The 132268-nt window shown below is 42.2% G+C and overlaps 4 protein-coding genes across 8 annotated transcripts; 2 read left to right on the top strand and 2 right to left on the bottom strand.

Annotated features, from left to right (window-relative positions):
• The first annotated feature begins 18667 nt into the window (after positions 1 to 18667).
• On the top strand, positions 18668 to 36756 carry sipa1 (signal-induced proliferation-associated 1). Of its 2 annotated transcripts, none has more exons than XM_083986659.1 (15): positions 18668 to 19996; positions 20739 to 20863; positions 20969 to 21157; positions 22108 to 22282; positions 22684 to 22787; positions 23934 to 24091; positions 24486 to 25092; positions 25178 to 25452; positions 26173 to 26586; positions 27820 to 27937; positions 28044 to 28167; positions 29880 to 29978; positions 31033 to 31105; positions 32415 to 32493; positions 33815 to 36756. In XM_083986659.1, exons 1-15 carry the CDS (start codon positions 18889 to 18891, stop codon positions 33956 to 33958), a joined length of 3792 nt encoding a protein of 1263 aa, XP_083842785.1. In that variant the 5' UTR covers positions 18668 to 18888; the 3' UTR covers positions 33959 to 36756. The 2 variants fall into 2 exon arrangements, with proteins under 2 accessions (XP_083842785.1, XP_083842786.1); XM_083986660.1 differs by having other exon boundaries at positions 33716 to 33909.
• Positions 36757 to 43119: 6363 nt separating this feature from the next.
• Positions 43120 to 64163, top strand: LOC310997077 (sodium/potassium/calcium exchanger 3-like; the record flags this gene model as incomplete). Its single annotated transcript, XM_083986664.1, has 17 exons — positions 43120 to 43225; positions 49501 to 49611; positions 56610 to 56686; positions 56831 to 56905; positions 56991 to 57075; positions 57540 to 57643; positions 57727 to 57801; positions 57895 to 57920; positions 60532 to 60585; positions 60725 to 60867; positions 60956 to 61122; positions 61207 to 61444; positions 61601 to 61767; positions 62258 to 62372; positions 62468 to 62580; positions 62737 to 62802; positions 63307 to 64163. The coding sequence occupies 17 exons, from the start codon at positions 43120 to 43122 to the stop codon at positions 63415 to 63417; spliced, it is 1833 nt and encodes a 610-aa protein (XP_083842790.1). The 3' UTR covers positions 63418 to 64163.
• Positions 64164 to 67420: 3257 nt separating this feature from the next.
• Positions 67421 to 79155, bottom strand: dpf2 (double PHD fingers 2). 3 transcript variants are annotated; one of them, XM_083986670.1, is made up of 12 exons: positions 79081 to 79155; positions 76987 to 77147; positions 76616 to 76723; positions 76241 to 76419; positions 76028 to 76120; positions 75203 to 75290; positions 74673 to 74714; positions 72777 to 72914; positions 70992 to 71123; positions 70766 to 70878; positions 70590 to 70671; positions 67421 to 69813 (listed from the first exon to the last, which is right to left on the bottom strand). In XM_083986670.1, exons 1-12 carry the CDS (start codon positions 79110 to 79112, stop codon positions 69731 to 69733), a joined length of 1251 nt encoding a protein of 416 aa, XP_083842796.1. In that variant the 5' UTR covers positions 79113 to 79155; the 3' UTR covers positions 67421 to 69730. The 3 variants fall into 3 exon arrangements, with proteins under 3 accessions (XP_083842796.1, XP_083842798.1, XP_083842797.1); XM_083986672.1 differs by lacking the exon at positions 79081 to 79155 and adding an exon at positions 78877 to 79064; XM_083986671.1 differs by lacking the exon at positions 74673 to 74714.
• Positions 79156 to 82572: 3417 nt separating this feature from the next.
• Positions 82573 to 115346, bottom strand: sptbn2 (spectrin, beta, non-erythrocytic 2). Of its 2 annotated transcripts, XM_083986646.1 has the most exons (39): positions 114754 to 115346; positions 104355 to 104506; positions 103914 to 104087; positions 103479 to 103570; positions 103266 to 103346; positions 102107 to 102222; positions 101347 to 101459; positions 101060 to 101247; positions 100825 to 100942; positions 100474 to 100632; positions 100069 to 100371; positions 98671 to 98824; positions 98164 to 98558; positions 97768 to 98031; positions 97470 to 97681; positions 97101 to 97238; positions 96767 to 96986; positions 96057 to 96593; positions 95174 to 95376; positions 94991 to 95081; positions 94682 to 94828; positions 94252 to 94515; positions 93854 to 94078; positions 93681 to 93770; positions 93227 to 93505; positions 93008 to 93138; positions 92709 to 92913; positions 92222 to 92596; positions 91883 to 92127; positions 91654 to 91792; positions 91429 to 91513; positions 90369 to 90565; positions 90032 to 90159; positions 89852 to 89927; positions 88366 to 88443; positions 87110 to 87288; positions 86769 to 86942; positions 86562 to 86604; positions 82573 to 86416 (listed from the first exon to the last, which is right to left on the bottom strand). In XM_083986646.1, the coding sequence occupies exons 1-39, from the start codon at positions 114857 to 114859 to the stop codon at positions 86204 to 86206; spliced, it is 7089 nt and encodes a 2362-aa protein (XP_083842772.1). In that variant the 5' UTR covers positions 114860 to 115346; the 3' UTR covers positions 82573 to 86203. The 2 variants fall into 2 exon arrangements, with proteins under 2 accessions (XP_083842772.1, XP_083842771.1); XM_083986645.1 differs by lacking the exon at positions 88366 to 88443.
• Between the last annotated feature and the right edge of the window lie 16922 nt (positions 115347 to 132268).

Raw genomic sequence — 132268 nt, 5'->3', positions numbered from 1 at the left:
GGGAGGGGGGGGCATCGTTGTTAAAATCTAAATGTAATAGTGCGACCTGACCGCTGTGATAGGATTACAGGCCTGAGTAGATCTGAGCAACAAATGGACACCTGCACAGGATCAGATGTTGGTAACCCAGGCTACCAGATTAAATAACTCAGAGTATGATCTCAAGCTGTGGATGTTTGGAGCCTGAAGGCAGCGCGCGCCGGGGTCGATAATGGCACTTTTCTGCAGGAGCAGGTCGACGCTGCTGCAGCTGTTGGTCCACAATCCACATCCACAACACCTTCACATCTGGACACGACACGGTGAGGTAAGCAAACAGTCTGCATACAGGCCTCTGTCTCACTCTTTACCACAGGTTGTGTCATTGCATGCATTTTTTTTTTTTGCATCATCTGCGATTGTTTTAAAGTTTAGTTTCGGTTTGAATCAATAGGTTTCTGTAGCAGTTGTACCTCGTAAAATACTGACGTGCGAGAAGTTAATCTGCAGTTTTCAGGTGAAATGAAATGCTGTTTCATTTTCTGCACGTCAGGATTGAGTTGTGAGTGTTTCTGCCTCTCCCCCTCACACCACACCCAGTTTCTTTCTGCACCTGGCAGAGCCACACCAGCTCTCATGAGGACAGAGAGGAACTTCACCAGAATTCAACATCCCCTTTTTTTTCCAGGCTGCATTTCCTCATCCTGGTTCCTGACCAGTGGCAGAATCTGTATCATCTGTACCAGTGAGATCCAGGGGCTTTATATTCTGGCTTCAGGTGATTCATTTCTACTCAGATAAACACCCACAAAGAAAATACAAAGCACATTAGTTTGTAAGCAAAACATTCTTTCCATTGTTCATTAGTTTCCAGTTTCAGCTTCTTGCTTGGCTTTCACATGTCAAGTAAACTGAATATTTTACAGTGGGTCCTTGAAAATGTTAATTGCCCATAGTCAGTAACATAATAAGGATATTAATTGGTAATTAAAATAATTGTTAGTTGCAGCTTTAATGTGCACTGTTGGGTTGTTGTCACGGCACACAATAACTAGCCTATATTATCAGCTATAACTGAGGTGGTGAAGATGATGATGATGATCTATGGTTCAAATCATTCATGGAAATTAAGAAGTGATGAGTCAGAGAAGCTTCTTGTGTTTTGTTTGTGCGTTTGGCTCGAGCTTCAGGACAAAGTGTTGGTCTTTATTTCCTTGTGAACAGGTGTTTCTCTGCAGAGCTGTGAGCACCACAAGAGGCTTTTGTGAAAACTTTCCACACGGTGTCACTGTAGCACCGACTGTTTTTATTTCCAAAATGACCTCTGGTGTGTGATTTATAGGTGATTCATGATGGTCTGAGTTGTCTTCCAAACTGCTGCTCACACCAGAGGTCATCTAGAAAAGGAATTAGATGTAAACTATATGTGCATTATGTAATCTTTGGCCGATCAGAAATTAAATTTGGATTTTATATTTATCATTTATTTCTCTAGACTCCATGTTGTCGAATGGAAAATATGTGACATTTCACTTGGACTGAAAATTTGACATTTCTAATTCACCTCTGTGTGAGAAAATGAGCAGTTAGATATTTGTGTTGGTTTCTTTTTAATATCTAATATTAACCCTATTTTCTCAGATTAATCCGAGGCTGTAAACTCAGGTCAAACACACACCGATGAACACACACTGCTTGGTTGGAAGAAAACTGTTCAGCTACTCTCAACTAGGGCCCCTGTTTTTATTTTTCTTATCTCTTCAAGACACACGCTACCAACAACGCAGGCCTCTCCACCTCCTCCTCCTCCTCCTCCGCCTCCCCCACCCCCCCCAGACCAGAGCCGCTGACCTGGTAACACACACAGCCATATGGTACGGCCAGGACGAGACTCCATCCAGTAATTAGGGGGATGGTGCCGGACACTTGGCTGTGTGCTGCAGTGGAGGTTAAAGCAGCGTGACTCTTCTCCTGTCCCGGGCATCATCATCATCATATGATTTATCCTAATTCACAGGTATGTGTTTTTACAGACAGTGGCTGTTGGGGAAGGAAAAGGCTGAGCGCTGTCGTTGCCCTCCTGCGCTCTCATTGTTCTGAAGCAGGTTGATTGTTTGTTATGGTTTGGACTCACACTGACCACCACGTTTGGGGAGTACACAGACTAGGTCTCTACAAATAAACACTGTCACACACACAAACACACATTACACAGACATTTTCACCTTTTGCCCCTGAGCCGGCTCTCGAGCCTTTATCTCTCATGTGCAGCAACGTCAGTTTTTTGACTCGGAAGAATGAGACTTTAAATGAGTGCGTTTGATATCACAAGAGCCTCTTTCCATGAATATGTTAATCCAGCGAAGAGATTAGTTTGAATATAAGATTGAGGAATTGATACAACATTGCATCAGCATGTCCTCTGCCGTATTTCTGCTTTATGCACATCGTGGTGTGACACGAGGATCCTCGGTATTTTATTTCGTGAATTTTTAAATTCATTCTTTTGCCAGTGAGTCATGTTGTTGAATTACAGTTTAAGACCCAGAGAGCTCGGCCGCTGCTGTCCGTCGCTGCCTCAACCTCTTTGACAAGGAGCCGAGGAGGGGGGAGGAGAGAGAGGCCGGGTAAAGCTGTGTGTGTGTGAGAGAGAGAGAGAGAGAGAGAGAGAGAGGGAGGGAGGGAGGAGGAGAAAGAGGGGGTTGGCTTTAGTGTGATGTGAATGGAATAGAACCAGCGCGAGAGGGAGAAAGAGGGAGGAGGACGGCACAAATCAACCTGCCTCTTGACTTTAACAACAGAATAGAGGAGCTGGTTAGACACAGAGATCGGGGAAGTGTGTGAGTGTGAGTGTGTGTGAGTGTGTGTATGTTGTGCCGTTTCATTTTATTTTTGGAGAGAGGAAGAGAACAGCAGACAGGAGGAACTGAAGGAGGAGGAGAAAGAGCCTCAGCGTGGAGATAGATAGCAGAAAAATGCTGTCATGGGGAGAGAAGGGGAGGGAGTCGGCACAGAGGAACAGGATGAAACAAGGCAGGGTCGAGCAGAGCTGAAATGTGGAGGTAAGCCTTTTCTTTCTGTGCTGAGATTATGGAGAATTCACATTCCAGCCTCCCCCGTGTGTGTCCTCTTTTTCTGCTGTTAATGAATTCAGATGGACGGATCTGACACGAGCGTCTATGCCACATACCTCTGTAGAGGCATGCATATGCTCACACAATCCAGCCGACAGGAGACAATGTATGAAAGCGATGGAGGATGTGAAATAATGGCTCGGCATTATCATATCACCATCCAGCCTGCTGCCCTCCCTCTGCCTCTCTGCCCATTGTGTTGTTGTCAGCTCTGTAAAATGCGTTTTGCTCACTGAGCCCAGGTCGCCCTGTAACGTTGCATTTTACACGCGACATTGTAGGTTTGAATCCAGCTCGCAACCTTTGTCGCATTCCACCCCCCCTCCTCCTCCTCCTCCACCCCCCCTCACCTCCCCTCCTCATCTCCCGACACTCATCCCACCCCCCCCAACACACTCACACACACACACACACACCATCATCATCTTTCCTGTCTCTCTCCATTGTTGCACTCTGCAAACCGGGCAGGATGGTCTTGGAAACAGTGTTATGACATTGCGAAGGAGCCGCTGCTGACAAACCTTCATGCTGTAGAGCTGCTCGTGGCTGCAGGACTCAGAAGATGAGGGCAAGGTGGAGGGAAGAAGGGGAGGGGAGGGGAGGAGAGAGGAGAGGAGAGGAGAGGAGGAGGAGGAGGAGGAGGAGGAGGGGAGGCAGCAGGGATGGAGGGACACTGAGAGAATGAAAGAGAGAGACAGAGGGAGAGGAGATGCAGGAACAAAAAGAGGAGCAGGATTTATTCTGGATACATATTTTCACAGACTAAAAAAGCCATTATAGGAGGGGGGGGGGGGGAGGGGGAGGGGAGGAGAGGGGGGGGGGTTTGTGTGGATAAAGAGGATTGTAACACCACTGCATGTGATGTGTGCACAGACAATGATGGAATGGAGAAGACACAACCAACCGGGATTGGGGTGTTGTTTTCAAGGTGGCAGAGAAAATGAGGGATGCGGGAGTCAGGCCTCCCCTCCCCTCTCCTCTCCTCTCTCCTCTCTCCTCTCCTCCTCTCCTCCTCTCCTCCTCTCCTCCTCCTCACCCCTCCTCCCCACCATCACCCCACTGCACTCTCTAATTTGGGATGGGGCCGCGTGTTTACGAGACGTTTGGGTTTCAGGGGCTGGATGAGGCTAAAGGGAAAAGAAAGGCAGGGATGTGTGTGTGTGTGTGTGTGTGTGTGTGTGTGTGGTTGGGGGGTGGGGGGGTCGGGTGGGGGGGGGGGCAGGCAGCAGCAGCAGCAGCAGCAGCTTACATAAGCCTGTGCACTCAAAGGACGGGCCATTTAATTTACATTGAGCCGCATGGATCCTCATCCGATGTGGTGTTCACTGTGGTCGACATTAGCATTTTAAATCATAGAATGCTGTTGGGCCTGACGTGATGGAGGATGTGTGATAAGTGGACGTGACTTGATGCCATTGTGTTTGTGTGTTTGTGTCTCCGGTGAGAGGGAGGGATGCTTTTTTGTTTTGTTTTGTTGTTTTTGTTGTATTTATCAGGCTCAACTTTGAATGTAGGTCGGGATGGAAATCCACCATGTTTTACTTTGCCCATAGTTCAATGTGTCTGCATGAAGTGCATGCAGCCTTCTCCTTTTCAACTCTGCTGCCCACTTTTGTTCTGCTGCGGTTTACAGTATACACCAGAATCACCTCCATACACTGTAACTTTAAAGGGAGCAGCTCCTAAATTTGGATAGCATTTGTATTATTTGATAGAGCAAGAGCACAGAGACAAAATTTAATTTAAAAGCCTGCTTATATCAGAATAACCAAGCCCTCTGTGAAACATCATAGCCCTTAAATTGCTCTGCTACTGCTGTTAAGACTTGGAAAAACTAAAAAAAAAAAAAAAAAAAAAGAGCTTCATTAACTGGCTTTGCTTCTGAAACATGTTTTCTCAGTCAAACTGATTGAAATTTACTCAGTTTGTAAAGTAGTTTAGCAAATTAGCACCAGCTGGTTTTCATTATTTTCTGTAATCGAATCACCTCCAACAGTTACATGTATGACAATTACATGTCTGCTTGTTACCGCCAAGTAGTTTCAGCTCGTTTTGTCCTGAGAGGCTGAGAGCAGTTCGTTTTTGTTGTTGTTGTTGTAAAATCTGCGGATGATTATATCAATGAATAGAAAATTGTGGAAAATTATATTTTCACAAAGCGCAAATTGACCCACTCGCTTCCCTCGGTTTGTCCACACAGCAGCCGATTAGCAAATCGTCACATGTGGGAAGCGATAACCAGGGAGCGTTTGGTTGAAAAATCACTTCTGAGATTAATCAGTTGTAAAAAATCGATTAATTGACTAATGGTTTTCAGGTCCAATCTTCTAGGATGAGCACATTTTGAAGTTGAAGTTTCCATATGAATGTATTAGGTCTCGGTCTAATGCTCCTCAGTCTGGCAGTAGAGGTGACACAGTTATTTGACACATTTAAGATGTGAAGCTCTGGGTAAATCCAGGTTTTTCTGTTGTCCAAGGTCATAGATGGTCCATGAGGGGAAAAAATTGCATATATGCGAAAGTATTCAGTTTTTTTTTATTTTTAGTACAATTATTTACAACCCCCGAGTGTCTTTTCCTAAGAGAGCTTTCCTCTGTGGAGCTCGAACTAATCCAGGTTGAGTAGGAGGGGAGCAGAGTCAGGGGACTCTTGTATCGATCGTCCTACTTTTATTTCCTGCACCAAGCAAGAGCCAGGAGAGCTTGACTGTATACATGTCATGTTGTGGATCCAGACGCAGTTCCCAGTCCTCGCTGTCCGGCAGAGAGGAGAGGGCTGTTAAAATGATCCCTAAATATTCCCTCGGCCGTCGTTCATGTCAGTACAGTAACCTGACGTCAGAGGCCATCATCATCATCATCATCATCATCATCGCTGTGAAACTAAATCATAAAAAAGATACAGAGAGTCGCAGGGGAGAGCCGTGCTATATCATTGTTTGTCTTGCAAACGCAGGTGCAGAAGTGAGTAACCTTTGTGTGCTTTACGCTGAAAAATGATGATGACAGTTTGTTAGCAGGATCGCACAGATGCGCAATACGACTGAGTCACTGTCAGTAGATCCAGGCTAATGTCTTGTAATGCTGTTTGACTGCAGGATTTAAACTTTGGCTCTCGTTGTTTGTCGTGTTTCTGCTCAGAAAGATACTGTGACTCCTGAAATTACCACAGAGCATCAGCTCCAGCAAATAGCTGACAACAGTCAACAATCAGCAGGTTTAAATGCAAACTGCAATGATGTTACCTCTGAAGGTGTGTTTAGTTTGCACTGCACCACAAAACAGAGTCCTCCCATGTGTGTGTGTGTGTGTGTGTGCAAAATCTAGCACGGATATCAGGAAAGTGACTGCTTTGTTTTTTCACTCACTCAGAGATGGAGATGAACATGTTGCAGGGTTACCAGGCAGATTTTGTTTTTGCTCTAAGTCAGCATCATATCATTCCTCTCATTTGGAGCCATTTTGCATGGCTACACCCCGCGAAGGCTCCCTGTGGGGGCTCAGCGAGGAAGGCAGTTGGACAGGCGGAGCCTTCCCCTCATCGGATGGCAGGATGCCGGCAGAGTAAGCCACTGGGTGGATCCTCTTAGCTTGTGCCTGGTTGTCACCTGGCCCCTGGTGATCAGGCCTCATTGGTTTTGTCCGTGGCTGTTTCTGTGCTCGTTTGTAACCGTCCAGTGATACTAGGACTGGAAGGACGGGGAAATTTAAAAGAAAAATATCATATTTGACAAATAAGGTTTGTACTGCTGAGATAAATTACTCTGTGAGGTTTCTTTTTACCACTTAACCAGTAAGTTTTAACAGGCTACAGAGCCACTATTGTCTTTCTGAAATGTAGCATCGAAAGTCTTTTAAGATTTTACAACACCCACTGTCTGCACAAAACACTTGTATTAGATTTTCAAAGTCACACATGGGAATAACGATCATTATTATCCTGTTGAAACCCCTCACAAAAATCCAACAGCTGTTAAAATGTGAGGTCAAGGATGAACAAAGAAAGAGGTTCTTTTGAGTACAAAGAACATAATCAGTGTGGACAAATTATGTTTCAGACCCATTTAAATGAATACTGTGATAATCATTGTACCTTGTAGAGGCAGAGAGACACTGAGTCAGGCGTATCTAACAACAAAACCCTGATGTAATCGTCCTAAAATATGTGGAAGCTGCTGTCTTCATGAGACATGTTTATGTAAGCACCTGCTGTGAATACTTATGTTTCTCTCTGTTATATTTAAAACAGCCCACATGAATAAGAGACACTCTACATTCACATGTGCTGAAATTCCCCCTTTCAAAAAAAATATATTGGAGCTCATTGTCCGTGATCATGATGTCCCTCGCGGTTATGTCACACATACATTAAACCATTAAGCGGTGCAATGGCTCTTTGTCATTGTTCTTGTGCTGCTATTGCTGGAGAAGTGCACTCAATTGTATTCAGAGCCAGTGAAAGCAGACCAGGACCAGCCATTCACGCTGGCACCACGTCACTTCATCGCCATACTTAGTATGTAGAGATCAAAAAGCCAGAAAGCATCCAGCGCTGAGAGGAGTGTAAAAATACCCTGATGAAGGATATTCTATTCTCAGGCCGGTGCACGAAACATTAGAGATTATCAACGCATTTATTTCCGACTGAAGGGCCTCTTTACACTGACACAGCTATAGAGAGGAAGTTGCAACCTCAACTGTTTCATTTTCATATAAAAGACATGGCGAGTAAAGAAGTGAGAGCAGAGAGCGATGCGAGCAGATACCACTCAGTGCTGTAATGTCTGTCTGCCCCAACAGGGCCAAAGAGCGGCAGCACACAGGAAACTGACTCAGAGACGTGACCTCTGTGGCGTAGAGGGGAAGGGCGCTCGAGGGGTGCCTCACATTTGCTTTGAAATTAAGTTCTGCCGCACTTTCCCCTTATTCTTGGTCATTTTTTATTAGCGTGACACAAATATGTGCCTGGCAGTCAGAGCGTTTATATGTCAATTTTATACCTTGGTGGAAGAAAAAGAATTGCGGCAGAATTAATAGTCGTGGCTCCAGGCAAACACTGATAAACTTTAAAATTGGGCAGGTTGTGTCTGTAATGGCTCAATGAATCATTCCATGCAAATCATTAGTGCACACAAGTAATTCACAGGACACATAGCTGTCTCCTGGTGACGCCGTGCGTGTGCTCTCATTCACAAGCGTAAAAAACCACAGGCACAGAGGTAAAGGGCCCGTGCACATAGTATCACAGAGAAGCCGGTGAATCAGCTGCTCTCTGCAGCACTGTAGTTTGCATACGAGTGCACGAGCTGCTCCTTTTTTTTATGTAGGTCAGAAGGTGCAGAGACGCTGGTGTAAATGACACAAGGCCACCAGGAAGGAAGAAGGCTGAGCAACAGCAAGTGCAGGTGTACGGTAAAAAAAAATAACTTTTTTTTTTTTCACATTTTGACACTGGTCGTTTTTGGATCTTTTATAATCTGCAAGGGAAAGCAGATAATAATAATAATAGTGTGGTGTTGGATTCAACACTATAACACTACACAGCCTATTTCATACTTAACTGCATGACATAGATTTATGCTTATACAATGACAGTCATGTAGCTTTCAATCAATATTAGTAATTTTACCATTAAAAAACAGAAAAGGGAAGAGGGTGGAATAAATAAATATACAAAAAACAAGAATAAGCACACACAGAAACTTATAACAGCTGTAATTTGATTTCTGTGTCACAAGTGTGCGAACTAGCAGAAAAGCAGAAAGGATTCATCTTGATCGCTAACTTCACCGACGCCTGCGCTGCATCTTCCACTCAACGAGAGACAGCAGTCTATTTCTCCAAATAATGATAGCAATTTGTGTCCATTGAGATCATTATGGACATAAACCGAACTAGTGTAGCTTGTAAGTTTGATGGCGACCATTTAGAGGTGGCCTTTCCTCGCTGCTCTACCCTCAAGTCATAAGCAGCACTTTGAGAGTAACTGAAGACAGCTTTCGGAGATTTGCCCCCATAAACAAAGATTTTCAGCTGAGAAATGAGAATGAGTTTGGGCACCGGTGGCTCCGCAGCCATTTCATGGGCACTCAGCTATATTTCAATGGACAATAGAGACAGTGAGGAAGCGGAGGAGGTCAGCGTCTCTTCCTCTGAAAGTAGAAAAAGGTAGGGTAACAGTCAGAGTGCTATTAAAGCAGTATTGGACAAGCTCTTTTCCTCCGTCTCAGAGCTGCTCACACAGATGACGGAGGGGTAACAGTGAACCGTTGAGCTCGACATAATGGATACAGTCATGAAGCTGAGGGTCAGTTCCTTTCCCCCTGTCACACACGCCCACACATGCGCACACACATGGCGGTCGCAGAGGGACAGCTGCTCTTCCTGTCACTGTGGACAGTGTGCCGCATCTTTAAGGCTCGCACACTGCTTCATAGAGTCGGCACACAAAGACACACATGCACTCAAACCATCTCTCCTGTTTAGGCCTGAAAACTCTGTGCCCCTCCCTGCGTCACACACACACACACACACACACACACGGCCTGCCACAAGGTGTATTTTCAGATACACAGGAAGTGGCAGTGCTCTGCCAGCACACAGTGTTGATGTCATGGCAAATAACATGTCAAACAATAGCCTGACTTTGGTACTTTCTCTTACTGTAGCAGAACAGCACGTAGATTGTGTTAGAAACAATAGCACCTAAAACTGTGTATTAGAGTCGGCCTGCATCTCTTTTAGGTTCTTCTATTTATCAAAAGAGGAAGTTAGGTTTTAATATGGACAATACTATAGAAGGAGCTTTTTTGAGCATGCTTCCTCTTTGCATTTACTGAAGGGGGGAGGTTCACTGATTATGCATCCTGTGGGTACAAAATAATAATACACAACAATGTACATGCACTGATTTCTTAGACTGATCTGATGCCCGGTGACTCGTCTACACTGAAGCAGCTCGTTTTATTTATCTTCGTAGATCTTAATTTCCTTATAAAAGCAGCTAAAAACAAAGAACTGAAACTGGACCAGGCGCCACTAAAAACATGATGATGACCTCGAACATTTTGGTTTACTGTAAGACACGAGCATCACATGCACACACACACACACACACACACACACAAAGAAAAGTCAGACACAGACTTAGATATGATTCATAACTAATCAGCTCCGGTTTGTGTGTGTGTCTGGGTGCATCCCTGATGGTTCGAGAGTGGACAACCAACCAATGAATAATTAACATCATGGTAACCCTCGCCCCCTTTCACCCAGCCTCATTAATAATATATCCGGCAGAAGACTTATTTTCAATTTTGAAGGGCACATTTAAAGGAGGGCAGCTCTCCTTGAAATTAAAGTTATTTTGATTGTGTGGAGATGATGCTGTATGCTACTGTAGAGCCCAGGGGGAGGTTTGACCTCCACATGCAACCATAACAACAGTGCCATACAGCAGAGCTGATGCAGACAAAGACAGCATTTTACTGACCCCTTTTTGCTGATTGGTCCTTTTGCAGGAAAAGGCATTCAACATTTCCACTAGTTGAAATATTTTCCAGACTTTCTCCAGACTTTTGGTGCTAATCACCGCCCCCCCCCCCACCCACCCCCCCACCCTTGTCTGAGACATTTTTTCACACAGCCCATTGAGCAACATGTTAGGAGAGGGAAAGCCCATTGTCACCGTATCCTTAAAAGATCCAGTTGTCATCATGCAGTAACATAGCTGACAATAGAAAACTAAAAAAAAAAGGACAGGTGTCGTGATTGCTCTCTATTTTCTGCATTGCAATGCTTCAGTCGTACGTGAAGAAAATAACAGACAACACTTTCTTTAAATGTCGCTGCTGTGCTGGTATCTGTCAGCGTCACCTTGAAGTGCTGTGAAAACATTATTAGAGCAAAAATTCAAAAAGCAACAGTCAAAGTCTCACAACTAGTGATGTTACATGCATAATATATAAGCTAAAAAATATGTGCAGAATTGCTTGCACAGCAGGGAAATGAATGATCATCAATGACAGGATCAAACCATGGTTTATGGTTGCACTCACTAGCATGAGTGCCAGTCTCCGTCATTGGAGAAAATTGCTCACATCAGTATAGCGGATTTCTTTTTTCCTCAAAAAAACTGTTCTTTCTCCTTCCACCTTGACGTTTATCCTCCACCCTTTTTTTTATTTTAATCGGCTCATTGAGTCCCAGGTGCCAGCGATGCTGGGTTATATGTCTGTGGGGACCAATAGCTCAGACTGACGTTCGCAAACTGTTTGAATGAAAAAGGGAGATAAAACACATTACAAAAAAAGAGAGTGCTGCAGTACCATCCACTTAGCAGCCTCTGGACTTGGCCCAGTTCACTGTCCGCAGTGTGGTGAAGGGGAGAGGAGGAGGAGAGGGGGGGGTTGCATGGTGGGGGAGATGGAGAATGCCTAAAGCAAGTGTTGGGCATTAGAATTAACTCGTTCTCTGAATCAGATCCAGTCACATTAATACACATTTAGTCTCTTAAAAGCACTGCAACCAGCTCAGTGCAGAGTCACATATTCGGTAGCAAAGCAGGGATGAAACCCGATCTCGTATGTAACAGTGTTGCAAGCAATCGATAATGTGAGTGAGACTGAGTCTGGCTTTAAATTTCCCCAAATCAATCACTATTAGGGAGTTGATTTAGACCTTGTGGTTAAGAAATCGGCAAGTCGGCTTTTAACTATAAGGATAGACGGTGACACTCGAGCAACTGACCTCGACACTGAGAGGCCGGACATTTAAAATGATTTTCATAGGAGACGCCTGGACTAAGGGAAATATTCACTGAAGTGCAATAACACGTTGCCAGATGTTGGTGTTAGTGCTGCTCTCGCCATCTTTATGGATCATTTTAATGTCATGTGTCGACAACAATCTGCTGCTTTTACAGGCTGCTTGAAATATGGAAGCACTTAGTGTATTTTACATCTTCAGTCTTCTTCATTTTTGACTGAAAGACAACAAGAAGTATATTTGTTGCAAGCAGTTGCTGCGGCGTGGTGTGTGAGTGATGTGATGGTGTTGATAAAGCTGCAGTAAGAGCACAACTTTTGTCACTGATCACATCTAATTGCTGCTAAGCTGTTAAGCCGATTTCGACAGCTTCACCTGAAGGGAAACCAGATCAGATCTCAATCGGCTGCATCAGGACACAGCCTTTCTCTCTCACCGTGAAATGCTACTTCAAACGGCTGCATCATTATGAGCAGTTTTAAGGTGACTGCATTTACTGGCAGAAGGCAAAAAAAGTTGCTCATTCATGCTGCACTATGACAGCCCGTCTGCTGTAGGTGTGGAAGTGTTGAGATGACGACACCCATCCTCTCAGAGTTCAAAAGTCAGTCATCTCTTCCTGTTTCACAGGACGCAGACTTGCACGAGCCGGTGCAAAATAAGTCAAGCGGCCGTGACTTCCCCAAAACAGTGCACGTTTTATTCAACTCTCCTCTGACTTCAGTTTGTGTCCTGACATTGTACACCAGAGGCCCATTAACCTTGTTCTGGGCTTAATGTGGAAGTGGACCTCATTTACTGTCGTCAGTTAAAACCCAACATGTACCCTGGGCAGTCACGGCCCTTCAAAGCGAATCTGGTGCAAAAAAAGAACAAAGGACAGTGAGCGAGGAGATAAAATCCTTAAAGGCAGATCAAATTATGCTGCTACACTATGTCATTACACATTTCCTTTACTGCTCAGTGGGTTTCAGGTGGATCTTTAACTGTCATTATCTAATGGACACATGGGTTCAGCACACATGCAAATAGATTATTTATTTTTTTACCACTAAGATAAAGTCTTACTCATCTGGACCATGTGCACTCGTTATTGTCCACTGGCTAGGGTTTTATGCTGTGAGATGCAGGATTAAACACTGCTGTCTACATGCATTATTGAGTTTCTCTGGTGGGCAGACCGGCTCTGGTGCTGTTAGGGGATCTGCAGAGGAGAGCAGCCTCCCAGTCGTCTTAGTGGATTCTCCAAATCTTAAAAAAAAAAAAAAAAAAAAAGAAATCCTGGAGAGCATCAGCCGCATGTCTGATCCTGTGGCAAAGAAAGGAAACAAAGGAAATTATATTCTTTCATTCAACACTCAAATGTTCATTATTTTTATTTGATTGAAAACTGAATAGCACAGTGAAGCAGCAGGGCTGAAGGACGAACCAAAACAGTGATTACTTTGACAGATTTTGTAATTTCAACATGAAGCCAGTTAAAATGGTAATTTTTGTATTTCATTTTCACTGAACATCTTATTTTTGTCAAGTTTGTACTGTAGCAACACAACACATTTCCTTACATCTGGAGAACATTTGTAATGGGTCAAGACAAGAAAGCTGATGACACAGTTTACACTTATAAAAAACACGTTTCAGCTGCTGTTATTTTGATACTTTTGAACTTGGCCAAATCACAATTTTGATAAAAATTTCCAGTAATTGTTCAGCTGTAACACACAGGCTAGACTGTCTGAGCATGCAGCTGTTTTCATGAGATAGTCTGACCATATGAATACATGTCAGAGCTGTGAATTATGATTCAATTCATGTCGTTAAATGACTTCAGTCAGTGTGGATCAAGGGCAGGAGAATGACTAAGTGAGGTTTTTTTTTTCTTCTTTTAATCGCTGAGGCACAGACGACACAGATGGAAACATCAGTCTACTGCACAAAGAACAAGCCAGGTACAACATAGATCGTGGAGGTATGAGTCATGCCAAGACGCCAAGAAGCTCTCTTTAGAGTAATTTACTGTAATACAAAATGTGGAAATTGTTTCTGCTAACCAGCCCAGTGAAAGGTCAAGTTTCTGTTGATGTGATGGTCGAGTTGTGGCTCAGGGAGCATCGGGGTCATGTGCGGTTTTTAATCGTCTCCTGCGCTGACTGACATGAGAGAAATGGGGGGAGTGTGTCGAACTATAACTGTATTTACTCCTACTATACAAGAAGATGAGTGTTGTTGCTTTACATCGGCTTGAAATGATTTCAGTAGCAGTGATCTCTGCTATTACCCAACATCCAGCTTGTTTTTAATTCTGTAGCACATGGTCATTCCATTTAAACCAGAGACTGTTCTGCACACAGTCCTCAAACCAGTGAGATGCAGCATCATCAAACTAAAGGACGTGCATGTGTGCAATCAAACCACAATCAGCTGTATTGAAAGCTTTGGAAAAAATGCTTTTCCGTTGCTGTTTATTGTCTCAAGCCTTCATAACATCCTTAAGTCCTGTTTTATAGCCACTCAGTCTGTCCCGCTATTACAAAATGATCCATTTATGTTAAGGGTTTGGTTTAAGCCAGACTGATCTGAGATGGTAAGATCGTTATGATAGAAATACCCTGGGAAAACATTAAATGGGTCATCAATAATTTATGTTATTTTTTTTATTTTTTTTTTCGAGGAAAATATCTTTTAGCTCAAGAGTTGTTTAAATGATTAAGTCTCTTATTTGGTTTTGTGTCAGGGGAAAATACACAGTGCAATGACGTTCATTTTTATCATTTACAGAAATTGCTCCCTGATAAATTTAGCAGCAACTTGAGGGGGCAGGGACAAAACACATAAGTTCCTCTTTAGTGTGCATCTACGTAAGGTGCACCGCATACTTCTCTACTGCGGTAACTGATAAAGGACACTTTTTACTCAGCGAGGGGTCATTTTGAAGGAGTTGCTCATAGTATGCATTTCAAAGACTAGTCTGGACCCAGTGAAGATCTGATGGAATATGTCACACATCAGACATGGTGAGAAAATGACATGTCTTACTTTGTTAAAAACATTTGGCTTCTGCCCATGAATGAAATTATCTTAGACACTATGATTTTCTGTTCCTAGGTTTAATTCTGATTCAAAAGGAATGTGTTTATTACCCTGACACAGTGGTAAACACAGATGAAAAGCAACTTGGTACTGGATAGATGCTGAAACACCAGACAGATTATGTAGATGTGAATCATGCGAATGATTTAGTGATCCAAGTTCTGTGCTGCTCCTCTTTACATCTGGTTCAAATACAGTCCTGATTAATTCAGAACCTAAAACACAGATAATATTAAGTCTCCAGTTTTCTGTAGGTAACAGATGTGAAGTGCATTTTGACCATTTTTGACCAGGTACTCATACAAAGGAGCCACAAGATTTAACTAGCAACTTGCACATTGCAAACATATGGATTTGAGATGGTCAAGTTAGATTTTTACTTTCAATTATACTGTACCCACCAAACCCATTTAGTTCTATGCACACAGTATATTCATCTGGTATTAATGAATGAAAACGGTTCATTCAACCATCAGCATCCAAAGGGCAGCGGTGAAACTGCAACAGGATCTCGTTTGTCCTTGTTGAAGTGAACAGTTAGTTGACCAAGGTCACTGTCACGGACATCGTCGTCAGTCACGGACTCATTTAACAAAAAAAAGCAACTATTCCACCTGCTGAATTGAGTAAACAGGGTTATTATAAAACACCGGAGGCCTGGGTACCCACATTTGAGAGAGGGTGGCATCGAACTGGTAACTATGGAAACAAGGACTGATTCATGGGTTGGGGTCTTAAGAAGCTCAGGAATATGTGATTTGCACGAGGGCAGCGAGTGATTAGCGTCCAAGCTCAACCCGCGCCGCGCTGGTGGAGAGCAGGAGCGTTTCTAACCGAACCCTGGAAGTTCGGTTTGCCGTTGGAGCGACATGAAAGCAATCTGTGATTTCTGGAAGAAACAACAACCTGCTGCCAATAATCTACACTCCCACTTTGAGACAGCAGAGAAAATTGATTGCTCACACTTTTTTCAGAGGCATTGTGAAACATGCAGATGATGTATCAGCTAATGACTGCAGATAGGCGTAAACAAACATCCATTGTACCCTGCATGGGTGATGATGTTTAAGATGGTTTGAGGGTTCCCAGGAAGAAGAAACATGAGCTGGGTCTTAATGTCAGCAGCCCTGGCAGCAGCAGCATATATAGGCTAGATGGTGCATAGAGGCTGCTCTGTGAGAACCAGCGTCTCTGTGTCAGATGGGAAACCACACAAGCCTGGAAATGTCTTGAAATGTCCACTTCTGCATTTCGTAGTGCGATGTTCCACATATTGTCCGGCCGTATACAACCACAGCTGCATTGTTCTATAATACACAGACAGACAATGACTAGTGTCTGATAGGCAGGTAGGTGTGCGGTGTGCACTGAGGAAGTTTGGACTCATGGCCCTGCAGACAGATTGTTATCTTTTTTTTTTTTTAATGCACTAACTTCCCTCAATTGCATTGCAGCATCTTTCAAGCATCTCTCCTCTCCTGGGGGAATAATCAGCACAGGGACGGTCTGTGTCAGCTTGTCTCAGTGTGCCACATGAGCCGAGCAGCCAGCAGCAGAAATAAAATGTGCGTTATTGTTGATGTAAATAGTCAAAATTGCAACACAATTGTCTGAAATGACAGCACTGGAAGCTCGCTCACAGAAGCTGTTTCAAGTTTTCCAACTCTATGAAGTCTGTGGAATATGAAAATGAATATATTAATATTTTTCTTACACACAGTTCAGACAGTTGAAAAGTCTGGGCTTCAGATCTATAATATAGTATACAGAATCTATTACATAGTCTGAATATAGCAAAGGCCTTCATGCAAACCTGTTTTGCTGTTTACATCTACATTGTGCTCATCAACGTCACTGTTATTGGCTCTAATAAGAAAAAAAGAGACAGGAGACATCGCTGGAGGTGAGCTAATGATCTAAAACAACATTGTGTTACAAAGCCCAATAAAGAAATATAAACAAAATTATCTTCTTGAATAGCAAGACATTATCCACTTTCTGTATTAACAAAAACCTTTGAGAGACACTAAACCAAATCTGCATTCAGCGACACTTCCTGGTAACAGAGAGCAGCTCGGAGTGTCAGCAAACGTCTTCCAGATGATACAAGTGTTTACACCTCGACATGCATTAGCATATCTTGACACACCTTTGAAATTGCTGATAACCTCTGATTGTACATAACTTCCATGTTTAGTTTACAGCTTTTTTTGTAAAAAGGCTTCTCTCTGAAAAATTTAAAACATCTGCTGATATATTCTGTGTGATGAAACAGATAGAGTGTGAGAGCAAGCGAGGAAGGAAAACAAAGATTTCTTGCGACTTCCTTACTTTACACTATGACATTTGTCACTGTGTGTGTGTGTGTGTGTGTGTGTGTGTGTGTGTGTGTGTGTGTGTGTGTGTGTGTGTGTGTGTGTGTGTGTGTGTGTGTGTGTGTGAAAGCTGCTTGGCTTTTCTGGTAGCAGCTCTGCACCACTGCACCTGCTCTTTAGGCTGCAAGCACGAGAGAGGAGATGCATGTGAAACAGCTAGACAGGAAGAAGTCTCGTACCTTTTTGAAAGCGACAAAAAGTTTCAGCTTGGGTTGATTGACGTCAGTTTGGTCAAAGACCGACGACCATCAGACACAAATGTTGATAGAAACAGGCTGATCTGTACCTGAGAACAAAATCCACTTTGCTGGTAAGTTGCAATCAAACCTTTTAACAATGAATCATATGAGAACTTCTTTTTTTTTTAAAGAAAAAGGGGAAGCGTACATCGTCATACTTGGCTTGACTTTAAATTACTCTTTGCCTTTTCATTGACATGGTGAAAATAAAACAGCAGCTTCACTTTTAGTTATTAATAGTGTTTCTTTCTGTTGAAGTTTTTGACATATTCTTGTAACACTTTTGCAGTAGCAAACTACAAATCTGTGTGTGTGAATGGTCTGTATGTGAGGGTGAGAGACAGTTTACACTCATTTCGTTTGTATGTTGGCACACTGTCAGTAAGTCAGGAAGGCCCCCTCCCCTGTGTTAATACTGTCTATTGTGAGCATGTGCAGGGTGGATGTGGCGAGCATTAAGTCTGCTATGGAGCTATTTAGGGAAACTCTGGAACGGAAAGTGTGTAAAGGAAAGAATAATAATGAAAGAAAACAGAGGTACAAGGCATTACTCAACAATAAAACACACGTCGGACCTGCTTGGAGCTTTACTGGTGGAATTCAATACTTGTTTATCAAAGCCATTCTCCCAACAAAGTGTTTTTTGTGTTCTCACTGACAGGCTGCTACGGGTTGAATATAAATCTGTCGATTAAGATAATAGCAGTGTGGGTGAATGACGAGAGAGAGACGTTGCAAAAGACATTTTGTTCTTTCTTTTTCTGTAAAGGTGGCCCTCGGACGAGACCAAAAGGGAAGCTGCAGGCACTGAAGAGTGCAGACGAGTGGATGCCATGTTAGAAGGGCTGATGCAGGCAGCAGCTCCCCCACACAGAGGACAGAGTGCTGGGCTCCAGTGATGATCTCTACATCCTCACCCCACAGGAAGGAGCATCCCACAACTGGAGTACCACCAAAACACACATCTGCACACCTGGACGGACCCCTGCTGCGAGACACAGCTGAATATTCACCTCGGTCTTTTTCATTTTCACTCAAGAACTCGCTGCGTTGTGAATTCAAAGTGTGGCACCTCACAAACGTATCTATGGTAGAAAGGGTTGAGACGGTTCATCCATCTTAAGTGGTGTGAATGAGGACTATATTTGTTGCTTTGACTCAGAGGGGTTTTCATCGCCGTGCACAGCGCTCCTGTTTCACACCAGCACCATAGAGACAGGAAAGAAATTTAACTGGGAGAGCAGGAAGCTCTGGACCAGAGTGGAGAAAAGACTGTGGCACTGGAGTTGGACTCTCGGGCACCATGCAGTCAGACGACCTCTTCATCCGCAAGTTTCGCAGGCAGAACGTGCGGCCGCCTATCGCCACCGTCAACTTCGAGAACAAACGGGAAGCGGGAGTAGTGGAGTGGCCGCCCAGGAGGGATGGCGACGGATCGGACAACGACAGCCTGACCCCGAGCCGCGTGGGGCTGAGGTCTGTGGGAAGGGGCCACATCATGCAGAGAAGCAACAGCGACGTGACCTTAGGAGACCTGGACTCCTCCGGGAAGGCCGGGGGCAAAGCGGCACGGGCGGTGGGCGAGAAGGTGGGCGCGGGGTCTCAGGGCGACTCAGGTGTGCTGCTGCACAGGGAGTACGGCAGCCTGTCCTCGCTGGAGAGACAGACTCAACTCCAGGAGCCGAGCGCAGACGACCAGGGGCCGCTGAGTCCGAACGCCCTCCGCTTCAAAGACCCTTTCCTCCTGCTCGGCCTGCAGGGCAACCCGCCGGAGCCTGACGGATTCTTTCGAGGTCTGTCCGTTTCCGCGGGGGACTCCCCAAAACCTGCCAAGCCGCCGAAGCCTGAAGGTCTGAGTAAGAAAAGCAAACCCGGCCCCCCTCAGATCCCTCAACCGGGTCCCTATGACAACCTGGGGGGCGGCGCCTGGGTGAGGAACTTCGCCCACTACGACGTGCAGAGCATCCTGTTCGACCTCACCGAGGCGGCCACCAACAGAGACAGCATCGGCCGGAAGAAGAACATCACCTCAGGGGCCTCGGCCGCCTCCCAGCTGCGCCCCCTCTCCCAGGCCACCCCCTCCTCACCCGCACAGGGCGGGGGGGGCAACGGGGGCAACGCCGACGACCCCGAGCAGTCGCTGCTGCTGGACGAGGGCGACGGCAACGACAACGAGCTGCTGCTCAGCTGCCCTCACTTCCGCAACGAGACGGGGGGAGAAGAGCAGGTGGGTTTGGGGCGATCCCCCAACCGACGGGGACTCTGGTCGAGCCTGCGGACCCCCAACGATGCGGTGTCGGTCCTGGAGGAGCCCAGAGAGAGTAACATCCAGCAGCAGGGCAAGAGCAACTACTTTATAGAGCATGCAGATCTGGGAGCCCAATATTATCGCAAATACTTCTACATGAAAGGTACGATATTCACTTTTACCAGTTCTGTTCACATTCAGTTTAGTTTATTTAGTTTATAGCAGGACAGGGTGCAGTGACATTAATCATTCAAAGAAATAAAAAGATGGCTGCACCAGATTTAGCGAAATTTCCATCTGTAGTCCTTGACATAAAGACAGACATCATAAATAGACTATAAGTGCAGGTTTAAATACACAATTCAGGGTACAATTTTAACAGCAATCATAAAACTAGAGGGTTTTTTCTTCTTAAAACATCAGATAATGGAGAGAATAATATCAAAAGGATAAAAATCCATTTCTGTTTCGTTTTTTTAAAAAGTGGAAGTAAGCTGCGGCGCTGTTCAATTATTAAACAATCACTTTTTTTTTAAAGTCTTCGTCAAAATTTCTCCCGTTTCTCATCTAAACATTTCAAGACTGTTCAGGAATTATCAGGCAGGCGGGAGAGGGTCTGACTCTGTAACTAGAGTCAGTTTGGGTGTATGTTTCATTTCTCATCAAAATCAGCAGCTTGTTTTTGTTTGAAATATTAATAACACTTTGGAGGGCCTGGCTTTGTTTCTTAAATGAAATATGAGCTTCATCTCCCCACCCAAATAATGTCTGTGCGGCCCCTTTTCAACATCGTATTATTAAAAAAAAAAAAAAACACACACTGTCACTGTTTTTTCCAACCCAGGGCAACGCATCCATTATTGTTCTTCACAGTCGTACGTATGTGTCTGTGCTTTTCATCGCAGAGCACCAGAATTTCTTCGGCATGGACGATCGCCTCGGTCCAGTGGCCATCAGTTTCCGTCGAGAGGAGAAAGAGGGAACGAGTGGAGCTCAGTACAATTACAGAATCATCTTTCGCACCACGGAGGTAAAAGCGACGCCTCCTCTCCCTCTCCCTCTCCTCAGGTTCAGCGTGTGTAAAATTGATGTGACTGGATGTGATGATTGTGAACCCTTCTTCTCCTCTCCTCAGATGAAGACGCTGCGAGGCTCCATCTTGGAGGAGTCGGTGCCCTCTGCCGCCCGTCACACGACCCCCAGAGGCTTGTCTCCCAAGAGGCTGCTGGAGTTCATCATGCCTGAGCTGAACCTGCACTGCCTTCGCTTGGCCTCAAACTCCCCCAAGGTCCGGGACACTCTGCTGAAGCTGGACGAGCAGGGGGTGAGTGAGGACACGTCTGCTTCTCGCTAAAGGCATCAGACAATGTCAGAACACCTGAGCATCCAGAGCCTCGACGTGTCGTAACTAAAACCACATCCTGCGCTCCGTTAAAAAGCTGATGTCTCACACCGCTGTCCACTCGCAGCTAATTGTTTCCTCTCATCACACCTTTTTTACACCAACTATAGAAAACGCAGGGTGCAATGAGCTGCAGTTTCAGCGACACCGTTCGGTCTGGAGGAACTCTGGATGCCATGCTGCTTTGTTTTCTTGACATTTTCTGCCGTGTTGTTTACAGACTGAAATTGAATTCAATCTGAATGCCACTTGTTTTCCTATAATGATTAGTCTGTCAAGCGCTCATTCAGTAAATAATTTAAGATGTTCAGCGTAACGATAATTCACTGTCACATTTTCTCAAAGTAAACACAGAGTGTTGTCGTCAAGTTAATGAATTTGTCTGACAAACACTTCAGAGGAATCAAACTAATAGAATAAAGAAAGGCAAATGAATTGTCCCGTTTAAGAAACTGAAAACAAGTTTTCTTAGGTGTGTTGATCTTCTGCTCATCGTCATTTAATTACAGCTGTGGGAATGGAAACTTTATTTTATGACTGCGCTGCAGAGGCTGCTGAACACTGAAACTCGCCCACGACACTCAGCCTGTAGCTCCACCTTTGAGGTTAACTAGGTCAGAAAAGCAATCAGCATGAGCAGCAGCCTGAACTCTGGTGTGAAAGCTGAAGAGGCTCGATAGGGACAGTCAGTAATGTAGTGTATGCTAACATTTTAATAAATTTGCTTTTGGAGCTGCAGAGTTAAGATGTACAGTAGGACGGCACTTCAGCATATTAAAAAAAAAGGATTGTAGAGGTGGTGTAAATGTGTGTATTTGACCGAGGTGAGGACAGAGCTCAACTCTTTGCTCCTCTGCCCCCCCTTCTGACAGCTGAATTTCCAGCGAAAGGTCGGGGTGATGTACTGCCGGGCCGGGCAGAGCTCAGAGGAGGATATGTACAACAACGAGAGCTCCGGGCCGGCGTTCGAGGAGTTCCTGGATCTGCTCGGGGAGCGGGTGCGGCTGAAGGGCTGGGAGAGATACCGAGCTCAGCTGGACACCAAGAGTGAGCTGAAAACATGCACCACCACCACCACACACACACTCACACACCCCCTCCCTCCGATCTATTGGCTGCATCTCACCTTGTCGCATAGACCGTTATCCGAAGGGCATCAGTGCGCCACTGACAGCCCAAGATAACTCCTATCTAGCCACATGTAATCTGAGTAATGCCTTCAAATAAGCATAGTCACTGCCGATTATCTCCGAGCTGTTTTCCCTTCAGCGAGCAGCAGAGAACAAGCAAATGGGACAGATTTCACCCTGACTGTGACAGTTTGAGTTTTCATTCAGAGACGTTGACTGATTTAACGAAATCTCTTCCTGCCTGTCTCCGTGTGTGTGTGTGTGTGTGTATGTGTGTGTGTGTGTGTGTGTGTGTGTGTATGTGTGTGTCCTGTGCAGCCGACTCAACTGGGACACACTCCCTCTACACGCGCTACCAGGACTACGAGATTATGTTTCATGTGTCCACCATGCTGCCCTACACAGCCAACAATACACAACAGGTAAAATAAACACCAACAAAACAAAGACGTGACACATCATTTCCTTTTTCCTGCACTCTGTTGTTTTTCCAAAGCTGAGATTGTTCCTTGGAGGTGACTCTCGCTTCCAAGATGTGTTTTTGTTTTATTTTCCTTAGAAATGCATCAGTGTCAATACAACCGTCATTACTCATCTGTGTTCAGACTGTCATGCTTCGGTAAACGCTTTAGAAAAAAGCCTCTGTGCTCTGCAACAAGCATGACATAAAAATCCTGCCCCCCAGTGTTCACTCCCACCTTCCTGTTCAGCTGACTGTCACTTCTTTATGTGCAGTGTGTGACTTAAGCCTGTTTGCCGTCATTTACAAAGAAACTGGACATGGCATACTGATATAGATTAAAGGCTTAAATAAAATCAAACATGGTGAGTGATAAAGCTCCAATGTTTCTCTTCAACCTCACAACGACAGTATGTGGTGGCTGCAGTTTGGGATTTGTAGTTTTAACTGAATGAGATCTGTGTTTATCTCTGTATGTGTTTTAGTCTATTGATTTTGAAAGAAATTGCATTTTCTTCCAGTCATGAGAAGTTTAATGAATAATAAGTTATAAGTTTTAATAATAACAACATAACAGTGTTCATTTTATTCTATTTGGCTCTGAGTATTTGACTTCAGCTCTTTTGACAAATCGACTTCTTTTAATTAACAGCTTTGATTTTCGTCATGTTTTTATTTGGATCTCTCCATTAACTGTTGCCCTGGAAACAGCCACATCTCCTGGGGCGTACATGAAAATAAAAAAACATATAATCAACTAATGTTCACACGTTCTCTATGTACAGTAAATAATGTCACACACACCACATCACCCTTACATCCATTACCAGCACCATTACAAAACTATAAAATAGAACTGTTTAAAGGGGTTCATTTGTAAATAATGTTAATTTAAACATGTAAGATTTTTTTTTTTGCAGGCCTGTCTTCAGTGATAATCAGTTCAGCTGTTTGTTAAAACCTTTTACTGGTTGATTCTTGTGGTATAAAGAACGGCAAACTGTTCCAGAGAGATAAGGCTCAGTCTCCTCTTTTAGTTTCATTTTATTGTGACTCCGGCCTGATGGTCTTGTAAAATTGTGTGTGTGTGTGTGTTTTGTCTGGTCAGCTGCTGAGGAAGCGACACATCGGAAACGACATTGTGACGATCGTTTTCCAGGAGCCAGGCGCTCTGCCCTTCACTCCAAAGTCCATCCGCTCCCATTTCCAACACGTCTTTATCATCGTTCAGGTTCATGAGCCCTGTACTGACAACACCTATTACAGGTACCAATTGATCTGTTGCACTCTGGAAAATGTCATCATTGATACAGGCATTACATTTTTAGGCCGCTTTTTATTGATTTTCCTTCATTCACAGACTGACTGTTGAGATAATTAATTCATGTGTTTGTGCCTCCGTACAAAGCAGTGATGTAAAAAGTAAAGACAACAATAATTCACACAAGATTTTACTCTTTACCTTATTATTCATGATACACGTGTAAATTCATGTGAAGACAGGTGTTACTTTATTGTCGCACCATCACTTTACATCATTCATTTAGCACTGCAGCAGATTCAGTGTCGATGTGTTTCACTCTGAATAATACAAAACACTCTACCTCAGCAAACGAGTCTCTGTTGCTCCATCATTCATCTGTTTCTCTCTCCCTCTCAGGGTGGCTGTGACACGCTCTAAGGACATGCCATTATTTGGCCCGTTGTTTCCTAAGGGCGCCCGATTCCCTCGCACGCTGGCGTTCAGAGACTTCCTCCTGGCCAAGGCAGTCAACGCTGAAAACGCTGCAGAGAAGTCAGAGAAGTTCCGCTCCATGGCCACGCGCACACGGCAGGAATATCTGAAAGACCTGGCTGAAAACTATGTGACCACAACACCCATCGACTCCTCCACCAAGTTCCCCCTGCTCTCGCTGGGAGGCAAGCGCAAAGACAAGATGAAGGGCACCAAAGGTGCTGAGTTGCACAGTGCCGGGGCGCTGGTGTGGGCGGTGATGGTCTGCAACAGAGATGACGGAGAGACAGGAGAGTTCAAGCTGCCCTGTCTGCTCGGGGTGTCGGCCGAGTCGGTGGTGCTCATTGAGAGGTACACACGCAGAGTGGTCTTCAACTGCTCCTGCAGAGATGTCATTGGCTGGAAAGCAGTGACAGAGACAAAGGAGGGGGGGCCGTGCTTGGATATCTTCTATGAGCGAGGGGAGTCAGTATCCATCAACGTGATGGAGAGCCAGGCAGAGGATATACGAGAGGTGGTGCAGAGGCTAGAGGTGGGTGATTGCGGCATGATTGGAAATTTAGCAGTGAGTAGTTCACGTCTCTCTGAATCATTCATCCTTTTCTGCACATGTGCAGCTGGTTACGCGCGGCTGCGAGGCGCTGGAGGTCACCCCGCTGCGCGATGGAGTCGGGCAACCCGGTTTCCTGATGAACGAGGAGGGCTTCGTGACGGACCTGCAGCGGTTCTGCTACGCCGAGAGCGGAGGCCTGCAGCTGTGGGCTCGTGTGGTGCGGCTGTGCGGACACTCGCTGGTTCACCTGAGCCCCGAGGAGAGGACCAGGCTGCTGCGCACTGCGCACAAGATCCACATCACTGTCATCCCACCGGACGAGAACGGAAAGCCTCGCAGGTGGGTGATGCCGCAGATAGAAGGAAGGAGGGGGGAGTTTGGGTCAAGAGAGGAGAAAGGGGCTCGTGGGTATGAAGCCAGCTGTGGAAGTGAAGGGTGGTCCCAGTGAGAGGGTGAGAGAGAGGATGACAGCTCATGAAGACGAGGGGTTAGTGGGACAAGTCAGTTCAGAATAACAGGCGCGGTGACACTGTGGGGTCACAGCTCATTCTGCTGTTGATGGCGGCCTGCAGTCAGTGTCACATCAGCTGGATAACAACCAATCAATCCCTCTAATGATGTTTAATCACTCTGGCACAGGCTGCCCCACTGTTACTAGAGCATTTTCAGACAGACAGAAGTGCTAAACCACCGGTAAATAAAACTGATATTGCACTGGGCACCTCTGCAGCTCTCACAGTTAAATGTAGTAACATTTCAGAGCTGGCAGCAGAAGCATCCTCAGAGAACCCAGCCCCCGGTTTATTTATACCTCAGCCCTGTGATGCTTGCTCTGTGACAACAAAGCACAAATTGTCACAAAGATGTCATAATTCATGATAAGAAGTGGAGGATCTGTGATTGCAAAGGAATATAAAAGAAGCCCAGACAAATAAAGCCTTTTTTTTCATTTCATCCTTGTTTTTGGTTTCAAGATGAAATAATGAGCTGGACAGAAAACAGAGGCGTGTCGGTTTTTCTCCTTATGCATGTTGTGTGTTGTCGTTCCGTGTTCTGCAGAAGTTTCTCGGAGCTCTACCAGAAAGCCATCAAGGATGCCGAGTGTAAACCCGGTGAGGATCAGTCGGGAGAGGCCTGGGTGCTGGACGAGCGGGAAGAAGAGGAGGAAGAGGAGGAGGAGCCGAGGGAGGAGGAGCCAAAGGCGGGTGGGGTCGGCGATGCGGACATAATGGAGGTGCAGGTGGAGGCCGAAGAGGAGGAGGAGGAGGAGGAGGGGGGCGAAGAGGAGTCGTGTGATAAGGGGCAAAATGAGAGAAGTCATGAGTCGCTCCTCACGGCGCCCGGTTTACCTCTGCTACGGGCCACTTCCCTGCAGGACCAACCGGCCAATCAGAGCCCAGACAGCAGCGGCTCGCAGCTCACACGCAGCTACTCTCTGGAGAAGCAGCCGTCGTACGGGGATACGTGTGACGGGTGAGTGTTAACAACAGCTAAACTGTCATTACCTGTCGTGAGAGTGTTACGTAAGCGAGAAAAACGTTGATGTTTTTTAAAAACAACAACAAACGGCAGCTTTGCTGGATGGGATTAATCCTCCCAGATACATCTGCACTTGTGTAGAGGATCATTTCATCCAACATGGCTGAAAATATCCTCAAACTACAGCTGACGCATTACACAATTAAAAGTCAGAGTCAGTGCGTCACTTTCTCAGCAAAGGACGAAGCACAAAGAAAGGACACCAGCCACTGCATCGCTCTCCTGTACTGGAGCGTGTCACTCTAGATTTCACACGTTAAACCTACTTTGATACAAGTGCAACTTTTGTTATAATTATTAATATATTTCTTTCTTCTTTGTGTTGAGAAAATCAGAATCAGAATCAGAATACTTTATTGATCCCCAAGGGGAAATTTATTTTTGTTGCAACAACATCTCCAACTCAAAGTGTACAAGTTAAAGAGCAAAGTAGTCCAGAAATATAAAAAAAAAGGAAATAGAAATATATATAAAATAAAATAAAATAAAAATATATATGTATATATATAAAAAATATATTTACAAGTACAAACATGGACAGGAGTCATTGCTCTATACTAAATATGGCATTGAATGTGGGTTATTGCACAAAAATGACAAGGAAGCAGATTTCTTTCCCTTTTTCCATGAAGTCAGAAATGTGCAGTCGACTGTTTCATCATCTTAAAGTATCAGAGCTGTCGCCTGACAGTCACAGCCGTGTTTACAAAGAGTGTTTACAAGTGTCGGTCAGAGAAGACAGAGAGCAGCATCACATGTATGTTTCTGTCTGGCTACTTGGTTTCAGTCCAGAGAGTCACATCAGGTCGAGAAGGACGAAATATTCATGAGGATAATATTAAACTCTGCTTCTGACCAAAATGAATTTGACTGCTTTTTATTATCTTGCAAAACAGAACTGAATAATTTGACTGAGCCGCATCAGATATGATATTTTTGAAAGATAATTTTGTGAGTGCAGGATAGCAAACATCAATCAAGGCAAAATCTAAGCCGTCCTAGAGATTACTTGTCTAAGTGCTCCAGTTTCTGTTTTGACCTCTGCAGTGGATAATAATGAAAAAAAAAATGTCACGAAGCATCAACAGCAGAATTTTTCATGTGTGTGTTTTTGTTTTTACCCACCACCACCATCACCACTTCTCCTTCCCTCTGCCTGGTCGACAGACACGTGTACGACAACGTGGCGCTGAAGCACATCTACGAAAACGTCGGGGAGCTGAGAGACGCCACGCCTGATCTGATCCTGGCCGTCAAGCCCAAGGTCCCCCTGGAGGACGAACAGGTGACGGACTGAGACGAAAGGACATCTGATCGGTCGCAGCCCAGCACTCTGTCCTCTGTCTGACGGTGTCGTCTCCTCTTTATCTCTGTCTTTATCTTGTCTTCAGTTCATGGGGGCGGAGTTTGGCGACGACAAAGCCTCAGCCAGCGACTCGTCCTCCCGGTTGTCCTGTGTAGACCGAGCTGAAAGAAACTCACGAGCCCTGAGTCTCCATAACTCCATCACCAAGAGTGAGTACTTCCTGTATATCTGGAGATGTTTAAAATAAACAAAATACACCCAGTCGTATTTAAACTGGAACTCTTTAACAAAAGCAAAAGCCATTGTTCATTCATACACATTCACAACAGTGGTGGTAAACTACGTGTGTAGCCACAGCTGACTGACGGAAGCGTGGCTGCCAATGTGCGCCGAACAGCCCCTCCGACCTCTCATTCATACGCATTCACGCGAGGCAAGGTGGGTAAGGTGGACACAGAAGGACACTACGACAGAGACTGGGCAAGAGCGGGATTCGAACCGCCAACCCGCTGGTTATTGGACGACCCACTCTACTGCCTGAGCCACTGCAGTAAATGCAATAACCAAAATTATGTGGACAACCCTGGACAGTCTTTCATTGTTTGGTCTCCTCCCAAATATAGAGTAATATTGACTGTAGTGTGTGACCAATTTTGTGGAAGCTCTTTGGCAAAGGCTCTTATCTTATCTTTCAAACCCATATGAAAACAGAGATTCATGTTTTTACCAATCTGTTGAGGAGGAACTCACCTGAAAAGGAACATAAGGGGGTAAAAATAAAAACATAAATGAACTGAAATGGATTAGGAGAGACACTGCTGAGAGATGTTATGATATTGAGTCATTATGATGTTATGACTCTGATAATAGACCCAGAACAATGCCCCTGCCTCAGACACAACAGCTGACACAACTGCTCGGATGAAGCCAAACTGGAACAATTACACATGTTTGCAGATCATCTCTGCCTGATTTGAGTCTTAAATTCCTTTTTTCTCCAGATTTTTTCTGCCTTAAATCCCTCTCTTCATTATCCTCCCTCTGCTCCCCACTGCATCCCCTTTGTCCCTCCTCTTTCATCCACGCTGCCCCCTATTCTGCTAATCTAATATCACCCCTGCTCTGCTGCCACCCCCTGCCAGGGCTGGGATAAAAGGGGGACAGATGGGTAGTGGGAGGGGTGGAGTTTTTAGGCAGCCCCAAATCAAGGAACCCCTCTTACACCATCTGCTCGGCCTCCGCTGAGACTATGAGACTCATCATTTAACCGCACACTCACTCATCCCCTCATCAGATTCTTCTCATTTTTGTCGGGACGGACTCAGGAGTGTTTTACATTATACGTTCTTCCACAGAAAGTCTGCAGGGCACTTAAACCCATTACATCTTTTAAACTTACTAAAATGAAATAGATCACAAGAACAAGCATTTATTTAATCTTAAATATTATTTTATGTTTTTTTTTATTTTAAGTTTGCATCCTGTAATTGACCAAAACCTCATGATATTTAGCTATTTTTTTTACTATCTGAACTTCTTCTTTTGTGTTTTGGTTGTTTCCGCTTTAAATTTTATTTTATCTGGTAAAATACATCTTATAAAGTCAGAAAACTCGTTTCAGTGAAACCTGCAGACCTTCTACATACAATCATCTCACTTCCTGTGTACTCTGCCCCTGGATCTGAGCAGCAGTAACACGGCAGCGCCCCCTAGTGGTGGCTCCGTGTTACTGCAGAACCAAGGTGAACCCAGATTCCCATGATGACCACTCTCACTGCTCTGCTGCAGTGGACACGCGTCTGCTGCACTGAGATGTGAGTGTGTGTGTGTTTGAGACGGCAGCTCAATAAGTGTAATCCTCTCTCTCTCTCTCTCTCTCTCTCTCTCTCTCTCTCTCTCTCTCTCTCTCTCTCTCCCCCAGTTCTCTCAGAGACGACAGACTCCACCGAGGAGGAGTGGCAGTCCATCGCCGACCTGGCCACAGCCTGTCGCAGCATCCTGGAGGCTTTGTCACGAGAAGGTGGGAAACTGTTTACACATGCACACACTTCGCTGTCAGTCATCTGTACTGTCTGCACACACATACACACACACATGCAGAATAATACAACGAGCTGCCACAGTGGTCAACTCAGCACAATCACTAACACCAACTGAGACCAAGATGAGATCTGACAGCTGCAGAGTTCTCACTGTGCCACAATCTAAAGCTCCTAGATACTCTACATCTTTCATAAGTATAAATGAAGCAATAATAATAATGATAATGGATTACATTTATATAGCGCTTTTCTATTGTTACCCAACACCCAAAGCGCGCACAGTAACCATTGTTCATTCATACACATTCACAACAGTGGTGGTAAACTACGTGTGTAGCCACAGCTGACTGACGGAAGCGTGGCTGCCAATGTGCGCCGAACAGCCCCTCCGACCTCTCATTCATACGCATTCACGCGAGGCAAGGTGGGTAAGGTGGACACAGAAGGACACTACGACAGAGACTGGGCAAGAGCGGGATTCGAACCGCCAACCCGCTGGTTATTGGACGACCCACTCTACTGCCTGAGCCACTGCAGTAAATGCAATAACCAAAATTATGTGGACAACCCTGGACAGTCTTTCATTGTTTGGTCTCCTCCCAAATATAGAGTAATATTGACTGTAGTGTGTGACCAATTTTGTGGAAGCTCTTTGGCAAAGGCTCTTATCTTATCTTTCAAACCCATATGAAAACAGAGATTCATGTTTTTACCAATCTGTTGAGGAGGAACTCACCTGAAAAAAACAGCCCCAACACCTTTAGGACAAGTTAGAAGGATGACTATGAGCCAGGACTTATCACCCAACACCAGCCTGACTACACTAAAGCCCTTGTGGCTTCAGCCTTGTGCTCCCAGAGGAGAAGACAGCAGTATCATGGCTCTGGAGCGATTGTCCACATACTTTTGGCCATTTAATTTTGAATGAAAAACAGACATCCCTTTTCCAAAGGATATAAAGAATATAAATGTAAGTGTCTACATACATACAGTGATAGCAATAATATATATACACAATATTTCTCATCACAGATCGCAAAGCTGGAGACCCATCACAAGCAGGAGCTGACCAGACGGACGGGAAGCTGAAGGACTCAAAGGATAGGTGGGTTGCTATGCAGCACATACAGGAAGAAAACAGACATTTCAACACTGCTGTAGTTTCTCCTCATCTGCATCGCTGCACACGTCTCCTCCCTTTAGACCTCCACGCTTCAGTCTTTCTCAGTTGTTTGGACTTTTATCGGCTACATCCCACTGTTTGAGTCAATGCGATTTCTTCTCTCCCACAAAAGAGAGGAGCCCTCTCGCTGACTCAGTGATGCACTCACAAACATGCAGACACAGATGAACGGTGTCGTCTCTCTCTGTACAACTCCCACCCTAATCCACTTTACTCTTCTTTCAGACGTTTCCCAGCTTCTCGGTTGTTCTCTTCTTCTCCTTCACGCTGTGTCTGAGCAGATAACGTCCACAGATCTGTTTGCCAAAAGCAGAACAGAAAACAAGTCAATAAAAATTAAGCAAACACCAACACTGAGCTTTTCTTCAGTCCAAAGCTTTAGTTGTTTCAAGGTTTATGTCCACCCACACACTGTAAAGGTCGGCTTTGATGACTGTGGCACCAAGTAAAAATGCTTAAAATAGAAAGCTGGTACAGTTACACTGCACATATCTACCTTTCATTAGCATTTGTTTGTGGACCTTAACTTGCAAATTGCAGTTAACGATCACAACATTTTTTCAATCAAAAGTCCAGTTTTTCTATTTGTTAGTACAAACCAGTTGAATAAAACAGATCAGAATCAAAACTGTCTCAACTGCTTTCAAAAATACTCACATTAGATTCTCACTATTAAGCAGTTTTGGATCGTTTGCACAAATAAACCAAATGAAAAAGTAAAATATACTCTGTGCTTTTCCCATCACCAGGAGAGAGCTCCTGCTTGGCTCTGTATGGGCGTAGTCATTATGGATAACTGCAGTCAGACGAAATGCATCATGGGATGACTGTACTCCCTCAGAATAGGTCTGCTCGTCAGCCACGGCAATTACTGTAAATTGATCTCTGAGTATTACAGGTTTTATTAAGACAGCGGCGACGATGCCCTGAGCTCTGCAGCTGCCAGAGTGACACACAGCTCCACGGCCGATCAAGCAAATTAAAAAGTTCACTCTCTATATTAGATTAAAGGAGGTGTTATATTATATCAACTTTGTGGAACATAAGAAATGCTGAAAAATATTTGTTTAAAATCTAGTAGATATAAGTGAAGACATCCAGATTCGGGTTTGGTTGTTTGAAAACAAAACCATTTTCACATGTTGTTTTGCATATTTCATATATTTTCCAATTAGGATCCTTTAAATCCTTTAATTGCTTTTGACGAAGTGTCACTGCCTCTTTGTTGCAGTGACTCTCCAGGCCACCTAGAGGAGAAGGTATCTCAGCTGGAGGCCATGCTGAAGAAGCTGCAGGATGACCTGCAAAAGGTGCTTTGACTTTCATGAATGTTTTTTTTTTTTTCCTCTAATAACATTTTCAGTGAGCTGCACAGGAAAAGTCAGCAGGTAGGAGAAAATATTTCAATTGAATTGTTTCTGAGAAGATTAGTGTTTTCTGATGCAGCGTCTTGTCTCCGTGCACAAACCCTCTCCTCCACACAACTATCTCAACTCACAGCTGCAGCAAGATGCAGCGGAAAAAACACTCAAAAGACATTTATGTGTGTAGAATTATGAATTTTGTTTCCACATTTACATTTTCAGATTTTTGGATATTATTTCATTATACTTTAAAGAGAATATTTAAGATGTCTTCAATGCTGTTATCAATACTTCCTCATGCTTCTGCACTACTTATGTTTATTTTTCATGAAAATGTGAAAGAATAATATTCTCAGCACAACGTCCACTTAAGTTTCCAAAGCTTTCAGCCACATCTCATGGCCTTCCTCAGACAACTACAGACGGATGGACGTTGTGTTGAGAATCCTCTTGTCTATACTGTAAATGTCTCTGTATGTACAAAGCACTATATTTCTCCCAATATCTATTTTTAAGCCCTTTATTAGGACTGAAACTATAATTATTTTCTTTATTGATTCATCAAATGTCTAATCAGTCAATTTAGTCCATGAATAATGACAAATCATTTAGTGCTGATACAATTAGTTGATAAGCTACATGACAGTTTATGTTCATCTTCCTTATCCTAAATGTGAGGATTTGCTGCTTTTCTCTGTTTTATATGATTGTAAACTGGACATCGTTGGGTTCTGGACTCTTGTTTGGACAAAACAAGCATCGCTTTTGACTCTTGGACATTGTGAATGTGCTTTCCCGCAATTATTGACATTTTATCAATGAAACAGTGAAAAATAATCAGGTTATCCGCTCGTGAAAATAATTGTTAGTTGCAGCCCTATGACCATTGTAAGGGATTAGCTGACCAGCTGCCCATAAAGCACTGATTTTAATAAATGATATTAACAGTGAAAAGTCAGCAAATGTTTGGTGTTTTTACCTGATAGACAACTAAAAGAGAAAAACAAAACACAAGTCAATTCTGTTAAACAAATGATCAGTTCAGTGGCCAAGTGTTTCTGTACTGTTTTGGACTGTGACTTTATTCTTCCTCACTGCAGTGTGATGTGCTTCTCTACACTGTTTGCGTTGTTTTATTTCAAGCTCTGTGTTTATGTGTGCCCACTAGTTTCCTTAACGCCACCGCTGTACCTGTCGCTCCCCTCCCGTTCCTGCCACAGCGATCTGAGCGACGGCTTTTGTTTTGTTGTGTGCCGATGTCTTTCAGGAGAAAGAGGACAAGGCGGTGCTGCAGGCCGAGGTGCAGAGCCTCAGGCAGAACAATCAGCGGCTGCAGGAGGAGTCGCAGAGCACAGTCGCCCGCCTCATCAAAGTCACCGAGCTGCTGTGCAACGTCAACAAGCCCTGTTAGCTTCACCACTGCACGCACAAACACACAAATCAGCGGAAAGATGCAAATCGTGCAATGTCCCTGTACGCTCAGTACACTTATTTTCTTCATACTTATTTGCAAAAGCAAATTACACACACACACACACACACACCCACCCACACGTTTCCTCTTCAAACTGTGTATCACCACAGTCTCTGAATCCTGGACCTGCCTGTCGGTGAAGGAGTATGCAAATCAATCCATACAAAAGAGAAAAAAAAGACATTTGTCAACTCCCATGACCATCATAGACTGACCAGCCGGCAGCTCTCAGGCTGCTGTGTTGGTGCGCTATGCTGGAGTGCTTCTCTTGATGAGTGTGTGTGTGTGTGTGTGTATGATACAGTATGTGTGTGGATGTGTGTCACATGTGTGTGTGCGCGTGTGTGTCTGTATGTGTGCATCTCTTACTGTACCTTGCTTCAAATACTTGACAAGCTGGGCTGAATAGCACTTGCATAAAAAGTGGCAATTAAGACTGAGAGACACTGTATAGCATGTTTGGTGGTGTCTTATCTGAAATGACCAAAAGTGTATATATATATCACCAATAATGTATGTGAACAGTAGTATCGCTATCCTCTCTGCCAGACGTGTAGTTGCAATGTCTGAGTGTGGTTCTGCCTGGCGCTGCTAGTGTGGAAGGCCTTGAAATAAAACACAACTAGAAAAAACTAGAAAAAAAAGGGAACGTGATGCTGACGAGCCTATAGGCAGCCTTCTACTTCAAAAGATGTAATGATGCTAACCGCCTCGCCTCAGAGCCAGGTCTGTTACATAAGGACACCACTCTCTGCCCTCTTCACTTCTCAGTAGTACTGTATCTAAGAAATTCTGGGGTTTTTAAGGAGAGATAATTAAAAAAAAAAAAAAAAAGTTTTAAAAAAAAATCACAAATGAAAGGGACATAAACTGGAAATGTCAAAAATGAACTGAGCATGCTTGTTCCTCCTGGAAGTGTGTATGACAACAGTGTTGAAGGGATACTAAAAAAAAAGGGTTATACCTCTCCTGAAGACACAAACGATGGCAGGAAAGATCTGTTTCAGATTCCTTCCATGGTTGCCTGTAGCTGTTTTCTTCTAACCTCACTATTGTAGCAGCCATACTGTAGAAGATCTCCTGCTGGCCTGAACCACAAAATGCCAAAAGGTGGCTTTTCTTTCAGCTCGCAAAATAGCTTTACATGTCTGGATAAAACACCTTGAACTAATAGTGAAATACAGAATATTGTATTTAAATATGTTTTGTGTTTGGCGGATGTCTACAGTGACTATTTTTGGTAATTGTTTATTAGTATGGCTTATGAGTGGTAGCGGTAAGGACAATAGGTGAAATCTTACCTTTCCACCCTGATGTGTGTTTGTGTGTGTTTGTGACGTTCTTGCACTTTTTTATTTTATTTTTTTTTACTTTTTTTTTTCTTTTTGGGGAAAAATCAGCACTGGACAGATCACATACTGTACTTTATTTAACCTGCCCAGGTTATGTCTCGCTCAACATAAGAAGGTGGATAAGATCTCATCCCCTTGAACACCACCTTACCTCACCTTTTTGTGTGTGTGTGTTTGCGTGTGTGTGTGTGTGTGTGTGTGTGTGTGTGTCCACTGCTGACGGCACCATTATCAAAATGTGTGTGTTCAGAGGAGTCGGACTGCTTCTCCTCAGTGCCAACGAAAAAGCCCAGGCAGCTCTCCTGAATCCCAACGCAATCGAAACAGAACTGACTGGACCACAAACTCAACAACTCCAACCACAAACTCTGAACTCCGACGAAAAGGATGCCAAACTTTCGCCAGTCACTCAGACTCTCTTGTTTCTTGTACAAAACTTCCTCTTGTAATTTTATTTTAGAGTCACTGTGAATACCTGGTACCAGCATATTAAGATACAGTATATACAGATTAAATTATGAATCTAAACTTTATCAGTATGTGAAGATACTGTATGTACAGCTGAACTGTTCCGTGTTACTTAGTGCATTGGGGTTGTGTATGCCCTCCTTTTGCAGGATGATTATGCAGACAAGTGTTAATCGTGACCATGCAGGCTCCTGTTTCATCTGCTGTACACGCCGAAGCCTCATGACTGAGCAGGGAGACGCTGGTGTGAGAAGACCTGTTTTACTGTGTCTTGTATAGTTATTTAGATTGTAGGAGGTTGGTCAAGCATGAGAATGTGCCAAGCAACTTCCAAGCTCCCCTCTGTATGTGTGTATGTATAAAAATGTAACTTATTAATCATGCAAATGTGGATTTTCTTGTAGCTGTTTAAACTGGAGGGAAGTGGTGAGGAAATAATGTGAAATAGGTCAGAAAGGAAGGTGGGCTTGGTTATAAATTATAGTTTCTTTTGTAGAAAACCAACAACCATCGTACGACGTGACAAAATACTATCTGCAACTCTTGCTTAATGTGACTATGGTTCTTATTATCATTCTAATATTGAGCTATTTCAGCTATAGCTCTTGCATATTTAATAAGGTCTTAAAACACCATTAGGTACGCCTTAATGAGGAAAACTCTTCTATCAGAATGGATGGTCAAAACTGGTCACACTGGTGATATGTGAAGGCTGATCTCTCTGACTCTGTGCCTACCTGAAAATGTAATGTATGTGAACCCAGCTTAGTGATCTCCTTTCTTTGTCTTTGGTTGCACTTCCTGAGGTTTTTAGTGGCAGATGAAGGTTTTTCTACGAGACCGTTTCAACACCAGGTCTTTCATCTGCTGTGCAAGAAAAAATCATTGGGGTGACATGGTCTAAAAGAAGGGATGATAAAGATGATAATAATGATAATAATAGATAATGTGTTGTTGATCTCAAGCATCACTGAAGGTTTACAACTCTGTGAGTGCCGCCGATTGTTGAAAGAACCGGAAAATATATCATTTTTTAAAATGAATTAAAAGGAAAAAGGTGCTTCAAATGACTGATGATGCATTGGAATCGAGTTTAAATTGAAATGAATGTGTTGAATGGCGTATGCGTCTCCTATACAGGAGGGTTATTTTGGTATTTAAATGTTTAAAATAAACTGTCTCTGAAAATCCAACAGCAGTATTCAAAAAAATCTGAATGTGGCTGAATAACCTAAAAGGGACAAAAGCAGACAAATAAGGAAATCGGGGAATAATTTGGGCGTCACATACCAGATCTACTTGACCTAATCTGGAAATGCAACAATCTAAGTATGTGTTCCCAAGCAAAGGCGATGTTTTGTCAACACAGACACAAATATCCCAAAGGCAGATCATGTGGAGATATTTGTGTTTAGGACATGGTGAAATGAATCTGTGGGGTGTTTGTCCTTGTTTTTAGTTTGGAGAAAATAAAAAAAAACCAAAATCTGGAATCAAGAGGATCTTAGTTCAACAGACTTCAAGCGTTTTAATTGGTTGAATTGTTGTTCGGAGGAAAACACCACATTGTTTTCCATCAGTATCTCACTCACTGTGATTCACTACGAGTCTTTAGCAACTTGGCCTTGCTGTGAATTTATCATTTTCATGGTTGTAGATTTAGGGAACTGCTCAACCTACATGGTGATCCAGATCTGACTCTGGTGACCTGGGTGGGTTTGTTAAAGAGAAGAACGTCTCAGGTACTGATGAGCGTGGAGGGTGAAATGGAAATGAAGCTGCAGTTCAACGTCTGACAGTTACAAGTTGATTGCCATCAGACGGAGGTCACAACCAAATGCAATCCGCTGAAAAGACTCAAATGTAAAAGTAAAAGTCAGTTTATGAAACAGGAAGAAAGTTTAAAAAAAGAAAAAAAGTAAGAAAAGTTTTCTTACAGAGTTATCTGTGGGAGAGCAGCCAAGGCCTCTGTCATAACTGAACCAGCAAAGTCTAAATAATATAGTATTGTAGTTATGTGTATAATACAGGACAGAAGGGAAAAGATGTTGCTTTTATGAATGTAATTTTTAGAATCAGGTTTAATCTCAACATTTTGACTTAATATTATTATTATGTGTCTTACATGGACAGAAAACCGGCATTTGAAGAATCAGACGGTTTAACTTCCTGTTGACAACTGAGATCAGCTGAGCAAGCAAAGCACAGCAACAAGCTCTGTCCCTGTTTCTGCAAAACCCCCACCAGCCTGATATTGGTTAAACTGCAGAGCAAAGTTTATTAACATCCTGCAAGGAACTGGAAAATGCTGACGATACGTAAATATAGAAACTTGACAGTTGAATCGGGTTCATGTTTTGAAATTATTAGATTATCATCACACAGTCACAATGGTTATTAGGTTTAATTGTATCATACAACATATGCTTCAAAGATAATGCAACCAACAGTAACAATTAGTATTAAACTGTTTGATTAAGAATCTGATGAAAAGTCATAACGATATGAGAACGTGAAAAACGTTTGCTTCGTTGTTGGGACAAACAAAACCAGATTGTGGACCTCATGGTGGCACCAGAGGAAAAGTCACTGGACTCGTCCTCTGATGAGACCAAGAACAGACGATCCATCCAAAAGCTGCTGAGTTGCTGCTTCTCAACCAAAAGTATCTTCGCTGTGCAACAATGAGCTGTTGTTCATTTCATCAAATTACCATTAAATTCACTAAACTTCCAAAATGTCTGAACATCAAGACAGTCACATCAACATCTACAGTAAAAAATCAACATCTTTGTCTCCTATACTCTGTGCCAACATGTAAAAACAAAAGAAGCCTGTAGTCCCATAAACACATGTAGAGATGTAGAGTGAGATAATATAGTTTAAAAAAAGAAATCCTGATTGGATGCACATTCCCATCTGCCTGGATTGATGCAGCATGAGGTAAGACAAATACACTTTCCAAAGCTTGTTCCATGAGCATAATACAGCACGACAACATCATACAAACATTTCCCAGGACTCTGTCCTCTGGAAGGCTTTCCTAAACATCGGCCGCAGAGAAACACTTTATCTTCTCTGCTCTGACACCAGGAGGAGAACTGATGACAACAATGCGCCGGCCTATGTCTTTATTTGGGGTTGGAGCACAGGACGGAGTCTTCACTAGGGGCTATGTGTCACACACAGCTCAAGGGCTTAACGCCAGTTTGACTCATCCGTGTTCTGTAAATACAGAGGCCATGTGCTGGTGTGTGTGTATGTGTGTGTGTGTGTGTGTGTGTGTGTGTGTGTGTGTGTGTGTGTGTGTGTGTGTGTGTGTGTGTGTGTGTGTGTGTGTGTGTGTGTGTGTGTGTGTGTGTGTGTGTGTGTGTGTGTGTCTGTGTGCATGTGTGTGTTTAGACAGGCTTGTATATTGTATTGTATAAATGGTCAGGCCACTGTTGGCCCATACACAACGTGTAGATGAGGCCTAATGTAAGTCCATTTGCTGCAGCCTAATTATAGGTTTCATTTGGGAGGTGTGATCAGTGTCAAACATCTACAGATACAAACAACAGATAAATATTTTTATCTCAGAGGTCTGCTGGTGTTTAAAAATACAACCAATTGTTTATTTCACCTTGCATAACATGTAATTAAATTCAGGATTTCCATTTTAGGGGAATACTAAAAGCTTAGTTTCAACGCATTTCAAACAAATTGCATAACTTTTAACAAACAAATTCTTCGCTCATTGAAGTTCATCAGTGTTCAGATTTCTCCAAAGAAAAAACATCTGAACAGACAAGATTTCTTTTTGTTCCTTGTAATGTGTTGTTTTTCTGCTCCAGTGCAACAAACTAAGACATGTTTAAGATGTTGTGTAAAGCTTCCTGTTAATAAGTGATGCACCACGTATAAAAAGCCACGACAGTCGAATCGGAGAGTTCCTGTCGTCATGTCATAAACCCAGGAGTTAAATATTAAAGTTTGAAAGACATCAGACCACTTTGGGCTCACAGGTGTTTTTAGATTTTATTTTACTTAGGTTAAAATATGTATTTTCTTAAAGTCTTAATTCCTAATAGAAGACACTGTCCAGACTACTTAAACTCTACAGTTCATGGACTTTTACGCAAAAGAGTTTGTGTACTTTTGTTCTTTCTGGGAAACTGGCAGGGTGGATTATTAGCAGACAGCTCTACAGCACTGTTTCTTAATCTTCACCCTGTTTCTGGAAGGTCTCCATGTGACAAGTCCTCCTTGTTTCCCCCAAACAGACGCCAGGGGCAAGACATCGTTTTAACGAGTTTTATTTAGTATCAATTTAGGATTCGGGAAAGAGAGAATAAGACAGAAAAGGGAGCAACGTAGAGAGAGAAAACTGCACACAAGTGACAAAGTTTATACTTTGTAAACATACTGTATTTTAATTTTTACTCTTTCTGTTCAAATTTCATTTTCCTCAATGCCAAAAATAAATCCAAAGTGCTGTATGTCCCTGACTAAAGTTTTCATACTGGAAACAGGCCACTTCACTCCACTGGCCCATTGTGAACCAGTTTGTGTTAATAATGTAATAATAATAATAATGATGATGATAATAATAATACAATACAATACAATGAATGCAGTAAACAAATAAAAAGTCAGTTTTACTGGATTTTGAATCTGCAATCTCAACAAAACTCTAGAATTATGTCTATAAACAATGCTACTGATTACTGACCACTTATAACGCTGTGTATATCTATTTGGCACAGTAAATCAGACAGTGAGGACAGCTGGGATGATCGTGGGGGTCTCCCTTTCCAGTACGTCTAAAATTAGAGTTTACAAAACGCCTTCGGTAGAAAGGATTATTTTTACACCTCTGACTCCCTGCTGTCCTGTTTCATTTCCCATTGTCAGGAAACACCAAAACACACACCGGTGTCTCCTTCAGACTGTCAGACTGCCAGTCACCTCAGTCCTGCCCTGCACCCAACATGTAAACCATTCATCTTGCATTGTTTACTATTGTTACAGTGCATCTAATGTATATTCGAACATCTATTACTATTGCAAACATATTTTCATGGAGAAAATTTTAGTTTGTCCTTAAAACTAGGTGTCAAAGTCTTTTTTATTATCTTTAATTCTTCTTTATTTTTTCATGTATTTATTACTTTAATTGTTATTATTGCACCTTAAAGGTACAATGTGGACTTTTTGACCACTAGTTGTGCTGTGCAGCAGTGGGCTTAAGAGTGGCCCCCTGTCTTCTAACCTGCGGAGGACTGTTGTGGTAAAGATGATAAACTGCTTGTACAGGCGACCTGTGGACTCATCTTTTAAAGGAGAGCAGTGTCTTCGGTTGTATAAACAAGCATACACATTAACAAATGTGAGCATGCAGCCTGAACAACATGTTACCCATGCTGATCAACAAGTGGTGGCAGCAACAACCAAAAATAAATCAAAGTAATGCACCCAAGAAGGCAGCAGGGAGGAAGAGAGCAAGCAAGTAGACATGAATTCTGTCAATGTTGGACTTAAAATTGAAGTTTATAAATGTTTTACACAGAGTAAAGTACCTAACAAGTTTATAGGCCCTCAGTATATACAATATGTTGACGTCAGTGACCTTTATTCGTTTATAGAAGATCTCTACAGGCCACCTTTTAAGGATAACTCATCACAAGGTGTATGTTTTAGTAGGCTACATCTGCTGTGGCTCTGGAGGAGCTTTATAAAATCTGAAAATATAACCCTGATGATGATGTTATAGTGAGCTCATCTGGGTAATCTCAGTCTGCCTCACAAACTGGGGGCGTGCAGATGATCCTGTAGACATCAGTCATTTAAGAGACTATAGGGTGACTGTGGAGCTGCAGGCAGAGCAGCCGTCTACTAATCACAGGGTTGTCGTGCTGATTTCCCACAGTGAACACAGACGGCAGCTGTGGTTTTAACTGCTGCCTATGATCACTCACAGGTGTGATGTGCAGGTAAATCTCTCTCAAACTAAATGCAATAGCCTACAAACCCACCGCAGTAGCTGAAACTGATTATTACACTGGCACAAAGTGATGTAGCAGTTCAGTGGGCCCTGCTCTGAGCTCGTGCTCTCATCAGTGGTTAAAGTCCCCCTCCCGCGACCCTTTTTGGTTATTTTAAAACATTCTCTGTGGTCTTTAAATTGTGATTATGAAGTTTTTAGCCAAAATCACAAAACCTGTGCCATTTCCCAGGGCTCTCCTTCTGCACAGCACCAGCAGCTCATTAGCAATGCACCTCTGGAGGGTGGGCGGAGACTTTCACCTCTGAGCCAGATGCAGAGCGGGGCGGGAGCTTGTAGCACTAGTGCCCTCCCCTGGGGTTGTGACACGTCAACCCCAGTCTCCCTGAAACTGCCAGTTTGTGTCTGCCATTGGTTCACAGCAATTTGAAGGCAGGAAAACTCAGAAATGCAATTTTGCACTTCCCTTTCTTCTGATATGTCCTCTAACATAAGAAAAATGCCACAGGAACATGTGAAAAGCACGAAAAACACGATTTTCATGGGAGGGGGTCTTTAATTACCTGGATCAGGTGTGTTCAGCCAATCAGGAGCTCATCATCAGAGCATCGGAGACAGGTGGGAAATCCAATGTTGGGGAGGTGGCGACATCGAGGGTTTACAGGTGGGTGCGTTTGATACATCCACCCCCGTGTCCTGTGTGTTTTACTGGTTGGAAGTGGAGAAGACACTGTTGGCAGAGCAGCAGGGACACACACACACACACACACACACACTTCTGTTGTATTTCCTCTGAAGTAGGAGCACCGAGTGTGTCGCCGCCTGGTGGCCGATGAGAGGAGCGCGCAGTGAGGGCAGAGAGAGGGAGCGAGGGAGAGAGAGTGTGATACGCTCGGAGCCCAGAGCATGTCGCCTCCTGTTGCTGCGCCTCACTGTGGGATCCGCTGTCGACCTTTCCGCCTGTGCACATGAGCGCTGAAAGCTGTTTTTACGCATCGACTCGCTATGTGCGACCCGGAGGCTCGAAGGAGTGAAGCCGCCCGGAGTCTGTTCTGAGTCCGGAGGGGAAAACCGGGCTCGACTCTGCGGGGATTTTTTTTTTTTTTTTTTTTTTTTTTTTGACACAACTTGGCAGAGAAGTCGCTCCGCTGCTGTTGCCTCTTGCTGGAGGAAGAAGAGGAGGAGGAGAGGAGGAGGAGGAGGTTTGTTCGGAGCTGCTCGCAGAGAAAAGTGTGAAACAAGTGTCACAAAGAGAGCAACAGATGTTTATACGTGGACATGCGGCCGGCTGAGGAATGAAAGCAGCAGCAGCGAGGCACCGGCGGCCCTTCCAGCGGTTCTGCTGCTGTGGAGTCGGGCTGGTCGCCGTCATTTGGCTCGCGCAGGTTATCCAGGCACCAGGTGAGACCTTAATATAGATCTTCAGGCTGCGCGCGCCTGCGAGGCTGCCCAGTGATTATAATTCTATGGACATTGTTATATATACACACAGCAATAAAGTAGGCTTTAATATTATATTTAGATTTTTTTTTTTAAATAACTCACCAGTGTGATGCATATCAGATCATATGACGGTATAAATCACTGAATTTACATACATTTACATGAGGAATGGGGGGTGCAGCCAGCAGGAGCCCATATGGGCTGATGCTGAATAACTGTAATATTTAATCTCTTATATTAAAATCATATCACATAAGGTGATAATCTGACAATATATGTAAAAAGGGAAGCCATAAAAAGAACTAATCATAAAGATAAATGGAAGACAGTCTTACACCGAGGTATATAAAACTATTGGTCCTAACAATGAGCATCAGAGCATAAATCAAACTAGTTGAAAAATTTAGCATGATTAATCTATAGAGAGCCAACGTTATTGTTCTCTTCCCTATGTACATGGATCTCAAAATCTTCTATATGAATCTAAATGTGACTATTTGTGTCTGCAAATCTCCATCCAAAATGCATTTGTAGAATTCAAATATGAATCATTATAATACCATTCAGTCAAGTCAGAATACGCAGGTGCACAGGTTTAAGGTGAAATTCTCAAAGCTTTATTTTCAAATTGACAAACCCCACTGCACTCCAGACACTTGGAGACCTGCTTTAAATATTTTGATCTTAGTTCATTTTCCAACAGCATCACTAAACGTCTCCCGGTCTCTGTCCCTCTGGTTGTTCTCTGTTCACACCCCAGGAATGACTGTGACAGTTTGCAGATTACACACAGCAGACACAAATTGTAGCATGTAAAAAATAATCCTGTTATTGGGAATATGTTCGGTTTGAGGTTATTTCTGATTCAACAGCCATTTATTCATCTTTGTATAAATAATGTAAATGACTGGAACATTTTAAGGATTCATCTTTGTGGACATACTTCCTTTATCCCTAAATAAACTGGCTGCCCTTTAATTTCTGCCTTTTCCCAGGCTGTCACTGCAGCTGCGATTGTGTTTTTATTCAGCTGAATAAATCATTGTTGAACATGAGATACAATAAAACATTGATTTTTATTTTTCTGGATAGCAACAGCAACTTTAATTCAATTCATTACACAATGTCTTACACAACACATGTGATTGACGTACAGCCATGTACTGATTTCCCCACTGATTCCTCATCTGTCCTCATGGGAGGAGGGAGAATCACACATCTATGAAATGACATGTAGTGTAGTTCACGTCACATGAATCATTACAGCTCGTGTGCACGTAGACCCACCTCCGCCTCGCTACGCCGCCTCCTGCAGATCATCGACTTCTGTAACATTTTGCACCATCAGTGTCCAGACTGAGCTTATTTGTCTTTTTGTCATAGATGCACGAGCAAATAAATAAATGGGAAAATAAATTAGCAAAGTCTTGGTTAGATACTGTAGTGCCTCATCTCACAGCACCGCACCTAATGGCACCATCTCCCACCATCTCCCACCTCCGCCCCCTCTCCCCCCTTCAGCTCATTATCCTCTCATCACCTTTGCTGATATGGTCACACATCGTCACTCGCACTCATCAGCAGCTTCAGCACCGACGCTCTCCTCCGTAATCCCGGTGTGTGTTATAAAGATGTGAATGGGTGAACTTTTTGTTCCAACAGGAGTGTTTGATTTACGTTGAGGTTTCATCCGGGTGTTGCACGCTGTCCTTCGTTGAAGAGTGTCCTGGTGAATGAGCCGTGTCATTAATATTTATACTTCACCTTTAAATTATGAGTGTGCCATCAACCACAAGAGGTTTTTTGAACTGAGACCAAGGCTGTTCAACTTAAACCACATAAAAGCACAGGGCAATGTCTGCTGTTTGTAATGGCGACAGGCAGGTTACACTCACAACACTTGGAAAATATGACACATACTGTAGCATCCTGAATACCACAGCTTGCATAGCCATTTATGGATGTGCTGAGACAACACTTAGTATCAGTAGCATTCTGATTATGTCAAACAAAAATTTCAGTCCAAAACAAATTCGAAAAAACAAACTATTTACTGTATAAGTACATGACGAAGCTGCAAAAGCAAAAACTGCCAAAAATAAAATTAAGGCAAAATGAAATTAATGGAAAAAGTATGAGGACACTTGGCTCACTAGCCAGCACCTCATCTCCAAGATGGCCGCCCCTCGTCTTTATCCGTCTTTCTCCATTCATTCAGAAATCGCAGCAGCAGTGAGTTGAACAGTCGACACATTAAGATCCTGTGTGGTGAAATGAGTTGTAAACACACAGTGACAATTTGATGGAGGTAGTGAATGTGCTCACAATTACTGAATTACACATCCAGGAGACATAAAGCAACATTAGCATCATTTAGAGTTGTGTTAGTGCCCAATTGAGGAGTAGCCATGTGTTTTTGTGTTCTTGGTGTGTTATTCACTTTTAGCTCTTTAGCTGCTAAGTGTTCGGCTGTGTTGGCTTGTTGGTTGCTGACAGTGAGGTGCAGCTACAGTGGGTTTGTCAGAGCTTTTCTGCTGGAAACAGCTACTTGTCAAGTGGTAGTGTAAAAATGATGATAATTTAGTTATAGCATGTTTTTTGTTAGAAATCCTCCAGGAGAGACCCATGCAAGGACAAACTGCTAAGATATTTGGGGGAAACATGACTTTGGTCTTTAAACACACTATTTTGAGAATTAGTCAAGTGAATCACTTCACATTTAGCACAAACGATCATCTGGACGTGTGGATGAACTAGGTAGATTTGGGGGTCATGGGTCAAATGTGTTTTGAGACAGGTGAACTTATAAAATGTGGTCTTGGCCTTGTGAACACAATATCTCTGTAATGGACATTTCTAAAAAATAATAAAAAAAAAAAAAAGAATTGATTTGTCAAATGCCAAGGTCACAGTTACCTCAGAAAACACCTTTTAGCCGACTCAAGAGTCTGAATAAACAGGAATGTAACCTGGCAGACTCATGCAGCCATAAAGTAATGAGTCTAGTTCTTGTTTCTGTTTTTTCTGTGAACTGTGAAGAGTTGTCTACACTCGGATATTTATATAACTGTGCCTTAGATCCCATTTAAGGTCAATTCAGATGCTCATCAGCTCACTGTTTACTGCAACGTGACACTCGGTCTGAATGTCAGAGTGGAAATCTGGAGGTTTTACTCCAGATTTTTTTTTAGGTCAGAGTGTTGAATTGGCAGATAATTATTATTTTTTATGAAGTAATATCTATAGATTCAGGTTTCAGATGGAGCCGCACTCACCTGCATTGCCACTATGGAGGATTTCACAGTCTGAGTCATTTACTATCAGTGAACTGTTTGTGGTGAGAGCTGGAAGCCGGTCTGTCCAGTCAATGAGTGATTGATGGGATCCAGTGTCTCGTTCCTGCTGCAGAACGAGGCAACGGCAGTTTATGGAGGGGAAGATATTATTTGTTGTTGCCCTTTGGCAGCTGTGGCTCAGGAGGTAGAGCAGGTTGTTAACTAACTTCACTAAGGTTGGTGGTTCGATTCCTGGCTCCTCCAGTTCGCATGTCGAAGTTTCCTTGGGCAAGACACTGCACTTTGAGTGGTCCAAGTGACTAGAAAAGCGCTATAGAAGTGCAAATCCATTTACCATTTTGTTTTTCTAACAATGATAGCACAGTGATTTTAGGTGGTTTCTGACCTATTTAGTGCCTATAGAGTAGGAAAAAAAGAAAATAATAGATGCCACACATGGCGTCACACTCATCAGTGATACATAGCTTCATCTCAGAGGTTCCCCATAGCCTGTGTGTGTAGAGAGATGAATAATGATTTACATTATTTACACTTAACATGATGGTATTTACACTTAGCTTCCTGCATTTGGCCACTGTGTTTATGTTGAGGAATGTGGCAGCAGGACTTAGATTTCATCACTGATCCTTCTGTAACCTTTTTACCTTATATTTACATTTAAGGCCGTTAGCAGACGGTCTTATCCAGAGGAACAATCACTCCAACAGGGAAGTCTGCTTAAACACCATGGATCATCTAAAGTGTATAAGCAAGGTCAAAGGTCAAGGTCTGACTGAAGACAGTGTGGCTAAATGTGTTTGAAAGTGAGTTTGCATTCTTTAAGTCCACTTTAAAGCAGCTTATTGTAACATTAGAGTTAAGAAATACCAGAAAAACCAACACAGAAACGAAAGGAGAGCAGAGCAAACAGGATTTTTGATTCAGAACTTGACAATTGTATGTTATTGGTCGGGGCCATGTGGAGTTTGAATGCAGGGAAAAGACTAACTCTATCTTTGCACTGTTATGTAAGTTACAAGTCATATGTACGTCCATCCGCCTCATTGTCATGGAAAATGTTATCAAAATGCCCTGAACTCTGGCAAAAACATTCACTTATGAACTGATTAGATTTTGGTGGCTAAAGGTGAAAGGTCATGGTCATGGTGACCTCATATCTCTAATACCTTTAGGTAATGTCTTGAAATTTGGATGAACTGATTAGATTTTGTGGGTCAAAGGTCAAGGGCAGTGTGAACAGGTTTTTTTCTTTAGTCGAGACCTCACTCACACAGCAATTACAACAACATTCCACACAAATGGTTAATAATTCATATGACTCTGGAAAAACAAGGATGTAATGTGAAATTAGTCTGAGTGGTGGAAGCGAACAACCACAAGGACGTGATTTTAGTTGAATGTTTTTGACCCAACTGCAAGGCATTTGTTTTGCATTTTAATCTGCTGGGAGCCACTGCTTTTCTCAGTATTAAGAATCAAATTCCCAAAGTACCATCACAGTTTCAGTTTAAGTGCAGCAGAAAGGTGAAAGCCTATATTTAATCAATTTGCATAGATAAAATAGGAAAGAAGCAGATATTTACATTACCAACTAGATAGTTTCTGTCGAACAGTGGTTTCTGATTAATTTTACATCAATTGTAAAGTTGTCAATCGTTGTCTTTTATGTTGCTTGTGCTCAGCACCGTGATGCGAAAGAACGAAATCAGATTCTGGAATAAACCTTGTGCATTTTATTTCACCCTCTTTTCTCTAATCAGATGAGATCTGCTTTAGGTGTTAGAAACTCCTCCCAGTTTAAAGTGTGAAAATGGCGCAGAGCCGTCTGTGGCAGGAGCCCATTTGAATTTCATACGAGTCGAGCTCCTCTTGATGCCTCAACATGAAAGCCTTCACGTCTCCTCTCAGCCACGACCACTGCCCTCCTGAAATAGGCTCATTGAGCTGTACGCTACAAAGGGACTCTACAGCGTCTGGCAATCACGATGAGCATCAGACACAGACACCAAGCCGCTTCATAAATAAAAGGACAGTGTGTAGTAGTACAGAGCGTAATAATCGCCTCGTCGTCTTCTCAGCCCTCCGAGGAAAGGTCTCCGTGGGTGGCAGTGGAGTATATCTGTATTTTCTTTTTTCCCGTAGGAGAGATGATGAGACAGATCTATCTGCGGGGAGTTCCTCGTCTATCACCCTAGTAAAGCCTCAAAAAACTGAAACCCACACAGAGATTAGCTACATATTGAGGAATGAAATACACAGCTGAAATACACACCGCGAAGTCTCCAGTGCTGTTGGCTGAGGACAGCTGACGGCAGCACAGAGTGAATTACTGAACATGCTCTTATCTGCCGGAGCCAGAAACATGAAACTTCAGTCTGTCGAGTCCTCGTTTCACTCTAATATAACTCCAGAGACAATAACCAGAAGGGGGAAAAGGGGCAATAATAATTCCTGGGTGAAGGTGGACAAGTGCACATTTTTAAATTCAAACCAAAGCCAAACTCATAAAATCAGAAATAGATTGCCCGGTTAGTGTTTGAGAAAAGTGACAGCAGAAATTTAATTGACAGCCACCGTGATAAACAGTTAATTGTTCATAGTAATTAACAAAAATGCAAAATTGGTGGGTTTACCTTCATGTTGGAGGAATTTCAGTTTTCTGTCCTTATAAAAATCCATGTCTTTTGGGTTTCACTCTGTTTGTCAGCGACACAAACAGTGATTATTCACATTATCATCAGATTACTTTTATATAAAAGCAGAGAATCAAATCAGAAATTGTTAATAATAGAGAGACTGCAAATGTTTCCGGCCCCTTTGCAACGAATGGAGACTGACACCAAGATCTTTATCTGACGAGTAGCTGACGACGTAGAAATCAATTAGTTACTTCTGCTGGTTTCGCTCTAAAATGTCTCTGGTGCTGTTTTGTAACAGAGACGGAGTCCTTTGGGTTTCGGCCAGGCGTGAACGACGGGACGCTGCGATGGACTCGCAGGCTGATGCAGGAGACGTCAGACAACCAGAGCCTGGGTCAGCCCCGAGCAGGTGAGTCACTGTGTGTTTTTAAAACCGGGTAGATGCCGTCTGCTCCTCCAGGACAGACCCACCAACTCCCCCAGAATCTGCAGCACCTCCTTATCGTGCAGCGCAGGGCTGGGCTGGGTGATATGGATGATATCTTCTATAAATGTGTGTGTAATACGACATCATGGTGCTGTTATGTATTGGGATATTTTACATTTTATCACAACTGATAAAACTCAGAGTCAAGCAGATTGGAGTGTCTGCTTTATTGTTATATAAATGTATCTAGTGAATAACATACAAGAAGATAGGACTTATTGCAGTAATGGTTTATTACACTGCTTTACTGTACGTTTAACCTGGCAATGTAGTGACACAAGTGCACGTATGGTGTACTATATTGTATTGGTGAGGAATTCATTAGAGAGTATTTAGAAGATGTAAAGAGTCAGAAAGATTTAGTGATGTTGTTTCCCTACGTTACGTTAAGTGTGCGTGGTGCATGCAGGTAAACAAGGAGGGCGGAGTGGACCAGTGGTTTGTGCCTCTCCCCTGCAGGTGCAAGTGAAAGGTCATGCAGACCAAGCAGCATTGTGTTAGTTGACAGGAGTGTGTAGTCAGTTCGAGCTCGTGCACTGAAATGCTCAAGAGGGAAGACGGAGCACAAAGGAGGAGGCTGTCAGGAGTGAAAGTCAGATCAGATTTTTTTGCAGGTAGTCTGTTTTTTTTTGTTTGTTTTTCAGCAGAAGCCAACTCACTTTCCTTTGCTCCTCACGCGCGGCTGCACTGTGAAGAGTTTAGACAAATTCAAACTGCTCTTTGTCGAATTATTGCTGAGACTTGCAGGCAATCGACAGCCATAATCAGACCCGTGTTTCTCTTGTTCCCAGGCTGATTAGCTGGCTGCCTGACATGAGCCGCAGTCATCACAGCTGACAGTTTTATTATTAAAAATTCAGATCAGAGTGAGAGGAGCTGTGTGGGGAGAATAGCACCGAGTAGATAAAATAACACAGCTGCACAGAGAAAAAACCTTTTTGCCTCGGTGACAATATACAATTCTCTATCTTCAGATCATTTGCATTTACTCCTCGGCTGTGCTAATATCAGGCTGTCAGTCACAATGCTGCACTGTATGCAAATCAGTCCAAAAATTTCTCTCACAAATTGACAAGCAAGTCAAATTATGCTTATTATATACTGTGCAAATAAATTGTTATCTCAGGTATAATCTGCCCGCTGTGGGTCTATAACCTCCAAATATATACTCCCTCACACACACAATGAATAATCTCCAGCTTGTTAAAAATAGATGGGAGTGAAAGACGGCTGCCGTAGGACGTGCACATGTGGCAGCGAAAATACACAGTGTAAGACACTGTGAAGACTTCCCAGCACTTTGCACTTTCATCTCATTCATCACAGCAGTTGGGAAAAATCGTCATGTGACATCATATACACCCAACACCAGCACAGCACAGCTTTTCTTAATCATTATGTTGGATTTATAGTCATTTTAATAAACACTATATCAAGACATTTGTTTATTTTAGAGGTCTGGCTTTGACTTGTTTGGTTATCTACTGCATGACCTCAGACATCACTTTTAATTGTGTTCATTGATTTATCAGCAGACATCCGCTCTCGGCCATTTTAGGCTTAAACCCACATTTTTATACTAATATCTGGAGAAATAATTCAACTGCTGCAGTGACATTACCAATAATTTATTGGTTATATTTTTGGAGAGCTTGTGTTTGATGTGCGTGAACATATAGACTCATCAGGGACAATTGATCTGGCACTTGCAGTAAAATTCACACAATACAGGAAGCTCACTGTCCCACTGGCTGTCACACATCCTCCTCTGTGATATTACACCAGAGTTTGTTTTTTTCCTTCCCTGCACTTGAGAGAGAAAATAATGAGACTCGGCGTACGTCTCCACCAGAGCTCCATTCGCTCTGTGCAGCACCATTTGTGTTTTTCTACCTGGTAACATACTTAACCTTTATTGAGTTCCTGGTTGCAAACACAGATCTCCCTCATTATCTCTCACAAGGACACAAGCACACTGAAGATAGGTACTTAATTGTACTTCATTTCGCCCGTTCCTCTCCCAGCGGAGACGAGCAGCTACACAGAGCCGGACCAGGTAGCACGAGACGCAGCAGTGATCACGGCTCGGGGCCCAGGTTGCCGCCCCGCTCCTCAGCAGGCCGTCTGACAGTGATTGCATAATCTGTAGTGTGATTAAAAAAACCTTCGCTGGACCTCGGGGGGATATTATCTTGGGGATTGCACAGTAACGTCCAGCCCCAGGCTTTCTTTCACTCTTTTCATCCCTCGGCTGCTTAACAAGATGGAGACGGTTTGATCCGCCTTCAGCTGACAAGCCTCGGAGACTGCTGTTGCTAGGCAACTGAATGCTAAATTTTGAAACCCAGACAATTCTGTCTTTCAAGCATTAAAAGTGCAAAGCAAAGAACTAAAAATAGACGGTGAGGAGATGAAGGAGGGGTGAATGAATCCAAATAATGTAAATGAAGTAAATGGCTCTTACTGCATGAGTGTGTGTGTGTGTGTGTGTGTGTGTGTGGCTGAGGCTTGTAATGTTGTTTGTCTTGGCAAACGACAGTCAGCTGAGAATAGTATTTTTCCACTGCCATGTTTTCGGGGTTTTATTTTTTTGTGTGGGGCTGAATGCACTGAGAAAGGGAAGCTGGCAGATAATCTAAAGCAAATTGTCTTCAAATGGACTTGGACTGTTATCAGGACAGCCAGATTACGGATGCCACACAAAGCAAACCGAGGTTAATGCGTGGTCATTATTTGTAGCTATGTGAAGTTGTGGAAAATGTGAAGCAGAGCCGGACGGATCCTGCTCAGTCCCCTCTCGCTCTCCGTCTGCAAAAACAGGTCAGCGTTTAAAGAATGAAAGGCAGAGGTTGTGAGGTTGAAGATAAAACGCCTCTTAAAAGTTTTATGTCGTCAAGCAGCTGATGATGGGTGGCGTTTATGATGAGGCAGAGCTGCACCTCTGTCATAACAGTGTGATGTGTGTAGTGTGTGTGTGTGTGTGTGTGTGTGTGTGTGTGTGTGTGTGTGTGTGTGTGTGTGTGTGTGTGTGTGTGTGTGTGTGTGTGTGTGTGAGAGAGAGGCGGTTTGAAGCGCTGCTGTCGTTTCATCAGCGTTTTATTCAAACTGCCTCAAAGGAAAGCAAATCAAAGAACAAATGCATAATTGAACTTACATTACACACCTGGATGAAATATTTATTTTTTGATTCCTCATGAAAAATGCAGCGTGACTGTTTGTGTATGTGTGTGTGTGGCACTGGTTTGGTTGGTGCATGATACGACTTTACTCTGTGTGCCAGTCGATACCGTAGCTTGACTCCAGGACCCCTGCAGACTTTCAGATCAATACATTATTACGTCCCGCCCACTGCCTGTCATTCAGCTCTAGCTCCACTTAGCGCCGATTTCACTTCTATTGCTTCTTTTTACCCCGAAGATCATCTGCTGCTCCGGCTTTATTGTTCTGCACAAAGTACAGATATGAGATGGATCTGTGTATCACTCAGTGACTAATGGAAAAAATTCATGGAAAGTTCAAAGTTCATGTCATGGAAAAAATTAAACCTTTTTAGCTTACACCAACGTGTTAGATGTAATATAAAAATTGCCATTTGTGATTATTATCTAATCTAAACCACGCCAAAATAAACATGCAAATGATTGATGCATTGCTGCAGTTTGAATTAGACAACAGTGTTTTATAATTGCAATAAATGTTGTGGTGGAGTGGTGAGAGCTAATAAAGTTTTATAGAGCCGTGTTAAAGCTCAGCGCAAACCCACTCTTTGCCTCTTGACAAACAGCGTCTCATTTTAACATGCACCTGTGAATTAATTCAGAAAATTGTTGTTCAGGCACATTTTTTCCATTACAGTGTTTATTTTCTGTTGGAAATTATTATTATTTGTATTCATTTATCTCTCTCTGACAAAGCAAATAAACAACCAGTAACAGCAGACACCCAGAACTTAATGCTGCATTAGTCTGTAAATAAATTGAGAAGATTAAGATCAAAACACAATAACCAGTGAAAACACGACACCCAGGAGAAAGAGAATGAAGAACAACTGTATAGCTTTGTCTTTCCCTTCGTAACAACAGCCTGAGCAGGTTCAGACTGTTTCATTCATTTTATAATATATTTGAAGTTTGATTCATTTTTCTGTTCTTTCTAAAGGGTCTGTTTTTTGCAAGGCAGGACTCAACACTGTCTCTCATTTATATTAATATCACTGTTGTCTAATCAATTATACACAAGAGGAAATCCTGATATCCAAATTTTCAGCTCTAATGCCGCCGCGCTCCCACAGCAAATCCATGACAATGACTTTTTGAGCAGCGAATTTCATGCTCTAATCAGTGGAGAGCCTGTTTAGTTTATTCCATTTTCAGCGGATTTAATACATTGTATTGTGATTGTACCAGGTCATTGCTAATGGACCCAATAGCCATCCTGCTTTCTGCTTTATGACGGTTCCGACATTCCTCTTTTAAGGAAAGTGCACCGACCCCAGTGTTGCACAGTGGGTTTTGCCTTGTGCAGTAGGAATAAATCACTGTCACAGTTTAATTTTAAGCACAGAAAGTAACTCTGAAGAAAGGTCACATAAAAACCATAGACATGTCTGTTTTTCTTCAGTGTCCTGTGTAGGGAGGTCCTCCTTACACTTCACTGACACAGTGTGTGGTGTGTTGCCTCACAGCTGATGAGCTGGACGCGTTGCACAGGGTTCGAGGAAATCATCACCCAACCTCAATACGTTGTGAAATGTGGTGATGCATCTTTAAACGGAGGAAGAGACAAAACTGGACTTCGCGGGGGCCTCTGTCTGCCCACAGGAAGTGAGCAACTACATGCTAGAGCAGAAGCCAGAGCAGCTATAGATGTGTGCAAAGGTTCAGGAAAATCTATGGAGCTTTTCACACGTGTGTATAAATAAAACATCTTCTTCATTCAGAGTACTTCACTTCAGCTTGTGTCTCAGAGATATGAAGTCGCGGTGATGGAGAGAACGAGGTCAGAGGTGAACGAGTTGTGGGAGCAGCACGGAGGGAGAGCAGTGATGTTGGAGGTCTGAGCACAGACGGACTTTTATTGTTGGAGCCGTGCCCGTGCATCAACATCATCAAAATCAGCCCCCGGTTACAAAAGGAGTGATTTTATCGAGCTCGTGGCACATCTGGCTCGAATCCCTGATTTGGGAAGTTGCAGATGTGCGCTGGTGATTAACACGGGTGTTTCACTTTGTGGTCTTGTATTGTGAAACCACAGCGTAAGAGTCTTGGCGGAGCACATTCCTGTCCGGCAGCTTTCACTAAACCAGCACACTGTTTCTGTCTCTATGTATCGTAGCTGTGCTGCCCCCCACCCCCCCACCCCCCTCACCCCCCCTCACTCTCTCAGACCTCTCCTGAGGGTTTGTAAGGAAAAATAAATATTTTTAGATATTACGGTCCAGAGCTGCTGTCACTTCTCTTTTTTTTCATTTTTCATAAACCCTAACCATGGGAAACACATATTCACCTCCCCCCTTTCTCACTGTTCACGCAATCGCCTTGCCTTTGGCTTCCTACTGCCACCCATCAAAAAAAAAAAAAAAAAAAAAAAGCTGCCCCTGGGGAGAGGGTCACCATAGCAACTGCCTTCACCAGAGCAACTCTTCAAAGCGTCCATCTGAGCTGCATGTTGCAGCCCCGCGTTTCTACCTACAGCAGAACCTGGGAGTTTATGGTCTGGGGCAGAAAGGAGACTGGAAGTCTTCCAGGGCGGTGAGACGGGACTCGGTGGGGGCAGAGAGGAAGGTGGAGGGAATAAAGCCACAGAGGGAGAACAGATGTCCAACAGCTGATCAGCCTGACAGGTCGCTATGGAAGACGCATACAGTGCAACTTCACATCCAGCCGTGCAATAAGATGACACAGAGTCTAACATGCTAAGCCTGGATGATGTAGTGGACATGGAGGCGAGCCCTGTGGTAACAGCTGGCACTGAGTGAACGGGCTTTTTCCTCAGAGAGCAGAGACTCAGCCCCCCGCCAGCCCACTCACTCAGTCCCTTATAGTGCTGCACATGGAGGATATTGTGGTACGACAGGCCTGCGAGCAGACAGACAGCGCTTCACTCTGGCATAGACACAAATGTGTAAACATCGGTGGACAAACATTTACATTTTCCAACTGAACACGAGCAAATGACTGTCCCCTCCCCGGGACCATATGGTCTCCCTCTCTCAGACTCTGACACTGCAGTGTCAAAGATCACATCTCATATCCTCCATCACAAGGGACCCGATCTTAATCCACGCAGTCTGCTGTTCAGTTTCCATACAGCCACAGTGCAGCGTGCAGCTTGCAGCGTGCATCGTGACGGCTTCACCGTGCTTATTGTGTGCTCGTCGACCCCACTGTTGTCTCAGACAGCAGAAGAGCTATAAATAGCTCCATGCCCCCCCACCCCCCCTCCATAGTTTAAATTCACCCAGCTCGACTCAGAGTTGTAAATTGGTGCTGTACCACACACATGGCGCTCGCTGCGGTAACGTCAGGAGGACGCAGGGACACTGAGCGTCATTAACAGTTGTCCATTTCTCTCACACTCGAGGAAGAACAGGAAGCAGCTGCCACTTTCACTTCCACCTCACTTCCTGTCACTGTTGAGTGCAAGACAAACACTGTGTCTAGAAGATGTTGCTATGGGTGGTGCTCTGTCTTAACACGGTTCCTTTATGTAATTGATGATTTTGAAATCTCTGGATGTTATAAAAGAAGGTCATATTGTAAATTGAGGCTTTACATCAGAAATCAGAGGGAGACCAAGCTTCAGATATTTATATTTCTGATAATGAACACACAAGACAGGGTAAACAGTGTCATCTGCTTCTTACATTAAAGTGAAACCTCTTCCTTAATGACCAAAATTAACAAATAAAATTTCCACAGCCATCCACGAGTTTCCAGAGGACATCTTTACCAAGGAGCAGAGGAAGAAGGGGGCTGTGTGTCTGCATGCACTCTGTGTGAGTGTTTCATACACAATACTCCCTGATTTCTCTTGACTTTGTTTACGTCCTTGACTCATCTGACATCTGACATCATATATTCCAAAGACACAACCTACATAAACAACAGGATTTGTGTGTCTCTTATCTGTGCTGCTACAGGCCATCTACATGTTCTACGCCCTGGCAATCGTCTGTGACGACTACTTTGTCCCTTCCCTGGAGAAAATATCTGAGGTGAGGAAAAATTTGCAGATTGACTTCCTATGTTATGAATATGAAATTAATTATATAAGTTATAAGTTGTTGTTTTTTCTTACAGAACCTGCAGCTCAGTGAAGATGTGGCCGGGGCGACGTTTATGGCTGCAGGAAGCTCAGCTCCAGAGCTCTTCACCTCTCTTATTGGTTAGTAGCTCAGCCAGACAGCGCTGAATATCAGCTGTGCCAGGTTTGATTTGATGTCTGTAAAAATGTATTCATAAAATTTCAAGTCCTGATGGTGACATTTCAATTCATCTTCTCAGCTTCTGCAGTGCAAAAATAATCCAGGAGATGTCAGCAGAGTTTAATTTGAATTAAATTTCTACAAGCCAAGCGACACATTTCAGATATTCGAATAAATGTGCTTTGTCTTTCGGTTTGTCTTTTCGGTCACAAAATGCTAAAAATCAGAGTCGAGAGTCGACTAACGAATATAGTGCAGAGAATGAAACAACAGAGTGCGTACGTGTGGGCACCAGGTGACTTGTCAACAGAGCAGAAGCTGATAGGAGACGACGGACTGAGGGGATTTTTATCTCATCTGAAACCAAACAAAGCGACACAGTTGACCTCCTCTCCCCCCGTCCCCGTGTCTCCCCCGCCCTCAGGTGTTTTCATCACGAAAGGAGATGTTGGAGTCGGCACGATCGTGGGCTCTGCCGTCTTCAACATCCTGGTCATCATTGGCCTGTGTGGGATCTTTGCAGGCCAGGTACTATGAAAAAAAAAATCAGCATCTCACCTGCAGCTGTTACTGAGATTGAACACTTAACACTTGTAATCTTTTCTTTCCAGACAGTGGAACTGACATGGTGGTCTCTTTTTAGAGATTCCTCCTACTACATCCTCTCTGTCCTGACTCTCATCATGGTGAGATGAGCTTTTCACCAAAATTATCCATCACGGTTGAGCTTTTCCTCGTCCACATTGTGCTTTAAGGAATCGGTTTTGTTCTCTCTCTAGGTTATCTACGACGCCAAAGTGGTCTGGTGAGTTCAAACACCTTGAAGCATGTCCGTACGTTTTAGCTGTGCTGCCTTTTTAAACATATGCTACAGGAACTGATTGATCCCCTGCAGGGACATTGTCTTGTACTGGTTGCATGAGTACTACCTGTATAAATCAGTTTGGATTTATCCTCCAGGCTCAGCTTGTTTGAAAGCTAAACTTCCTGTCAGGAATTTGGTTGAATGAGGCGTTGTGATTATATGATCACGGCTGATGGAAAAGGAGCTGACGTCCCTGTTAACATTAACTCACAGTGACATCAACCAAATGTCACACAAATTTACCTTAGGCTCACTTGAAGCAGCAAACTCATAATTATATCATAACCCTAACAAAAACATATTCAGTATATACCTGAAACCCCGAGGACTGTGTCTCAGTCAGTGTCCATCATGAGCTCACATTTCCACGGAGACGGATCTCGAATTCATCTCCTCCCCCTCGTCCTCTGATTGATGTCACAGCCTCTCTCTCAAATGACTGTTATTACAATCATGAAGATGACGGTTTCAGCAGGTTCAACAGTCAGTGATTGAGGAGCGTGTTACATCGATTTGGATCCAGGTTTGTACTCGACAAACAACGACAACAACATCTGCACATGTATTTCAGCCTCCGCTCGTTTCAGAGTCACAGAGGCGACGAACATGCTGAGTTTAAAATTCGCTGTGAAAGAAAATTTCATTTATATAATTTGTGTGGAGGAGGTGTGTGTGTGTGCGTCATTAATAATAACAGCCATTTGTTCACACTTCTGTGTTTTTTTTCTTAGCTGTAAATTATTTGATTTCCTTTGTGTAGTTTTTGAGTTTCAACAAGCTGAGCTGTCCTGATTGTTTCCTCTTCTGTGGGCCTGAAGCCTGTTGCTAGAAAAAAAAGAGGCTCCATTGTTATATGAGTCAATGGTTTTAATGAAAGAGTTGATTTAATCATGGACTTAAAGTCAGCTGCAACGGTGCATTCATCGGTGATATATGGAGGACTGTTATTGAATCCCAGTGTTTACAGCCTGAGCTCTCCTGCTGTATTTCACCTCCCCACTGGCCCTCTGAATACACCGTGGCAGATTTGTGTGTCAGCCACCTTTTCCAAATCACCACATGGTCAGAAAATCTGAGATATGAGTCTCAACATGTGCAGCAGTGGTCATCAAATGGAGCTGCTTTTAGAACAAGCTCACTTTAGGTGTTTGTTGGTGAACATTGGTGTTTGCAGGAGTCAACAGTTGCACGTCTGCTGTCTGTTTCAGTGAGTCAAAAGAGTACAAAAGCAGCAATAACTCTCCTCAAGGCGAATAAAAAACTCTCTTACTCTCTCTCTTACTTTAAAATCCTTACTTCAGTGTCCCTGAAAACCTTGAGAATCAGAACATTTTTTATTGTCATTGTAACCTGTACAATGAAATTAAAATGCCAAACCAGTCAGTGCAACATTAAAGGTAGATAAAAGACTATACAGGAGCATAAAAAAGAAGCTAAAAAATAGTGTTAAAATAAATAAGATGAAAAAAAACAAAAAAACATGCAACCATACATTCTCTCCCCTGCCAATTGAACAATCCCTTACTGCACTAACGGCATGTGTTATGTTTTGGTGTTGTGTATGGTTATTGCTGTGAGATAGAAGAAGCTGTTTTTGAATCTATGTGTCCTTGTTTTGATTGATCTGAACCATCTGCTTGACGGCAACAGTTCAAACAGGCAGTGACCAGGGTGTGATGTGTCCTTTATAATGTTCTGGGCTTTTTTGAGGCAGCAGGAACTGACGATCTTCTGGGCCATGTTAATGACTGGAGCGCTTTCCTCTGAGCCACTGGTGAACCACACATACAGCATGTCAGTATGCCATTATCTCTATGGAGCACCTGTAAAAGGACACCAGCAGTCTCTGGCTGATGTTGTTCTTCCTGAGCACCCTCAGGTTGAGGTTGAGCGCTGTAGATCTGCGGTGACTCTGTGGTGAAGCTGTTTATCCACATGCAGGTGGAGTGTGGAAGTCCCAGGTCCATCAGTTTGTCCACCAGTTTGTGTTGAACGCAGAGCTGTAGTCCATGAAGCCACAGGTAGCTCCCCTGCTGTGAGAGGTGGGATAGTGCAGCATGGAGGCCTGTGGCTACGGCGTCCTCTGTAGATCTGTTAGATCTCAGTTTCTCTCTGTGACATGAAAATAAATATGTTCAAACTAAGTTAAAGTTTTCAAAAGAAGCATTTTGAGTCACATGAAAAACAATTTATTTTAGAGAGTTTAAAAACAGTTTGAACAGGGTTCAATTTGATTCAGTGCACACAACCACACAACCAGCTCCTGGAAATACAGCCAGGCAACAAGGATGAAAACACAGAAATAACCAAAGCTGCTTATCTTATGTGTATATGTAAGAAACTGTAATCATGAATGTGTTGTTTTTTTGTGTTTTTTTTTCTTCATCTTTTATAAATCTTGTGTAATAGAATAAAATTAATTATATTTAACAGTCATTATCCACACATTTATACTTATGTAAGGCAGCACAGACACCACTGGTTCAGGTAAATTATACCACGTTGGCTTTGATGTGAAATGTTTAACACAGATCTCCTGTTCGCTCTGCAGGTGGGAGTCCCTGCTCCTCATGACCATGTATGGAATCTACATTATAATCATGAAGTAAGTTTACAAAGACACTGAACGTCCTCATCAGTCATTATGACTCCACACACACACACACACACACACACTCACTCAGACACTCAGACTCTGTTCTTGTGTCCATGGATGTAAACACAAGGCGTCTGCTTGGCTGCAGGTTCAACTCTCAGCTTCTGACGTTCGTGACGCGCCAGGTGAGGAGCGTCGGGCCGTGCTGCGTCGGATCAGAGGACCACAGGGAGGACAAGATGGGAGAGGACGCCTCCGCTTGCAACACCTCCATGGTGCTGCTCAACAAAGGTCAGAGGACGCTCCAGCTGAACCTGATCACTGCGTCTGCGGGGCTTTTGTTTTTTTTGTTGATGTGTAATTACCTCCTCTCTCGCAGGCCAAGCCCACGGGCAGGAGCCTCCTCCAGTCGTCATGGTGGATGAACTTCTCATCCTCAACCCACACAAACTGTCGTTCTCCGAGGCCGGCCTGCGCATCATGATCGGCCCCCACTTCTCCCCCCGCACCAGGCTCTCCATGGCAGGACGCATGCTCATCAGCGAGGTAGGTGACACAAATATCACAGGATATACGTAACTCCACCCGCCCCGTACAGGAGCTCTCCCAACAGAAACTTCCCTCTCACAGAGACAGAGGCTGATTCGGACTTCGAAGAACCAGCGGGACGGCGAGGCGGGCCCCGGGTCGAGAGGCGGGTCGACCAGCAACAGCCTGAAGAGGACGGGCTCCTGCAGCCTGGAGAACGGAGGAGGGAGACCAGGGATCGGGGACGCAGAGTTAGGAGACAAGCTGGGAGCGGACGCGTGCCAGCCAGAGGAGGAGGACGATGACGAAGATGGGATTTTCAGTCCTGTGCGCATACCAGGTCAGGAGCATCCAACACCAAGTGATTTGTTTCTGTTGATTTGATTTCTATGGGTTTCAAGCAAAAGTATCACTTCCCAAGCTGCTGGGAGATGTGCCTCAGATATTCAGGTGTTTTCCTGCAACTTTACTTGACCCGACTCCCTGCTCTCCACAGGAGGCTGCTGTGCACGGGTCAAGTGGGTGATCACGTGGCCTCTGGGCCTCCTGCTCTACTGCACTGTGCCTAACTGTGTCCACCCACGCTGGCACCGCTGGTTCATGGTCACCTTTGTGGGCTCCACCCTGTGGATCGCCATCTTCTCCTACCTCATGGTGTGGATGGTAAGGACGGCAGCAACTACACCTTGACAGATACTGAACTCGCAGATATCTGTGATTACTTACCTTAAAGGGGCAAAATACCCCAAGGATCAAACATCATTGCTCTTTTCATACTCTCAAAACAGCCCTGTTCAGAACGGCCGGTTTCAGAGCCTGTCCCTTTAAATGCAAATGAACCACTGTTTGCCCCGCCCCTTCTACCTGTCCCAGGTAGGGATGGTATTATGCAAATTCGAGTCCTAGTTGCATCACTGGAAGACAACTGAGGGAACAGCTCGTAAAACCATGTGGATTTTTTTTGTCAATTCTCACATTTTGGGGGCGGGAACGAAAGCCAAACACCCAAATATATGTTAAAGAGCCTTCAAAAAGTCATATTTCCATAATATGTCCCCTTTAAAATACTGCTCTTGTGTGCATTGCTGAATTGCAAAAGAATGAAAAAACACTGCTGCATTCACTCACTTGGCTGAATACTTATTTCTTTCAGGTTACCATCATCAGCCACACACTAGACATCCCAGACTATATCATGGGTATAACTTTCCTGGCTGCAGGGACCAGTGTGCCTGACTGTATGGCAAGTCTAATTGTAGCTCGACAAGGTAAAACATTTTTTTGCTTTTCGTCTCTTTGTGATGCAAATACTTTTTATACTTTAAATACTTTTTTATGTCATTTTTCTTATGTCTCTTTTCAGGCATGGGGGACATGGCTGTGTCCAACTCCATAGGCAGCAATATCTTTGACATCCTGCTAGGTTTGGGTTTCCCCTGGGCTTTACGTACCCTTGTGGTGGAACACGGATCATCAGTATGCACACACTTTTATTTGTCTACAATATGAGCCATTTCTTTCCTGCTTTTTCCTTGGGTTACTGATGTTTTTGTGTGAGATATATCAAAGCAGAGATTTGGGGTCTCCACTTCTAGTTGTCATAAAATTGTGACACTTACTGTTTTCTTACAGATCTTCATAAATAATAAGGGGCTGGTGTATTCTGTAATCCTGCTGCTGGCGTCCGTGTTTCTGACAGTGAGTGAACGCAACATACGAAAACATTGCAAATTACGTGGTTTTCATCTCTGCCGAGGTCTAATTTTAAGATACAGTATACTCTTTGAAGTCAGGTGTCTCTCACCTGTTTGTGTTATTTTAATACGCAGAATGAGACAGAACATGTTTGATGAAGTGTCATGTTTCTCAGGTCAGAAGTTCAGTGTGCAACAAAGAGCCTTTAAATAATTTCAGTCATAGTTCAGCCATATTTTTTGTCCAGTATTGTATTTTCAAACCTATGTCAGCGTCGTGTCACATTTTGTTGTATAGCCCCATGTGGTCAAAAAAAATAAATTAATACAATTTGAAGGGAAACTCATTAAATTATTAGTTTTATTTTATTTGTGAACGATAACAATAGTCTACTTTACTAAATACACTAGGATTAATTATTGATATGTGGGTGTCTCATGCTCCTTGTTGGAATAATCCCAGGTTTATCTTTTTGGCTCTTTCTCACCACCGTCTCTCCACTCGCAGGTGACGAGTGTTCATCTGAACCACTGGAAGCTGGATCGCCGTCTGGGTCTGGGTCTTTTGTTTCTTTATGCCATCTTCCTGCTCTGCTCCATCCTCTTTGGACAAATGTGAGGCCTTAAGGTCAAACCCTGTCAGACAACATGCTGAATACCTACGTTTCCACCACACGTCCTCTTTTGTGCAGCCAAAACAAAAAAAGAAAAAAAACAAGAGTGACAGTGTTGTTGTGTTCCTCGTGAGGATTTCTGTGCATCTCCATAGGATGATACTGTACACACGCAACCACACAAACTCACACTAAAGTCTGTCAATAGCACAGCTGTATTTTCCTCCTACTCCTCGTACAGTGCAGTGTTTGAAAAGCTGTCAGTCTTTTATGTATATAATTGGGTGACTTGCAAAAAAAAGTTGAATGGCATGGCAGATGGAAGCTGCATCACTGTTTGGCCTTTAGTAACGAGATGTGAGCATTAGTGCTAGCAGGGTGTTGTGGCTGCTATATTCTGGCACATATTTTAATAATTTTGCAATATGACTGAGTTAATATTTTAGTTCCCACCCACTGAATCATATTTCATGTCTCTTTTTAAAATTTTAAATTAAAATTGAAACTCAATTTTGAGGAAGGTTGCCTCCTGCTAGAAGTAGCAAAATTAGCTCTTAGCAATTAGCCAAAATTGCATGTGCTTGATAATTAGGTTTGTTTTGAATACATTATGTGCTATCAGTGTTTCATCAGAGCAATAAGCCATTAGAAGGGTTGTAGCCTTGTTGTTGCTAATGCACATCACATTAACAGTTAATATCCAACACAGTGAGCAGAAATTAAAAAAATAATAATAATAAAAAAAGGTCTTGTTCTGTCAGGCACTATTGCAGCTTAGTTGTAATTATTTATACTCCTAATGTCTGTATTGTGAGCGCTGCTGCAGCCAAGCAGATCATTTACAGGATTGTTTAGTTGCTGCCTGGCTTTATCAACAACACAGTAAGTTCATTAGCCGACATCCTCTCCGCTGCTGCATCCACATTATTTTCTCCTGAGGATTTTCAGAGGCACTAATCAAACAGTTTTGGTAGGATGAGCAGAGAGCTGTATCAATGATTTACTGCAGGTGTAATGAGGCGTTTAAGTGAGACCACCCATTAAAAACATTACCAGGCTACACAGTACTGAACAAATCGTCTTGGAAACACGTCAGGGACCAGGGTGTGGGATGTTGGTCGTACGGAGACAGTGGTACTTGTATCGGCCGTGTCATGTATCAGATTAACTGAATTCTCTGTTGACCTTGGATTTGGATACGCTTATATGTTTTGAATGTCGACCCTAGATGACAACTAGTTACAATTAGTGTGGAAATATTTACATGCATTCAAATGTAGCAGGTGGCACTGAAGAACAGCGAGGAACCTCTGAAGAGACATCGAGGTCAAGTCTGACAGTGAAGGATGGACACTGTGTGTGTCAAAGACTTTTTAGAATAGAAATATTGATATGAAAATGCACATTATTGTGACGATATTTTGATGATTTTTTTTTTTTTGCCTCACTACTTAAAAGCAAGTATTGGTACAGCTTAATGTACGTAAGAAGATTAGCTTAGTGTAACAGTATTTTTAGAGGTCTTATTACTATGAAATCTAATATATAATGTACTTGTATGAGTGTCACAAACTTTGACTTTGAGTGCAGGTTAGTTGTAATACTTCACGTTTAGGTACGACAATCGATGTTTTTATTGTTTCTTGTACATTTTAGGAGATTAATTCACTTTGGTGGAACATTTTTACAACTAGCACAAACTTGGATCAGGACAAGGCAGAACAATAAAAAATACACTCATACTCACAGTGTACTGCGAGTGTGTCTTATGGCAAATAATGGTGCATATTATACATTCATACACACGCCAGCTGCTCTTGTGACCTGTAGGAAAGCACAACAATCTGGATTCATTCCCGTAATAGTTTTATTTTTCAACATGTTCAGTTTTGTTTTGAACCCTTGAATTCAAGATCTGTTCCACCAAAGCGATGAAGGTGACTTTTTTTTGTTTTTAAAATGGCTGTATAATTATTATCATTGTCTACTTGACAATACTTTTTACTGTTTGTAAATGTTAAAAATATTTACATAGTTTTACAATAATGAATGTCTGACAGAGATTAGTTTTGTGCTGTTTTTGATATTTAAAAAAAAAAACAATGTAAGTCTACTTGTGAATTATAACAGAATGAATGCATATTTTGTCACTTGTTTAGAGCAGTATGAAGACTGTAACAGACTAGCAGTCTGTATTGAAGTCAATTGAAATTGTCTTTTCATCTTTGAATCTTTTAAGCACTAATATTTCCTTTTATTTCAGTATTGATTCATTGACACACTCCACTTTATAACAAGACTCCTGTTTACAGGCTGAAATTAGGTTTAAGAAATATTTAATGAATGAGTTGAATATTCAAATAAGTGAGTGCAAAGGCAATTGGAGTTTTCTTTGTTTCAATAGTTGAAATGAGTTTTTACTTTATTGAAACATTCACCTCTTCAATGGGAGAAATTCCACTTGACAAGACGTTTTCACTTCTTTTTGCCACTAAATTTTCTCGGTAACTGTAATTGTTTCATCAATTATTTATGCTGACAGTTTAGATGTGTAGCTCCATTTAAACACACATTATCTCATCTGCTCAAATGTTATGCAGGAGTTTCAAAACCAGATCCCATCAATGCATCTTAATGGGGATTTACAGTGACAGATGACTCTGAAAATGAGTAAAAAAGAAAATGTGGCAATTATTCCTTAATTGTCTATCATCAAGGTTTGAGGAATAGTTTGTAGGCGGTAAAACAAAAAAAAGAAATCTGGATCTGTTGATGAACAATCAGTAAATATTTGTTGTTGATCTAACAGGAAATTGACAGCAACAACAAGAATCAGTTATTTGTCTTTGAATTTGAATATTCAATTGTTTAAAGATTTGGTGCTTTTTCTCTTTGAGACTGAGATGCTGGATGAGTAAAACAACTGTGACATCGGGTTCGGACTCTGAAATTGGACAACTGAGATGGGAGTTCCTGCAATCTTTGAACTATATGGTTAATTCATTACAAATATCATTACCGATTAAAAGATTAAAATGAAAATACTCATTGGTTTCCTGCTTTTAATTTGTCATTTTGTTTAGTTTCCCTCCCCTGCCTTCTTTTCGCATCAACCAAAGCAAACTTAATTTTTCATATTCTCACGATATCCATCTTTTTGATCATCCTCAATCTTCACAGCTCATTGTCTTCTGCCAGGTGACGTACAACAGTTTTGTTCAAAGTCTCTGCTGTAATCTTGTATTCAAATCTATTAATAATTTCAATATATTATTGTGGGTACAAAAAAAAATAACAGCTCCAAACCAAACAGCTGAACTCCTGGACATGTTGTGGTTTCACAGCACAGAGGACGTTCCGTTTATTTTTGCTGTGATGTTGGAGGTAGAAGATATTTTAGAGGTACATTTTATTACTTTAGAGATCACATTGGATCATAGCAGACTGTTGTATCTTGAGTGCAATAAAAAGAAAAAGTGCAATAACAAATCATCTCTTTCTCCTGTTGATTTCTGTCTTAGCAGTGATGGCGAATGGATGGAGGTGGAGCTGCAGGGATTCAGTGCAGACATTTAGTCCGCCACTGCCATCTAATGGAGTGAGACAAAAAAAGAAAACTGCCTCTCCTGCACCACCACATCATGAGTCATTTTTATAGTGAGATTTATAACTTGCTCAGTTCATAATTGCTACTCCTGTGGTTTCCTTTCCTCTTTAATACTTTGTTTTTGGATACAGAAAGTTTGAGAAAATCAAAACAAGTTGGTTGAGCGTAATTCCTTTATAAAAGTTTAATTTGTCAGAGCAAGGCTGGATCAAGACAAAACAGGTAAAGCCAACATTTCTGTCTCTTGACTTTCAGATGTAGCACGGCAACAAGAGCTGTGTAAATGTGTGTGTTCTTAAAATTAGATTGTTTGATTAAGATTAGGGAAACTGACTCCTAAGGGTTAATATGTATTTCCTGTCTTCATTAGGGCAAAAAAGACAAACGGCAGTGAATTATAGTGCTTAGTATTTTATTTTCCTGAAGACAAAATTTCTTACAATAAAACATTCCATCACAATCCAAATGAAAATCCACCCTAAGAGAATTCACCTACTGTGTAAACCTATGATCTCAAATTCATCATATTTTGTTTTGAACAATTCTCTTCCAAAGCTAGAAAACCATAAAATGGTATTAGAAATAATTTTATATAATTAAAATGTGAAAACAAAATATTAACTTCCTTGCTGTTTATGACTCTCCAATGAGCGCAGCCTTGAAGTTGGTGATTTGGTCCATCAATACTTAAACCAGTGTTCAAGGTGCAACTCCAGGTTTTGCCTTCTTTGTCACATCGCGTCTGGTTTCGAGGTTTGGAAGAGAGCGGCTCAGCTGATCACAGGATTAACTAGAAAGCAACTTCCACTTAAGTCCCAAAATGTCCCACACATCAGGTACGTAAACATCGATGAATACAAAAACAACCAGCAAAATATTCTAGTAGCCACTGTCTCTATATAACAGTAAGTGATGAGAAAATAAACCCAAGTTATACTCGTGTAATGCTTTAGTAATTGTTAGTTGGCTATTGAAACGACATGATAGCATGGTTAATTTATATTACACCACTTCCCAACACCTTTGCTGACCTAAAGCTGACACAACTATGTAGCATATGAGAGTGCAGACATTTACTGAGCATGCACTTGTATTACTGTAGAATACGCAGTTATTGAAGCAGACACTGCACCTGTAATTACCATTTATTCCTCCGCCTTTGTCCCATCTATCTACAGCATGTTTCAACCCTTTAAATACTGTTTCTGTTTGAGGTAAAGTAACTGCTTTAGCAGTCCAGCCAGACTTTTTCTTATAGCCTTGCCACAGAAGGAAACCATTGCATAATAAAACTATGAAAGCAGTAACGAAAACGGCTGTCTCTCAATAGGACTATACATATACAAATTTTTCTACAATATGGAGCCATCCATAATTTCCACTACACTCGCCTATCTTTGATAGCATTCTCTGAGGAATAACATTTACAGTCTTGCACATCATATGCAGACAAGATCTGAACAGGCTCTGTTAGGAGTCCAGAGTCCTACGGGAGCTCTTATATTGCTTTTACATTGTCAGCAAGTGACCATCTGTAAGGTCGCATAGTCCTCAGTTACATTAAAATTGTCTAGTGGTGTCACAACATCAACAGATATTTAATATTATATGATCAGCAAACTGCTAAAACACAGCAGTGAAGGCTTTTATCCAGATACCTGGCTGATAATGCAAGAAAAAAAATAATTTTTGATTTGCCTGGATACATCATTATGATATTGTCACATCTGTGTATGAAGGGCCTGGTGTGCAGACAGTCAAGTATAAGCATCATGTCTGTTTTGTCTATCTGCAGTCATCAGGACCAGACTTTTGTCAAAAAGGCCCCAAAGCCTGAACGATACGTGCACGTCAGTATGTCCTTGTGCATCCTCTTGAGCCACGAGCGAACAAGAGTCAACAACCAGAATCACGTCTAACCTGCCATCCCTGAAGTCCTTCAGCCTCTGGAGCCACTCTGACATGAATGTCAGGGGTTTCTAATCATAGTTCCTGTCTGTGTGTGTGTTGGGGTTTGGCCAGTGGCGGTGGATGAGATGGAAAATCATTTACAGTCTCAGCAGATCCCTTTGACTCTACCAAGCTTATCACCAAATATCAGCAGTGCCATAAAAAGAACGTGGATGTGGATTTTTCCATAAAGATGAGATGGGCACTAATAAAAAGACCATTACATGGACCATTCTTCTTCCAATTATACTTAACACTATTATATACCATAGAAATATATAAATACTATAAAATGTCTTTTTTAACGATAAGCAAGCATTGGCATGCTACTTGATTCCAACAAGCTCTATTTCTGCTCTAGATATAAAATCAGTACACTGCAGGATAGAGACGAGGGTTTAGCAACTTTGTGTAGGTCTACGTGTAAAAAGGCTGAATAGGAAGTCATGATTTTGGCTAATTTTATGCTCTTTATGTAGTTGAAATTCAGTACTGCTCAAATCGGCTATGTGGCAAACAGGTGAAAATAAAAATCTGTGGGTCTGTGTCTGAGCTTGGAACTGTGTAACAGTCATATCTGCAGCGAACTGAGGCCAGTCTGGTCAGATGTACTTCCCTTTTCACAATTTATTGTCCGTTCTGAACACGCTCCCGCTGAGGTCGGCTCGTCAGTGGGAGTTCATCGTCTGTCTTGAAGGGTAAACCATACTGTACTGCTGCGGGACGGTTGAGTGCTGAGTGTGTGCAGGCAGGGGCGGCCATCACGACGGGGGGGCGTTCTGGGTCTGGTATATGGAGGCCTTGTCTTTCAACAGGTCCAGACATAGATGACAGCTCCAGCTCCCTGAGTTCAAAATAACAGGGAGGAGCCGTTAGTGTCGGATGTTGGAGGCTGTTGGTAACATTGACTCTGGCTACATTTATCTTGTCCAGGAGCCTAAAGCCATCGTCACACTGAGGCTCAATATTGAACTGTGATACTGTTTTGGAACTGCATGAAATAGTTGACAGAGCTGACTTCAAATCAGTTTCATTATCTTGTTTACTTATTCACCGATCAAACAGTACCTGGTTTAAATAAACATTTTATCAGTTTTACACTATATTACTTTAGAGAGCTGCTTGTGTTTACCGATGATTTGACATTTGAGAACTATTTTCATCTTTTCTTAAATGTAAAAAAAGAATTGTTCTCATTAAATTTTCAAAAAATATCGACTTAAGTGTCATGTTGGCACCGATTACATTTTCTAATTGTTACCCAACATGAAGCTAATACATTTTCAGAAGTCACTGCTCAGTGCTTTTAGGCAACACAAGCAGACAAATTTCAACGTTGTCTCACTCGAGGCTTTCAGAGTCTGATAAATGTCGTACCAGCTTGGCTCACAAAGGTCAAGATTACAAGTCTTCTTTTTCCTTTGCTCGGCCTTGAAAAGACAAAAATATGTGGGATATTTTTGGCTTTTCAAAACTGCACAGTCCTAGTTCTACATCGCTATCACAAACATTTTCTCTCCATAGCACTTGGCTCATGTCCGACTCCAGTTTTTAACCCTTCAACCCGAGATCGAGCACACACATTTATCATTTTCTACTTAGTCTGACACTGTTTCTTACCCTCTGGAGGTTCAGCCATGGGTGGGTTGAGACAGTACATGTGATAGCCTCGATCACAGTCGTCACAGAACAGAAGCTGATCCTGGAGGAAAAGAGAAGACAGAAACACTTCATCCTTCTGCCCAACCGATCCTACTAACCCTGGTGGCACAACATGTGAGCGTAGGTAAACTCACATCGTTCTCCGACGTGCCGCACATGTTGCAGCACTTGCACTCTATGCATTGCCAGCGGTACGTCTTCACGGCGGCCATCATTACAGGAGTGAACTGCAGGCAAGATGGGTGTCCTGCAGAGGAAACAGTTTTATTATTTTTACTGCCACTCCTACACCTGCTGCACAGATAAACTGTTTTTCTCCTCTTGCTATTCCGTCCCAGCGTCCACACGGCGACAACATACCTGAGCGTCCACAGTCGGAGCAGGACACCAGCTCCTCTGACTGACCAGTCTTGTGATTGGTTTTGGAGTCTCCCAGGCAGAAATCACAGTAATTATTAGGCAATGCCAAACCATCTGGGCCTTTCTTGGGAGCTGAAACATAAAAGGAAAACACCCAGAGAGAGCATCAGTCCAGTTGCTTAAAAGTCAAAATGAGCCACCAAGCAACTTAAAGGGATAGTTCAACAATTTGGCAAATTGGCCCATTGCCATAATCCCTATAGTCATAGCAGTAGGTTCGTTACGTTTGATTGTCGGTGCAAGCTATTTTTAGAATGGCGGAGCAGAGCTGTGAGCTGTCCAAGAGCTACGCTATGGAGGCTCATGGGATTTCTTGGTTCCCCACATTAAACTCATCAAACTCCAAAACGCCCTCGTGGACAAGTTGTGACCTGCACATTCACCACGCTATGAGATAACAATGGAACGTTACGAGACAGAGTTGTTTTAGAGGTAAATTCATGCAAAACCGCTGATACATGTTGCCTTCAGGTGCAGTTTTTCAGCAAGCAGTCTCTGCATTTGCCTCTAAAACAACTCTGTCTCGTAAGGTTCTGTTATTATCTCATAGCGTGGTGAATGTGCAGGTCACAACTTGTCCACGAGGGCGTTTTGGAGTTGTTGGATTGTGTATTTGATGAGTTTGATGAGGGAAACCAAGAAATCCCATTAGCCTCCGTAGTGTAGCTCTGAGCAGCTCGCAGCTCTGCCCCGCCGTTCTAAAAATAGCTTGCATCGACAATTAAAGGGCAACTTCGGTTTTTTTCAACCTGGGCCCTGTTTTCATATGTTTTTCTGTGTATGTGAGTGATGGATTAATACTTTTATTGAGGTGGCTGCAGTATTGAGCCGGGCAGGCAGCCTGCAGCCCAGCTAACGCTCTTCCACGGGGCAAGTGGCTCCCGTCAAAGTTCGCCCTATAGACGGGCATTTTTTTCAAACTGACAGGCTCAGATAGTTACAATGAGTGTCCGACAACATACTAGAGAGGAGAAATGAACGTGTCTCTACCTTTAGCACGTCTCTTCTTCTTCTGACTGGCAGTAGTCATCCCCGGTCAAAGTGGTCACAGCAGACCCTGTGGTCGGCACGGCGCAGTGCATCGACAGGAGTGTTAGCATCCATTTGTAGCACAGCTAACTGTAAGCCCTAACTTGTAAAAGCAGCGCGAAGAGCAGCCCAACATTTTGTTGTTACAATTTGTAAATTTTCCGGTCGTCTCTCTTCACCTCAGTCAGGTAACAGTATTCCCCACCGGTGTTTTGCCGCGAGTTATCGCGAGATTTCAGAACGAGATTTCTGGCGTGGTGAGATTTGGACACAGATCACAGCAAACAGCGACCTCCAGCTAAAGGTAGAGACTATTACGTTCATTTCTCCTCTCTAGTATGTTGTGGGACACTCATTGTAACTATCTGAGCCTGTCAGTTTGAAAAAAATGCCCGTTTATAGGGCGAACTTTGACGGGAGCCACTTGCCCCGTGGAGGAGCGTTAGCTGGGCTGCAGGCTGCCTGCCCGGCTCAATACTGCAGCCACCTCAATAAAAGTATTATCCATCACTCACATACACAGAAAAACATATGAAAACAGGGCCCAGGTTGAAAAAACCCGAAGTTGCCCTTTAAAGGTAACAAACCTACTTCTATGACTATAGGGATTATGGCAATGGGCCAATTTGCCAAAATGTTTAACTATCCCTTTAAAAATGAAATCTCTGGATCAGGTTCTTGGTGCTCGTCACTTACTTTTGGGCTCGTCGGGCACCGGCAGGGCGGGCTCGTTGATCTCCATCTCCTCCTTCTCCTCACCCTCCTCCTCGGCCAGGTGGGAGTGGGCGTAGTGGTAGCTCAGGCCGGGACGGTTCTTGTAGCGCTTCCCACAGACTGCCACCAACACCAGAAACACAACATGTATGAAAACAACGAAATCGTGAGAAAACGTCCACGTCATACAAAGTGAGTGGAGAAAGGAGGGTGACTAATGGGAAAGCTCGACTAGTTCTCTATGCTGCTAATTCGGTATTTTTCACTTCTGGCCAAAACATAACATCAGTGCTGCTGAGAGTGACAAACACTTGCTATGACTGTATCTTTTCTGTCATTCAGTGTTGAGTCTTTCATGCATTTAAAGGGTCTGAAGAGAGTCTTAGTGTAATAACACAGCTTTATACATTGTTTTCAGCCTCTGTAGTCACAGTTTAATAATCAGTAAATAAAGTGTCTGCACCTACCATGAACACACTTTTAACGCCCTATAGACAACAGAAGATTGACGTGTGCAACACTGTTTCTATTCTTTGATGTGTAACACAGAGGAAACCGCTCAAATCGTGTTCCTGTGGTCTCCCGCTGTTAAATATCGTGGTCAATGCGATGGCATGAGACATTGTGCGCTGCAGTCGGGGGGTAAAGATGAAAAAGTTCGGGGAACATGAAGGACATGCTCTGAAGCAATATTTTGAAGCATGCGTCATCACATCCTCTGTGGTAGCCATGTATTTAAGCACAGCAAGATAACATCTGAGCCACTCATACCACCACACATACTGCAGTTGGGAAATGAGACACTGAGTGACTGCAGATGTCTGATTTAAAACAAGTGGCTGACACACAGTACTTCACCATCTACTGGGAAATGTACTCGTTTTATCTCATATAATTTCATATATCCCTCTGTATATGACTGTATACAACCTCTGCAGGGGGATGATTTTAACAATAGCTTCCTACTGCTGGGGATAATAATGTTTCTGATCTGAGTTTATATCCATTAGGATATAACAGGCAGAGGAGTAAGAGAAGCCAGGGGTGATTGTGAGAGGAGGCTTTACTGACTTTAGGGAAGACAAAGATGCCTCTGTGAGCTGCCGTTGTCACAGGGAGTGTGTGAGGTTTGTCATAAGATAACAAACAAAGACAAAGTGCTTCTTCTTTCACTTCCATAATGTGTCTGATTTTCATTTCCTCAACGGCTAGTGTCATGTTTCTTCCAGCTGTCATTTATAGGCGTGATTACTCTGTGGCACGGTTTTCTCCAGAGAGTCTTGGCAAAGTTGCAGAGGACACAGCCAGTCACATGCCGCGTGATTGTGCACGGTGGCAGCGAGACGTGAAAAAAAAAACTCCCCAAAAGGTCAAACACGTATCAAACTGACTCAAAACCAAACGCAGAGGCAGCGGTTCATTCGAAAAACATGAAACATGGAATGAGACTTTACAGGGTGCAGAGATGGTGGAGGGGGAAAAGAACTGTAAAGCAGTCGAATTGCACAGATTAAGTAGCCAGACAAAAGACAATGCACAGAGGGGGGAAATAAACAGCAGGAGGATCCAGCTTTTATCTAAATCTGTGGGTTGTTCAGGGCCTGATTAAGGGGGAAAATGACTTTTGTGGGCTTCATCTTATGTTTTATGGGCTGAGACGGCTCACATCTCTGGCTGATTACAGACTATCAGGGTGTATAATAACAAGGACAAGTTAATTACATTTAAGTAAATGGTGTAGAACAAAAACATTTACCCTATGAACTGAACTACGCAAACAGCAAATCTACTTGACGACAGACAAAATGAAAAAAACAAACAGGCAGTGAAGACAAAAGACAAGGCAGACTGGAATAAAAATGAATGAGAGAAATATACCTCTTTCAGAAGGTTTTGAAATATGCTTTTGTTTGATAGTGTCTGAAAGAGAGAAGAGAAGGAGAAGAGAGAGCACAGACAGAGGCTCAGAGAAACCGACAGAGGATCAGTCGGCGCTGCCCTACTGACAGCTGCAGCTGAAAGTGAAAATGCTTCACAAAAAGAGGAAAAACACAACAAGCAGTACAGATATGCAGTTTGACAAAACCAAAGAAGTGGAAGAAACAACCCCCCCCCTCCCCCCTGCCCCATGGAAAGATTTGAAATGCAAGTATAAGAAATGTTTGATATTATCATGACAGACAATAAATAGAGCTCAGCCTGGGCTAGCTTTATAAACTATCACATATGAAGAATGAGCAGGGAGAGGGTGGAATAGATAGATTAATGGAGGTGGGAAGAAGAATGAGGACTGAGGCAAAGTTTTTGATTGATTAGATTATTAATATTACAGCTATTAGCGTCTGCAGTGAGTGACCCTCTACTCCGACCTGAGTTCACATGCTCTGTTCTCCCACATCAGGACTCACTGTCACAGGCGTACGGCTTGTCTCTGTCCTCCAGCGCCGCCGCCGCCGTATCCAGTTTCTTCCTGCTACTGCTGCCCACTCCTCGACCCTGAGGACAGAGGTGTCGCTACAGTCAGCAGAGGTTAAAAGAACAGATTGACTGATTAATCATAATTCTTCTATGAATGATCCACTATCGCTTTTTGTAATCCCAAGATTCTCTCCTATCTTGCTCTGTATTTGCTGGGATGATTTAATCTGCGAGGCCCTGGAAGTCAAGTGAGCGCCGGTTGAATTTGACTTTATTCAGTCGGTCCGGGGAGATAACACTAGCTAGCCAGCTGTCTGCAGATATCAGGCTGATGTCTTGTAAACAGCAGCGGTACAGATGAATTAGTGAAGAGAGCTTCAGTTCTGGTTCTGTCTGCACTTGAAGTGATCACGCAATGTCTGTACAGAGTTGAAGCATCTGTTACTGACAGTCCACAGTCCGCAAGCTGCACGGGGGGGGGGGGGCATTTATTCTTTTGAAATATGCATAATGAAGACACGCTTGCAAGTGGTGCAGGTTGTTTACTGTTCTTACTAAAATGTTTTGCACATGAAGGCCAGCATAATACAGCCATGTTTTATTCATGATGCATTTGCCGAGGAAAAAAAATCATTGTCAACAATTTTAGAAGCTGGAAATGTGTTTACAATTAAGCTTTTAATATGCATTTTACTCAATTTTATATTCAACTAACAGTGACGCTAAATTTTTGAATGTTGGTATTTAACAGTAAATAAATATAACTGGACTCATATTTTCAGGATGGTGTATTTATGTCTGAGGCAATTATTTACCTTTCCTTTCCCTTTGCCTCTTCTTTTAGGTGTGTCCTCCTCATAGTCTTCATCATCGAGGTCGTCTAGGAAGTCGTCTGGCTCGAGGATTCTCTGTGTTGAGCCATTCAGAAACAAAGTCAAATGATTGTGAAGTAAAAAAAATTTTTTTTAAAAACAATAAAATGTTTGTGAATTTAAATATATCTTATTTCTTATGGTTGAAACAGGAACCTTTCGAATCCGAGCTGCAGGGTTCAGGCCTCCAGTGTAGTCACTCGTGTTCGAGTCTTCTTCGGAGCCTCGGAGCTCCGTGGTCGTCCGTTTCTCCAGGGAGTCTCCCTTCAGCAGCGCCTCCAGGCTGCTGCCGTCCGACGACAACAGAGCGTCCTTCTTCACCGCTAGATCTAGCTCTAGGAAGTAAAACACAAAACATTCATTAATACAGCCTGACGCATAAACATGTTGTGCTGCTGACACATCGAGTCTGACTATTATATTATATTTAAATCATTTTCTTAAATGTCTCACAAACATCGGCTGTCTCAAAGGTTAACATGGTGAAATGGAGCGAGCTGAGCTGAGCCGAGCCGCATGCTGTGCTGGTACCTGACTTGACAGGAGGGAATATAAGCCGGGGGTCCTCTGGAGGATGAGACCGCCGCTTCTTCCTCCACCTCCGGGATGGGTAGGTGTAGAGCTGCCCTGGAGCCATGCCTGCGGATGTTACAACAGAAGCATTTACATAACACTCAATATTTAAATACAGAACTCGTCAGCTTTCTCACAGACTGACAGAGAAGAGACTGGTTCTTCAGTCTTCTTAAAACGGCGTGTTCCTTTTTAGTCTTGTCTGGGGGCCGCAGCTGGTTTCATACTTGATTAGATAATGTTCATCAGCAGTTTGGCTTGTTGTTCTTTTGAAGTATGAACAGCTCTTGCAACTCTAAACTTGCCAGTGCACATGCTCTGTGTCTCACCTGGTCCTCTGTGTCTCTTTTCCATCCAAATGTAGCAATTGCTCTGAGCTACACCGGTCTGAGAGTCGAGGAACGGCATGCGGACACTCCTCTCAGCACAGAGCCTGGCATTGTAGTTGTGACATTGCTCCATGGCATCTCTGTAGTACTGCTCTCCCAGCCTGCCAGGACAAAACCACAGTCAGATGCTGGTTATTACATCTATAATGGTCAAAGGACAAAAAAATCAGCAAGCGCGGCTTCTCCGAAAACAGCGCGGCCCTTATTTCAAACTTCTGGGCCTCGTTTTTCTCTGCTGTGTGCTGCCACTTTAGAAAACACGTCACTCGCACAATTTCTCTGTACTTCAGAACCAAATCATTCGTGAGAGTGTCACAGCAGGTGCTCTTTTGTTGCTACATCAACAACAAAAAGCTAGGTAGTCAACACAGCATGATGTGCTCTGTGTTTTCATTATAAATACACTCGGATAGACTCGGCTTTTCTGCCTCTTCCCTCTCAGGATAGCTACAGGCTGCGATACCAAACAAATGTGACAGACAGGATCATCATGACAAAGAGACCATAGTGCTTTTTCAACCATCTTGTCATCCAACAGCTGCGACTCCTGAGGCTGTCGTGGTGCCCTGCAGCAAGGCACTTTCATGTACAGTAACATTTAGTTGCAAAGTAGAGCAGTGTGGGTTTACTAGAGAGTGCACTAAGAAAGTAGTCAGTCTGCTTAACCACATTTTCAAAATCATCAATTTACACTCAATAAGATTTTTTTTTTTTTTAAGTGACAGTTTCAGATGTGCTGGACACAAATTAAACATTTATCATAACCAGTCAAACATGTGAAGCTGAATGTGTGTGCATCACCCTCTAACTAATTTCCACACTGTTTATAGTCTTATTACAGGGCTCCAGACTGACTTGTTTTTACAAGAAGCACGCAAGCGGAAAATTTAGTGGTGCACACTGTAAATCGACTTGCAAAGCAAATATTCACATTTCCTTCCCATACATGATCCTCACACACACTGGCCTGACACCTGTACTGACAGACTCCTAATACTTTGAGTCGCCTCTTACACGTTTCACCAGTGTTAAACAAAAACCCCATGTTGCACATGCACAAGTAGATGAAAAATGTACTTGCACTGTCTTAACATTTTGGGGGGCAGAATGAGTCTGGAGCCTTGTTGTACTATTAGTAGGAACTGAGTGACAGTGTGGTTTTAATTTCTTTGAAAACATTTCACAATGAGTTGACTCATTCACGTCATGTACATACTTAGAAGAGTTGTTGACGAGAGTAAAAGTTTGGCAGACCCTTGATCTCTATATGTCAGGCAAGTTTCGTGTTACCGAGGTTAATTACAAAGTTAGAGGACGTCAGCAGCACCTGGACACCTACAGTACATACAGATACAGCACAGTGCGCTAAAATAAAGACAGCGGAAATAGAGGTTAACGCGCCGGTTCACCCGGGTGTGTAGTAGGTCACTGAAAACTTTTAACTTTACACTGTTCAAAGAGTTGGGGGAGTGTGAAATGTGATAGCCACGGCGGCGGTGGTCCTCCCGGGCCAGCGTTCATTCATTCTGGACTAGTGGTCCGGTCGCTAACAGCGCTAACAACCGTTGGCCGTAAACTCCACTCTGTTTAGCTTGTTAGCGCCTGAGCCGCCTAGCTGCTGCCTTGCCTTACTTCACTGACGTTAGCACCGCGCTACATTTCTTTTGGTTAGAAACACACACCACCACAACAACAACAACCTGCGACCATAATGTCTATATGAAGGTGTTTATGATCAAACCGACGCGTGTTCTTCCACATAAGGAGACTCGTTAGTCCCGGTTCAGAAACGTCAACTGCGTGTCTGTCTGCTAACTTACACTTGCATACCAGGATGTGAAGAGCCACGACGGGTCCGACACCGACAGCTCTGTGCTCTGGCTAACCCCGCTAAAAAGTCAGTGGAAACGCCGCTAAGCTAGCGAGCGACAGCGGTCGGTAACGGAAGGAGACAGACGTTATGGTGTGACGGCGGCGGGTGTCAACGAGCCGCGGTGAGAGGTTTGAAGGAAAAAGAAAAAGTCCGACACTTACAGTTTGACAACATTCTCAACAACAGCTGCCATCTTGCTTTATTACACGGGGTTAACGCTGCTGCTGCTGCTGCTGCTGCGGCGCAGAGCGTGCCCTCTGTCAGGACTTGTAGGCAGACTGAGCCGGAACATGTCGCCTAGCGCCCCTCACTGGCGGAGCTGGGTAATAATGACCAAAGAGACTGGTGCACTTGGTCCAAGATAACATTAAAGGGATAGTTCAACATTTTTTTTGCAAATTCGCCTATTTTTTTTTACAGTCTATGACCAGAGCAGCTTTTTTATGCAAATGAGAATGACCGATGCATTCTGGGTAATTTATTGGCAGCTACCAGCATCCCTCCATTGAAAAGTTCAGCCTAACTGGCTTGACAAACTAACTAACAAAAAAGTTGGCTATTAACAGGTTATTAACAGACAACACTTAGCCAAAACCTACCCGGTGATTCGACCAAATACGTGTAGATGTCTGGGTCAGACATTTCTGGCCACTTTGTGGGGTCATTGATCACTGTGGGAGGCTAAATGAGCATACCGGCAGATTCATTAATTGTAATTTTTCAAGATAGCGTGAACGGTGGGTTTCAAAGAGGGTGTCAAAATAATTATGAGACATAGTGCTACAAAAGAAACAAAAAATAAAACATTCAGATTAATTGTTAGTTAGTCTACGCTCCATCAAAACACAAAAAGCCACTGAGTGCAATGTAAAAATGCCGGTAAACCTTTTCAGAGAGTATAAACAAATACAGGTGTTACCAAGGATACTAATTAAGGCTCCATTCCATTTAGTGTAGCCTACCAGAGTGTTTTCTAATGAGCCACACCTGTCTTTGTTTATACTCTCTGAAAAGGTCTATAGTCATAGGGGTATAGGTTCATTGGGGTCATTCCTATGTTCCCACAGCCCTATGTTCCCTCATTTCTAACTTTTGTTGTCACTGAAAATTAGGCCCTAGCTATGTTCCCACAGCCCTTTGGTCCCACCATTGGTTGGGTTTAGGCAATGAAGAAAGGAGTTGGTTAAGTTTAGTAAAAAAGACCAGGTAGAGGCTAGACAGGCCAGATAGATAGAGTCCAGATAGGTAGAGAGAGTCCAGAGGGAACATAGGGCTGAGGGAACATAGGGCTGTGGGAACATAGGCACGCTCCCGGTTCATTACCTTTGGTTATCAGTGCATGTTGTTTTGAGATCCGCGGGGCAGAGACGCAAGCTCAGTGAGAGACGCAAGCTCAGCGAACACAGGTCCCCTGTCCCTCATCAAATAGGACAATCCAACAACGCCAAAATGCTGTAACATCATGAAGACAGAGTTGTTTTCGAAGCAAATGCTTAGTCTGAACTACGTTCCAGACACGCCTGCTGGGCGGAGTGATTTCAAAAGCACAAATAGTTCAGTGTCTTTGCTTCATTTGCTTCGTAATGTTACATAATTATACATGATTATTTAATAGTGTGGTGAATGTGCAGGTCTCAACTTGTCCATGGGAGCGTTTTGGAGTTGTTGGATGATGAGTTTTGAGGGACAGGGGACCTGTACTGCTCTCCGTTGTGTTCACTGAGCAGCTCGCGTCTCTCTCCCGCGGATCTCAAAACAACATGCACATAATTAAAGGTAATGAACCTAATACCCCTATGACTATGGCAATAGGCAAATTTGCCCAAATGTTGAACTATCCCTTTAAAGCCAGGGTTGGCAGGATTTGATTTGAAAACAAAATATTAACTTGTTTTCCCCATTCAGCTATAAGGAAAGGTGTGTTTGGGGCGATCACAGTGTTTCTCTATGTCTTTGCTGAAAAGCCTCAGCTCTCTCTTTGAACAATCAAATCTATTTTGGTCTGGGGGTCCCTGATTGGTTGAGGGGCCGGGTGCTTCAACCAATCGGGAACCCTCAGAGCAGAATAGATTTGATTGGTCAAAGATACCTGGAAGCTGTAGGCTTGTTTTCAAAACAAATCCTGCCTACTCCAGCTTTAATGTAAAAAAATATAATGAATAAATAAAAAACAAAAACAGACAATAAAATACATTTTTATGTAGCAAATTCCCCTTTGTTACTCCTATCATGATTTATTTGACACTGGTGCTTTTACCAATATGACAGGTTTAAAATGTCTGTTTTGAAAAAGGCCTATTATTTGGTTATTGATAAACAACTTCATTGCTTCACCTTACTTTCACTTAAAACCATCAGGGAATAAAATCTCTGGTCAAATTCACATTTAAAAGTTCAAACAAAAGATACTGAACTAAAAGCTTGATTACATTTTTTGATGACCTTGCCATGCAGTTTCTGAGACATTATTCAAATTGTTCTTTTCAAACTTGTCAAAACATGTATAAACTAATTTTTATAGCTGCCCTCAGCTTTTACTCTTAAGGGAAGATTATTATCATAATAAAATATGCATAATAACACAGTTTGTTCTGGTGAATATGGCAGACAGCTCATTAAAACAACCCACCAGAGCTCTTTATCTTTGCCAGATTACAATCAGTACAGGGTGAGTCGGCACTGACTGACTCATTTATCTTTGTTGTTCTCACATAAAACCACCAAATCCATTGACTCATTAGTTTGTCTTTGTCTTGCCATCACTTAGCTTTGAAATCTAAAAGCATAGCCGGTCATTATTTAAAGTGCGAAGGCCAAGTTTAATAGCTTTACATGCTGTGTTCAGAAGATTCTGCTTTTTCAATGTATTCAATTTTGCTAATAATTTTACCTTCTTTGCTCAGTATTGTCTGAGGCAGCATGCTCATCCTCCTCCTCCTCCTCTCCCACTCCTCAGTACAGACATTATAACCACTGTCTTCCTCAACCAGACTCACTGATGGTTGGCTCTCCACTTCAGATGACGACAGCAACCACTGATGCACCATAAACCTGCTGTATATTAGTCATTGCTCAATCATCCTTGACCTCATTTTGCTGCAGCTGCATCATTAATTTATTCTTAATGACAGAACTGCAGCAGCCATCTTTCCCACATCCTCTACACTGATACTGCAAGAACTTCATTTCACCTCTGTAGTGTCTCTGCTAATATGGACTCACATGTTTTATTAAGGTCTTAGGACACCACCAACCAGGGCAGCTTCAGGCAGAGATTCTCCACGTGTCAGAGTATCTAGAGAAATTAAGCAGATCCTTTCCCAAAACATAATTTCTCATTTGGTGTTTTGAGGATTTTAATTGGGTTGTGGTGGAGAACGGAGGGGTTGCCGCTGCAGGCCGCTTTTACACGGGGCTCAGTTATTCACTTATCACGGGAAGCCAGCCTGTGATAAATGTTTCAGATCACAATAACACTTCACCCTCAAAATACATTTTTAAACACGTATAGGTCTATTGATGTTTGCCTTAATATCCAAAATTCTCTCTCTCTCTCCAGAACCCAACAGAGTAAGAGTTAGAGCAGTGGCTAACACTATTCAACATTAAAAAAAAACAAAAAAAACACACCCAACATCATGTTTCTGATTAAACCATGTTTTATTATTCCTAATATTAGATGTAGATACACAAGTCAACAAACATTATTTTCAATTTGTAATGAAAATGCTCCACAGCACACTGACATCGTGTGGAAGGGTCTGGTATTACAGACACGTACCTGAAAATGGACAGCAGTTATAATTTTTGCAATAAGTTGCATTAGTAACAGTAGTAGTAATAGTAACAACAGTAGCAATAATGATAATAATAGCAATTAATAATAGTAGTGGTATTAACAACTCTGAATTACAGAGGGAGGAACAGACATTCGTCAAAAGTAATGAGAAATGAAGGTAGTTGGACAGGCTTATCAAATGCTGCAAGACAGACCACTGGATGAAAAAATACAAGCTCCCACTAGACAGCAAATATCCTGCCTTCTTCTAAAAAAGGAAGCTCAAATTGTCACCAGTCTGTTTTCACTCATATCTAATACTCAACAAGTAAAAGTTGTTTTTTTTTCTTCATTAAGTACTCCATTGTTACAAGTACTCTCATAACCAAAAACTCATCTCTTTGACATCAATAATACATACTTTCCAAGATCTGGTCAAAGCTCACCAGTAGCACAATGTTATTTTTAAAAGGATGCCATATGCAACATCGAATCGCAGCCAGCTGAGGACGTTCCCACAAGACTGGATTGCCAGGGTCATTCTGCATTTTAATATACAGTACAGTATTCATGTGTGTGAAGGAGAGAGCGCTCGTGTACAGTATGTCAAGTATGAGATATATTTTTGCTTCACATGACCAATTTGGCCAAACTAAATTTGAATCATCACACATTCAAATGGGCTGATAAGAAAATACACTGCATGACCTTTAATCTGCGTCTGGCGTCCAGAGCAGAGAAAAGGCAGCAATGGTCACCAACAGCTCATCCAGCGGGGAAGAAACGACGCCTCCGTTTGATTCAATTGTGCACAATGTACGCTAACTGTGTTGCCTCACTTACTGTATGTATACAATGACCTTATTAACCTGGATAGCCTTTGGTTTAAGGCTACTTACACTAGACTGAAACTAGGATCTCTGTCACACACTGGGGTTACAAAGTCCCACGGACAGAGACAAGGCAAAGTTTGATAGTTTGGAATGGGTGTAGTTAACTGAACCCAGCTCAGTAGTCTCAAAGCAGACACTCCTCTCTTGATTCGAAGGGCATCTCATTCACGTCCCACATTCAGTTGAGACTGGAAAACTATGGCCAACCTGTTTAATAAACTGCAACCAAATGCAAGTTTACGTCCAGCTGTTTGTGTTGTCACAGCTGTTTGGTGAGACATTCTTACGAACACATCAGCCCTCTGAGGCATGGTACACACATCCAGGCAAGTACCAGCCGTGTAGTTACTTTCAAGATGTATTTAATTACAAATAATTGATTCCCTGCAACCGACTTGATCATCCACAAAACCTCTTGAATTCAGATTTCTTGTCCAGTAAGTTCCTGTTGCATTTTGGCAGTTACAAAAGGCAAATTAACACTTGGATTTAAGTGACCGACTATGATAACAGTTACCTACCAATCCAAAGGTCTTAAGATATTCATATAAAATTGAGCTACTGCTTACAGTGTCACAATATACTGTAAATGCCTTTTTTCCTTTCAAACATATACAGGTTTTTTGATTAATAAACACCTATTTTTTTGACAGCAACTATATTGATTTGTCATTATCTTGTTTTAGATTATTGTAGATGCCAATTAACATTTACAACTATTTGCTCTCCAACCCTGAATATGAAGTGATCTAATGTTTTCAGAGTACATCAACACAGAAGAGAACAGATGCTTAGACACATACAAATATAAACCTACATGAATTCATGCCACATATGCAAGAGAGCGCAGAGCTCGTCTAAGAGAGAATTTAGGGCTTTTTCCTCTCTGCCACCACTAGTGAGCAGAGTTCTCCATTGTTTCTGTTGACTCATACTGTACCGCATATATAAACCACTGACTTACATTAGATCACTGCCCCAGGGCACATTTTTAACATTCTTAAAACCTTGTACTTAGAAAGCTTCCTGTTTGAATGGAAGGTGGATTTGTAAAAAGGGTTCAGTGTATCTGTAGTGGGTTCAAGTAAGGCTCAGTACACCTCTCTCTGTCAGGTAGCACACAAAGCGCATTCTTCACTGCCTATTCAATCTCACTTCCACACCCCTCCCTTCACCTGTCATGACACCTGTCAGCTTGTCCATCTGTCCTGCTCACATGTGCTTCAGCTTTTTATCTACAAACTGCCCCGTACCTTCACATCAGTAGATGAAGAAAACAGAAATAGTTATTAGAAGAGAAAAACAGAAAGAATAAAACCGTCTTGAGGAACTTCATCTTACATATAATTAAAACCAAAAGCAAAGAAAAAGCTCATTTCTGAAATCATTCCAGTTAACAGTATTTTGAGTTTGCGTCTGGTTTTCGTCTGCGTTGGCATACCGAAAAGCAGCTTCCATCTGGCCACGTCTGATCAGGAATAACATAAACGTGCAAAATCCACAGCACCACAACTCACACTCACGCACGCACACACACACACACACGCTCAAACATACACACACACACACACACACACACTAGAAAACTAATCTTCTCTGCTTTGTACAGAAAAAAAGAAAGTTGGAAATCAAGCAAAAAAGATCACTCAAAAGAAATAATCAAATACAGGCAAAATTAGAGATAAAATAAAAAATAAAACCACTTATTAAATATATATATTTATATATCATTTTTCCAATGAAACTTGTGATCACTTACTGCACACTGCTAAAATTTAAAGAGCTTTATTTTTTCTCAAAACACCTCATGAACTGTCATTCCTAAAAAAAAAAAAAAAAAAAAAAAAAAAAAAAAAAAAAAAAAGAAACATACAAGGGCAAACCCAACATTCTCCACTAGTTTAACCAAATTTACTTCTCTCCACAACATGAATCAAGATTATCTACTACTGTCAAATTAATTAGTTGTTTTCTCAAACCACCAATAGCAAAAGATAAATAATATAATAATAATGATAGCAATAATATTGGTCAGGTTAATAACAACACCAACAACAGAAAAAGAGACGGATGTGATCATTTCCAAAGACAGAGCGCGTGTGAAAGTGGGGGAAATAAAACCAGAGAGCATCACAGAGGAAAGCCACCATCCAGTGTTTTATTAGTAACACAGCATCAAAACGGCTCTGCTAGTCAAGACTCACTGAGGAGGAAATATTACAGCCGAGAAGGAGCCGATTGGCTGGACTCTATACTGGGCCTGGATCCCTGCTAATGACAACCAGGCCAGATACCGACTCAGGCTAATATGCTGGTTAGCTGAAATCACCTTTGGATGAGGGCTTTCATTGTTGGATGCAGCTGAATGTGAAATATGGATTGGCCGAACGAAAAAGTAAATGACAGATAAAACCGCCAAGGGAGAGAATCCAAGAGAAGGAAAAGAAACAAAGTTCTCTGTGTGCCACACGAAGTAGCTGTCGACAAAATCCTTGGGGCCTGCACTGAGAGCAGTGTGTTTGTGTGACTGTTTTTTTTTACTTTCCTTTCTGCCTGCTTCACTTTGTTAAAATTTGACAAATGTTGTTTCCATCAGTGACTTCACAAGTGTTTCTATTTCTTCTTGCCAAAGAAGCTGAACCTCTTCTCACGATCCTTCTCTCTCCCATCTTTGTTGCGCATGGTAACACCTCCAGTGTCACCTGAGCTGGGGGAGATGGGAGGCATCGTCATGGCGCGGCTGAGGGCCCGTGGACCTCCGGGCGAATCTCCTGCTCCTGTTGGAATGGAGCCATGGATGGACCGGATCCAGGAGCTCATTTCCGCCTTAAGCCAGACAAAGAAACATTAGTAATGTTATTCTTGGGAGAAAGTCACAGCACTCAAAACTAGATTTTTTTGGTTTGCTCAAAAATCATATGAATTTAATGATTCATTTTAGTGGAGTTACTGATCTATATGTATATCTCACCTCATCCTTTGCTTGGAACAGGTACTCTTTGCCATCCCCTAGCCTGCAGACACATAGTAGAAGAGGTGAAGTGTTAGTAAGAGAGAAGCTATAAAGTCGAACTTACCATTTCACTGTTTTTCATATTTCATCATATAATCATTTTATTTACTGCATCTGTCACTACATGTGACAAATCTAACTTTTAGTTGCCTTCTTGCTTCTCACCTGAGCTTGAATACGTATTTCCTCTTCTTATAGTCGTGGGCCACCTCACACACAGCCTCTCCGAGGCTTATGGGTACCTCTCCATGGTATGGAATGCCATTGCTTGCGCTCTTGCCGTCTTTATAGAAACCAAGACTTCCCTTTCTTAGAACACAGTACACGTTCTGCCAGGACCTATAGCAGCAAATAAATGGTGTTACGTGCATCATATTTTTCTACATCTATGATAACTTTCTTTTGTAAATGTTTCATTGTGACTTACAGTAACTCCCAGACATCTAAATCTCTGGTCTTCATGCTTTATGTTACCTTTTACCGACTTCCCTCACATCAACACTCACCTGGTAGCTGCCTTTTTGCTGTGGGACTCCATCTCCTGTTTTCGACAGAGCATCCCCTCCATGGTTTCTGGCTCAGACTCTGCTCCACCTCTGCTCGGTAACGTGGCAGACGGATCAAGGCGAGAAGATGCCAGACCACTGTCCCTGCCTGGACCGTTCACCGACTCAGTCTCGGAGCCCTGTGGTTCAAATCAGACATGAATAATAATGAGGAGGAAGAAAGACTCATGTCTGGACGGAAGCAGTGAGCAGCAGAGCAGCCAATCACAGCCATACATGAGGAGCCATGATGACATTTGCTTTGACACTATGATTACCTGCAGTAACAGCACAGCATGAAGGAGGTCCACATAATAACAATCACAGTACACTTACATTTAACAGCACAGTTACAGCTGCTCAAATGAGGAGGACACAGTTAATACAACACACCCTGAAAACATGCATACTACTCTCAACACAGATAGTTACTGTAAAATGTAAGTGTAACACATATATTTGGAACAGAGGATACTGGAAGATACTAATTTTTAGCAAAAATATTTAAATTCTAAGATAATCTTTTCCTTTTTGATCAGTGCTCAGTAATTGACTGAGTAATAGTAAGTGGTAACTCTACAATATAACACACAAACACAGACAAAAACATCAGTCACATTCTCTAAAGCCTTACAGTAAATCCTTTAGTTTCTTGCACAAGTACTCTGGCTTGTGTTTACCATATTAACCTTAACTACAAAATCCACAGATGATAGGATGCATTTTAAATTACATAACTAGAGAAAGTCTTACCATAAATTTCCTTAAACAAACCATTTCTACAAAGAGCCATTAACTAAATCCATCCAACGACTTTCACATTCATCACAGTAAGTGAACACACACAGAAGAAGACTAAAACAAGCTACATATATATATGAGCTTTGAACATCTACAAGCCACCACATTTACAATTCTGGGTTTCACATTTACAGGTCACTCCTGTCCTGGTCAATATGAGCACATATACAAGTGCAGACTGCATATTTGATCCATGAACACAATGTGTTCATGAATCTGCAACATGCCTTTAAACAGCAATGGGGTTTATTTATGAAACTGCACATTGCGTGAATAAATAAAGCAATGGATTGCATCTGTGACGGAGAGCAATGACTTCCTGATAGAAGAAAAGAGGCACTGAAGTTGACCAGGAACTGAGCGGAGGCTGTGAGGGGGCGAGGGAAGCTACAAGCTGACCATGGCTTGGTACTCACACGCTCCAGCTGCTTTGGCCTAGACACACGTTTAGGCTCTGATTTCTTTCCCACTGACAACGATAGCGATAATGACTGCTGGTAAAAACGCAATAAGAAATCGTTAAGAAGTCTTTGGGGCAGAAACTTCAAAGTTAGTATGTGGCTTGCACATCCCGCACTTGAGTTCAATTCACATAGAAATGACTCTTTCTTTGACTAATGCTTCTCTGCTGTATCAGCGTTTACTACTACACTCTCCACAAGCTGCCATTCTTTCTCTGAGATCAAGTGCTTCTTTTCATCTGCCAGTGAGGAGTTTCACTAGGACCGTGCAACATTTATTGAAGTTTACTTTATCGCAGAGGTCTCCAACAGGGGGTCCGTGACCCCTAGGGGGTCCGCGGAGGTGCTGCAGGGGGGTCATGGAATTTTTGGCTGATTAGACAATGTTTTATATCTTGTAGTTTCCACATTTATGTTTCAAATAAAAACGTCATTTAGAATAGCTTGTCTGCATGATTACCATGCAGTTGACAGACATTGATATTGGCATTGGTATCAGTGAACAAGGTCTGTTTATAATTGGCAGAGGGACGGCCCCCTACTCACTGTACATTGTACACGTTAAGAAAAAACATGAATATATCAACCTGTGTGTTGTTTCAAAAGCTTAGTATTGAAAGCACAATATCAAGCTATGTTTATACATGGCACTGGGCCTAGTGCAATTTTTTAATATATGAGGGGTCCCTGTTCCATGTCTCTGTCAGTTTGGGGGTCCCTGGCCTGAAAAACGTTGAAGACCCCTGCTTTATCCTGTGCCAGTCCAAACTCCAATCCTCACAGATACCGTGTATAATTTAATCAAGGTCCCTGAGATGATGGGTGAGTGTTTGTTGCTCTGCAAATCCCTGAGAGACACAGATTCTTTTCAGGACAAGTTCTTCTTTTATCGACAATCAACAATAACTAAGCAAAACTTTGCTGCTTATTTCTTATATGAAATTCTCTGATAGATATTCTTGAGTAGAAAAGTTACATTACACACAAAAAAATAAAATATTGTCCTCAAATGAATAATAATTAATTTCATTATATGACATTACATGCACTGAGACAATGCTGTTGGTTGGACTTAAACAGACAGAGACAGGGACACACACATATATGTACACTTAACACTATGTATGACATACTTACAAGTTTGGACCTCTTTTAAATCCAAAGCAAGGTATGCTTTAATGAAATTCATTGTTTGCTACAAACTATCACATGTATTATCTAATATTGTCTGAATGTGTTACTGACTTTCACACAGATTGCATGAAGTGAAAATACTCCCTCCCCCTTTATTGTGTCACTAAATAGGAGTTGAGGCAAGGCAACATGGAAAAGACACTACATGACATTACATAGTACATTACATTGGCAATTTAGTTTAAAAAAAAAAACAGTACAACAAAGAAGCACTGTAATAGTCAAAGCATTTGGAGATATGTCTTACCTGAGATGTGTCATTGTCACTGTGAACTCCATTCACAGATACCGACTGATTTAGTGTGGTCTGGTCCAGACTGGTTCTGTTTTTGAGAGAGAGGGACAGTTTGTGTATTACAGAAACAAACAATAACAACAGCTGTAATATACAACAACACCTTCCTGATGGAGCATAACTTTGTTTTACCTGGCCATAGAATCATGTGCATGACTTTCTGTCTCAGATTGTGCCACTTCTTCAACTGGGGGTGGTGTAGGTGGTCGCCGTGCCCTCTCCTCTTCTTCTAGCCTCCTCTGGATCTCGTGCTCCTCAAGCTGAAAAACAGGGTTTCAATTGTATTATCTAAAAGGTAACACATGGGCTGCCCTGCCTAAGTTACAGATGAGTTTCAGATAGACACGTTACACTAATATTCATGAGCATAAAATGTATATCATGTACCTCTGAGCCCAACAAAAACAAACCACATTATATTCAAGTACAGGTAAAAATTCTATGTGATCTGTTACATCTCAGGACTTACTGTAGTGAGTTTCTCTAGTAGGACAAAGCGATCTTCCCAAGCTGCAGCAAGTTTCTCAAAGGCCTCGTGGCGCTTGATTAGGCTCTCTACCTCGTCCACGTTTGAGCCCAGCTCTGCTGCTCGCACAAGAGGTTCTTGCCCTGCCAGCCAAGACTCTGCCACATAGGCATCACGTCCAAACTGCAGCACCTCCAGCACTGAGATTCAGAGAGAAGAGGGACAGAGGAAATCAAATCATTAAAAACTGCAGTACAATCAGCACCACAAATTATGGCTACTGTTCTGCCCTGAATATGTTTAATGTTTAAAAGACACTCGAAATGAGTTTTGAAATATTTATATACCGTTTTGTATGTTTATATGTATTCGCAGCACTTTTATTTTGAAAATCTCCCGAACTACAGGAAGTAGGAGAAAAAATGTAAACAAGAGAAAAAACGTGTGTGCATCTTCCCATGGCTGCATCAAATCAGTTTATCTTTCAGAAAGCAATGGTTGTAAGTGTTACACATTCTTTAGATTTTTGATAAGTTGTGTTAAATGAGTTTTATGGGCATTTTGTGTGTGTATAAAGGTAGCAGTATAATGTTGTGGCTAGGGTACAGCAGTATTGTGTATGTTTACCTCCTAATTTTCCATGGTTTCTAGCCTGCTGTGCTAATACCTGTAGAGCTAGTGTTAATATTAAGCAGTTGATACTTTACATGATATGTACATGGCTGTTCATTAAGTTATCTTCATCATCATCATCCTGACTTAAATGTGAAAAGTCATTAAAGGAGGGAGGCCGCTCACTTCCTGGCTCTTTATCTATGTTGACAGTTAGTGTTATTATGGTAGCTGTACTGTTCTCTCTATGTGTTTTACTCTCTGAGGAGTCATACTGTACAATCCTATTTCAGTGGAGTACAAACTTCTGTGTGGAGAAATATAAATAGGTACATCTAATCTGATGACCTGTTAACTGCAAAGACACCAGCTACTGTATTTCTGTCCTGTAGCATCATGACCACAGCAATGGATCCTTTGAATCATTCATCATCGTACTGAACAGGCATACCAATTTGTAAATGATCCATCTTGTCTTGCCACTTTTTGTTGATCCTGTCCCTCTTTTCCTGGAGTTGAGCTAGTTTTTCTCGAATCTGTGAAGATAAAAACAGTGATAAACCAGTATTAAGTTATAATCCATAATCATAATGTTCCTTTTTTACTCAAAACTTTCCTTTTAAATATGTATGAATATGATTGCAAATAACAGTGAGGGTGACCCACTGCACAATACCTCATCAGCTGCATAGTGATTGTTGTTGATGAGACTATTTCCCATCTCAATACAGGCAGTAAAGCTGTCTGCCCTCGTCTCAATCTCTGACTTGATGTCCTGGTGATTGGCAATGACCAACCCTGCAGCGGATACATCCCTGAGAGAACAACAGGTGGGGAGAGGTGAAATTTAGATAGACACAAAACATCAATATGAAGAAAATTCATAAAGATAAAATGGCACTCACCTGGGACTGTCGTGTGCATCTATCTGCAGGTTGACCCCATCCATCCAGAGCATGAGGTCTCGTACCATGTTGAAGAAGCGGAACTTCTCCACAGTGTCCAACAGGAGGAGCCTGCGAGCCTGACCGGCCTCGAGCAAGCCCTCCCAGGCAGACGTCACAGCATGTTCACTCCTATTAATGTCATCGGCTTTCTCTCCAGCGTAGGCCTTCTGCAGCCGTGCAGCATCGTCTTGCACCTGGTTCACCTGGGACATCAAAGAGAAAGAGGGGACATTCAGTATTGCAATTATTTGGCTCTCTTGGAATCTCACGAGCTCTCTTTATCAACACGTAGCCGACCTGTCCACTGAGGGCCTGGATGTCATGTTCATAAGTGTTGTGCTGTCTGTGTAGATGTTGAACGGTGTTCAGATCACGGCCCAGGTCAGAGGGCAGCGCCTCCCTCTTTTCTTTCACACGACCAAGCACCTCCATGGCATCCTGATGGAAGCGGTGCAGCTCATAGGAGGCTGCCAACATTTGTGTGCGTGTGTCAATCAGCTCCAGCAGATCTGCCCAGGCGTCATTTAATCCATCCTTCCACTCAGCCACACTGGCATTCTCAGGATGACCTGACTCAATCAGGTCATCTGCCAGCCCATTTACTCCATCTACACGTTCTTGGCCAATGGTGCTGGTGTCACGAGCAAACTCCCGGAACTTGTCCCTCAGCATCTGTAGGAAGAAAGAAAGAAATCAGGGCGAATGTAAGTCACATAATTCATTTGGCTAAATTTCCCAGAGCTTCAGAGTCTCCAAAGCATATGACAGAGAAAGAAACACTCACTGTGACATGTTCATAGTCCTGTCCTAGTTCATGGGAGCCAGCAACCACCTCCCTCTCAGCAATCCATTGTTCTAGGTCATCCACCTCCCGCTTCAGCTGGGTCAGCCGCAGTCTCTCCTGCAGCCGCCCGCGACGCTCCTCAGCCAGGTCTTTCAACCCTGCGTACAGCTTGTCCACTTGGGCTTGCCGTAAAGTAATTCTCTCACTGTAAAAAGATGAATGAAAGAAGGGTAGATCAGTGGCTGTAGATGTGGAACTTAATTCAGAAAAAGGCAGCTGTCACTTCAGCTCAACTTCACCTCTCTGGATGTTCACTGGTGACCATGAGGCGGCTGCTGTTGGCTAGCTGGTGAATGGTTTGAGCGTAGTCTTCAAGAGCCTGCTCCAGGCTCTGGTGTTTTTTGACCATCACTAGTGCACTTTGCTCATCCTGCAAGACCAACAAGAAATGATCAGTTTTCTTAAAGACACGATTCTGAAACAGCAGCAATTCTATGTCTTATTTTATCTCAGTTTACCTTGGCTTTCTCTTCTGACATCATATGCAGCTCTTGTTCACCCATCCAGGCCTCGGCCTCAGCTGCGTCAGCATAGAACTGCTGGGCACGATTGGCCTCTACTAGACGGGCGTGCCGTTTGTCTGTCTCGTCACTCAGCTGGTCCCAAAGGCCTCTCAGCTCAACAAGACGCTCCTCTAGGACAGACTGTCTCTCGCCGTCTACCTGGCTCTGAGTCTTTCCTCGTCTGTGGATGTCATCGATACGAGGCTGGTGCCCCTGGATCTCCTTCTGCAATGTCTGGTTCAGAAACAGAGAGTGTTCACTTTGACTGATGAGCTGGAAGTTACTACCTCTCACAATAGGATCACTGAAAAGTTTATAATAATGAGATAATTGCTGAATCATCTTTATCTTCCTTAAAGGAAGTACTAGTGTTAATCATTTTACCAATGTATGTTTGTCATCACTTTACCTGGTTCTTCTTGATTAGAAGCTGAACGGTAGGTAGGTCTTTCCCATGGTCTGTGGAGGCTGCTAGGGGCATCCTTTCTTTCACCCACAGCTGTGAACGATAAAACATGAGCATGAGGAAAAACATATAAATCTATAAATAATTTAAGCCGTCAGACTGGTTATCAAACTCACAATTTCATCTTCCAGATCTCTGTTGAACTGATGTGCTTCTTTAGAGGCAAGTAGTCGCTGCCGCCTCAGTTGGAGAGGATCCTGAAGGTTTGCAAAGGTGTCAGTGACCCGTCTTTGTTGACCATCTACCTCAGCTAGTCCAGCGTCCTCCTGGGTCAGGGCCAGAGCCTGAGACTGCAGGGACTGCACTTCCTTTTCCCTGACCTCCATCTGGTGCTCCAGCATCTATACACGGATAGCAGAAAGATACACACCATGCAGTCAACTGTTATCTTTAACATCAAGTACAGATTCAATTCTTCGTCTTTTTGACACAAGATGTTTTTATCAAAGACAACTTCTACTAATTACTTCATATGACATCTAGTTTTTCTTGATGCAGAGATTGTGTGGTTTACCTGGTGCTTCTTGAGCAGGATGTTGACACTGGTCAAATCTTTGCCATAGTCGTCACTGTGCAGCTGACCCTCAAGGTTTTTCAGCCAGACATCCAGAGCGGAGCAGCTCTGTGTGAAGAGCTCTGCCCTGTTAGCATCGAACAAACACTGGGCCTTGGTTTGGGTGGTTCCTTCCAGCTCCTCCCACTGACGCTGCAGGTCCTCCAGGGTCTGCTGGACAACAGGTTTGAGCTCTGGCTTCTCTGCCACTAGTGCCTGACCCTCCTGTTAAGAGACAAGAAAAAGGGCAAGTTTTTATTTGCATAGATTGTTTGTTTGTTTTTGCCTTATTGATCCGCTTACCCACAATAACTAACAATCCCAACACTTGAACATCTGTCCTCATATTACACATACATAACTACTCTTTAAGTTAACCTTTTTCACATACCTTGTCAATTTTGTCCAGCCAGTCTTTGTTAGAGGCCAGCTCTGCCATGAAGGCCTGGTGCTTCTGCCACTTGCTGTGAAGATTTCTGGCCTCATCATAAGACATGTCCTGTGCCGTCAGCATCTTCTCGTTGATCCACAATGTGAGCTAAGAAGATAGCATTACACATTAAGCATCATTGCTAATAATATTACACAAATAAGAAAGTGATGAACACGTTTTTTTCCTATAATTAAAGAAACATATTTAAACTTTATGCATCTTAATTTATTATCATTTGTTTGATTTGATTTGTAAGATTCTTTTTACCTCCTGCCCATCTTGGAGGAAGTGCTGAAGTTCACGATTGTCCTTAAGCTTTGTCAGCAATTCATTTGCAGCCTGCTTGTTCTTAAGATGCCTGGAGAAAATGAGAGCAACTGATGAGCCACTCTTATCATAACAGATTCACATTACTGGAATTTTTCTTTCCTCTTGTACTTTTGCTCTGACCTTTCCTGGATGGAATCAACTTTCTCCTGGATCTTGTCAGCGTTTGCATTAGAGTCGTTAATGAGGCGCCGTCCAGCCTCCACCACACCAGTTATCTTCTCCTCACTGGCCTCTGTGGTGGTGAGGAAATCCTCATGCTTCTTAATGGCCTCCTCTGCTCCCTGAAGACTGGTAGGCATCTCTGTGTGGGACAGCACATACTCCTACACAAAGAGAAAAGGAATGCTTCAATTAAACTTTTAATAACATGTCTTACATGCAATTAACTAATTCCAATGATTTTCCTTTGATGTTTTGCAGCCTGCTTGCTTACTTTCACTAATACACTGATATACAACTACAACTATTTCTCTCTTTTTTTTCATTCATTTTGATATCAATTATGATATTAAAATAAGACGAGGATAGCGGCCTACACCCTACAGAGCTAGAATCTCCACTTCTTTCCTCTGTGCCAGCTGTGTGAATTAACTTGACACCAATGTACATAAAACCACAAAAACGTTGCCAATCATAATAAATAAAAAATAAATAACCTATAGGGGTTAACATTCATTTAAAACATTGGGGCAAACATATTTCTGATTACCCAGACAAGATGTTTGTACTGCATTAAAACTCTTGTGGGTATTGGGTTTTAATTCAGCAAAGCTAAGTTCAAACTTTTACTAGTTCATTTCAATTATTTGAGATTATTGCATTATGATTGATGATTTTGTTATGCAACCATGCACATTTTATTATTATTTATTTATGTAAAAAACAAAAACAAATGGGAGGGGCAAGAGTGTAGACAGTGTGGTGAAAAAATCTAACTAAGATTGAAATTTCTATCCAACACATCTATCCTTGTTTCATTGAGTTACATAATGTTTTTCTTTACCTGGCTGTTCAGGAAAGCTTCTGCCTGCTTGGCGTCTCTCAAGAAAGTCTGGAAATCAAAGGCCTGGGCCAAAAGACTGTGGCGGTTCTCCCACATGCGACGCAACTCATGCCAGCCAGTATCCAGCGCCTGGAGCCTCTGGGCTAGGAACATGTGCTGGGCATCTGTCTGACCTTGGGTCACCTCCTCACCAACGGCCCGCATCTTCTCATAGTCCTCCTTGTAGTTATCCACCTCATTTTTGATACTCTCATGCTGAGCTAGCAAACTCTCGGCCTCAGGCAGAGAAGTGGGAATGTCCTCCGAGGCCACAGCTGTCTGAGTGCGAGACAACCAGGACTGGAAATCATCCAGATCCCTAAGGAAGCCCTGCAGCTTGCTGGCTTCACCCAGTGACTCTTCACGTCGCTTCATGGTGGCGTTCAACTCTTCCCAGACTTCTTGAATCTCTGCCAGACGTCCGTGGATCTCTCCTGCCTGGTCTGGATGTTCCTCGGCCAGCTTCTCTGCCTCATTTCTCAGGTCATCCAATTTTCCCTGAAACCCCCCCCACACAAAAATAGTTTCAATTCAGAAATGATGAGAAGATCCCTCAGCATAAAATCTGAAATGTTCCTACAATGAATGTACCTTATTTTTAGATTAATTACTGCATTACTTTCCTGCTCCCTTCCCTCACCCAGAAGTCACTGCATGTGACCCAAACATACCTGAATGGCCTCCAGGTCCCTCTCCATGCCAGTGAGTTTGCGTTGCAGAGCCATCACTCCAGCCAGGTCATTGCCCAGACCCTGAGTAGATTCAATCACCTTGGTCTTTTCCTTCATCCAAGTTTGGATCTCATTACACTCCAAGTGGTAGTTCTGGATATTAAGGGCAGACTCTAGGGCTTGTTTCTTTTGAACTGCCAGTTCTTCAAAATCTCTCCATCTAGGGACCATTCAAAATGCAGTATTAAGTTTAAAAACATTGCGCTCATTGAGTACAAATATATTTCCTTGCTAAATAGTGGATTTTACTTGGTGTTATATTTTATGCTCTGACCTGTTGTTCAGTTGGTCTCGTGTCTGGTGGATTTCGTCTCTGCTGCAGTTGTCAGAGTCCAGCAACTGCACTGCCACCTGGTTCACATCTGTGACTCGAGTGCCAAGGTTGTTCATCTCAGGTTCAAGAGTCTCAAATCTATAGTCATGAAGTAAAGAAACAAAAATTTACTCTTTCTTACAGGTATACAATTTAAAATTGCTTATTATCAGAAATCATTGACATTTAACAGAATTCAAGGAAAAGATTAGAGGGTACAGATGATGCACAGAGGGTTGAGTCTGAGGGGATATACATTGAGCCATCAACATATATCCTCTGATTGTAATCTCCATTCATCTTCCTCCCTTCCCTTCTTCCCAGACTGACCTCTGCTGCACCACCTCCAAGTCTTCCAGTTTGGTCGGGATCTCCATGCCATCTAACCACTGCTCTTTTTCTTCAACCCAAAGCTGGCAGGCACCAGCTTCACTGAACATGCGATAGAGGGCCAGGGCGCCCTCCAAAGCCTGGCGCCGAGCTGCCGACAGTGACTCCAGTTCTTCATAGTTCTGCTCAATAGCAGGTAGGCGGCCATCCACCTACAGTTAGCAGTACACCATTATTTAACACTCTATAAAATGTAAAATTGTCATTGAAAAAGTGTGAAAACCACAGATGCACATACCTGAGGATATTGTATATAGGCCGGTGGGAGTGTTTGGACCTGTTCATGCAGGGAGTCAATGAGGGGGCGGTGACTCTGGATTTCCTCCTCTATTTCCCTTTGCTTGCGAGCAAGAGTTTGGGTGGAGAACTCATCGTGGCCCACCTCCTGACTGGACACCTGTCTAAGAGTCTCCGTGATCCAGCCCTCCATGTCATTGGCATCTGTTTGGAACTGATGCAGGGCCACGGCTTCCTTAAGATTCTGCTCTCTCAGTTTAGTTGTCTGGAAATGGAAAGAACAAGAAAATGACATAAACAGAAATATAGTGTATAACAGAAAAAATAAAGAAGAGAGAGTAGCTTTATACTTTGATCACCACTCTAACAAATACAAAGAGTCATGATTACCACCCACCTCCTCAAGATGTGCCCATTGTCCACGGACGTCTTGAATCCTCTCTGTGACTTCTGGAGCTCCAAAGTGTCCCTCATTAACCAAATCTTCTCCAGCAGCAATGCTGTTACTTAGGGGGCCATAGCGGGCTGCCATCTCATCCCTGAAAGCCTCATGTTTACTAAGCAGATGAAGAGCAGACGTGAGGTCACGTCCACAATCTCCACTAGCCAGGATCTGCTCCTGTTCTCGGATCCAGGCTGCCTCCTCTCCGAGATCCCACAGGAACTGCCAGAGACGACGAGAATCCTCTAGGCGGACTCTGCGCTGTCCTGCAAGCTGACCAAGCTCCTCATAGGCTTGACCCAGAAGGTCAACCTTCTCACCAACTAGTCCTGGTTCACATGGTTTGTAGGCTGCCAATCAGAAAAGGCAGGAAATGAGTAAACATAGATATTATGCACAAATAAACCAGACTAAAGCTGCATAGTCTACAGAGAATGAGTCATAACATGTTTGAAAACTCACCCTGTTCGTAAGAAGTGAAGCGCTTTGCAGCTCCCTGCACTCCCTTGATCCTTTCTGCCTGACCTGAAATGTCGGCTTCTACCAAATTATGTTTTTGAAGCAGGTCCAAGACATCATGCAAATGTTTGCCACTATCCTGAGACTGCAGACGTCCCTGAAATAAGCAAAAGACACAGTCCAGTTAAATATTTGGTCAGTCAATTTTTAAAAAAATGTGTCTGTAAAAGCCTGTACAAGGTAGGAAACTTAGTTAGATCTGATATCTATCAACATAAAGCAGTGAATAACCTACCTGGAAAAATGTTATATTTAATATTTGTAAAGTTTGAACCATTCTGTGTCATATGGCTTATATCTGGTGACATTTCAAATAACCAAAAACTAGTAATAGCTTCAAACCATTAACCTAAACCAGAATCATCCTCAAATGACAGCAGAGAAGATTCAGCTTTTCTAAGCCATTAGAGTAGGCCATTAAATGGGAGGACGACATTGTGTTACAAAAAATAGATAATAAACTGTGTACAAGAATTCTAATTATGTGGCAATAGGCATCTGAATCACCCAGACATTATCAGAGTGATTCCAGCTACTACTGAAAATCACATGAGAGAGAAAAAAAAAGATGAATGTCCTTATCAACTCCAACCCAGACAAACAAGCGCCGACATTTGTGGTGTATTTCAAACAAAGTTATCTGCAGCTACATTTAACACACATATTATACTTAAGCGCTCTCTCGTTTGAGAGATGTAAAGAAAACCTGAAATATTGATTTTGGAGCAGGGGAAGTTAAGGGTCCTGCTATATTTGTTCAAACTGAGTGGGTGGCCCATGGTGCTGTGCAGTAACATTGTCTGCAGCAGTGGAGAAAGGTATACAGTACATGCTTCTTTTTAAACTGACTCATGAATCAACAGCAATTCATGATTTTTGCCACACTTAAGGTCAAACCAATTATTTACAACACACCTGACAATGCAAAGGGCAAATTAAACCAGTTAGACGGGCAGTACTAGACTGGGTGAATTCAAGTGACTTAATATCACAGCATGTGAGAACAAGGTCACCAGATTTAACCACTTAAGGAGAAAGGCACATACTCCTCAGTCAATCTCAGGAAAGCATGTCATTACTGGCTTTCCTGTGGTTAGGCCTATAAAAAGCTAATTACTGCTGTAACGGGCAGATACTAAAGCTGTCACGAACATATGTGAACAACAACTAACTTAATTGAATGGATTAGGAAATTCCTTTTTTGTTAATTAAAAACCAGGCCAGGAGAGTGTAAGACTGAACACAGTAGTTCAACACATGTGAGGAGTGTTGAACCACTGGAGTGTTAAAATAGCACTGTTAAATTAGTTTCAGGATACATTTTGTTCAGTGGGTCTTTACCTTCTCCTCTGCCATCCAGTCCATGATGTAACGCATCTCCTGAAACAGCCTCTGAAGGTCACGATGGGCATTCAGCCGCTCCCTGCGCGCAACCAGAAGCTCTTTCAGGTATTCCCAGAGTCGAAGCACATTGTCCCTGCGTGCAATTATACGTCGTACATCATGGTATCCCTCTGCTTCAAGCTCTTTGGCAACACTCTCCACAGCAGCCACACGCTCCCAGTATGCTCCAATGTCTGTCTCGATTGCCTCGTGCTTACGGGTGGCAGCTTCCACTGCTCCCAAGTCAGTTCCAAAGTTGTCCTAATTAACAGAGCAAATTCAGCGTATCACAATAAAATTATTTAATGTATTGTAACGGAAATACAAATGCATCAGTAGCCCACACATGGGCCTGTTTTCTACCTGCGACACCAGCCTCTGGTTCTCACTAAGCCACGTCTCACGCATGGCGGCTTTGCGGTCAAAACGAGCGGCGAGCATCTCCAACTTCTCCTGGCGAATCAGCTCGTTTCTCAGTGCCAGCTCACGCTCGTGCTCTGCCTTTTCTAGTCGCTCCCATGCCTATAACACCAATGATAACACAACAGGTAGCTTGTTACATCCATCAGCTATTACGCAAATACTTTTTGTCACAAAAAAAGAAAAAAACTTTGTGTGAACATGAACTATTGCCCCAACATGCAACAAGCTTCTTATTTCACTTATTGACATATGGTTTGACATATCATGATAAGACTGTACTTGTGCCTATACCTTATTGATGTCTGAGATGAGTTTGCCCTCTCTAGGCATGTAGACTTTCTGGTTGTTTGCTCGCATTTTGCTCTGGATGGTAAAGAGGAGAACCTCCAAGTTCCCTTTCTCTGTAAACCTGTGGATACAGACATCCCCTGTGCTTAACATACTTTATAGCTTCACACTGTGTATCCTAATGGTTAACATGTATTTAGATCGCATTATTATCATGAAACTGTAAACCGTTACTCACTTGGGGGGTTTCTCCACAGTCCGGTAAGAGTTGAAAGCCTGGAGCTGATTCTGCACAGCACTCAGTGAGTTAGCTAGCTGCCTATCATTGAGCGTCACTATGGTCTGCTGAATCCACTGCAGCAGCTCTGAGGCCAGGGTCTCATACTTCTCTATCAGCTGGTCAGCCTCGATGGCATAGTCCAGCACCTGCAACCAAGACAGGTCTGTGAATCCAGGCAGCAAATATTGCACGTTTTGCTCACATAATGTATTGACAACACACGCACACACATACATAGAGCCTACCTTGCCAATTCTTTTGCCCTCCACTGCCAGGGCTTTCATCTTGGAGAAGTAATGGTAGTAAGTCGCAACATAGGTAATGATGGACTTTTCATCAGGTTGATCAACATTAACATCTGAAAGAAAGAGGATAATCTCACTGCACCTGAATTCTTCTCCCATTATTTAACATTTTTTAACATTATTTTATCATAATATTCTGCATGCACAGTGAAGTTTGATTCTCACAGGCTCTGGAATAGCCTGCCCTTTCACATAAGATCAGCCCAGACCCTAGAGGTGTTCAAGTCTTCTCTGAGGACCCATTTATTCGACATGGCATTCAACTCAGGCTGAGGCAGAGCCCTTCTTGCTTTTTGCTTTTGTTATGTCCCAATGTATGCATGCATATGAATGTATGCATGCATGTTTGTATAATTGTATAATTGTGTTGTATTGCTTTCTATCTGTACAGCACTTTGACGACTTCGGTCATTTTAAATGTGCTCTACAAATAAAATTTGGCTTGACTTGACTTGACAATATTCTGAATGAGGAACAAAAATGTGCCAAACTATCATAACTGGACATGGTTTTTGTGCTGTCAGAGTAGCTGCTGTGATGTACTGATGTCTAAGCTATAATTAATTCCAGTAATCCTCCATAGTCCAACACCCATCAGTCTGTTTCGGACATCAGCTTAGTGCCTTAGTGGACAGTGTCAGGCCATCAGTGAGACTTACAGAAGTGCTTCATGTTTTTAATGGGGGTTTTACACACTCACCTTCTGGGTCCAGCAGCTTAGTAAGCCCCAGTTCTTTCTCTGCCACATTGAAGGCATTCTGGAGATTGTAGTGAGCATTGGATCTCTTCAAGTTGTCAAACTCAATCACGTCAGGTCTGCAGAAGCCGGGGGAACAATTATGAATTTGATAAGTACAGACTGCAGAGGAGAGCAGGGTGAAAACAAACAGTAATATCCTTCATACACCATCACGTCCTTGTAGCATATTAAAAATATATTTTGCCATCCATTCCAATAAATGTCTCAGTTTTCAGACCAGGATGCATAAAATAATCCACTGGAATTAGGTAAAGTCATCTGCATGCTAAACAGATTTATCATCTGTGGATTAAGCAAGCTGCTACAGCCAATTATTGCCTTTTCTTGGCTAAACCTGTGTTTTCATATTAAGCTTACTGGGGTATGGAACAGGTATAAATCTGGTCTGGGAGGCTTTTGTTGTGCACTATACAATCCATAAAATGACATTGTCGGCAAGGTGAAAAAAAACCTCTTTGCATATTGTAATTGACTGCAGTGGGTTGCACCTTCGTTTGAATAGGGGCCTGTCCATGTAAATGGCACAGTCATGGTTTACATGAATAGCTCATGGTTCATGAAACTCTGAGAAAGCAATATTAGCATTCATGTATCAAGTATCATCTTTGGCATTCTCTGAACAGTGTTCTCTGTTTTATTTGACCCTGAATTCAGGTTACTTTTGGTTTCAATTCACAGATTAATTTTTGACACAAGCTATTCATGGCACTATTACCAGCAGGGTGTGCAAGTGAGTTACCAAGCATTGCTTTTCATAGAAAATAAGTGGGTTATTATTTCTGTGATCTAGGTCATCTTAGTCCCTATTTTATTTTCATCCTTTTAGCCATACTGCAGACTGTTGGAAGGATGGGAGGAGTAGGAGGAGACCTAAATAGAAAACGGGATAAAAAACACCCCAGAGAAGTGTGATGGTACTGTGACAGGTGCTCCTCATTAGGTAAAGAAACACAAAAGGGGAGTTGAAGATAGTGAACACAGTTTGCCTTGGCGAGATAAGATCCTCTCTTTGAATGTGAAGCCCTTTCTAAAAAGGACCCAGATTCATCCCTCTTCACAATTTAGCAGGTGACAATAAGCACATGAAGAAGTCAGTGACCTGTGTTTGTGCACGATGGCATTAAACGCCAGACCATCTCGCCAGCTGGTGGTGAAGTTGTGAATGTTGACGTTGGGGTATCTGCAGAGGGGAAATGACAAGACATTAATTGTTAACTCAAAACAGCCTTTTCAGTAAAACCATGAAGTTTACTTCAACATATTAACAGCACTGTATTGTGACTAAGCCCTCTCTCGGTTTCTCCGTTCTTACCCAGCAGTTTTCATTTGGCACCAAAGCAGCAGAGCATCTTTAGCTGATTTCTTCTCTTTGTTGTCTTCTGTCTCCACACTGATGTCCTGGATCTGTCAGCAGAGCATTTACTCGGTTAAGACTGTGAATACTTCATATAATGATGTGATTAGACTTTCTCAAATACATGTTCTCATCTGTACCTTTATATTACACCAATTTAAGTAATGGCTGGAAAAATTCTGAATAATGACAGTCAGTTCATGACTAAAATAACAACATGAAGAATTACTTTGCAAATCATATCCCATCAACATTAAACTCTGTCACCATTTTGTAAGATTGCCTGAGGATGGACGAGGCTACGTGCAGAGACACAGCTTTTTGAAAAAGCTTTGCACAGCTGGGCTGAGAGAGGGGTGAGCAGAGCTTCATACAAATGTTGTATAATATTACCTGGAAGCGAAGGATGATGGTCCAGATGAGACCCAGGGTGAGACGGTGATTCCCATCCACAATGTCATGTGAGCCCATGTTTTCTAGATGGACTTTCTGCTCCTTGAGAAACTGCAGGGCTTTGTCGACATTCTCCAGGCAGTGGATACGCATGCGGCCCTTCGTGGGCTTTGGCTGTAGGGAAAGAAGACAAACAGAAAAGAAGAAATAAGTTGATACTGTTGTGCAAAGCAATCACAACACAGAACATAGATGAGGAAGAAAAGGAACTTAGAAAGAGAAAAACTAGTTGAAGCAGGAAGGGGGGAAAAAATGACATTAAGGGAAAGCAGAAATGAAGCACATGTTTTCTCCTCCTGACTTGTGGTGCAGGGTGAAGGCCATACTGAGGGCCTGGGTCAGGTCTGGGACAGAGAGGGGTCGTTTCTGTGAGATACTGACCAGCTGTTCTCCTGAGAGCACTTCCAGAAGGCGGATTAGCATGCGGCCATCGCGCAGGTCAGTGTATAAGTCACCGATGCGACAGGTCACTCGGCCCAGGTGAGAGTTCACCCATTTGGTAAAGGTCTTCTTCTGTACGGCTTCACGCTCATCTGCACATGACAAGAGAGGGAGACATGTTAAAGTTGCAATCCACCGAGAACACAACCGACTCTACTGACCGAGAAGCCACTGGCCTCAATGTTATTCCTGTCGCGGAAATAAACTTCCAGGAAATTACATTTGCTCTAAACAAACACTAGCGTCGTCTACCGTTTTCAATCACAAATGACCACAGACGAGTAAATAAAAAAAAAACACCAGACCCGGAGCAGTTCATAAGCTGCCCCATTAAGTCTCCAGGATCACTGTATTGACAGCTTACTAAGAAGGTTTCACTCTTTACACCCACACAGTTTACTGATGGCTCTGTCCATGCATGCACTGCTAATTACTCGAATGAAGTGAGTCTAAAAGAGAAAGATGACTACACAAAACTGTGTATCAAGACATTTAGTGAGCATTTTGTTGTTACTTTATTAGAGCAGGGCTAAAAAAAGAATCACAATAAATTAAGCTGTAGCAGCAGCTCAGACATATGGACCAGGGGAGTAAGAAGCTAATCCTGCTCCGCCACCTAACAAGGTGACCTCATTTCTAGGACACAAGGTCTCCCTGCCTTTTGAAAACACTTTTCCAGCATTGTACTTAATGCACTGCACTCAACACAAGCCCACGCACAATAACCCTGAAGCACACAGAGAAGAGATCAGAGGAGCTGCTCTGTACTAATGAGTTGAACAAAACAAAGCCTACGTACTGGAATATAATGGTGATGAGGATAAATGGATTTTCAGCAGTAACACATCTTTAGCAACTAATTGGTAAAGTTCATATCTTGATATATCACTGCAAAGAAATCTCACCATAATTAACAACAAAGATGGATGTTAAAAGTGTTCATCACACATATTTTTATGTGTTACAAATGCTCTTTCATTATAACTGACACAGATGTTATACACCACACACACCTCCTTTCCACAGAGCACATCAAACAAACAGGTGTAACAACATGAACCACAAAACAAAATCATATGTGGTTTAGATGCAGCATCAATAAAACTCAACGTAGAGATGCAATTGATGTGACAGACAGTGGCCTTGACTGGTCAAATTCCACTAATTACAAAAACTGTCAACTGTGTCAACATATAACCAGTCATATGAACAAGTCATCAGTAGTAGCCTTCCAACACTGAAGTCAAACCCAGTGAAGCATAGTTTGAAAAGAACAGGAAAGTAATAACTTTTGAGTGCAGCAACACTATTCAAATCTGAGACTTCAACTCCTAAGGCAAGGTCCAAATATCAGGTCAGTTCATAAAACAGTGGGAGACTGAAGGTAGGTAAGATGAATGATAGTTCTTAGAATATCATTAGGATGCTGAGATATATATATGTTTTAGTAGGCTTTGATAAATACTGTACATGAATACTAAGTGAATCCAAAGATGTGTGAAATTTGCGGTGACCAAAGTAACAGCATGTTGAGGAACCAACCACTCCACCCTAGAAGTCTTATGTGTTATTTCAAAATATGTTCTTTTTTTAGTTGGCCGTTGGTGGAGTAATACACCAGGACATAACGCTTGATCTGAAGGTGCTTCCTCCTTCACTGTGCACTACTAGAAAGATCCTCTTTTGAAATAAGACTGATGGTAAGAGAAAACTTCCGGGAATGAACTCATTTTTCAAATAAAAGAAACTGTCAGTAAAGTTTTACACATGATTAAAATACCTTCACTCAATACATTTCCCTTCCGTGTTGCTCAGTGTAATTAAGCAGATTTACATATAAATTCTTATGCTATTTATTGAATGTTACACCAACAAGATGGTGTGATACAACTTTCTTCTTCTTATCTCGTGTTTTTCCTGTTGAGACTAACATTTCACAGAGCTTTCTGTGCCCAGCTCACAGCCTTGAAATGAACATCTCAAGGCCTGTCACACCATCAAAAAACCATTACTAAGAAGTGTTTGTTGTAAGCCCATGCTTAAAATTAAATTGCCAGTACTCTACAGATTACCCTTTGTTGCTTTAACTGCTTTTCCCCTGATGACACTGTCTGCTAAACTGCAGCGGACAAAAGATTGTGTTAGTTGTTAGTTGTTTCCTATTGGGGTGCATTATAGAGGAAAACAGTAGGTAGTTGAAATCAAATAGGAATTGGTTTTTATGATGGTTGTGTCTCAAGAGGAGTATGATGTTCAAGTGTGTGCAAATGATGAACCATCTAACACAGAAACTGAAATGTACATTCTTGTATTCAAATCTATATAACTCAGTTTCCATTTCAGCAATGTAATACTAAATAAAAAAACTATTGTAAAGATAAGTTTATTCAAAGCAGGTGATAGTCTTGGCCTACAGGCACGTTTAAATTGCTGGTGCAGACTAGAGGCAGAAACAAGCTCTTTCCTGCTACCACAGCAATCAGCTGTCCTGCCCACTGAATGTGTCTTTTTCCTGTTTTTTTCTGGTTTACCTAAACTCAAGGACACCAGGCAAATAACAGTTGGTACCACTCCAACAGCCCTGCTTTAGTTGAGATATAGTTGTATGGTGTGCTGGTTGTTTGGGGATATCCTCTTTCAGCTTTTACTTACTAACTCTGAATAAACCTGTTTGGTTTCTCTGTCTCTCTCATGTGGCACACTAATAGTTCATTGAATTATTAAAAAGGACCCCCAAAGCGATTTGAAAGTATTCAGTGAGCCACAGAGGTGGATTACTGTGGCAGGTGGAGTAGAGCAAAGGAGCCTACATTCCTCCTGAAGCTTGGTCATGTTGTGACAGCACCCAGCACTGAGGAGGAGGCAGTGGGGCAGTGGGCAGAGATCCTATTGGTGATGCACACCTTATAATAAGGCTACTGAACAAGAACAATAGGAAGACAAACACAGACATGTGTGCCAATTACAGGAAGCAAACGCACACCTGTCATCATCTGCCGTTAAGGCAGATAAGGTCAAAACTGGTGCAACCGTTTCCAACAACTGGATGACATTTGTGGGTTGTGTTGTTACTGCATGAAACACATCCATGTCTAAATAGTTAATTGCCTCTTACCAACCTGTAGAAATGCTCTTTATCCACTAAAGCTAGATTATTTCTAACAAACCAGGACCAGGACCAGTGCCCCCGCTAAACTGAAAAATGTCTTATGTCATGCAAAATACCTGCTGTGTCTGACAGTGTTTTTCTAAAAGAAGAGTATGAAAGGACTGTATGAACCGTTGAGAGCAAGCTCAGTATTTATTGGGCTAAATTTTGCATAATTTTACCTGTCTAAGATGGCAGGCTGGTGTGGAAACACCAGTCTCACAGCACACATGCTTCAAATAATACCTCTCCCACCCTGGAAATGCACCGTGCCACAACCAGTAGCTGTGCGATGTGATAAAACTGACATATACACTAATAGCTACATGCCAGTAATCCAACATAAAATAGATATTGTTTGTGTTGCTAAAATTCCTTTATTTAAGATTCAAACAATCCTCTACCTCATACACGCAAAGTCTCTTCGCGTGTTAACTGGAAAAACAAGTGATTAGAATTTTCTGCACCATGTTTTCTTGTGGTGTTTACTAATGGTAGAACAGGACCAGTGGTTAGAGGCATCATCAAACGTTTCAAAAGCATATTTGGACATGTCCAGTCATTTGGAACATGTTTGTCTATGGCAGTAAGCTTTAAGTATATGTCAGGGAAAAAGAATAGAGTGGCGCCAGGCTTAGCCAGTGCCCCCTCTGTTGTTGAAGGTACTGAGGTTTAGCTTGTTGCTGAATTTGTATTTGACCCCCAAACAAACTCAGGTACTGCTGATAATGGTGATAACCTGCAGGTAATCTGAGCAAATATGCCGCCAGACTTAATCCTGTCTCTGTGGCACATCGTGACTCGGATCATGTTTAATGATAACACAGCGACAGAACACCAACAATGAACGTCACTCGTCTGAAGGAAAACATCTACAGTACATCATGCCATGCATCACAACAGCACATGTGCAGTTTAAGATAAATATAAAGCCTGTATAACCTGTAACATTACACCAAAGTCCTGGTTGTGCACTGGGTGTCTAGTGGGTGTTAATATGGTTATCTGAACATGAGTGAAACAATATCTAAACTGTATAGACTGATTGGAGGAAAGCAAGAGTGGCTGACTGATGTTTCGATCTTGATCTGATAAGTGCACTGTCATTTTTCAAGAGAAAGATACCCTGAGACTGCACCTGTTTTACATTTTTAAGAAGCAGCATCATGCAGACTTTATTACAAGTCAGACTTTGCACAGTGCAATTGGGGCAGTATCTTGTTTGAGCAGAGCGTGTCCTGCAAGCTCACAGTGAGATTGATGTGGACAAGGCATAGCTATGTCCTTCAGCCAGTAAGACGCCAATCTGTATTCCTCATGACTGCTTTTTCTCTTAGTTGCTGGCACCACTGTATTACAAAAATAAACTGAATGTTTAAAATCTCTGACTCAGCCACATGTTGGGTGGAAGCTAGGACTCAACACAGAGCCATTTAATCGCTTAATCAGCTCTCTACTACTCCACAGATTATTGATCATCACTAATTGAAGATTGTGCCCTTTGTCACAGTGTTTACAGTGCTTGAATTGTACTGCAGGTTCAGTGGCCTGTAAATTTAAGCTCGCCTCATTGATAATAATATTTGTGTGTGCTAATTTGTATACATAACAGACATTGGGCTGGTACATTATGTCACCGCTGCTCCTTGCGCACACTGGACTTGCCCTGCCCCTGATCAAACTGTTTGCCCATCACAGAAACAAAGATAAGTTTTCATGTGTGAGAACAAGAGTCCGACAGACATTGTGCCATGTTGCTCCCTGTCTTCTCAATGGATCGTGCATCCTTCTGCTGTGTTGCATGACACTGCACTCTGGGCTCCCAGTGGCTTCGCTTCAGCACAGAGGACAAGGAGTGACTCCAGCCATAAATAGTTTACCGTGGTAAGCACTTCACACAATGGCATCCAATGAATACTGCACATTCAGTCGATTTTTCATTTTTCTGACCATATACTGTCCAAACATTGGACTATTTCAATTATTTCTTTCCTCTCAGATATGTACAAAGCTTTCAGAAGAGATATAAAGAGCAAAGAGTTGTAGGTCCGGCTTCAGCACGGGCTATTTTTCCATTTTCAAGAGCTGCTAACAATGTCATCTTGTGTCACGTTCCCTAGCCATTACTGGTTCGCCTTCTAGCTGGGCCAACATGCCCTTGACTCTATATACTTTTGACATTCTGTCTCTTACCCACCCTGAACTTGCGTAATGAGTGCCTCTGGTCAGCCCGTCCTCAGAAAGAATGACTAAACTACTTCCATCAATCTGTCTGCTTTAATCTGCTTTAATGACCTTCTCTTGGACATTACCTCACAGACAAGATTATGGTATTCTGCCAAAGGGCAAAGAGAAAGGCACTCAGCAGAGGGAATCTGACTTTTTTCAAACAAATGTTGAATTTACTTTGCGTTACTTCCAGAAAAAATAAGTGGGTAGTAAAAAACAAGTGTGGTATACATGAAGCAAGTGACTAGAAAGGTGTGTCTTAATACAGAATGCATGCATTTCTCTAAAGACAGTGTCTTTGACATTTAATGTGTGCTGCTTGGCAATATGTTAGACAAAACAAACAGATATGGAAGAAATATTTACAACTGATTTTAGCTGAGAACCTTTTATAGAGTAAACCTGTATTAGTTGTAATGCAACAAGCAGACAGTGCATCGTCCTACAGTTAGCATGGACCCTGTAACTGAAACCAAAAATGCAAAGATTACATTTCTCAACCATAGGCCTCCAACTATTTTGCTCTTTGAAATTACAGAGTAGACTTTAAGCATACATTAAAAGGCACTCATTAGGGGAATACCTTTACATCTTGAAAACAGTATAGAGAAAAAGCTTGGAAGCTTTGTGGTTCAGGGTTACAATTCTTTTTGACACCAGTGAGTGGTTTGTGCTGAAAGTCAACTGTGACGTGTAACACTGGATGCAATGCAAACAATGAGGGTAAACTGTTAGAGTAGGTGGGGGAGGAGCTGGTATTTGTAAATAATGTCTCACCAACAGGAGAAAAGGCTACTTTCAGTGAGTTTTGGAGCATAAGGAATGGCTCGACTCCAAAATGTTTCCCGCTCCCATATCTGTAACCGCCAAGAGCCACTCACACACTAAGACTTTTGTTTGAGGGTCAGAGGTGCATGCGTATCACTGACTTTCAGATAAGATGAGCAACACAACAGGGCTAACATTGTTTTTTAAATTCAACTATATCATCATGCTCATCTTTGTGTGTTATGATTTAAATGAAGGTTACAATAACTATTACATCCTTGAAATCAGCAATTTTAGGCAGTAGTAAGGGGTGTGCGCACAACAAAACAGGCAAAATGGCACATGCAGATGCACATGCTTTGACAGCTTTCTGTGTAAAAGCGGAACTGCCCTTCCTTTGCTTATGACTTTGAAAGCAGGGCTGTGGTAAAACCGCTGCCTTGCCACATGTGGTATGAGTTATTTTTACACTTTTAACAGTTTGAGGCCACGAGTATAGAAACAAAGTGTGTTTGCCTATTATGCCTAACTCTCACAGGTTTGTTCTAACAATGACAAAAAGTGACAGGGTGAATAAGATGAAGACCTTTCTTACAGCACTGTCCTCTTTCCCTCTCTGGAGTTACTGTAGTAAAGGCACTGATCAGTGATGACACTGAGAGGTCATGCCTCTCTGTGTCATCTGCAGCTGCAGCAGATAATGGGGTAGATAAGGGAGGAAAGGACTGGCCAAGGCCAATCCCATGAAAAAGGAGACAGAAACAGGCACCTCTCAGACACAACATCTGGACACAAGATGGGTGTGAAATGTCAACAAGACAATAATTGTCCTAAAGCTTCTAAGAATACACTTTCTTGTTGTCTTTCCAAGCAGAAAGCAGTCAATATTAGTTGAACTGTACAAACAAGAAGTGTGTGTATATTTGTACATGTGTGTACATATGGTAAACCCTCACCATCAGGTAATGTGACTCTGAGTTACAGCTGGGGGCCACTAGCATCACAGCTTTCACTAAGACTGTTGTAAATATTAAGTTACAATATTCAATTCATAGTGTGCTGCTAGGCTTGAAACTCGACCTAACGTGTCACTGATCTCATCCAATATCAATTCAAAACCCTAAATAAAGTGTATGTACAAAACAGTTGGTTTTCAAAGTTCATGAAGACCAAAAAATAAGCTACTTGTTGTGTTGAGATATATTTGAACAAAGGCATACAACTCAAACCTGATGAGTGACAGTCCACACTAAAGTCCACAGCAGTTACCTCAGCAGGTAGCCCGGACAGTGACTGTTTGAACAATGACCCTGTTTTCTAATCTAACTCACACTGTGTTTATCTATGAACTGGGACACATCAAAGAAAAGTTAAAATGTGTTTATCTTGACAGTGAGCTCAATAACTGGAAGTATAAGGTACTATGAACTTGACACATGGCAGTCTTCACGACTGCATAACGTGTAATATGATTTTTTTTTTAATTAGCTGTTTGTATGGGTTAATGAATAATGTTAGGGTTGGCCAAAAAAGACAAACAAACTAACAAACAATCCTCCCCCACCCCCACCCTTCCCCAATTAATGCTATCTCCCTTGGCCAGAGTTATTTAGTGACTCAGTTTATTCTTTACTGGTTAGATATTATTTACCACTGGTTCAGTTAATGCAACAGCACTTTAGCCAGAAAACCTCAAAGGAAAGACACTCAAAAGGGAATCTTTTCAGATCTAAATCACCTCAACTGGCTCCCTCTAGATGTCCGAGCTCCTCGCCCCTCATCTTGGATGAGTCCAGAATGATATTCTCCTGATTTAACTAATTTCTGAAGCTTGCAACTGCTCATTTTTTCCCATATGTTCGATTGCACTATTACCTTTGAGATCCCACGATTTTTACACTGCTTTGTTAGAGGCAGTGACTGATCACCACCAAACAGGGGGACCATTTTCTGGCAGAAAACTCACAATTGGAGTTGCTGTTTCTTATCCAAGCTGCTTCACACTCAGTTGTAAACCATGCTAAAGGTCACAGTCACAGATGACGAAGCCAAGAGAAGCACGTCATCTGCAAAAAGGTTTAGAGATGCAACTCTGAAATGCACACCTGACCTGACCTGATTCATATGCCTCTGGAGTATGGAGGGGGCTTCAGATTCAGAGGACATGATGGTCAGGTTCAAGCTCTCCTCTAAGTGCTCTTTTTTATCACTTGACAGTGACCCAGGTCTGGGTCAGCAGTTCTTTGCTGAACAGTCTGAGCGAAGCTATGCTTTCCCTTCCAGAGTCGTCAACTGGTTTGCCACACCACTAGACAGATAGGATGTGGGCTACATGGCCTCCTCGCCACCATAAAATAAGAAATAATGTTGTCAATACATCTGTGTGAAATGGTGGTACAATGACACCCAACTATGCATGTGCTCATCTTGGGATTCATCATTCCAGCAGTTGTCTGGAATGATTTAACACAAGGAGGTGGGGAGTGACATTAAGACGAAGCCTGAAGGGCAGTCAAACTGGAAATACAAGTGGGTGTTGCCAAAATGTGTTTGTGTGTCTGAGTATGTGCATTTGTGAGTATATTTACAGCAAACTTCATTCACAGCAAATCCGTGCACAGAAAAGCAAAGAACATATAATCATATTAAAATAAAATTCCCCTCTCTTTGTATACTAAAAAACAATGCTTTGGGATAAACTTTTTCACTTATTGTCACAATATTATTGTTGTAGGGAAGTGTGAATGAATTCTGTCACCACAAATACGGTGACTGGTCATTGACCACAAAAACTTAACAGCGAGTTTAAACTTTCTTGCTTGACAAGTTGAAAAAGACATGTAGGTATGTACCCGTAGCATCATCGGGAATGACGTTTCATGGTTCACTCTGAAAATGTTGAAAATCTTGTACAGTATTTTCTCTGCACTAAAATGCTATCCATACTGTGGGTCTTATCTGCAGTCAAGAGGAATGGTGCTGTAAGTGTGGAGGGTTTGAATTTTTTTCTATTTTGAATTTAGACATCGATTCAGAGACGTACACCTATACATCCTTTTGGAAGAACAAAGACTTCCTCAGAGGTAATGACGAAATTACTTAATATAGGAAGTGAATATATATATTGTTTAAGACAGAAATATTTTTCAAGAATGACAAAAATGCAGCGAGCATAGACTCGAGTTAAGTTGAAGACAGCAACCAGGGAGGGACCGGAAGCTAGCAAAACAGTGTGAAGCCAGTTTCAATGCACACACACTCTGCTACAATACATAACATCATGGCCAGTGATTAAGGCGGCAAAGCTCAAGGGAACAGGCTGCGTGATAATGAAACCATTCTGGCAAGATACCAATGGCAATCAAACAAAAATCTACACCTCATAGGAGAGGGTTTTTTCTCTTTTCAGTTTTTCTTCATTTTACCATTCTTACTGCTGATTTTAGAAAGCAAGATCAACACATTAGTAGGTTGTGGGAGTTGCAAGATTCCTGAAAGTGAATCACATATGCTGCAGGAGCTATTTTAGATTTAGTGGGGTTGTTGTATCATAGATCATGTACATGTCAGCACTAAAGTTACCACATTATTTCCCAAGTCCTATGTCACAACCTCTGTGATTTCTGTGCGCAAGGACTCACAGGCTTTGGCCAGAGACAGAGCCATGCATTGTAAGAAGATAAGAAAGGACAGGTGGCTCAGTGATCAGGTGCCAGAGTGACTGCCTGCTTTAAAGCTGAGCTCAAGTGTACCGTTTGTCTACTACAGCTCTCCTCAACTCTCTCAAAATCAAACTCTAAAATATTACCATATTGATAAGTGTTTTCAACCTCTCACAGGTAATCACTAATACCTGAAAAACACTGAGCGATGTAGGGGTTCAGTCAGAATGGAAAGTACCTGCTATGGGACTACAACTAGAGCACAAGCCAACACGACAAATTCTGTTTACGGTAATATTTCCTGTTTCACCAGACAACAGGAAAGGTGTGGGAGTAACACCTAACAATCTTATCAATGACTTATTAACAACCATTTCGATTAGATACACAAGAGAATTTGAGACTCTAACCTGTGATGTCACTCGAACTACTGTACATTCAAGTAAAATTACTTAACTAACAAAACGGGATTTCATCTATAACGCAATTGTTGTCACAATTCACAATGGAACTGAGACTTTGGGAATCTTACCTTGCAGCTGTTTAAACCGTCCTTCCAAGATGTTAGAGTATTGCACCTGATTAACAAATGCTGCTGGGGACAAGCAGGGCTCTCTGTCCCTGTGCTCCCATTCCATGGCTTCTTTTCTGGATCTCTCTCCTAAATATTCCTCTCAGATACAGAGTGAATAGAAGTTCTTGTGCATAGCACAGCCGAAACAATATTTCTCACTTAAAAAAAAAAAGGTATAAAATCCTTTAGAGGTTTTTCCAAAAGATAAAAGTTTTGTTTATCCAAAATGCCTTAGTGTGTCCTTCTCTTTCAGATTCCCTCAGCGCTGTACCATAGTAAGGCAACACACAAGCTTGAAGATATTGCCTCCTGTTCTTCTCTTCATCGACTGTACGTCCCACCTTGTTCAATGAAAACAGCAGTGAGTGCAAGGGGGAGAGAGTCTTCAAAAAATAATTTCAAACAAAAGTGAAGAACAAAATGTTCTCTTGTTTCACCTCCTCCTGAGAAGACTTTCCCCACGCTTGTGCCCTCTGAGCAGAGTAAAATCTTTGGTTGCACTCCCTCGTGGTTCAAGCAAAGGAACACTTCACTTGCTATAGCAGAGCACAGCAGAGCAGGCTAACCGGCTGTGGTCGGATAGCTGTGTAAACAAAGCCTGCTGTGCTGTCTGAAAATTGTGTCATTTGCATAAGGTGTGTGTGGAGGGAGGAGCACAAAGGAAGAACATGGTGGAAAGATGAGGAGGGAGGAGGTGTAGAGGTGGACTAAACCATTAGAGTTCTCTGGACAGCATAGCTTGAGGCGGATTATTTGACTCCACCTTAATACCAGGGAGCACCGGGGTGTGGCCTGCCAAGAAGGTACTTCACGAAAGTCCTCATCAGATTTTGTCGCCTTATCCTCTTGTCTCACTGTGTGGTTTCTTTTTTTCCCCTGCTACTCTCTAAGACATCAATAGATCTTCCCTCCTGTGTTAAGGGGTCTGACTTATGATAAAAATGCTAAGACAGGAAGGAAGTAGTTGAGAAAGTCCCAGCAACACAAAAAGCTCTTTCCTGCCTCAACAAGATTTCAAAGTGTGAACTTGTGTGTGTGTTTGCCAGGCAGATTGTTAGGCAGGGGTGGGGGTGGAAATGACTTGTTACATGTCTGAAAGTATTATATGACTGTTCTATATAACACGTTTTCCACTTGACTAGATTAGGGACAAGTGATAAATTAGGTTTAGAAGACCCCTTGGAAAAGAAATAAAGATTATTTTTAATTGTCCAATATGGCTGTTTTTCACTGTCAAATTAACTGACTGTTTGCAAACACTGGAGGAAAATGGACCTGTAGTTAGAGCTAACCTGGGATTTAAGGGTTGCAAAATAATTATTTTCCTCCATCACTAAACTAAGGAACATCATGTCAAAACAACACAGTAATTACAGCCTTTAGGCACATGCTTCAGATTCATGGCTATACCGCACAATGCAACACCAAAATTAAAGCAGTAGTTATTTAAATTTGAATACATTTCGAAAGATGAGTTACTTATTGAGGGTTCTGGGCTTTTTTAGAGCTGCTGATTAACACTAAAATGTAACAGTAACACAAAAGTTACAGATGTACTAACTGCCCATGTGTACAAAAATTACACAAGACTGTAAACACAGAGTACTAAGGTCACAGCCTTTCTTACAAGCGGATGGTGTTTTGGTCTGGTCAGGGGGCAGTAGTAAAATGGACTGGTTGTGTGTTTGATCTGAGCTGGTCCTGATGAGCTGGGAGCATCTGGATGGGTCTCATTAGAGGCCCAAATGCCCCGGGTGCTCTGTGACTGGTGTTTATGGAGGAGGGACCGGACTAATGAGAGCCAAAGAGACCACACTTCCTTCTGAAGAACAGAGGCTATGCTATGGTCACATGCAGTGAGAAATGAGGAACAGAGAACAGGTAAGCCACAGTAATGGCCATTTAAGATCCCACTGGGTATATCTCAAACCAATGCCACTTACCATAAGAGGCAGATGTGACGGCTGGTTTTCTGTGTCTGGTATATGCATTTTAACATTTTATGTTAAGGCCGTTTCCTCCCCATGTAACCAATGAGTCATTTTGATATCTCATTAAAAACATACAGGACAGGATCAACAGTCATTTGGTGAAACTTGTAAAATATGAAAACGAAAGCGTGAGAAAGTCTGCCAAAGTGGGATGTGGGAGACACTCACATTTAGCAAACTGGAATTAATGATAATTTATGATGGTCTGGTGTGCTGAATGGACCCAAACAAGAAAGAGGAAAAGATAGTAGCTGCTGGGGGAGTAAGCGCTGCCAGAGCGAGAATGGCATGATCTATTGCTGAGCACGTAAATCTTATCCATCCTACAGCACAACTCCTTCTCAGGACCTGAGGGAGGTTGGAGGGCTGGACCAAACTCAAAATGCTTGCAGTAAATAGCTGATCTGAGGGGAATCCCCCTGGAGCAAGTACGGTTGATTTCTCATTAGAGTCCCAAAATTACTCAAGTCTTAATATCAGTCTCCAAATGAGGCCAAATGTCACAGAGCGAATAGATATTATATTCTATTACTCTTACTTCTGTGCTGTCTCTTAGGTCATTATATCTGAATTAAATAACATAATAATAAAAACCGTGTTAATAAAGGCATACATATGCTAAGTGAGAAGTGCTTTGTTCTTTCACACTATGGAAGTCTCTGGAAGCATCCACTACTGAATATGTCTAACTGTGTTAGTGTGAAGCAAGGCATTTCTTTAAAAACTGCCTATTTGCATAGTTTGCTCTGCAACCTACACAGTATAGAAGAGCAGATAAAAGGCTATTTATGCAAATGAGAATGATCTTAACACAGTGAAGGCTCTCTGCAGTGAAACAAGTGGCAACCACTACGGTCACACGAGTAGTAAAATGACTCCAAGTTTCCAACAAACTGTGACAAGTGTGAAAAGGGTAAACCGGGAAATGAGCCAATCATATTTCAGGTGCAAAAGCTAAGACAGTGTAATTGAGATGTGCGTGGGAAAGAAGATGTGTAAGAAAGCAGTAGCTTAGAGAATGTAGCAGGTCCCAACATTTTGGGATAAGTTTAAAAAGATGGGCAGAAGCTGAGCCTGGGGGGAAATAGCTGCTAGAGCATGTTAAAGAATGTGCACATCAAGCCTATACTTGTCAAAGAGAGATAGTATCACAGGTATTTACATGGGAGGGCACTCACACACTCTCTACTTATGCACATAGTTTAAACTCCCCTCTGTTGCATTACTTAATAATGATATGACAGTATGACTTGCTATCTTTAAATTCAACACATTGCATATGAGCAGAGCACAGGGAATACTAGTTTTTTTGGTGGGGTTTTTTCTGTTGGCATGAGGAAATGTGTCAGGCCGTATTTGTAAGTGAAATTAGGTTTATCTTTCAGAAAGACTTTGACTACAGCCTTACTCAAAGATTATCAGAGCATGTGGTTTTTGGTGTGCGTGTATAGTGTATGGCTCTGTGCCTGTTTGCCTCTTGCTCCCCTCTGCTGGGATTTCCATGATACTGCAACTTGTTTTGCCTTCATATCAGAGCAGAATGTGAAACCAGGACGACTCAATGTAGTTGCATTAATACAATGCATACACACAAGGTGTAGGTATGGTAGGGAATAAAACTGTGATCGAGATTAGCATTATAATTATAATTCAAAAACACAACTTCTGTCATCAAGAGGAAAATAAACTCAGTCTGGGTAAAATCTGTACAAATTCTCATGTAAGAGTTTTTGTTTTGTTTTTTTGAATAGTCAATAAATGCTCGGACATAAGATAATTTTTTCCCCAAAAAATTCAAAAAAACAAAACACAGCTTCATCATCTGAATCAGCCAAATTGATAAAACATTTTGAGCACACCTAGTCCTAAAGTCTAATCTCACCACCTCATTCCATCAATGCTTATTGCTCTTTGGTGAATTGACTGTACTGCCGTGGCTTTGTCCTCCTTTTGCAAGTATTTCTGTCTTGCCCTACAAAGAGAGAATTGAGCCTTTTGGGACAGAAAAGAATTAAGTTTGTTCCTCAGTCTACAGAGCATAATTAGATTTCTGCAGATTACAGTTAGTCTGTGATTTTGTCAAATGCTCCTGTCACAAATGTTTTAGAAGAAGTTAATATATCAGCATAAGCTGCATGAGAATTATTTCTCTCTACTGATGACATTTTTTCTTTGTGTGTTTTCACTACATTTAAGGACTGTTTTCTAGGGCTTGGACGATATGCTTTTCTCCCAATTCGATTATTTTACGATTTTTTTGGGTGCCGATTAGGGCTGAAACGATTACTCGAGTAATTCGAATAATTCCATTACAAAAAATGATCAAGGCAATTTTTCCTGAATCGAAGTCAATTCCACTAAGCGGTTCTGACACAATGTAAGGCAGCATAAATAATAATATATTTTATACATATAAATAATATAAACATGTGTGTTTAATGTGTTCTCTAATCGAGATGAACGCTGGTGAGAACGAGTCGATATTGATGGCTATGACGTCCCAGACATTTGCACTTCGGATGAAAAGAGATCAAAATATGAAGATTTAACCTGCATCTGAGCGCTGATCAGCTGATCCAGAGCACAATAGATGTGGCTGCTCAGCTGTAGCGGCGTATGTGTGTCTTATAATAACAAGAAAAAAAGCACACAAAAAAAACGGGATCGTCCTCTCAATTGACGATAGAGGGTTGGTTTGCTGATTGGCATAAGCCTAGTCACAGACATTCAATAGAGTATTTTAATCTTATCAGTTATCGGTTATGAATACGGTAAGTTAACGAGCGTAGGTTATCTTAGCTTGCTGCAGCGCTGTATACTGAAGCCTGTGAGGGCGCGCAAAGAGACGGAGGAAACATTAATTAAAAAATCGATTTTTGAAGTTTATGAAACGATTCCGAATCGTAGGGGATAAGAATTGCGATTCTTACATGAATCAATTCTTTCCCCCACCCCTACTGTTTTCCTTGAGTGGTGTGAATACCATCTATTCTGTATACTAATTCTCTATGCTAATGTGCTGCTCATGCTACACCAGCTGTATCGTGTAATGTGCTGCCAAAGACCTTCATTTCTACCGAAAAAGGCATTCAGAATTTCTGATGGTCCATAACATGTGCGTGTCAGTAGCTGAATGTTTCTGGGCTTGCATTTGTACTTTCACAAAACTGTAAAATAACAGCTGTTAAAATTTTTAGTTTACGGTAATAAAATATAATATCCAGATAATATATTTTTTTACATTTAGGTTTTGGTAATAGTTACCAATTACTTTGTGTCGTTTCAAAGGGGCTCTCAATCAGTGGTATATCCAACAAACTAGGATTCCTATTGAAAACATGGGAAAATGCAGTCAAGAGACCAAAGACTGAAGTGAGTCTGCTACATTTGAAACACACAGTCTAATCCAACACAACAACACCACTAACTACAGCCTCAAGGGAATCAACACCATAGAGCTAAATCAACAATTCTCTCACAGTGTTATCCAAAACCTTCAGCACGAAGGCTTTTTTGCTTTTTTTTTTTTGGTTATTGGATTGGATTGTACAGGTATACAGGCCTACCGGCCTACCGGTAATATATCAGGAACTCTTGGGCAAAACCTAAATATCTCCAGTCTAAAATACATTTGAAAAGTTCATTGTTTATCGTCAGCAAACACATATTATGGGTGCATGTTAACTTAATGTAGGCAGGTGAGGCCTGAGGTGAAGTGTACCTGCGAGAGCCTTGATGCGTGAGCGCTCAAAGAGTCGTGCTGAACTGTTCTCATTATCCCAGTCAGTTTCTGCTGCCAGATCCCAGCGGTTGTTGATGTCATTATACTGCTGCTGGATCTCCAAGCTGTCAAAGTCCGTCGGCGAGATGGTGCTCATGGTGCCCAGGCTGGAGGAAAACACATTCAACCTACAATCCAGACGGAGATAAAAAAAAAAATAAAAATAAAAAAAACATCCAAAGTTAGTGAAAAGAGAGAGGTCAGAGGGAATTTCATAAAAGCTCGACAAGACTGACCCTTGAAATGTTTGCGAGGTAAATCAGTTTAAAAACAGAACTTCTATTTCTGTTTCATTTGGGGCAAGATGATGCACTGTAACATACATCACCCACACTCTCTCCACACAGCCTCTCAGCTGCACTCTACTTTTATATTTTCAAATGGCAGTCATATGCAAATAGCAGCTTAGACAGTACAACTGCCAGAGTGTGTTATGAGATAAAAAAAAACTTTGAGATAAGCTCGGCAACTGTCATGAAGTCGTAAAATTAGCCAACCAGTAATTCAATATAACTGCTCCTGTAAAACCAGGGCAGCTCCAGTAATCTCATTTAAGCCTAAGTGTCAATGGCAGAAGCAACCTCTATCTACACTGATTAGATCTGGACTTGTCTTGCACATGTGTGAGACCTAGAAAGGTACACTTTGTGTGCAAAACCTTTGCGCGCACACGCAGACAGACACACACAAACAGAGACAAAGATAAGATCAAGTGCCTAAATATCAATATGCATTGTATCAATAATTACAGATTTTGATGCTTTCAAACAATATTTCCATGAAACATGTCTTACTAAAGAAGTCGCTCGTAGTTGATAAGAGGAAGGGAGGTTGATTGGTTATTTAGTTTGAAAATGCTGTGGAAATATAATGTTGCTTTGTACAGTATAAAAAATGTTATCCTTCTGCCATTTTGAGTGCAGAAATGCATTTAAACGAACAAAACAAAACAAAACATGGCAACATGCACACTGCAAGTTACTGGATGGTGCACTCATAACGTCTCTGGTAAAACATTCAACGTGAGACACAGCAGCAGGCATCAGACGGGCAACAACTGAAGTCATATCAAAATCAATCAAGATTTATAAATTGTGCAGGAGTGGAAGGACAGGCTTTGATTTGGGACACTATCCAATTGAGAAATAGCATTGTGTTTGTCAAAAAGTACTATCAGCAAACTGCTTGACTCAAAAAGACAGTCACCTCAAAATGTAGTTTCCTACACTGTATATACTAAACAGTGACGAGTGAAGACTTAGCAGAGCATACAGACCAACACCTGACACTACATTCGTATTTTTAAATGTTCTTAAGGTTCAACTGGATGGTGGTAACATCAGGGTCCGACGTTAAGGTTTTTTCGTACTTGCCCTGTCGGGCAAGTACTTTTCAAATCTACTTGCCCCATCTAAATTCTTACTTGCCCTGCCTAGGTTTTTTTTTTCTGGTTGTGTGGTGCATACTTTCGCTCATGACTTATATCTTACTAAAATCCTTCCTGTTGACTATACACAACACTACACAACACTTCTTTCTTCAGAAAGCAGTATTTATTATTATCTATAATTGCATTTAAATGGCAATCATTGCAGACATGTAAAATTAACTGCTATTTCACATTATTTGACCAGTAGCAGTTACACCCTCCATGCCCTATCTGAACAGGTGAGCCACCTGTTTAATGCCCGATCACAGTTGAAATCTTGAACTGAAGGGCCTTTTAATGGCTAAAACATTAACCTGGACAACATTTTAACAGATAGCTGGCTCCTCCAATCAGATTTTATTCTTTTCATTGCATTCACATGCTGCAGTGGACAATTTAGCTTCAGTATTAATGCAGTATCTAAAAATATATATATATATATTAGAAAAGACCAATTTAAAAAATAATTTTGAATATGAAAATGTTCATGTCCATCTATATGCTCTCAATACTTGGTTGGGGCCATTTGACTTGAACTACTGGAAATAGCCTAGACTTTTCCATGTTACTCTAGTTTATTGAGTTGCCCCTGTAAAACTCAAGGATGTGGGACATTGAAACAACAGTGACAGGCAAACAGCCAATCATGTGTGTCAAACTCAATTTAGTTCAGGGGTAACAAACAGCACAATTTGATCTCAAGTAGGCCTAACCAGTAAAACAATATCATGATAGCCTATACATATATTTTAAAATTTCTATTCTATAGTTTTAGTACATTATTAAGATGTTTACAGTTAATGAACTATCCTTTTACAAAACATATTATGAACCACCTGAAATTTCTTGATAAAAATATGTGCAATTTAAAATTTTCACACTTGCTGAGGGCCGGATTGGACCCACTGTTGGGCCGGTTTTGGCCCGCGGGCCGCATGTTTCACACCCCTGGTTGTAGCGCCGTCTCCACGTGTGTTTATTGACAACAGGATTATAACCTAAAAAGGGCACGTTAGCTCGTCGGTATGGTAACTAAACGGTGCGTCTGCCCCGAGTCTGAAACAGCGGCGGCGTTAATGAAGCAGCGTCAGGCCGCTCACAGTCAGTGAAATGCTCGGTGAAATCGCCGATTACGGCGAGCCGCGAGCGACGTACCTATCTCACCTGGTAGAGCACCCGCTGCAGCGACCCAGTTCGATCCCACCTGACAGTGCCTTTGCTCCGCGTCAACCCCCCCTCTCCCCCCGTCTCTCTCCAGCTGTCCTTTCAAAATAAATGCATAAAAAGTCCGAAAATAAAAAATAATAAAATCTGAGTCGGTGCTTGCCCGACCGGGCAAGTCCGCGCAGGTTCTACCTGCCCGCCGGTAATTTTTACTTGCCCCGGGCAATCGGGCAACCGTTATTGTCGAACCCTGAACATAGATTAATGTACGTATGTATGATAATCATTCTGCCATATGTGAAGATGAGTAAAACATGAGTAAAGGATTCTCTACTCTATGTACTACAAAGGTGTCTACACAATGTGATATGTCAGCTGTGAAGGATTGTGGGTGTCTACTTGATGCTGCTGTAACATGGTTGGAGTAACACAGCTTCTGTATGTTCAATCAATACAAGATCAGGCTATATTTATGCTTCAGGTGTCCACCACCCTGGAGTTTTCAAGGCCCTGAAACTGAGCCCGCTGGAAACGCTGCTGGACCCACAGAAATGCCCGCAACAATGACACAGACATAATGACTTTTACTGCCTCTGCACTTGCTGTCGGTCTGTCAGGTGAATTCATTTGAAGAATTACCAACAATATGTGGCTAGTAGTTAAATTAGTGCATACCCACTTTAATATAGTAATCTAATGGATTTATGGTTGGATATTGTTTGGTGTTTTTTTTTAAGTCAAAAAGAAGTTATGATACCAGCGATCACAGATGATGGAGTAGCCTATGGTAATGATTCTCTCTAAACATGTTATTGCAGACTACAAATATTTGAAACATTAATTTACAATACACAGTTTGCAAAGTTTACAAATCAGCAGAACTTGTTGTAAATCCGTTGTATGCTTCAAAATAATATTCAACATCTCACCAGCCTTTGTCCTCACTGATGCAAGCCTCGCATAGGGCTCCAGCAATAAGAGCTTAGTAATACTGTTGGATTCTCAACTTCCCACAGATTTGCTAAATATCAGACTTTAAAACGTGTCCAATCAGTGATAGTGTATGTTAATTTATTCATTTCACTTCATTGTTTAAAAAAAAAAAGTATGACACTAAGCACATAAGACCAGACCATCCTGTCCTTAGTATTATGCAGACACTCAATGGGGGATCTCCATCAAGACAAAATCCCCACTAGAGACCCATTAACTAACTGGGGCCATTTGTTTAAGAGCATTCAAGAGTATTTAACAGATTAATAGATGTGGTTGAATAGTCAGTTTGCTAAAACCTGTTAGTTTATCTTTTGTTGTGTCTAGTGGCTGTGATTTACTTTAAACTGAGGTGATGGAGGGGAGAGGGGATGTGGTAAGATGATGGTAGGGTGTTAGAGGAGCTTTCTCTAAGCTTAGCAGTTAGCATGCCTCCTCAGTCATGCTAAACCTTGAATGAATTGAATCCTCAACCAATACATTTAATGCACAGAGAAAACAGATCCCCCCATTTAGCCATATCTGCTCACAATCATGACTGGCATGATGAGTTTAGTCAAGTCTTTGTTAGACTGCAATGTGTTACAATGAGACGATAAAAGATAGAGAATGGGGAACTCTAGAGAAGATTAAGTAGGGCAGCTAAGCAGTACATTGCTGCACATTAATGAGGCTGTGTATTAATTTTCCTATCTTTTTCTTGATGTGTGATGGAAAACCAATAAATCAGCTGATGGCAGTGAATGATCTTGTCATCAGATAGGACCATTCTTGGACTAATCAAGTCATGCCAAGTCATGTACTGACTAAATCCACCCAGGAGATTACTAACAAACAGTTGACAGAAATAGCTATCATCATTGCCATATCATGATAGCTATCATTGCTGTATAATGCTAGCTATTTCTGTCAACTGTTTGTTAGTAATCTCCTATGGCAATAGCATAATCGAGCAAAATGTAAAAGTTTAAAACTTCAATAAAATGTTCCACTCAGAAAGCTAAGATGTCGTTTGACAGCAGTCTGCAACTATTCTGTGTTAAAACTGCAAGTAGAGTTTTGCTCTCAGTAATTATCTGCAGCTGTATACTGTAGCATGGGGGTGGTTTAATGTTTTTCCTGCTCCACACTATTACAGGTTTTTTTGTGTTCTATATCTGGTGTATTTTGTGCGCAGTTTTCTCCTCTGTATAAACCTAGGCAGAACGGGGCGGAGGATCCATTAGGTGACCAGGTCACAATGAGCTGTGTAAGGATGATTTATTTGGCTAATGTTTTGTTGAAACGATCCAATTCTACTATTTATGATCATCTACAGGCTGACATACAATTTTACAAATATCATTAATAAATTTAGTTTTTAATCAGACCATGGAAGTGTCCATCATCCAAGTAAACCTCACTATTGTTGAGCCAAGTCAAACAAGTCCCACACATTCCAGCTATAAAAAATAAAACAAAACCCTGGCAAATCCTATTAGTGGCAGATTACGAAGTGGCTGGCAATAGAAACTAAATGCAGGGATTAGAGAATAAGGCAGAACAACGCCTCCACACTGCCCCCCGACCTGTCACCTCTCTACTCACTGGCACCCCAGGACTCCACTGGTGCTTTGAACCAACTGTGTGTAGGAAGTGAGCATGTTATTCCTGAGTCCCATTTTGTGGTTGGATCTCTACAATAATAATAAAAATAATCATAATAATCACAGTCGGTCCACAAACATCAATTTTGACAACTCTCATCCTTTTAAATTAATGTCCTCAACATCACCAGGTCTAATTATGAGGCAAATTTAGAAATAAACAGATATAATTTAAGGGCATACTATACAATGTGTGTTGCTGTTGACAATGAGCTAAGAGGTAAGATTTCTACACAGCTTAAATAATCAAAATGTCACGGCACGGAGGCAAGAGCCAAAAACAGGACACATTATCCAGGACAGGCCTGGCAGCGATGAAGTCCGTGACAATCCATCTGTGGGAGTGGACGAGAGCAGGGGCTGGATGGGGGCAGGACCAGTGAGGTCACAAGAGTCTGGCGAATGGAGGGCAATCCTCCCCTTGTTGTGGATGGGAAGAGGCTTTACTCAGGGTGTGCGCTAATCACTCCTCAATGGATCAGACAAACAATCCCTTGACCTACTATGATACAACCTACTACTTATCCTCCAACACACAACAGTGTGGCACAACACCGCACATGAAAGCTGAGCTAACCTATTACACCCTGGCCTACCACCACCAACAGCATCCCACACGTACAGTGCTTCTGAAAGCCACAAATACAAATCCTCCCACTCAGAATGTAACCATTAGCATTCAGCACACAAAATGGACTGGTTGAACAACTAATATCGTGCTAGCAGCTGAATAGTGTCACAGAAACACCTCCCCCTGTTCAAGAGAGATTCAAATCAGAGATGGAAAACAAACCTGCAACTTTAAATTTGCTCTGCAAAGCAAACAGGCATAAAGACGCCTTTTCAGTTCTTGTTCTTGTTTAAACACTAACCTTCTGGAGACATCAGATGTTAGCCCCCGAAGCTACTGCAATTCAACTTCCAACAATACTCGCATTAGGAGGAAAAAGACACAGACAGGCAGACAGATGTGTCACAGAAAGGGGGCATAAAAGAGATTCTATGAAAGAAAATCCCCTCAGGGCCTAATCCACAAATAAATAACAAAGGACACACATTAATGTAATGAAGAATTTAAAACATGCCACATATCCTCTAATAATACTCTCTGTACACTTGCTAGTGCAATCAGAACATAAAAACAAACAAAAAATAATAATTCAGTGACATCTTGTCTCCATTTGAGACTAACCTTTTCACACATGGCTGCATTGTGCTTTCTGTAGAATACCTAGTGAATAGCTTTCCTGATAATGGGAAGAGTGAAAGTGGGACACAGAGGAACTGGCCTGAAGGCTAAACCCCGGCTTCTGCCCAGACAGGCACACATCAGGCTATCCCTCACAGCAGAGTGACACCGGCTAAGAAAGCAGGGCAGCGTCGCCAGCAGCATGATGGGCAGAGCCACCACCTCTCTCTGTCTCACTCTCCATCATCATCCCTCTTCCCTCCCTCCCGGAGCTGCTTGCCTTCGCCCAGCTGGTCTGTTTGTCAATGCACCCGTTAATCAGGCAAAGAGGAAAAGAGAAATGGAGCCCACAATCAGTTGCCTACAGGGAATTAGGCCTGTGCACATGAGCCAGCCACACAGCCACCACGCGCGCACCAGGGGAATTGGGTAGACACACACACATACACACAACCAACCACTCCCTGTAATGTCAAACAAAGGAGCCATAAACCTTGCCATAAAATCCATTACAAACACCACAGTGTGAGACTGGTATTCTAAATACACAATTATTACGTTCTGAACGTTTTACTGAAAACTGATTACTGCAAACTAAGCAGCCAAATTTCTGCACTAATTTTAATGAGTTCAAGCTGGAGGAGCACCTCTGTGTTGCCCAAAATCAGCCTGTGATACACAGATGAGCCTGAAGGGCGGGGTGGCAGATCCCAAAATGCAGCCCACAATGCCTGCCCCACCAAACTGGCCCCATACAATAGAGGAGTCAGCAGAGAGTTGGGGCCAGCCGTTCGAGCCTTTCCTGTTTGCAGAGATGAGGCTGCCAGAGGCACATATGTATCAGAGGCCCCTCCACAGGCTGCTGATCCTGGCTTCAATGCCCTGCTGAATAGGACAGCAGAGGGCCTTTGTTGACCTGTAGCATCACATTCATCAAAAACTCAAGCGGCCAGCATGCCCTTGACACATAGACATGTTACTTTGGTTTAAGGCACCAACTCTGAATGCATAAATATCTTATTTAAAAGATAAAAGCAGAAATAAAATAAATAACCATAATATAAGTGGAATTTTTAAAGCAAAACAGTCCAGAAAATAATAATAGAAAAGCACCTTAAAATATATAAATGCAAAATTACTTTACAGAGACGGTGAGATTATACACCTGATATCTTCATTACAATCTTCCCACTGTGATGGGGATTGTGGCCTATATATAATAGGACGAGTTTTATTACCACTATTTTCTACCACTGCCAGAGCATGGCCAAAGTCAGGTGAGAGTTATAGTGGTTGCTGTTCCTGTCCTGCTTCTACTCAATGAGTCCTGAGCTTAGCCTGTGCTTTTAAGTACATTTGGCTGGAAGTCACAGCAGCATCAATCTCTGGCGCTGCCAGAAATCCAAATTAAAAGCATCAGTGAATGAAATATTCATGCAGATAAGGCTAATCTACTGTGGATTGATTCTTGCTATTTGAAAACACACAAGATCAAATGCAGACATACCGTAAGCACTGACAGCATGCCCATGCTTCTGTGTGTGTTAAGAGAGTCTGTGAGGTAGTGGTGATACATGTTCATGATGAGATTCATATCAGACTTCAATGGGTTGGGTTCAAAGTCTGTCTGCTTAATTTTGTAAAATAACTTGATCAAAAGTATCACATCAATACACATCTATAATACCTAATCTAACGGGGTGGACAAAAGTACCTCACACAAACTGAGTTCTAATATAAACATAAATATGGATGTAAAACTACAGCACAAGCCGCCTAACAGCCCTGCATCTTCAGCCTCAGATGTTCTCAAACACCTGCAGCCACCTACAAATCCTAATGCCAAGCTCAACGGTGTGGAAGAGATTTTTCTTAACCTTTCGAAAAGGGGTGCTTCATACTTCTGGTTTTACATTCCTTTTCTTTTCCTATAGTTTCATAATACAGTTTTCTGGCTGAGTTGTATCTGGTTTATAAATAGGGATTCAATTGTTACTGCAGTTTGATTTTTTTTTTTTTTAATCTGGTTGACAGTTAACAGCGAAAAACCTGGGAAATACTGAGCTAGAGTAGGGGATAACATGCATTAAAGGGTTGAAAGCCACATTCAAATTACCAGCTTGATAGGTGTTTTAAAACAGCTGCTGCCTAAAGTAGAACTGACTAATAACTCATGAGCAAAAATTCCAAATTGCAACCTTGGTAAAAGAAAAAAAAAAAAGTCCCCATCTGTCAAAAGGAGGTCTTGCACCACAAAATCTGTGATATGAAACTGAAGAAAACCCAAAAGGTTTAGGATGACAAACTAAACACGAGCAATTAATGCTATTTATTGGGTTTAGATTGCCAACAGTTCCTTTTAATATTTGAAATCGCCAAATACTGCCCAGAGAAATGTCTGAAAATATCAAAGATGCTATAACTTGGCATTGCACTATGATTTAAGTGAGATATTATGTTCTTATATTGTGTTATTTCTTAGGGGGGTGTACTAGATTTTCTGCCAAGTGGCACTAAAAGTTAAGCATCCTCAATCTTTACAAAATGAGGAACTTATCAATTATGAACATACTGTAAACATAAAGTTTTAATAGTACACAAGGTGCTGTAAAAGCTTTGGAAAGATGGTTGTGTGGCTGTGCATGAACATGCCGCCATGTTTGCCCCTGTTCTGCCCTTACTCAGTCACCCACAGCACTTCTCTGACATTATTAAAAATAGAGGAGATGTACCCTGCCCTTCCCCTGAACCATTTAGCATTTAGCTATGTGATTCTAACTCTACTGCTACACACAGCATTACAGCTACCATCGTGTCATATGGACTCAGAGTAGACATGCTTAGTACTGTATATTATTCACAAAGGAATATTGGAAAATATACTAATAGTATGTGGGCAGAGTACTACTGTATAGGAATGCAATTTGACGTTAGTGCTGATATGTATAAGATGAGGAAGATATTGCAATTAAAAGCTGGGTTTAAGATAAAAATGTATCACAAAATAAGTCATGTTTTTGTGGAAATCATGTTTTTGTGGAAATCATTTTCATGTTACAAACTGCATTGCTTTGTTTTGAAGACACTATAATATTCATGCTGATGGCCTACTTTTTAAAATTCATGAAATAAAGTTGGTATCTTACAGTGAGTGATGCTCAAATGTAGACTTGAATCTGAATCCTCTCTGAATTGATCCCATTTGTCAAAAATACTTTATAACCCCCATGGGTTTATGATTAAAGATTTCACGCAGAGTTATATTATTGTGGTATATATCCCTCCTCCTCCTATCCCAAGGACTGATTTGACTGATTTTAAGGCAGTGGATTAAGAGCAACATTCTGGCTACAAGTCAACAACAGTGTCATTTTTGGGCCATCACAACACAGGGCGCATGTGCTTTCAGAGGATTTAACATTTGAAAGCACCACACGTAAAAGATTGGGTAGATTGAGGCTGAACAGACCCAGTCTAAATTCTCCACTGTACTTTAAGATATTGACAAAAATGAAATGTTAAAAAAAAAAAAACTGCACATCAGACAGCAACACTAATTGCACAAGGCATACACTGAGCTAGTGATATGGTTCACTGCAGCACAATGAATGTGTGAATAGCAGGAGGTGAAAAAAGCTTGTTTGAGAGGGATTTTGAGAATCAGCACTATGGGGGGCCCACATTCACCGTGCCATTCCCATTGTTGCTGTTCATCTAGACAGCCATCCAGCCAGCCAACCTATCTATCATCACAATCCATCTGTCTCTCCATCAAAAAGCATCTACAGTTATTTCAACCAGTGGCTAAGAACACAACACCAAGATATAATCTTACTAGGATTTCTGGAGGCAAGAATTATGAGCAAACAAAATATGTACAGGTGTAATTTCACTGTTTGGTCTCTGGTCATATCACAGCGGGCAGCTTCTGCAGCGTGATTTTAGCTTCAGCTCCAAAGGAATGCCATTAGTTATTAAATATGCTGCATGTGGCCTGCAACAACCTTAACCTCAGGCTGCCTGCAGACAATGCTCCATGAGCATCATTTCAACAAGGTGAGCAGTGAAGGAAAGTCATCATGTTGCCCTCTAGTGGTACTATTCCAAACTAACTAACTAGAAGTGTGGCTTCTCCCTGGGGAATCACGAGCAAGTTTACAATTCATCAAAATAATTGGTCGTCTTTGCAGTAACCACGTAGATGAACTAGTCATTCTTTCAATCTACTGGAAGTTCAGTCTGGCAGAATAATCAGTTGTGTCCGTGATGCATTTGTCTCAATGCCATACAGTATAGCCACGTGATAAGGACAAACAACAACTATTTTGAATTTGTACTCCCACTATCATTGATAATGACACTTTGGGTATGAATATTTAGATATGGAAGCAACATTGTCTGTTTACAATGTTATAATGATGGCCAAAAAATAGGGACATTAATCATTTTTATAAGCATGTATTTTAACACATTTATGTAGGTAATGTGTCTCTTGACATTTTCACAGTCACACCAGGAAAAATAAAATATTTGAGTCAAAGAATATCACTAAATGGTAACACTCAAGATATTGTTAGTGGTTTCCAGTTGATTTCCTATTTTTACTCCTAGTATGATTATCAAAGTATGAAACTTGCCTCTTGTTCAAGTGGTCCTTAATCATGTTGCCATGGTGACTTACTGTGCAGAGTTGTTTTTCATAGATAATAAAGTAAAATGAGCAAAGTTAGCTTTTGGTTGAACATGGGGGTGCTGAGCAGACAGAATTTGAAAAATATTATACATGAAATATTCATGTTTACTTGGACAAAGGTTCACAGAGGGAAACCTCAGATTTGCTTAACCCACTTCCCACTGTACAGTACTACACTTAATTGCTTCATTCTTTGAATGAGATTGTCACATCTGTCAAGTCAGTCAGTATAAAGTTGGTTTGGGGACAGAGGAACAGGAAGCAGCAATGACCAAATATCTGTTGTGGACCTTCTACAAGAGGCTGTGAAACATTTACAGGGGGAGCAACAAACAGTTCATCTGGACAGAATTGCCTTTGTCCTTTAGTGCTAGCGCCAGGCAAAAATAATCAATTGCTGAGGATTATCCAATGCAATGTTAGGCCTGCCACTATCAGGGTGACAGACAGGCTGAGTCCTTACTAACACAATGAAATAAATGAAAGAGACATTAGGGAAACCCTGGGTACGAAGTATAAAGATCCAAGATAGAAATCGGTAACAGAAGTCGTTAAGATTGTATTAAAACAAATAAAAAGGACCGCAA

This window comes from Trachurus trachurus (assembly GCF_905171665.1).
Source record: "Trachurus trachurus genome assembly, chromosome: 14".
Taxonomy (NCBI): domain Eukaryota; kingdom Metazoa; phylum Chordata; class Actinopteri; order Carangiformes; family Carangidae; genus Trachurus; species Trachurus trachurus.
The sequence above is the reverse complement of the archived record's forward strand: the minus strand, read 5'-3'. Positions and strand labels throughout refer to the sequence as shown.

Bases quoted from the DNA above. Each gene is read 5' to 3' on its own strand.
- sptbn2 (XM_083986646.1), bottom strand. From the start codon at position 114,859: ATGGAATGGGAGCACAGGGACAGAGAGCCCTGCTTGTCCCCAGCAGCA. The intron at 104,507-114,753 runs GTAAGATTCCCA...TGTCATGTGCAG, and splicing joins ACGGTTTAAACAGCTGCAAG to ATGAGCGTGAAGCCGTACAG. The intron at 86,605-86,768 runs GTGAGAAGCAAG...ATGTGTCTGCAG, and splicing joins AAATACGTATTCAAGCTCAG to GCTAGGGGATGGCAAAGAGT.
- sipa1 (XM_083986659.1), top strand. From the start codon at position 18,889: ATGCAGTCAGACGACCTCTTCATCCGCAAGTTTCGCAGGCAGAACGTG. The intron at 27,938-28,043 runs GTGACGGACTGA...TCTTGTCTTCAG, and splicing joins TCCCCCTGGAGGACGAACAG to TTCATGGGGGCGGAGTTTGG. The intron at 32,494-33,814 runs GTGCTTTGACTT...GATGTCTTTCAG, and splicing joins TGCAGGATGACCTGCAAAAG to GAGAAAGAGGACAAGGCGGT.
- dpf2 (XM_083986670.1), bottom strand. From the start codon at position 79,112: ATGGCAGCTGTTGTTGAGAATGTTGTCAAACT. The intron at 74,715-75,202 runs GTGAGTCCTGAT...TCTCTCTTTCAG, and splicing joins CAAGCCGTACGCCTGTGACA to ACACTATCAAACAAAAGCAT. The intron at 70,672-70,765 runs GTGAGTTTACCT...CTTTTCCTCCAG, and splicing joins GCGGCACGTCGGAGAACGAT to GATCAGCTTCTGTTCTGTGA.